Source organism: Oncorhynchus tshawytscha, unplaced genomic scaffold, assembly GCF_018296145.1.
Source record: "Oncorhynchus tshawytscha isolate Ot180627B unplaced genomic scaffold, Otsh_v2.0 Un_contig_1223_pilon_pilon, whole genome shotgun sequence".
NCBI lineage: Eukaryota > Metazoa > Chordata > Actinopteri > Salmoniformes > Salmonidae > Oncorhynchus > Oncorhynchus tshawytscha.
The window spans coordinates 1-135,000 of record NW_024609622.1 but is presented as its reverse complement, the minus strand read 5'-3'; the positions used below and the strand labels follow the sequence as shown (position 1 = coordinate 135,000).

At 42.2% G+C, this 135,000-nt stretch overlaps 5 protein-coding genes across 9 annotated transcripts in view; 4 read left to right on the top strand and 1 right to left on the bottom strand.

Annotated features, from left to right (window-relative positions):
* The window catches only part of LOC112238429 (epidermal growth factor receptor kinase substrate 8-like protein 1), a 29,336-nt gene extending 17,998 nt beyond the window's left edge, over positions 1-11,338 (top strand). For 2 of the 3 annotated variants that reach the window (XM_042316399.1, XM_042316398.1), the window contains exons 13-14: positions 4,592-4,757; positions 4,898-5,214. In XM_042316399.1, coding sequence (XP_042172333.1) covers positions 4,592-4,757; positions 4,898-5,213 — 482 coding nt within the window. In that variant the 3' untranslated portion in view covers position 5,214. Of the gene's footprint in view, positions 1-4,591; positions 4,758-4,897; positions 5,215-5,475; positions 5,609-7,972 lie in introns of those variants that run through there. The other variant, XM_042316400.1, reaches the window with a different exon arrangement.
* A 9,776-nt stretch (positions 11,339-21,114) lies between these two features.
* Positions 21,115-36,150, top strand: LOC121838743 (NLR family CARD domain-containing protein 3-like; the record flags this gene model as incomplete). The annotated part of the gene is made up of 9 exons (XM_042316403.1): positions 21,115-21,136; positions 23,946-24,044; positions 28,063-28,179; positions 28,379-28,463; positions 28,593-28,815; positions 29,203-31,003; positions 31,295-31,468; positions 31,910-32,083; positions 35,982-36,150. Coding segments are annotated over exons 2-9 (2,826 nt in total), but the record flags the coding sequence as incomplete, so codon positions are not given.
* A 5,340-nt stretch (positions 36,151-41,490) lies between these two features.
* Positions 41,491-43,261, top strand: LOC121845308 (stonustoxin subunit beta-like). The gene is made up of 2 exons (XM_042316402.1): positions 41,491-41,494; positions 41,866-43,261. Exons 1-2 carry the CDS (start codon positions 41,491-41,493, stop codon positions 42,411-42,413), a joined length of 552 nt encoding a protein of 183 aa, XP_042172336.1. The 3' UTR covers positions 42,414-43,261.
* A 21,105-nt stretch (positions 43,262-64,366) lies between these two features.
* LOC112240594 (NLR family CARD domain-containing protein 3) lies at positions 64,367-106,466 on the bottom strand. Its single transcript, XM_042316407.1, has 11 exons — positions 106,367-106,466; positions 104,577-104,782; positions 103,568-103,687; positions 103,253-103,366; positions 85,257-85,492; positions 83,288-85,088; positions 82,770-82,943; positions 76,761-76,934; positions 73,619-73,792; positions 73,444-73,490; positions 64,367-65,105 (listed from the first exon to the last, which is right to left on the bottom strand). The coding sequence occupies exons 2-11, from the start codon at positions 104,642-104,644 to the stop codon at positions 64,549-64,551; spliced, it is 3,465 nt and encodes a 1,154-aa protein (XP_042172341.1). The 5' UTR covers positions 104,645-104,782; positions 106,367-106,466; the 3' UTR covers positions 64,367-64,548.
* A 9,889-nt stretch (positions 106,467-116,355) lies between these two features.
* On the top strand, positions 116,356-131,612 carry LOC112240597 (NLR family CARD domain-containing protein 3-like). 3 transcript variants are annotated; one of them, XM_042316405.1, is made up of 6 exons: positions 116,929-116,945; positions 117,708-117,813; positions 121,634-121,712; positions 129,910-130,026; positions 130,205-130,323; positions 130,723-131,612. In XM_042316405.1, exons 3-6 carry the CDS (start codon positions 121,675-121,677, stop codon positions 131,439-131,441), a joined length of 993 nt encoding a protein of 330 aa, XP_042172339.1. In that variant the 5' UTR covers positions 116,929-116,945; positions 117,708-117,813; positions 121,634-121,674; the 3' UTR covers positions 131,442-131,612. The 3 variants fall into 3 exon arrangements, with proteins under 3 accessions (XP_042172340.1, XP_042172339.1, XP_042172338.1); XM_042316406.1 differs by lacking the exon at positions 121,634-121,712 and having other exon boundaries at positions 116,356-117,813; positions 130,723-131,610; XM_042316404.1 differs by lacking the exons at positions 116,929-116,945; positions 117,708-117,813; positions 121,634-121,712 and adding an exon at positions 124,035-124,173.
* The last annotated feature ends 3,388 nt before the right edge of the window (positions 131,613-135,000 follow it).

Sequence of the window (135,000 nt, the reverse complement as noted above, 5' to 3'; positions counted from 1 at the left end):
TGTTAACTCTTCATTTACATGACACTACAACATTCTATGACAGCCATGTTAACTCTTCATTTACATGACACTACAACATTATATGACAGCCATGTTAACTCTTCATTTACATGACACTACAACATTCTATGACAGCCATGTTAACTCTTCATTTACATGACACTACAACATTCTATGACAGCCATGTTAACTCTTCATTTACATGACACTACAACATTATATGACAGCCATGTTAACTCTTCATTTACATGACACTACAACATTCTATGACAGCTGTGTTAGCTCTTCATAGCTCACGAATCCAACTCAACCTGCTATACATGACTAATAAGCTGCTGCAGTAGTGAGGAGGCTGTACAGTATAACACTAACTCTGCATAGAATGTAACTGCTGTAACAAAGACATGACTGTCTTACAGACATAAAGTAACTACTATAATAAAGATATGTCTGTCTCATAGACATAAAGTAACCACTATAATAAAGATACAGTGGGGCAAAAAAGTATTTAGTCAGCCACCAATTGTGCAAGTTCTCCCACTTAAAAAGATGAGAGAGGCCTGTAATTTTCATCATAGGTACACTTCAACTATGACAGACAAAAGACCTGTAACTTCTTTTTTAAGAGGCTCCTCTGTCCTCCACTCGTTACCTGTATTAATGGCACCTGTTTGAACTTGTTATCAGTATAAAAGACACCTGTCCACAACCTCAAACAGTCACACTCCAAACTCCACTATGGCCAAGACCAAAGAGCTGTCAAAGGACACCAGAAACAAAATTGTAGACCTGAACCAGGCTGGGAAGACTGAATCTGCAATAGGTACGCAGCTTGGTTTGAAGAAATCAACTGTGGGAGCAATTATTAGGAAATGGAAGACATACAAGACCACTGATAATCTCCCTCGATCTGGGGCTGCACGCAAGATCTCACCCCGTGGGGTCAAAATGATCACAAGAACGGTGAGCAAAAATCCCAGAACCACACGGGGGGACCTAGTGAATGACCTGCAGAGAGCTGGGACCAAAGTAACAAAGCCTACCATCAGTAACATACTACGCCGCCAGGGACTCAAATCCTGCAGTGCCAGACGTGTTCCCCTGTTTAAGCCAGTACATGTCCAGGCCCGTCTGAAGTTTGCTAGAGAGCATTTGGATGATCCAGAAGAAGATTGGGAGAATGTCATATGGTCAGATGAAACCAAAATATAACTTTTTGATAAAAACTCAACTCTTCATGTTTGGAGGACAAAGAATGCTGAGTTGCATCCAAAGAACACCATACCTACTGTGAAGCATGGGGGTGGAAACATCATGCTTTAGGGCTGTTTTTCTGCATAGGGACCAGGACGACTGATCCGTGTAAAGGAAAGAATGAATGGGGCCATGTATCGTGAGATTTTGAGTGAACACCTCCTTCCATCAGCAAGGGCATTGAAGATGAAACGTGGCTGGGTCTTTCAGCTTGACAATGATCCCAAACACACCGCCCGGGCAACGAAGGAGTGGCTTCGTAAGAAGCATTTCAAGGTCCTGGAGTGGCCTAGCCAGTCTCCAGATCTCAACCCCATAGAAAATCTTTGGAGGGAGTTGAAAGTCCATGTTGCCCAGCAACAGCCCCAAAACCTCAATGCTCTAGAGGAGATCTGCATGGAGGAATGGGCCAAAATACCAGCAACAGTGTGTGAAAACCTTGTGAAGACTTACAGAAAACGTTTGACCTCTGTCATTGCCAACAAAGGGTATATAACAAAGTATTGAGATAAACTTTTGTTCTTGACCAAATACTTATTTTCCACCATAATTTGCAAATAAATTCATTAAAAATCCTACAATGTGATTTTCTGGATTTTTTTTCTCATTTTGTCTGTCATAGTTGAAGTGTACCTATGATGAAAATTACAGGCCTCTCTCATCTTTTTAAGTGGGAGAACTTGCACAATTGGTGGCTGACTTGTAATACTTGTTTGCCCCACTGTATGTCTGTCTTATAGACATAATGTAAACACTATAACTAATATATGACTGTCTTATAGACATAATGTAACTGCTGTTACAAAGATATGACTGTCTTATAGACATAAAGTAACTGAAATACTCATGACACATAAAAAGGTATCTAGTTAGCCTGGCTAGCTGTAGTCTATACTAACTGGCTACTTAGCTAGCAATGATGATGACCTCATATACACTATAACGGCACCACATGACTTTATCCCCTGACAGACAGCATGTCATAGACACCATGTACTGGTAATCCTCACTTGTTTTCTGCAGCACAAATACAGCTAAACATGGTGCAACTTGGAACTTGTCTTGATACTTCTGAGGAGAACTCACAAACTATCTGTTCTCTGTCTTCACCTCACTATTTATGTGCAGGTTGAATAACGATTAGTTATTTTTGAACGACCACTTTTACTGACTCGAGAGTCACGATTTTTCTTTTTTGTGACTCTTTTATTTTAGTCGTCTGTTTGACCTGCTAGTACTGGCCTCAATGAGTCCTACAGCAGGATTAATACACGCCCCTCCAGCTCAGCGGCTCCAGAGATGTACACCGACCACCAACTGTCTGTCATCATGTCCTCAGGGAAATAAATCGTGAGCATAGAGAAGAAAAAGACATGTTTAGAACTAATCATTGATCGCATGGTGCAAAAATGAAGGCAAATGATTGATTATTGAATGGTATGGTGGACCTACCTTAGTAGAACCAAAACATACACAGCCTCTGCTCAACAAACCCAACTGGAGAATGAATCGTTTAGGGGCTGCATTTCACGAACCACATTGTGCTGATCACCCTCATGGCAGTCAAGTCGTTCTCAATCTAGTCCAAGAGTCGTTCACAATCTAGTCCAAGAGTCGTTCACAATCTAGTCCAAGAGTCGTTCACAATCTAGTCCAAGAGTCGTTCACAATCTAGTCCAAGAGTCGTTCACAATCTAGTCCAAGAGTCGTTCACAATCTAGTCCAAGAGTCGTTCACAATCTAGTCCAAGAGTCGTTCACAATCTAGTCCAAGAGTCGTTCACAATCTAGTCCAAGAGTCATTCACAATCTAGTCCAAGAGTCATTCACAATCTAGTCCAAGAGTCGTTCACAATCTAGTCCAAGAGTCATTCACAATCTAGTCCAAGAGTCGTTCACAATCTAGTCCAAGAGTCGTTCACAATCTAGTCCAAGAGTCATTCACAATCTAGTCCAAGAGTCATTCACAATCTAGTCCAAGAGTCATTCACAATCTTGTCCAAGAGTCGTTCACAATCTTGTCCAAGAGTCGTTCACAATCTAGTCCAAGAGTTGTTCACAATCTAGTCCAAGAGTTGTTCACAATCTAGTCCAAGAGTCGTTCACAATCTAGTCCAAGGGTCGTTCACAATCTAGTCCAAGAGTCGTTCACAATCTAGTCCAAGAGTCATTCACAATCTAGTCCAAGAGTCATTCACAATCTAGTCCAAGAGTCATTCACAATCTAGTCCAAGAGTCGTTCACAATCTAGTCCAAGAGTCGTTCACAATCTAGTCCAAGAGTCGTTCACAATCTAGTCCAAGAGTCGTTCACAATCTAGTCCAAGAGTCGTTCACAATCTAGTCCAAGAGTAGACCTCGTTTCAAATATATCAAGAATGTTTTTATTTGTATGTTTAGCAATCAATAAACATAGATGTTTTAAACCTTTGACATGTCTCAGTCACACAGCTCCAATAAGCCCCTTATGGTGAACAACATGTGAATGAGAGGCTTATAGAATCATTACTTTTTTGAGTTTTCAGTTCATTGTTCGCCAGTAGAGGGTCCTGCATGCTCTGGGCATTACTGACTCAAATGAACCTAATGAGTCAAAACATTTGTTCTTTTGACTGAACGAGTCTGAAAGATACGAGTCAGTAAAAAGAGCCAAACTTTCCATCACTGCAACTCACTGCCTGGAGGCGGGACTTACAACCAACAGGTGGGAGAGAATGCCTCTGATTGGGTAGAAAGTTAGGGGTGATTGACTGATGAGCTGTCAGGCATTCTAAATAAAGGGACAAACTAGGGGTGTATAGAGAAATACTAAATCTGAATGGGTGGCTGTTTTAACAATCCTATTCCCTACATAGTGTACTACTCTTTTTTTTACAATTCAATACCAGAATAATGCACTATATAGGGAATAGGGTGCAATTTGGGACTCAGAACAGCACTACCCTTATCAGGCACTCTGTGTTTTCTGTTCATAGCACTGCAGACCGGCTGGCTACTTCTAAAGGTTTAGTGGTTGTGTTATACCTGCATGTTCTGTATCATGTTGCTAAGCCTCCTGATAATATCCACCCATTCTAGATCCCTCTGTAAAATGGGTTAAATGACTACAATATAGTCAATGTAATGTCTAGCCCTAAAGCTGTGTAGTCCAAGTCAATGTAGTCAATGTAATATCTAACCCTAAAGCTGTGTAGTCCAAATCAATGTAGTCTGTGTGTGTGTGTGTGTGTGTGATAGAATACATGTTTATAAGTGAGAACATGCTTGTAAACAGTGTGTGTACACAGTATGTGCACATTCTTCACTGACATTAAATGTGTGTGTGACCCCTGTACACAGGCTTTATGGTGAACGATGAGCTCCTCCAGCGGCTGGCCAACGGCAGGGCGGGCTCCATCCGTCCCCTAGTGATCCCCCGCACCACAGACACCTCGGCCCCCCTGGACTACCACTCCCCTCCTGCGGAGGTAGAGGGCTGGCTGAGAGGGAAGGGCTTCACTGAGCCGTGAGTGGATGTAGTAGAGCTAGTTCAGTCTACTACAGTATACTTGATATACACTATACTTCTGTCACACGTCTATCCTTTCTAGCATGGCCATAATTAAGACCACCTTACCTTACTCTGCCCTATCTCTCTCCATTCAGGACAGTAACACTTCTGACCACATTACTCTGCCTTATCTCTCTCTCTATTCCATACAGTAACACTTCTGACCACCTTACTGTCCCTTATCTCTCTCCATTCAGGACAGTAACACTTCTGACCACCTTACTGTCCCTTATCTCTCTCTCTCCATTCAGGACAGTAACACTTCTGACCACATTACTCTGCCTTATCTCTCTCTCCATTCAGGACAGTAACACTTCTAACCACCTTACTGTCCCTTATCTCTCTCCATTCAGGACAGTAACACTTCTGACCACCTTACTGTCCCTTATCTCTCTCCATTCAGGACAGTAACACTTCTGGACAGTAACACTTCTGAACACCTTACTGTCCCTTATCTCTCTCCATTCAGGACAGTAACACTTCTGACCACCTTACTGTCCCTTATCTCTCTCCATTCAGGACAGTAACACTTCTGACCACCTTACTGTCCCTTATCTCTCTCCATTCAGGACAGTAACACTTCTGACCACCTTACTGTCCCTTATCTCTCTCTCCATTCAGGACAGTAACACTTCTGACCACATTACTGTTCCTTATCTCTCTCTCCATTCAGGACAGTAACACTGCTGGGGAGACTTACTGGTGCTGAGCTATTTGCCCTGAGTAAAGAGGACCTGCGTATGTTTTCACCAGAGGAGGGTGCCAGAGTGTACAGCCAGATGATGGTGCAGAAGGCTTTACTGGAGGTACAAGCACCCCTATTAACTCGCAACCCCCTTGACTGGCAACTCCAATGACTGGCAACCCTATTGACTGGCAACCCCATTGACTGGCAACCCCATTGACTGGCAACTCCATTGACTGGTAACCCCATTGACTGACAACCCCATTGACTGGCAACCCTATTGACTGGCAGCCTCATACACTGGCAGCCTCATACACTGGCAACCCCATTGACTGGCAACTCCATTGACTGACAACCCCATTCACTGACAACCCCATTGACTGGCAACCCCAATGACTGACAACCCCATTGACTGGCAACCCCATTGACTGACAACCCCATTGACTGACAACCCCATTGAATGACAACCCCATTGACTGACAACCCCATTGACTGGCAACCCTATTGACTGGCAGCCTCATACACTGGCAGCCTCATACACTGGCAACCCCATTCTCATCACAACTCTTATAGTGTTGTATCAAAACACATCACTTCCTCATTAATCCTCTTATTTCTCATTTCCCTCTGTTTCCTTCTCTTCTGGTTGACACAACTCTCACATTATAGATAGATCCTTGATTCCCATGCTTTTTTCTCTCTTCTCTTCTCTCCCTCCTTCTCTCCCGCTCTCTTTCCTCTTCCCTCCCTCCTTCTCTCCCTCTCTCTCCTCTTCCCTCCCTCCTTCTCTCCCACTCTCTCTCCTCTTCTCTCCCTCCTTCTCTCCCCTCTTCCCTCCCTCCTTCTCCTCTCTCCTCTTCCCTCACTCCTCTCTCCTTTTCCTCTCTCTCTTCTTCCCTCCCTCCTTCTCCTCTCTCTCCTCTTCCCTCCCTGCTTCTCCTCTCTCTCTTCTCTTCCCTCCCTCCTTCTCCTCTCACTCCTCTTCCCTCCCTCCTTCTCCTCTCACTCCTCTTCCATCCCTCCTTCTCCCCTCTCTCTCTCTTCCCTCCCTCCTTCTCCCCTCTCTCTCCTTCCCCTCTCCCTCCTCCCTGCTTCTCCTCTCTCCTCTCTCTCTCTCCCTCCCTCCTCTCTCCCTCTCTCCCTCCTCTTCTCTCCTTCTCTCCCCTCTTCCCTCCCTCCTTCTCCTCTCTCCTCTTCCCTCTCTCCTCTCTCCTTTTCCTCTCTCTCTTCTTCCCTCCCTCCTTCTCCTCTCTCTCCTCTTCCCTCCCTGCTTCTCCTCTCTCTCCTCTTCCCTCCCTCCTTCTCCTCTCACTCCTCTTCCCTCCCTCCTTCTCCTCTCACTCCTCTTCCCTCCCTCCTTCTCCCCTCTCTCCTCCCTCCTTCTCCTCTCTCTCCTCCTCTTCCCTCCCTCCTTCTCTCTCCTCTTTCCTATTCAGTGTGACTGGGAGTCTCTGGGAGTTTCTGGGTGTAGATGAATTAATACTTCTAATGACGGACTGGTGTCAGATGTGTAACACATGAATCTCATACAATATATTGTTGGATGGACAAGGTTGTTTAAAATGTCGAGTTATGTTAAACGGACTATACTTTCTGTTTTTTTTAATGAAGGGAGTGAAGTGAGTCATTTTCCATTTTGGAATCTAACCAATATATTGTAGAACCTTAATCCAACACCTAGAGACTTCCTCAAGAGGTTCAGACCTATTGGTGTAATGGTTAGGGTGTTAGCTTGACAGTCACTGGACCAGGGTTAGAGTCCCGGTTTGGGCTACCCCTGAATTTGCTACACTGTGGCCAGGACTACATGTCAGAAGGGGGATGACTCAAGGAAAGCACCTCCATCGGAGAGGTGTGTACACATGAGGGACTTGGTAAAGCGTGGGGATACACTCTCCAGAAGGAAGGGGGTAATGACCTTTACGCCAAGAGGTCTGAACCTCTTGACGAGGTTGCTAGGTGTTGGCTGGACTTGGGTTGGAGTCCCAGTCTGGGCTTCCCCCTGAGTTCACTACAATATCACAGCACATACTGTCTCACTGGAAGTGAGAGTAGTTCACTCACATTTTATAATCTGACCAACCAGTAGTGACTTGACCTTTCATTACTGTGCTTTGCTACAGACTAGCTTCTTAATGTTAGCAAAGTAACTACTAGCTCCTTAACGTCAGCAAAGTAACTCTACTAGCTCCTTAACGTTAGCAAAGTAACTCTACTAGCTCCTTAACGTCAGCAAAGTAACTCTACTAGCTTCTTAACGTCAGCAAAGTAACTCTACTAGCTCCTTAACGTTAGCAAAGTAACTCTACTAGCTTCTTAACGTCAGCAAAGTAACTACTAGCTCCCTAATGTTAGCAAAGTAACTACTAGCTCCCTAATGTTAGCAAAGTAACTACTAGCTCCCTAATGTTAGCAAAGTAACTACTAGCGCCTTAACAGACTATTTCTTCCTTTCTTTCTCGGTCTCTCTCTCCATTTCTATTAGGATGTCCGCAAATCTACAGAGCTGGAGACAATGATGGCGAAACAGAAACAAAAAGCAGACTTCCAACTGGAGAGCAGGAGGCTGTGACCAAGAACAAGCTATACACATGTATATCACTGAAACACAGATATCACTGGTTGATGGATGCCAACACAATAACATTACTGTCACTGTTTAAGAGGACACACAAACTCACTAACATTGTCTGTATGGAGACTCTGATACAAAGATTTCACTTTTAAAGGGTAGTTCACCCAAACTATAAAATTACTTGCTTTCTTAAGGCATCCGCATGCTTCCCAGCCAAAACAGTTCGGAACAGTTTGTGCTTATATTATGATGACATTTTGTGACGTTGTTTGTTTTGGACATTGGTGAAGGTTGTTTAGGCTGTTCAGGCACAACATTTTTCTGGATGCAAGCAGAAGTTTTGAGCCGAAGTCTACGCCCCTTCGTCCGTGATTGGTCAACAGTAGGGATTTTTCAATGAAGTCTTTGTTGTCATTCAACGAGAGATGACTCATTTTCATGCAAGAGTTTGAGAAATACTGCACCAAACATCTTTAGATGGACAATTGCATGACTAAGATCTGAAAAAATGTCAAAATTAATGACAGATTTCTTGAGTTACAGTATCTTAGAACAAATCTGACTATTTTGAGGAGGTGTATACTGGTTACGGCATCTCAAAATGGACAAACAGTACTGTTGCCGATTTTTTTGTTCAGTTCGGCTAGCCGAGTTCAGCTAGGCGCCAGCCAAACTGAAGCCTGCTGGCGCCTTTACCCTGTAAGCAGTCTATCACATTTTAGGAGAAGACCCAGAAGCATACAGTGTCGAAGTAACACAAGTTTATTACTAGAACAGGGGGCAGGCAAAACGACAGATCAAGGGCAGGCAGGGGTCAGTAATCCAGATTAGAGTCCCTAAGGTAAAGAACAGCAGGCAGTCTCGGGTTCAGGTAAGGCAGAGGTCAATAATCCAATGTGGTGTGACAAGGTACAGAAAGGCAGGGTCAGGGCAGGCAGAAAGGTAAAAAAAACGGGAAAACTAGAAAACCGAAACTAGAACAAGACAGGAGCAAGGGGAAAAGCTGTAAGTTTGATGAATAAAGCGAGCTGGCAACAGACAAACAGAACACAGGTATAAATACACTGAGGATAATGGGGAAGATGGGTGACACCTGAGGGGGTGGAGACAAGCACAAAGACAGGTGGAACAGATCAGGGTGTGACACGTATAGGTTATATGTTAATGTTGCACATTTACCTTGCTGCTGTTTGACCTGGTTACGGTTAGACAGGATGACTTCAAGGTTATATGTTAATGTTGTACATTTCCCCTGCTGCTGTTCAACCTTTAAAAAAATAAAAATATTTTACCTTTATTTAACCAGGCAAGTCAGTTAAGAACACATTCTTATTTTCAATGACGGCCTGGGAACAGTGGGTTAACTGCCTGTTCAGGGGCAGAACAGATTTGTACCTTGTCAACTCGGGGGTTTGAACTCGTTTGAACTAGTCCAACACTCTAACCACTAGGCTACCCTGCCGCCCCACCTGGTTATGGTTAGACAGGATGACTTCTAGGTTATATGTTAATGTTACACATTTCCCCAAATTAGGGGAGGGAATAAGTAGGAAATCTGGGAATCATCCAAAGGAAAAGCACTTCATGATGACAGAAGTGAGTATTATGGGGCGAGAGTCATTTTGTTAAGTTACCTTTGCTTTCTTGGGTACAAGAACAATGGTGGACATCTTGAAGCAAGTGGGGCCATGATTGGGAGTCCCATAGAGTGGTGCACAATTGCCCAGCGTCGTCCGGGTTTGGCTGGTGTACGCCGTCATTGTACATAAGAATTTGTTCTTAACTGACTTGCCTAGTTAAATAATAGTTAAATTATATTAAATACCTTATTCATGTTGGCCATGGAGAAGGAGAGCCCACAGTCCTTGGTAGCGGGCCGCGTCGACAGCACTGTATTATCCTCAAAGCAGGCGAAGAAGGTGTTTAGCTTGTACGGAAGCAAAACGTCTGTGTCCGCAACGTGGCTAGTTTTTACTTCGTAATCCTGTCACATACGTATCGTGTCTGAACCGTTGAATTGCGACACCACTTTATTTCTAAACTGACGTTTTGCCTGTTTGATTGCCTTACGGAGGGAATAACTACAGTTTTTGTATTCGGCCATATTCCTAGTCAACTTGCCATGGTTAAATGCAATGGTTTTCAATTTCAGTTTTGTGTGAACGCTGCCCTCTATCCACGGTTTCTGGTTTGGGTAGGTGTTAATAGTCCCAGTGGGTACAACATCTCCTATACACTTCCTGATGAACTCAGTCACTGTATCCATGTATTCGTCAATGTTATTCTTTGAGGCTACCTGGAACACATCAGGTATTCTAGGTGGGGTGAACAAAATGACTTGCGTTTCTGTATGTTATCACAATCACACAATGAGTAGTTCATCATGAAACAAACACCCCCACCTTTCTTCTTCCAGGAGAGTTCTTTACTCCTGTCTGAGAACCCAGCTGGCTGTGTAGGCAAAGACAGTATATCCCGAGAGAGCCATGTTTCTGTGAAACATAGGATGTTACGATCCCTGATGTTTCTCTGGAAGGAGATTCTTGCCCTGAGCTTGTCTACTTTGTTATCCAGAGACTGATCTTTAGATAGTAATATACTCGAAAGCGGTGGATGGTGTGCGCGCCTACTGAGTCGGACTAAAAGTCCACTCCGAATACCTCTTCTCCATCGCTGTGTTTTGGATCAGCCTCTGGAATCAGTTCAATTGCCCTGGGGGGGTACAGTACAAAAACATGATCCAATTCGTATAGTTTAGGTGTAGTTTCGATGGGCCGGCTGAGCAGGTTGACTGGAATCCGTTTGTTTCCCGCTCATCAACTTGGATAGAGTCAAGGATATGTTTTGCATTATTCTAGTGTTTTCGTTTCCCTGAGATACATGTGATTAGTAACAGAGTTATAGTAAATTAACAGCTTCTTTTTACAGTGTAAAACATAAAAGAGAATGGTATCACAGTCAAATTATTAACATGAGCGTCAACGCCCCACTAAATATTTAGAATGAAATCATTGGTTTTGAAAATGTATCTCACCCTTTCCGCAGAGAAATGTCTTATAAAAAATAATGTATTTTTTTATAGTCTTTCCTACAATGGTATGTTATAAACATTGTAGGCCTCCAACTGCAGGCCTCCAAGGTTTTTACATAAAACACTCGTGATGCATGTTTAAATATTAGTCAATTAATTCTAACATGTCTTAAATTAATTCTAACATGTCTTAAAAAAGGTTGTACTAAAAATTTTGGAATTCAATAAAAGCAATTGAAAAACTGTATCTCACCCTTTAATGATGGGAAATGTATTTTACATCGTCACCCCACTCTGTCGCGAACAAAAAAGACACGGAAAATCAGGGTGCGTGCGTGAGTGTGCGTGTGACGGGGCAGCAGGAGTGTGTGTGCGTTTCAAAAACAAAAAGGGCTGTGTGTGTGTGTGTGTGTTCAACAGGGCCCAAACATGTAGCCCCATCCTATAGGGAGGGGGATCGTTTGAAACCAAGGTGTGCACTATCATGCATACGGCATGTCAAGATATCTGCCGTCCGCCCGGGGTTAAACATTGATATCTGTAATCAGCGCCCGGTGCCCCCCACCCCGGTTGTAGACAGAATGTCTCGACATCCCCTCCTGTTGTTTGAATTCACCGCCTTTGTTCTCTAAACCAAATATACAGGGTGTTGCAAACATGATATCTCCCCAAAAAATGCCACCACGGCCCTGTAAATTCATTCCGTACTTTCGCTAGTTAGGGACAGAAGCGAGTCTAGTGGAGCATATACTTTAACACTATGTTACCACAGCTTTAGCGCAAACCCACAGCCCCGAATATTTAGCTGCCAGGACAGATTAAAAAAATATATTCATGCATTAGACTGTGCATTATATGCTGTCGTAATAGGGTTGAGGATCAGATCAAGCTGTCACGATCGTCGTAAGAAGCGGCCCAAAGCGCGAAAACACGAAGTAAATTGAACAAGACAACAAATGAACAACGACCGTGACGCTATATTTTTTTTTGAAAAAATAATTTATTACCATCTATACCATTCATACTTTACAAAATCATAATTCTCATTCATTCTTAATTAATTCTATTTACAAAAACATCAAACAAAAACAAACCTCAGGGGAGCATCGTCCCTCCCCGTCATACCTAACCAATACCTAACCCTTTCCCTATCTCCCCATCCCTAATCCCCCCTTCCACCTCTCCCGTGCCGCATGCTGCCCCCACTTCCTCTCCTCCCTCTTCATCCTCCCCCTCAAATCACCTTCCACCCTCCTCACTATCCCTTCCACCCCCCAATCTCTCCCTGTCTTGACTAAATTCTGCCTGGCTTCCCACAGTCCCCTTTTAAAGAGACTCATGAGAAGCCAGAGCAGAAACCTGTCCCTATCCGTTCCCCTCACTCTCCCTACACCTCTCTCTAGCCTTGCCCATGTCAACACGAAGTCACTCCTAACCACACCTAGCAACACCCGTGCCCTAGCCCATACTAGTCCGGCAAAGGCACAGTCCCAGAAGGCATGGTGCACAGTCTCCTCCCTGCCACAAGCAGATCTTGGACAGGTGGGGGATCGCGACAAACTATGCCGGTACATGATGGAACGTACCGGCAAGCACTTGTGGAGGCTCAACCAATTCAGGTCCTTGAGCCTGTTGTCCAGGCCCCGCGCCTGCACTCCCTCCCAGACCACTGACGAGATGCCCGCTACAGGCGCAGGACTCCCTGCCTGCCTGACCTCCTCGTACAGGTGCCTGTGGTCTAAACCTACTCGGGCAACTTCAACCTCGGGGTGCGCACGCAGCCACTTGGCCGCATGGCCAAAGTGCCACGGCAGCTGTTCCGCCCGAGGACCCGCGTTAGACCACACCATTACGCTTCTCGCCTGATACGAGAAGAACACCTGCAGGAAGTAACCGGACGGGTGTATAACCGGATGAGCAAGAAACAAAAATCGCATCCAGCTTGAGGGGGAGATGTGGTACCCCCCTACCTCCCTCCCTGATGGGACAGAGCATGCGCGCCCTGGCGACCCACTCGTACCTGCCACCCCACATGAACTGAAACACAAGCCTCACTAGAGACCTTCTCAGACAAGTTGGCAATGGGTAGATGTATGCCAAATACAAAAGAGATGGCAATACATCCAACTTTAGTACCAGGACCTTGCCCATAAAAGACAAATACCTAGCCTTCCACATTGCTAGCTTCTTCTGTACCACTGCGATACCCATGTTCCAGTTCAGCGTCGCTGAGCCAGAGGTCTCAAAATGTACCCCGAGAATCCTCAGGGCCCCCTCACAGAGAGATAACCCCCCGGGCACATCCGTCCTACCGTGCCATCTTCCGAAATACTTAACGGAAGACTTTGCATGATTCAGAACCGCCCCCGACGCTTGGGTGAAATCCCCAATGATGGCAAGAGACCTTGTCAGGCACGAGTCCTTGCACAACAGCGAGGAAGTGTCGTCGGCGTACTGCGTCATCTTAACACGCAGCCCACTGCTCCCAGGGATCAACAAGCCCTCCACCCCTGTGTCTGCCCTAATGGCAGCCCCCAGAAGCTCCATGTACAGAACGAAGAGGAGAGCCGAGAGTGGGCATCCCTGCCTGACCCCAGACGAGAGGTAAAAACGTCACCTAAGTGACTATTTACACTAACTCGACACCCCGCTCCGACATATAATGTACGAATCCATCCTATAAACTTCTCCCCAAATCCTAATCTACCTAACACCCTGAATAGAAAAGATCTATTCACGCGATCAAAAGCTTTCGCCTGATCTAGCGCTGCTACCATTAAAGGCAGCCCTCTATCTTCAACCCAAGCGATGGAATCCCTGATCAACTGTAGGTTCCATCTTATAGAGCGGCCCTCTACCCCGCACGTCTGATCCTCGTGGACGACGTAGGGAAGGGCTGTGCGCAACCGGTCTGCTAAAACCTTTGCAAAAATCTTGTAATCTACGCACAGCATGGTCAATGGCCGCCAGTTGCCAAGGTCAGTTGCTTCCCCCTTCTTATAAAGAAGTGACAGCACACCAACAGCCATTGATCCCCCCGGGACCCCCGTCTCAAGGATGGCCTTCAAGACTTCGAGAACCACTGGTCCAAGTATACCCCAAAACTTGAGGTAAAACTCAGCCGGCAGCCCATCCATCCCAGGCACCTTCCCTTTTCCCATCCTCCTAAGAGCGCTCTCAACCTCTTCTAGTGAGATCTGGGCCTCCATCACGTCTCTAATGTCCTCTGGCAACCGCCGGGACAAGTGTTCTAAAACACGTTTCCCTGCTCTACATCTATTTCCCTTTCCTTAAATAAACCTTGGAAATGATCAGTTGTCACCCTGACCATTTCCTCTGGTTTACTTACTATACTACCATTTTCTTCCCTAACTCCATGCATTACCTTCCTACTCTGCCTGGCCCTAACCGACTTAAAGAACATAGCGGAACAAGTCTCATTATGTTCTAGAAAGCCACTATGCGCACGCTTCAGGAAAGCTCGAGCCTTCTGCTCCTGCAGCTCCCTGAGCTGCGCCTTTAGGGCTGCGAATCTCTCCCAGTCAATCGACCCGCCGAGGTTGCCTGCCTCGTACTCGAGTTCAATGAACCTTTGGATACAATCCACCTCCCTCCTTTCCTCCCTTTTTTTCCTTCTACAATATCCTATTATAAAAGCCCTAATCCTCACCTTAACTAAATCCCACCACTCTAACACCCCCTCGCACATGGACCGGAGGCCGTCAAGCCTCCGAAAGAAACAAAAAAATGCATCAACGAAAGCCTGCTCCTCCAGTATATCCCGATCTAACTTCCAGTACCCCCTACCGAAGAGGCAGACTGGCGACCCTACCTGCAGGAACACCCCGTCGTGATCCGTGAAGAAAACAGGCACCAGCCGCCCAGACAACTGACCCAAAGACCTGGATACAAAAATGTAGTCGAGCCTCCGCGCAACCCCCCTGGAGTTGCGCCATGTAGGACCGACCATTGCCGGAGTAGTGTGCAGGCCACCATCAACCAGACCATGGCAAGCCATTAGCCCAGTGATGGCGCCTGCACTGCTATCACCACCTACCCCTAAATCTATATTAAAATCCCCTCCTATCACCAAGTGCCTGTTTGTAACACACAGGGGCGCCAGACAGTCCACCATCTCCCTCCTGTCTGCCGCCACCTGTGGCCCATACACCCCAATTAACCTATATCTAGCTTCTCTATACTTTACATCTATCCCCAATACTCTACCCTGCATTATAACAAAAGTGCTCTCTACCTTAACCTCTCTATTCCCACACAGAATCCCTACTCCTGTTGAGTGCACCCCTCCTATGCCCCAAAAAGATTCCCCCTTATCCCACTCCCTCCTAAATCTACACACATCCCCACCATCCCTCAGGTGAACCTCCTGTAAAAAACAGAAATCAAACCCCACACCCTCTAAATAACAAAAAAACGCCCTCCTTTTAACATTATCCCTTAACCCCCTAACATTTAGACTAAAAAAAGAAACAGAACTATTCATTTAATTATTTACAACAAATAAACCCCAAAAACCAAAGAAAAACCAGGAGACTCACCCGATGCTCCCCTGGTCCATCTCCACCGGCGGGGACGTCCTCTCCACTCCTGACGCCCCCCCGTCCTCCTCCATCTCTCCAACCCAGGATGCAGGCAGTGTGTTAGGCAGGGTGCCCTGCACCCTGGGTTTCTCACCACCACCCACCCTCCCCCCCTCCCTGTTTGCCTCTGGGCCGTATGTAGGGGACCCCAACTCCTCACACAGGAGTTGGGATCCCTCTAGCACACCGCCCACAGACCCCTCACTGGAGTCATCCCCTACTAGGATGTAAGGGGCTGAGGCAAACAGGGAGACAGAGGCCAGCATAGAATGCCCACTCAGATCACCCCCTGACCAAACAAAACCTATAAACATACATAGCAAACTATGGTCAGGGTGTGACACAAACCTATTGGGAATTCTTGATCAATCAAAATGTACCTGTTTTCCGTATAGAATGACATGTATACAGATTATATTACAACTTGTTGTGTTTTGTCTTAGTGGTTGTTTCTTTACTAAATAGGTAAAAACTCAACAGTGTGTTAGTCTGAGAAACATTATTGAGCTGGTTGGCTTATTGTTGTTGAAAGCTTGAAATGTACACACATTGAGAAGTGATATTGCAGCAACAGTTTTTAAAGTGGGTAATTGTATCAAATATATATGCCTGAGAGAGAGAGAGAGAATATATTCCACACTTAAATAATAGGTCATCATTCACACACACACCGCCCTGTCTTCATAGTTTTGTCATAGCTTCTAATTATCGTTTCTAATCACAGATTGAATATAGATGGCCTTGGTTTCTAATCATACTTTCTAATCAATAAGCGGGTCATGTTGACCCTAAGAGGGCAGAAGCTATTGTTTACAAACAGTGTGAATAAAAAAAACTTGTTTCATTGTATAAATAGTCTTCATTTTTAAAAACATACATGTAAATACCTAGAATTAAAAAGACTGTGAAAAAACCTTGCTTGTTCTATTTCAGATCCGGATGTTGACGCCATAGAATTGTCGGGGTCAAGAAGGTTGGCCGCATCACAGAATAACGGGTCGTCGACCTCTGATGTCATTAAAAACAGGGATATCCTCCGCATTGGGTGTTTCATTGGGAATGTTCGGTGACCCGGAATCCCCCAGCTCTAGATGTATGTGGCCTTCTATGCCGTTTTTCGCCGGGGAGGAGTCTGATAGAAAATAATACATACAAAATAGGTTATTAAATATAAAAATATGTTAGATACATACCATGTCAAATACATTTAATGTATAATACTATATATTAACAATACATAGTTAAAATACCTCGGCTTTTTTGGCGCTGGCTGTTCTGACGAATCGTAGAAACCGCGGGGGCGTGACTTTTTACATCTAGTGTTTCCCTTTTCTGCAGAGCCGGTCTCGTGGGAGTCTGAAAAAACATTATTTGTTCTTGTTGTAACATATTCTATCAAAAGAGGTATAACTAATAAAAGACGTATAACTAATAACAAATGTATAATGGTCTCATACCGTCTCCATAGAGCGCCAGTTCTTGAATCGGTACATTTTCAGCCCTGTAGCCCTTCTTGGGCCGGGGTGATTCAGAGCAATGCACTTGGGCCACAGGTGTGCGTTGGTTGTTGGGACATGGAATGTGTAGCGAGTGGGTTGAGGTTCCCGGGGGAGTTGTCGGGACGTTTAAATTCTCTGTTCGCGGTGTGCTGGAAAAACCTTTCATACATAAAAGGCAGAATACTATCTGTTTCATTGGTTCCTCCGATGTTGTTCAGAGTCCCTAATGCATCCAAGTCACCCGTTGTGTCAGTTGTCCATCATACCTAAAAAAATAAAATAAAAAATCGTTGTCCCCTCGTTTAAAGCACAAATAACTCGTGTTTAATATTACAATAAAATCCAGACAATTTAGAGTCCAAATCTTAAAGCTGCGTAAATGATGGGGACCCTACAAACGTTAGAGAATATTAACAGTTATACGAAATATATACACTTCAACTTATATGTGCATTTGGACTGAAATACACAAATAACTCGTGTTTAATATTACAATAATATCACGATAATGTTCAAACAAAACTTTCAAAATATTTTTTCACTTACTCACCTCCAGAAATATCCATTAGGTGGGCTTCCTAATGTTATCTGTCCTGGGACTGCTGCCTGGTGTCTTACGAAGTCGTTCAGAGTGCACACTTTTCGTTTTTAAATATATAAATATTCTTGGGTATGTGATTATTTGGATTTACGCCGAAAATTGTGTGATCGTGAAGGGCTACGTAAAGGACAGGGCGCAGTTTGCTTCTGAGAATCCCCGTCTAACAGTCGCTTCCCAATCACTTATGTCCAGTAGCCTTCAGAAATATCCATTAGGAGGGATTCACAGAATATATTTTTTTAATCTCTCCTGGCAGCTAAATATTCGGGGCTGTGGGTTTGCGCTAAAGCTGTGGTAACATAGTGTTAAAGTATATGCTCCACTAGACTATGAATTTACAGGGCCGTGGTGGCATTTTTTGGGGAGATATCATGTTTGCAACACCCTGTATATTTGGTTTAGAGAACAAAGGCGGTGAATTCAAACAACAGGAGGGGATGTTGAGACATTCTGTCTACAACCGCGGTGGGGGGCACCGGGCGCTGATTACAGATATCAATGTTTAACCCCGGGCGGACGGCAGATATCTTGACATGCCGTATGCATGATAGTGCACACCTTGGTTTCAAACGATCCCCCTCCCTATAGGATGGGGCTACATGTTTGGGCCCTGTTGAACACACACACACACAGCCCTTTTTGTTTTTGAAACGCACACACACTCCTGCTGCCCCGTCACACGCACACTCACGCACGCACCCTGATTTTCCGTGTCTTTTTTGTTCGCGACAGAGTGGGGTGACGATGTAAAATACATTTTCCCATCATTAAAGGGTGAGATACAGTTTTTCAATTGCTTTTATTGAATTCCAAAATTTTTAGTACAACCTTTTTTAAGACATGTTAGAATTAATTTAAGACATGTTAGAATTAATTGACTAATATTTAAACATGCATCACGAGTGTTTTATGTAAAAACCTTGGAGGCCTGCAGTTGGAGGCCTACAATGTTTATAACATACCATTGTAGGAAAGACTATAAAATAATACATTATTTTTATAAGACATTTCTCTGCGACAGACCCTGGCGTGAGAGAAAAGACAGCTTCCCCTTTCATTAAAGGGTGAGATACATTTTCAAAACCAATGATTTCATTCTAAATATTTAGTACATACATTTTAACACACGTTATAATTCAACATTTTTACTATTTCTTACAGATAAAGGGTCCGGTTAGCCCTGACCATTATCCGTTTCCAATTCACCATCGCAAAGTCGCTTGCCCGCTCCATCGAAGCTCCGGACGTTTTCACTCCAGGGAAGATCCTCCTTCGGCCTTGTGAGTCCTGGGTATGCCCACAGCATTAATTAATAAGCTTGGTAGAAACTGTTTTAGCCATAAGTAAAGGCCTTTCATAAAGAGGCTGTCTTGATTGACTGTGACACATATTTAACACGTATTGCTTGTTACCTAAGGCTCTCTATGTCTGTACATATTGTGAAATGTGGTTTCCTGAAAGACCTTATTACACCCCGGTAAACCTGGCTGGAATCTGAAATGACCTTTAGGGGGGTTCTATCTTTTGGAGCTTTGACCTTTAGGGGGGTTCTAATCTCCCGGTGCATACATCCATAGGCTGGAGCCATCTGAAATGACCTTTAGGATCTTTTCTTTGGGGGTTCTAATCTCCCCGGTGCATACATCCATAGGCTGGAGCCATCTGAAATGACCTTTAGGATCTTTTCTTTGGGGGTTCTAATCTCCCCGGTGCATACATCCATAGGCTGGAGCCATCTGAAATGACCTTTAGGATCTTTTCTTTGGGGGTTCTAATCTCCCCGGTGCATACATCCATAGGCTGGAGCCATCTGAAATGACCTTTAGGATCTTTTCTTTGGGGGTTCTAATCTCCCCGGTGCATACATCCATAGGCTGGAGCCATCTGGAAGCTGTGCATGTACATATAAAGAGAACTAAATAGGAAACTCAACAGTGTGTTAGGCTGAGAAACATTATTTAGATGGCTGTTTAATTATTGTTGAAAGCTTGAAATGGACACAATGCCAAGGGACCTTGTATCTAACACCACACACCACACACACACACACACACACACACACACACACACACACACACACACACACACACACACACACACACACACACACACACACACACACACACACACACACACACACACACACACACACACACACACACACATTCCTGCTTCATAGATAGCAACCATAAGGACAATAAAACTGGGGGTGTGGGGCCATACTCTTTCAAAAGTTCAAACACAGAACCCCCCCAGTTCAACCAGGTCCCTAGACATCAATCAGCATGACAACTTCAAAGGATGCAATATAGATATAAAATAACACACCCTCTAACACATGACCACAGGAACAGGATGTCCTGGCCGGAGGCCCATATTTGGACATGTACACGTCATCATGGACACAGGGTCATAAATCAAAAATTTGACCCGTGCCGTCTACTTTATTCTCTCTGTGGGTAAAAACAGAAAAGCATTTAACTGTATAATATAACTGTAGCTATGTGGTCTTTACTTGAGTGTGTTTCAGCAGGATGAGGTCAGAGAGATGCTTCCAAGTCAGTATTTTTCTGAACTCATAAAATCCTTCACACAATCTGATGGGATGGATGTTCAACCCCATTAAAATGACCATAAGGTTTATATAGTACCTTTACGTTAAGATCTCATAGATCTGTTCATGGCAAAGCAGGTCAATTAATTCAATTAATTTATTCTTAAAGAATATAACTTATAAATCATGAGCCTCATCTTGAGGAGTCACCTGTCACAGTATAAAAAAATAGTATGGGTGCTGAGGATCAGTTTAGCCTTTTAGATCAAAATGAATCAGATTACATGGACAGGGGAACCTGATCCTAGATCAAAATGAATCAGATTACATGGAGAGGAGGACCTGATCCTAGATCATAATGAATCATATTACAATCATATTACATGGAGTGGAGGACCTGATCCTAGATCATAATGAATCAGATTACATGGAGAGGAGGACCTGATCCTAGATCATAATGAATCAGATTACATGGAGAGAAGGACCTGATCCTAGATCATAATGAGTCAGATTACATGGAGAGGAGGACCTGATACTGTAGTCCATTTCTAGTACACTGCCTTTATGGAGAAGTGGATTCACCATGACCAAGACACGGAACACATACTGTTGTAAAGTCTAGATACCGCAGGTGTTTACTGCCATCTAGTGGAAGATACTAATAAAATACTTTATTATCAGGGTGGGAGTCCACCGAGCTGAAACAGAAAGTACATTTGTTCCTTTGTACAGAATCCATTTTGAGATGACAGAGCAGAAAACACTATCTGGAGAGAAGTAATAATAAAGTAAGTATTTCTGAACAATAATATATTATAAAGGACAGAGTAAGAGAATTAATACTTGGAATGATATATTACTAGTTAGTAGAACTGCTACTTGAGCTGAGAAGCTGACAGACAGCAGTTTTCTAAGTGGAAACTAATCAGTAGACCTACATGTCATCAGTCAAACGTCTGGTAAAGATGGTGGAAGAGCATTTACATTATAGGGCTTTATGTTTATCTCAGGGTTTCTCAGTCCTTTTGTTCTTGCCCAGCACTTACACACCTGACTCAACTAATCATCAAATATTTTAAGACAGTTTAATATTTGAGGCATACAAATTAACATTCTCAAATTAAAACCGTTTGGGTTTGTAGGGCAGGCCCGTTTACAATTTTTAAAGGACTACAGTAATTCACATTAGAGGAAAAAAACCTACAACTAAACCTGGTTTCCAGTAAAGTATATGTTTAGCTAAATTAATGTAACAGAGATGTCTTGAAGGAGGACTACAAACCTGAAACAAAACAAGATTCGGTACAATGTCATGAGTTACTGCTGTGGCATGCAACTGACTGTTAGCGCCAACCTCTGGTTACTGTTGTTATATAAAGGTGTTGTGCCATGAAACATTCCCTGAAGTCTTGTGATGTTGCGCCTCTGGGTTTAGAACTCTGTGCCCTGCACCAGTGGGACAGTTCGTTTGGCATGACCCGGTGCTTTGAGTGAGTGGACATTTCACTTAAGGACCAATAATGGTCTACAATGTGCAAACTCTGCTCATCTGGGTAACCGGGCCATGGAAAACGAACTTGCGCAGTGACAATCAGAAATATTACCTACGCAGTTACAAAATGTCTGAAACTGTGGCGCATATGTCTTGGCACCATTAGAAGAGGGATATATTTGTTGATTTGAAGGGCTGATTGTGGTGTGTAGACTACTAAATATTATAAAATTAGGTCGTCGTCAGACATTCAATAGTAAAAGTAGGTTTGAGCTACATTATGATCACTTATCATGCCGACCGACCTGATGGTCTGCATTGGACATATTGTGAAAAATATCTGGCCTAGGCTATAGATTAGGCTATATACACTACATGACCAAAATAATGCTTGTTTTAACATCTAATTCCAAAATCATGAGCATTAATAGGGAGTTGGTTCCCCTTTGCTGCATTAACAGCCTCCACTCTTCTGGGAAGGCTTTCCACTAGATGTTGAAGTGTTGCTGAGGGGACTTGCTTCCATTCAGCCACAAGAGTGTTAGTGAGGTCGGACACTAATGTTGGGCGATTAGGCCTGGCTTGCAGTCGGCGTTTCAATTAATCCCACTAGGGTTGAGGTCAGAGCTCTGTGCAGGCCAGTCAAGCTCTTCCACACTGATCTCGACAAACCATTTCTGTCAGGACCTCGTTTTGTGCACGGGCCATTGTCATGCTGAAACAGAAAAGGGTCTTCCCCAACTGTTGCCACAAAGTTGGAAGTACAGAATCATTGTATGCTGTTGCGTTACTATGTCCCTTCACTGGAACTAAGGGGCCTAGCCCGAAACATGGAAAACAGCCCCAGACCATTATTCCTCCTCCACCAAGCTTTACAGTTGGCACAAATCATTGGGTCAGGTAGCATTCTCCTGTCATCCGCGAAACCCAGATTAGTCCTTTGGAATGCCAGATGGTGAAACGTGATTCATCACTCCAGAGAACACGTTTCCAATCCTCCAGAGTCCAATGGCAACAAGCTTTACACCATTCCAGCCAATGCTTGGCATTGCACATGGTGATCTTAGTCTTGTGTGCGGCTTCTCAGCCATGGAAATCCATTTCATGGAGCTCCCGACAAACAGCTCTTGTCCTGACATTGCTTTGGGAGGCAGTTTGGAACTTGGTAGTGCGTGTTGCAACGGTCCCGTTTGCGGTCCCGTTCTGTGAGCTTGTGTGGCCCACCAGTTCGCGACTGAGCCGTTGTTGCTCCTAGACGTAACCACTACACAATAACTGCGCTTAGAGTTGATCGGGGCAGCTCTAGCAGGGCAGAGATTTGTCACATTGACTTTTTGGAAAGGTGGAGTTCTCTGACGGTGCCACGTTGAAAGTTACTGAGCTCTTCAGTACGGGCCAGCTATGGAGATTGCATGGCTGTGTGCTTAATTTCATACACCTGTCAGCAACGGCTGTGGCTAGAATAGCTTAATCCACTCATTTGAAGTGGTGTCCACATACTTTTGTATATACAGTATAGTGTACATTCTCTGTCCTGCTACTTACTGGTAGGCCAGTATATTATGTGAACTGATCTGAACAGGTTTAGGCTGGTCATCTAGGATATGTAGGCTATAGCCGAGGTAAAGACATTCATCTGAATATCACTAACAAACCACTGTCGCACATTTGAACCTAGCCTGCTTTACTCAATGTAAAATCTCTTACTTGTTGCAAAAAACGAATCAATGATTTCCCCCTCAGATCAATCATGCCCATTTTAGCCCTTCTTTCTACATTCTCAGATACGTTTAGAAAATAACCAATTAAAAGACAATAAATTGATAAAATTGTCTAAAAATAAGTGTGAGACATGGCCTTGTGTTTCCACACTGTCTATAACTACCTTAACAAACAGTGAGTTATTATTATTATTGACAGTTACCATGGAGAAGTGACATCACAACTACATGTTCATGTAATTGCATTAAGTCCCCTAACTGTTTGGATGTGTCTATTAGTTAATGTTTTATTTATAAGAGACAATGAATAAATGAGAACGATTGACATTAAATAATTAGTTGTCATTGTGTTAACCACAACCAACATGCTGGATCTCTGTTTAGGGGTCAGTGCTCTAAAATGAGTCTCTCTGGGGAGAGAGAGGAGGGGAGCCCTGCCTCTAAAATGAGTCTCTCTGGGGAACATGACACCAAAGCTAAGAGGTGAGATGACCATTTTCTTTAAGAATTTATTATGTTTATTTCCAAAAACCTATATCCACAATTCTTTCACATTAGTTTTTTCATCAGACATTATTGCTCGTGGGTACATTCAATATTACTGTTCTCAAAATGTTTTATTAATAGTTTTTAGATGTGTATGAAGGTCGTTTTTTGTTGTTGTAAAAAGCTATATATTGTTTAACTGGAATGAAATGTTGGTATCCTGATTATTTGACTGTGATATGTGGTTGTGTCACCTAGATATCTTAAGATGAATGCACTTACAGATAGATGTTAATTTGACCCAGTTTCTCACAGCAGGGAAATAATCCTGCAGCAACAGGACATGTGAATTATTATGTGTTTTATAATGCATTACAAAAATGTGTTAGGGCAAATTAAGATGGAATTTTTTAAATTGGAAATGACAAACGATAGAAGCCTTTTTTAAAGCTTGAATACACTACAGTACGGTAACTTGTATTGTAAGTCACTCTGACCCAGTTTCCAGATAGCGATGGATTTTAGGCTGTTTTAAGATGTGTCTTTCTATGGGATCAATATCATGCTAAATGTATTGTGAACTTACAGCATTTTGTATTTGTGTATCATTATCTGTACAAATAAGTACCAATCCACAAATGTAAGTCACCAATCCACAAATGTAAATCACCAATCCACAAATGTAAGTCACCAATCCACAAATGTAAGTCACCAATCCACAAATGTAAATCACCAATCCACAAATGTAAATCCACAAATGCAGTTCACTGTCCACAAACAAACACCTTTTGATTTGTATTTGTAAATCGATGTATTGCATTAGATTTATTTTTATAACTGCAGATATGCAGGTCATTTCCAAAGGCCTTAAGTAAACTGACTGCCTTAAAAACTTGCACATAGGAGAGTTATGCGCAAATATGACAGAAATGGTAAACCTGAAACTCCATGTTTGGAAGAGCTTAGGTCACCTGACTTTTGGCAGGGATTTGATAACAAGAAATATCTAAAGGTTATCATGAATAGAAATAGAAAGTGATTTGTGTTAATAGAATAAAGGTTTGTACCCCTCGTTTGGCAATTTTGATGCCTGCCTTTCAAGGTAGCAAAAACTATGGTAACCATAATATGTTAACCAGGTGTGTAACCATAGTATGTCTAACGTAAATAATCAAAACCATAGCCCATAACCATAACCAAGTTGACTGAGAACACATTCTCATTTGCAGCAACGACCTGGGGAATAGTTACAGGGGAGAGGAGGGGGATTAATGAGCCAATTGTAAACTGGAGATTATTAGGTGACGGTTCAAAGGTCAGATTGGGAATTTAGCCAGAACACCAGGGTTAACACCCCTACTCTTACAATAAGTGCCATGGGATCTATAATGAGCTCAGAGAGTCAGGACACCCGTTTAACGTCCCATCTGAAAGACAGCACCTTACACAGGGCAATGTACCCAATCACTGCCCTGGGGGATTGGGATATTTTTTAGACCAGAGGAAAGAGTGCCTCCTACTGGCCCTCCAACACCACTTCCAGCCACATCTGGTCTCCCATCAAGGGACTGACCAGGACCAACCCTGCTTAACTTCAGAAGCAAGCCAATAGTGCTATGCAGGGTGGTATGCTGCTGGCCTAAATGAATAAAAAACAAAACAAAGAGAACAACCGAAACAGTTCTGTCTGGTGCAGACACAAAAACAGAAAGCAACTACCCACAAACCCAGGTGGGAACAGGCTACCTAAGTATGGTTCTCAATTAGAGACAACGATAAACAGCCGCCTCTGATTGGGAACCATACCAGGCTGAACACATAGAAATAGGACACACAGAACAAAACATAGAAAGAAAAACATAGAATGCCCACCCCAACTCACGCCCTGACCAAACAAAAATAGAGAAATCAAAAAGGAACTAAGGTCAGAACGTGACACATTCAAATGCAATATATCGATTTACAAATACAAATTTAAAGGTGATTGTTATTGGATAGTGAACTGCACTTGTGGATAGTAATTTACATTTGAGGAAATGGATTTACATTTGTGGATTGGTGATTTACATTTGTGGATTGGTGATTTACATTTGTGGATTGGTGATTTACATCTGAGGAAAGGGATTTACATTCGTGGATTGGTGATTTACATGTGTGGATTGGTGATTTACATGTGTGGATTGGTACTTATTTGTACAGATCATGATACACAAATACAAAATGCATGCTGTGAGTTCACAATACATTTAGCATGATATTGATCCCATATCTTTCCCACAACGGCTGAAGATGTAACATATGTTTCCCATGCATCACGCAGAGAGAACGGTCACTAAGAGCGTTGTTGGAGCATGTTGTTATTTAGAGGATTGATAGTAAGGGAGCGCTGCTCTTGAATCAGTTTTCTCCAATACTGATGATGGATCAGCTCCTGGAGAGATATTATCACCTACACCTGAAAATATTGAGGTGGCTTATTCTAATGCTTACCCAATAAAAATGTACTGAGTCACAGATTTGACACATCATTGAAATATACTGAGGCAAATTACAGACTGTAGTCTACAAGAAGCAACATTTAGCTCAATTGATTGACCATGAAATGTATTTCAATATGATTGAAATAGGTCTATAGCCTACTGTTAATATTTTAATGCAGTCATCTGGGCTTTCATTTGAAGCATAATTTTATACATCGCTTGTTTCTTTACATTTCAAAGACACTTGCAACTTTGTATTTGTAGTCAACTATGTACTGAAATTATCAGCAGTCACAGAGAGACGGAGTAACCATGTGATTCTATTTTATTTTATTATTTTTTAAATATTTAAAAAACATTTTTCTCCCCAATTTCATGGTATCCAATTGTTTAGTAACTACTATCTTGTCTCATCGCTACAACTCCGGTACGGGCTCGGGAGAGACAAAGGTTGAAAGTCATGCGACCTCCAATACACAACCCAACCAAGCCTCACTGCTTCTTAACACAGCACGCATCCAACCCGGAAGCCAGCCGCACCAATGTGTCGGAGGAAACACTGTGCACCTGGCAACCTTGGTTAGCGCGCACTGCACCCGGCCCACCACAGGAGTCGCTGGTGCGTAATGAGACAAGGATATCCCTTTCCCGGCCAACCCCTCCCTAACCCGGACGACGCTAGGCCAATTGTGCATCACCCCACGGACCTCCCGGTCGCGGCCGGTTACGACAGAGCCTGGGCGCGAACCCAGAGTCTCTGGTGGCACAGCTGGCACTGCAGTACAGCGCCCTTAACCACTGGTGATTCTATTTTTAACAGAGCTCTTCTGTGTATAAAATGATGCGGGAGGGCGAAAAAGCATCTACCAATGACCTTAGCTGTTCTATGCTTGGTCGGAGGCAGGTGTTAGATTTTGAGCGTTTTTGATGGTTTTGGGAAACCACTCAGAGATTTCACAATGCTCCTATGAAGGTTTTAATGATGAATTTAGCCTTAAAATGCCGTTGTGAAACCGGGCCCTGGATGAAAACATCTGCTAAATTCAAAAGTAAATATTTTACATACAGATTACTGTATATTAGTATTTGTTAAGTTTTGCATATAAATATAAATATTGATGTCACAGATCTATCATTTGTACAGCTCTTTATAAAAAAAGTAGTTATTTGTTACATTTGACTGTGTAAAACCAAGCAGTACTACTTACTTCTCTGAGATTGAGGAAGATGTATAGCATTTAACAATATATATATATATATATATATATATATATATATATATATATATATATATATATATATATATATTTGTCTCAAATGAAACCATGAATTGATAGATTTTAAACAAATACATGTCTGTCATTGAACAACCCCATGCCATGATTAGATAGTGACAAAACACGCCAATCTCTTTCAGAATTTCTTTGAACAATAAAAGCTAATTTACCAACATTTGGAATTAAACTCTTCTTATGTTTTCCCATCTGAGCTCAGAGTAGATGAGAGATGTAATGTTTGTCTCTGTTGTGTTGAAGTCCAATCAAGCTGGAGAGACCAGCCTCCCCCGTACCCAGCTGTGTGTCCATGAAGAGTGATGAGTCCATGGATCCTCCTATAATGTTTAGAGATGGAGACATTTCTACCGAACAAAGGTAAGAATAACTCATGGGTCATGGTCAGTGAGTTAAACAACACTGTCATTTCTCTCCCATTTCGCATTTACTTTTGCTGTTTTCATAATCCATATGCTAATCCTTTTTTCCCCCATTTCCATAGTCCTAAAACAATTAACAGTGTGTGTGTGAGAGACCTCCCTGGATGAGGAGATGTAATCTCATGTTTTGTCCACAGAACCCAAAAGGAGAGATCAGAGTCAGAGATTCTCAGTGGTCAGTCTTCCCAGAGTCATCAAACAGACCTGGCCTCTATATTCAGTGTATGTGGTCCTGTTATGTACATTTGTTTTTGTTTACCTCCAGTAAAGTTGATCTGTCAATCATTCATTAATGTGTTGATGAGAAAGTATTTATTCTCTTGTTTAACTAATTTACTTCATTTATTTCAGTTGCTTGAAGAGAATATTATCACATTTATGAAGAACGAGCTGAAGAGGTACAAGAGGATTCTTAGTCCAGAACTCCCACAAGGCTTTGAGAGTCAGAAGCAGGAAGTGGTGGATGCTGAAGATGAGAAGCAGGAGAGAAGTGCCAGAGAGGGGGCTCTGAAGATCACACTGCACGTCCTGAGGAAAATGAACCAGAAGGAGCTTGCTGACACACTGGAGAAAAGTAAGATCTGTCTGCCTCATGTTGAATGTTGTTTTATAACAAACATATAAAACCTGTAGATAAAGTACAGCTAAAGTAGCTGTGTAACTCAATGATATTGTAGCAGCCTTAATACAACCCCTAGTGACCTCATCAAGTAGCAGCAAGGATGTGTTGTGTTGATTCATTTAGACAGAGAGAAGAGGAGAGACAGATAGAGACCGAGAGAGAGATAACATGAACAATACCATCACTAATACCAATAATGATATAAATCAGTCACACCACTGTGTAATGCATTATGAAAACATTTACACATTTATATAATGTACAACTTTAGAACACAGTCCGACAATACTGTAGGCAATAAAACAGACATATTATTAATATCCTTTGTGTTATTTCTAGATTCAGATGAGCTTGCTGAGGTTTGCCAACGTGAACTCAAATCTAATCTAAAGAAGAAGTTTCAATGTGTATTTGAGGGGATCGCTAAACAAGGAAACCCAACACTTCTCAATAAGATCTACACAGAGCTCTACATCACAGAGGGTGGAACAGGAGAGGTCAATAATGAACATGAGCTGAGACAGATTGAGACAACAACCAGGAAACAAGCAAGACCAGAGACTGCAATCAAATGTAACGACATATTCCAACCCTTAACTGGACAAGACAAACAAATCAGAACTGTGCTGACAAAGGGAGTCGCTGGCATTGGAAAAACAGTCTCTGTGCAGAAGTTCATTCTGGACTGGGCTGAAGGAAAAGCAAATCAGGATGTTCAATTTGTATTTTCATTCCCTTTTCGGGAGCTGAATTTGATGAAAGGGGAAAAACACACTTTGATTGAACTTCTCAATCACTTCTCAATGGAAACCAAGGAATCAAGAATCTCCAACTACAACAAGTACAAAGTTCTGTTCATCTTTGATGGTCTGGATGAGTGCCGACTGCCCCTAGACTTCCAGAAAAACAAGATCTGTTGTGACGTCACAGAGTCAACCTCAGTGGATGTTCTGCTGACAAATCTCATCAAGGGAAATCTGCTTCCCTCTGCTCTCCTCTGGATAACTACCCGACCTGCAGCAGCCAATAAGATCCCTTCAGGGTGTGTTGACCAGGTGACAGAGGTACGAGGGTTCAATGACCCACAGAAGGAGGAATACTTCAGAAAGAGATTCAGTGATGATGAGGACCTGGCCAGCAGAATCATCTCACACATAAAGACATCAAGGAGCCTCCACATCATGTGCCACATTCCAGTCTTCTGTTGGATTTCTGCAATAGTCCTTGAAGACATGCGAAAACATAAGAGAGAAGAGATGCCCAAGACTCTGACTGAGATGTACACACACCTTGTGGTGTTTCATACCAAATGGAAGAATGAAAAGTATCTTGGGAAAGAAGAGACAGGTCCACACTGGAATCAAGAGAGCATTCTGTCACTGGGAAAACTGGCTTTTCAACAGCTTGTGAATGGCAATCTGATTTTCTATGAAGAAGACCTGAAAGAGGCTGGCATTGATGTCAATGAAGCCTCAGTGTACTCAGGACTGTGCACACAGCTCTTTAAAGAGGAATGTGGGCTGTACCAGGACAAGGTGTACTGCTTCGTGCATCTGAGCATTCAGGAGTTTCTGGCTGCTGTATATGTGTTCCTCTCATTCATCAACAACAATGAGAATCTAATGGCCAAACCGCAATCAATGTTCAGCTACTTTTTTGCTCTGTTCAGATACGAGCCTGAAGTTACTTTCTACAAGAGAGCTGTGGATAAAGCCTTACAAAGTGAGACGGGAAACCTGGACCTTTTCCTCCGCTTCCTTCTGGGCCTCTCACTGGAGTCCAATCAGAAGCACTTAGGAGGTCTACTGACAAAGACAAGAAGCAGCTCACAGAGCCATGAAGAAACAGTCAAGTACATCAAGGAGAAGATCAGGGAGAATCCCTCTCCAGAGAGGTGCATCAATTTGTTCCACTGTCTGAATGAACTGAATGACCATTCTCTAGTGGAGGAAATCCAAAGCTACCTGAGATCAGGAAGTCTCTCAGAAGCCAGACTCTCACCTGCACAGTGGTCAGCTCTGGTCTTTGTGTTGCTGACTTCAGAAAAAGAGCTGGATGTGTTTGACCTGAAGAAATACTCCAGATCAGAGGAAGGTCTGCTGAGGCTGCTGCCAGTGATCAAAGCCTCCAGAGTTGCTCTGTGAGTACAAACATGACATTTAAGTACTAATCATCAGGAAGAAAGACATTTTCAATTTAGACAAAAATATGTATTATAATATTTATATAATATATAATATTATATTGATAAACATATTAAATCAATGCATTGATGTTCACATTAGTATAACAAAATGACCATATAATTATAGGAGATGGAAGATGAATCTATATGTTGTTTGAGAGAATAAACCAAATGCATCTGACATTTTCCTACACTACTGGTGTTAAATTAACTGTGTTTGTGAAATCGTGATGATCTCTTTGTCAGGCTGTCAGGCTGTCTAGTCACAAAGGAAGGCTGTGCTTCTCTGGTCTCAGTTCTGAAGTCAAACCCCTCACACCTGAGAGAGCTGGATCTGAGTAACAATGACCTGAAGGATTCAGGAGTGAAGCTGCTCTCTGCTGGACTGGGGAATCCCCACTGTAAACTGGAGACTCTGAGGTCAGTATTCCTGTAGTTGATCAACAAGTGTTAACAGTTTAAAAAATTTTTTTTTTTAATGTAACCTTTATTTACCCTGGCAAGTCAGTTAAGAACAAATTATTATTTACAATGACGGCCTAGACAGTGAAGCTTACAGTTTTGAATTTGGCGCTGTGCTGCAGAATTTTGGGATTTGAGGTGGAATGTTCCATATTAGGCAACAGTACAGAATGTCACCTTTTATTTGAGGGTAATGGTGAGACGTTAGCATGTTTTGTTGTAGCCTCTGTAACTTTCTCACTCATTATTGTTCATGATTCATACATGATCTTTCTCAATCATGGCACCATCAGGATTACTTTAGTAGTGTTTAGAAACATGTTATCTACTCACTTTGAAACAAAATGACTCAACACAAAGAATAGCAGAGTGATTTGAAATATATTTTACTCTTTGCAGGCTGTCAGGCTGTCTAGTCACAGAGGAAGGTTGTGCTTCTCTGGTCTCAGCTCTGAAGTCAAACCCCTCACACCTGAGAGAGCTGGATCTGAGTAACAATGACCTGAAGGATTCAGGAGTGAAACTTCTCTCTGCTGGACTGGGGAATCCCTACTGTAAACTGGAGACTCTGAGGTCAGTATTCCTGTAGTTGGTCAACAAGTGATAAGTGATGTGTTTAGACAGTGAAGTTAACAGTTTTAAATTTGGCTCTATGCTCCAGCATTTTGGATTTGAGATAGAATGTTTCATATTACAGTTTTTTTCGATTGCTAAACGACAGTGGACACAACTGGAGTCACATGTGCAAAACTCTAACTACAGTCTGCACAGCAGCAGTTCATGTGGACCAAACTCTAGTTCGTTTTTCATTGCTTGAACACAGTTTTCAAAACTCTACATACTTATCCCATGACTTTAACCACAACCTGCACAACACTGTGGATTTACAGCACTTTGTTCAAATGCTAACACACTGCTGTCAAAACTGTGAACCACACATTCAAAACGGAATAGATTTCAGCCTTGTGCCTTTCAAACACTGCTGATTGCAATTTCAGCTGAAAGGCTAAGCAGGTGTCTTGTTTTAGACTTGTTAGTGAACACACACACATATTACAGTATATATAGGTAGAGCTCAGAAAGACTCATTTTGGAAATGGAACAAGGAAGATGGGTTCGTGGAGGGAGAAGGGTGGCAGGGAGAGGGCGGATGCGTGGAGGAAGACAAAGAAGACAAAGAGCTGTTATTTCAGATGAAATAAGGGCTACACTTATAGACCATGTCGTGAACCATGGTCTCTCATTGAGAGAGGCAGGGTTGAGGGTGCAACCCAATCTGCAAAGATCCACAGTGGCATCTGTAATGCGAATTTTCCATCATGCAAACAGGTGAGTTACATCCTTACAGTAAATGAAAACATTACAGGAATCTATTTTGTATTGCAATTATAGAATATTTACACAGATATATATTACAGTAAGTTTGACTGTAAAATATATTTTTACAACAGGACCCAAAGGCTGCCCCCAACAGGGGGAAGAGGAAAAATATTTTCAGATGCGCAGGAAAATGCTATTGTTGACATGGTTGTTGTCAACAATGCAATAAAACTGCGGGAGATTCAAGATAGAGTGCTGGCTGATAATGATATATTTTAAAATGTTAATTCTGTCAGCACAACAACTATTGCTCAAGTCCTAAAGAAACACCAAGTTACAATGAAACAGTTATACACTGTACCGTTCGAGAGAAACAGTGAACGGGTAAAAGTGCAAAGATACCAATATGTCCAGGTAAGACGTCTGAGGTTACGTACACAGCTATACAAAATATTTACAGTAAAAAAAAACACTAGCATTTCTACAGTAAAACTGTGCACTTACTGTTTTTCAAAGAGTAATGGAGGTGGAAGCACTGGAAAGACCACATTCATTTGTATTTATCGATGAAGCTGGATTTAACCTTGCCAAAACACGGCGCAGAGGAAGGAATGTTATAGGTCAAAGGGCCACTGTGGAGGTTCCAGGCCAAAGGGGGGGGAAATATCACCATGTGTGCTGCAATGGCCAATGATGGTTTGCTTCTCAACACACCACTCATTGGCCCATACAACACAGAAAGGCTTATAGCTTTCCTAGAACAGCTCTATGCTCAGCTAGTGCCAGCAGAACAGGGGGAGCCAGTAAGAAACCCCCAAGTTTTTGTCATAGTTTGCGATAACGTTGCTTTTCACCACTCTGCAGCTGTCACAGATTGGTTTGCAGCACATCACAGATTTATGGTTTTGTACCTGCCTGCATATTCACCCTTCCTCAACCCAATAGAGGAGTTTTTCTCTGCCTGGAGGTGGAAAGTGTTTGGTCACCACCCACATGACCAAATGTCTCTTTTGGAAGCCATGCGTGCCGGATGTGAGGACACGAGTCCAGAGGACTGCCAGGGATGGATAAGGCACTCCAGAAGGTTCTTCCCCAGGTGCATGGCAAGAGAAAACATTAGATGTGATGTTGAAGAAAACCTGTGGCCTGATGCTAGAGAGAGGCAGGATTAGCCCCTCAATTATTTGTTTGAATTACAGTATGTACTTTTTGTTTCTACCTTTTTTTTCTCATTACTGTAATTCCGTAAATTACTACAGACTATTGAAGCAAACTGCTAATTTTCATTTACCTTAAAGAATTGTTATGTTCTAAAAATTTTAATAAATCATGTGAAAGAATGTCACTCTTTTCTTTGAAGAAAATATTACTTTGTATGAAGTCACTGAAATTGTTCAAACTGTAAAGATGAAAAGTTTGTATTTTCTGTATTGGTGTTTGATGCTAGTGTTTTTACTCTCAGTGTGTTCTGAGTGACAGTGTGTGTTATCTCAGTGAGGGTTGTGCATAGTGTTTGGCTGCACTGAGCGTGTTTTGAGCCATGTGTTAAGAGTTGTGTTGCTTGGAATGAGTTTTGCAGGTGATGAGAACTGTTTAGCTCAGGTGACTGTTGGTAGTGCAGACTGTAGTTAGAGTTTTGCACATGTGACTCCAGTTGTGCCCACTGTCGTTTAGCAATCGAAAAAAACTGTAAGCGACAGAACAGAGTATCTAACCTTTTATTGGAAGGTATTCATAAATATCTGTTTTACTGTTTAGAAATGAAAGCCCTTTAAGTATCTAGTTCTCCCATTTGATTCTATTTGAAGAAGTCATAATTATTAGTATATATACATATGCTGTACACCATATGTGTTTGAATAATCACAAATTAAGTGTGTGTGTGTGTGTGTGTGTGTGTGTGTGTGTGTGTGTGTGTGTGTGTGTGTGTGTGTGTCTGTGTGTGTGTGTGTGTGTGTGTTATGACGAATGAAGTGTGTGTGTCTGTGGTTATGTATGTTCACGTGTATCACGTGAACATACACACACTGTGTCATACACACACTGTGTCATACACACACTGGACACACACTCTGGACACACACTCATACACACACTGGACACACACTCATACACACACTGGACACACACTCATACACACACTGGACACACACTCATACACACACTGGACACACACTCATACACACACTGGACACACACTCATACACACACTGTATCACACACTGGACACACACTCAACACACACTGGACACACACTGGACACACACTCATACACACACTGGACACACACTCACACACACACTGGACACACACACACACACACACACACAGTCACACACACACTGGACAAACGCTGGACACACACTCACACACACTGGACAAACACACACACTGGACACACACACACACACACTGGACACACACACACATACACACACACAAGTCACACACACACAAATGGACAACACTCATACACACACTGGACAAACGCTGGGACACACACCCAAAACACAGTCAAACACACACTGGAAGATTGATGTCACACACACACTGGACAAACGCTGGACACACACCCAAAACACAGTCAAAGAAGCGTGTGAACGAATATGGGACCAGATACTAAACATTTAATGACTTTATACACACACACAAGTACACTTTGAGTGAATTGGTCAGAATATTTATGACTTCTTCAAATGGGGGGACGAGATACATGAAGTGCTTTTATTTTTCTCAACGGTGAAACAGATATGTAGGAAAATAACCTCAAATAAACAGTGACATTATGTACTGTCACCTCAGATTAAACAATTGATCTGAAATCCAAAATGCTGGATTATAGAGCCAAATTAAAATGTTGGCCTCACTGTAAAACTAGATATGATGTGGACTGTACACTCAATACAATCCTAATCTAATACACCACTGTGTGTCTTTTGACTGATACTGTTTTTTAAACTGGTCTGGTCAGTCTACTCAAATAGTTTGTACTTCATATTTTTCTCTCTACAAGCAATACTTTGATCATTTGTAATTTATAGTAATGATACATTCCTTTATGAATAAATATGGCCGGTTTCAGGACACTGATATACGCGTATCTAAAGAAAATAATAGCGTTGTGGTTTTAAAATTATTTTACTCTTTACAGGCTGTCAGGCTGTCTAGTCACAGAGGAAAGTTGTGCTTCTCTGGTCTCAGCTCTGAAGTCAAACCGGTCACACCTGAGAGAGCTGGATCTGAGTAACAATGACCTGAAGGATTCAGGAGTGAAGCTTCTCTCTGCTGGACTGGGGAATCCCTACTGTAAACTGGAGACACTGAGGTCAGTATTCCTGTAGTTGGTCAACAAGTGATAACTGTTCACCAGATCCACATGTGTTTACCAGGCACACATACTGTAGTCCATACCATGTGTGTTTGGACAGTGAAGTTACACATACACACACTGGACACACACACACACACACACTGGACACACACATATACATATACACACACTGGACACACACACACTGGACACACACACACACATATACACACACTGGACACACACACACACACACACTGGACACACACACACACACACATATACACACACTGGACACACACACACAGCATATACGTATATACACACACACACTGGACACACACACACAGCATATACGTATATACACACACACTCACTGGACACACACACTGGACACACACACACACACACACACACACACACACACATACACACACTGGACACACACACACACAGCATATACGTATATACACACACACAAGTCACACACACACACACTGGACACACACACACTGGACACACACACACTGGACACACACTCACACACACACTGGACACACACACACATATACACACACACTGGACAAATGCTGGACACACACCCAAAACACAGTCAAAGAAGCTTGATGTAGTCGTCGCGTTGAACGAATATGGGACCAGATACTAAACATTTAATGACTTTATTACACTTTGAGTGAATTGGTCAGAATATTTATGACTTCTTCAAATGGGGGGACGAGATACATGAAGTGCTTTTATTTTTCTCAACGGTGAAACAGATATGTAGGAAAATAACCTCAAATAAACAGTGACATTATATACTGTCACCTCAGATTAAACAATTGATCTGAAATCCAAAATGCTGGATTATAGAGCCAAATTAAAATGTTGGCCTCACTGTAAAACTAGATATGGTGTGGACTCAATACAATCTAAATCTGATACCTCACTGTCTGTATTTTGACTGATACTGCTTTTTAAACTGGTCTGGTCAGTCTACTCAAATATTTTGTACTTTATATGTTTCCCTCTACAAGCAATACTTTGATCATTTGTAATTTATAATAATGATACATTCATTTATGAATAGATATGGCAGGTTTCAGGACACTGATATATCTAAAGAAAAGAATGGTGTTGTGGTTTTTAAATCATTTTACTCTTTGCAGGCTGTCAGGCTGTCTAGTCACAGAGGAAGGCTGTGCTCCTCTGGTGTCAGCTCTGAGGTCAAACCCCTCACATCTGAGAGAGCTGGATTTGAGTAACAATGACCTGAAGGATTCAGGAGTGAAGCTTCTCTCTGCTGGACTGGGGAATCCCTACTGTAAACTGGAGACCCTGAGGTCAGTATTCCTGTAGTTGGTCAACAAGTGATAACTGTTCACCAGATCCACATGTGTTTACCAGGCACACATACTGTAGTCCATACCATGTGTGTTTGGACAGTGAAGTTAACAGTTTTAAATTTGGCTCTATGCTCCAGCATTTTGGATTTGAGATAGAATGTTTCATATTAAGCGACAGAACAGAGTATCTAACCTTTTATTGGAAGGTATTCATAAATATCTGTTTTACTGTTTAGAAATGAAAGCCCTTTAAGTATCTAGTTCTCCCATTTGATTCTATTTGAAGAAGTCATAATTATTAGTATATATACATATGCTGTACACCATATGTGTTTGAATAATCACAAATGAAGTGTGTGTGTGTGTGTGTTTATGACGAATGCAGTGTGTGTGTGTCTGTGGTTATGTATGTTCACGTGTATCACTTAATGAACACACACACACACACACACACACACACACACACTGTAAACAAACACACACACATACACTGGACACACACATGCACACACACTGAACACAAACACATTCACACACACTGGACACACACATTCACACATATACGCACACACTGGACACACACACGCGCACAAACACACACACATGCACACACACACTGGACACACTGGACACACACACACACACACCCAAAACACAATCCAAACAAGCTTGATGTAGTCTTCGCTTTCAACGAATATTGGACCAGATAGTAAACAGTTAATTACTTTATTACACTTTGAGTGAATTTGTCAGAATACTTATGACTTCTTCAAATGGGGGGACGAGATACATGAAGTGCTTTTATTTTTCTCAACGGTGAAACAGATATGTAGGAAAATAACCTCAAATAAACAGTGACATTATATACTGTCACGTCAGATTAAACAATTGATCTGAAATCCAAAATGCTGGATTATAGAGCCAAATTAAAAATGCTGGATTATAAAGCCAAATTAAAAATGCTGGATTATAAAGCCAAATTAAAAATGCTGCTTCACTGTCAAAATATATTTTATATTTTATTTGATTTATTTCACCTTTATTTATTAACCAGAGAGGCCAGTTGAGAACAAGTTCTCATTTACAACTGCGACCTGCCCAAGATAAAGCAAAGCAGTCTGACACAAACAACAACACAGAGTTACACATGCAATAAACAAACATACAGTCAATAATACAGTAGAAAAAGTCTATATACAGTGTGTGCAAATGAGGTAAGATAAGGGAGGTAAGGCAATAAATAGGCCATGGTGGCGTAGTCATTACAATATAGCTATTAAACACTGGAGTGATAGATGTGCAGAAGATGAATGTGCAAGTAGAGATACTGGGGTGCAAAGGAGCTAAATAAATAAATAAATACAGTATGGGGATGAGGTAGGTAGATAGATGGGCTGTTTACAGATGGGCTATGTACAGGGGCTCTGTGAGCTGCTCTGACAGCTGGTGCTTAAAGCTAGTGAGGGAGATATGAGTCTCCAGCTTCAGAGATTTTTGCAGTTTGTTCCAGTCATTGGCAGCAGAGAACTGGAAGGAAAGGCTGCCAAAGGAAGAATTGGCTTTGGGGGTGACCATTGAAATATGGTGTGGGCTGTATACTCAATACAATCTAAATCTGATACTTCACTGTCTGTCTTTTGACTGATACCGCTTTTTAAACTGGTCTGGCCAGTCTACTCAAATATTTTGTTATTTCTATTTTTCTCTCTTCAAGCAATACTTTGATAATTTTTCATTTATAATAATGATACATTCATTTATGAATAGATATGGCAGGTTTCAGGACACTAATATACGTGTATCTAAAGAAAAGAATAGCATTTTGTTTTAAAAAATTATTTTACTCTTTGCAGGCTGTCAGGATGTCTAGTCACAGAAGAAGGCTGTGCTTCTCTGGTCTCAGCTCTGACGTCAAACCCCTCACACCTGAGAGAGCTGGACCTGAGCTACAATCACCCAGGAGACTCAGGAGTCAGACTGCTCTCTGCTGGACTGGAGGATTCACACTGCAGACTGGAGAAACTCAAGTATGGAGAGGGTTTATGTCAATGTTCATATCAGACATGTTTGAGTTATTAGGCCTGTTAAGACAAAAGTTCTTACCACCTATTGGGAAAGGGGAGGGGAAAGGGGAAGGGGAAGGGGAAAGGGGAAAGGGGAAAGGGGAGGGGAAAGGGGAAGGGGAAGGGGAAGGGGAAAGGGGAAGGGGAAAGGGGAAGGGAAAGGGGAAGGGGAAAGGGGGGAAAGGGGAAGGGGGAAAGGGGAAAGGGGAAAGGGGAAGGGGAAAGGGGGAGGGGAAAGGGGAAGGGGAAAGGGGGAGGGGAAAGGGGAAAGGGGGAAAGGGGAAAGGGGAAAGGGGGAAAGGGGAAAGGGGAAAGGGGGGAAAGGGAAAGGGGGGGGGGAAAGGGGAAAGGGGGAGGGGAAAGGGGAGGGGAAAGGGGAAAGGGGAAGGGGGAAAGGGGAAGGGGAAAGGGGGGAGGGGAAAGGGGAAAGGGGAAGGGGAAAGGGGAGGGGAAAGGGGGGAAAGGGGGGGGAAAGGGGAAAGGGGAAAGGGGAAAGGGGAAGGGGAAAGGGGAAAGGGGAAAGGGAAAAGGGGAAAGGGGAAAGGGGAAAGGGGGAAAGGGGAAGGGGGAAAGGGGAAAAAGGGGAAAGGGGAAAGGGGGGAAAGGGGAAGGGGAAAGGGGGGAAGGGGAAAGGGGAAAGGGGAAAGGGGAAAGGGGAAAGGAAAGGGGAAAGGGGAAAGGGGAAAGGGGAAAGGGGAAAGGGGGAAGGGGAAAGGGGGAAAGGGGAAAGGGGAAGGGGGAAAGGGGAAAGGGGGAGGGGAAAGGGGGAGGGAAAGGGGGAAAGGGGAAGGGAAAGGGGAGGGGAAAGGGGAAAGGGGAAAGGGGAAAGGGGAAGGGGGAAAGGGGAAAGGGGAAAGGGGGGAAAGGGGGAAGGGGAAAGGGGAAAGGGGAAGGGGGAAAGGGGGAGGGGAAAGGGGGGAAAGGGAAGGGGAAAGGGGAAAGGGGAAAGGGGAAAGGGGAAAGGGGAAAGGGGAAGGGAAAGGGGAAGGGGAAAGGGGGAAAGGGGAAAGGGGAAAGGGGAAAGGGGAAGGGGAAAGGGGAAAGGGGAAAGGGGGAAAGGGGAAGGGGAAAGGGGGGGGAAAGGGGGGGAAGGGGAAAGGGGGAGGGGAAAGGGGGAGGGGAAAGGGGAAAGGGGGAAAGGGGAAAGGGGAAAGGGGGAGGGGAAAGGGGAAAGGGGGAAAGGGGAAGGGAAAGGGGAAAGGGGAAGGGGAAAGGGGAAAGGGGAAAGGGGAAAGGGGAGGGGAAAGGGGAAGGGGGAAGGGAAAGGGGGGGGGGGAAAGGGGAAAGGGGAAGGGGAAAGGGGAAGGGGAAAGGGGAAAGGGAAAGGGGAAAGGGGAAAGGGGGAAAGGGGGAAAGGGGGGAAGGGGAAAGGGGAAGGGGAAAGGGGAAAGGGGAAAGGGGAAAGGGGAAAGGGGAAAGGGGAAAGGGGAAAGGGAAAGGGGGAAAGGGGAAAGGGGAGGGGAAAGGGGAAGGGGAAAGGGGAAAGGGGAAAAGGGGAAAGGGGAAAGGGGGAGGGGAAAGGGGAAAGGGGGAAAGGGGAAAGGGGGATACCGAGTCAGTTGTTCAACTGAATGCATCCAACCCCTCAGATAGGTTGGACTAAGTTATATGTGTGTGCGTGAGTGTGAGTTCATGTATATCACTCAATGACTGTCTGTTCTTCTGTTTACCGCTACAGTGTGGAACATGGTGGAGAGAACAGAATGAAACCTGGGCTTAGAAAATGTGAGTGTTGACTGCTGTGAAGAATATGACTAAGAATAAGTCTTAATTCAAGTTAAGACAAAGTCAAAGACCACCATCATTACTTACTTGGTCATATTAAATATAAGTTTAGTTCTACAGAAGCATAAATCAGGGACACCAAAGTTTAGAAAGTGTTGCTTTGACAATGTGTGTGTCGTGTTCGTGTTACATTAGAAATGTTTGTGTGTGTTCATGATGCGTACAGGTGTTTGTGTGTAATTAATGGAATAAGTGTGTTTTATATTACCATACAGGATAACATATGATCATTCAACAAGTCTCAAGTTACATTTTAATCAATTATATGAAGAGTGACTTGGTCCTCCTTTCTTTTTGATGACCAATTCACCCCTTTTACCAAAGATCACCTTCAGTCTACCAACATCTACTATTGTGTACCTTAGCAGCGCTTCCCTCCCTCCTCTCTCTACAAGTCTCAAGTTACCTTAACTTCTCCTTTTGATACCTAGAATGATCTACATGAAATTAATTAGTGAAAAGTGAGTTAACATTCTAATATGAATGATGATGATTTCTAATATTGTGTCTGGTTTCATCCATCAGATGCCTGTGATCTCACACTGGACCCAAACACAGTAAACAGACACCTCTCTCTGTCTGAGGAGAACAGAAAGGTGACATGTACGAGAGAAGAGCAGCCGTATCCTGATCACCCAGAGAGATTTGAGGATGATGAACAGGTGTTGTGTAGAGAGAGTCTGACTGGGCGCTGTTACTGGGAGGTAGAGAGGAGTGGGAGATGGGCTGATATAGGAGTGACATATAAAGGAATCAGCAGGAGAGGAAGGGTTAATGACTGTGGGATTGGACAGAATGACAAGTCCTGGAGTCTGTTCTGCTCTGACAATAGTTACACAGCCAGGCACAATAATAATCTCACTACCAAATACGTCCCCTCCTGCAGATCCCACAGAGTAGGAGTGTATCTGGACTGGCCAGCCGGCACTCTGTCCTTCTACAGAGTCTCCTCTGACACACTGACCCACCGTTACACATTCCACACCACATTCACTGAGCCCCTCTATCCAGGGTTTAGTGTTTGTGATGACTCCTCAGTGTCCCTGTGTCAGGTCGTCCCTGTGTCAAACACAACATGATGTTTCACTCTAATCATGTGGTTTATGTTTGATCAGAATATGACGTTTAAATACGTTCCATACGCACAGAAAGCTTATAAGTTTTACACATAACACAATGCAAGAGGTGTTTCAAGTTTTGAGGGAGCATGCAATTGGCATGCTGACTGCAGGAATGTCCAACAGAGCTGTTGCTAGATAATTTAATATTCCCAATCATGTGAGATCCATAGATTAGAGCCTAATGAATTTATTTCAATTGACTGGGTTCCTCATATGAACTGTAACTCAGTAAAATCTTAGAAATGGTTGCGTTTATATTTGAGTTCAGTATAACAAAAAAGAGCAGTTCTAAATGTTTTATGTTTGATGTTAATAGAATATAAAAAATGATTTTGTGTGGAGGTGCTGACTAACGGCGAATAAACTATAGACTTTAAAAATAAAGAGAGTCGCACACTCCATATATAAACTCCCAGTCATTTATTGGGTAAATCACCAACGTTTCGGCAAGGTACAGTGTTAGATGACTGGGAGTTTATATATGGAGTGTGCGACTCTCTTTATTTTTAAAGTCTATAGTTTATTCGCCGTTAGTCAGCACGTTATTTTTTTATAGCTTATAATTTATTCGCTGTGTGTGACTCTCTTTACTGATATGATGTTAGTAGCACTAAGTCATCCTTTCTCTAAATGTTAGTAGCACTAAGTCATCCTTTCACTAAATGATAGTAACAATAAGTCATTCCATCCTTTCACTAAATGATAGTAACAATAAGTCATTCCATCCTTTCACTAAATGATAGTAACAATAAGTCATTCCATCCTTTCACTAAATGATAGTAACAATAAGTCATTCCATCCTTTCACTAAATGATAGTAACAATAAGTCATTCCATCCTTTCACTAAATGATAGTAACAATAAGTCATTCCATCCTTTCACTAAATGATAGTAACAATAAGTCATTCCATCCTTTCACTAAATGATAGTAACAATAATAGTAACAATAAGTCATTCCATCCTTTCACTATTAACAATAAGTCATTCCATCCTTTCACTTTCACTAAATGATAGTAACAATAAGTCATTCCATCCTTTCACTAAATGATAGTAACAATAAGTCATTCATTCCACCCTTTCACTAATGATAGTAACAATAAGTCATTCCATCCTTTCACTAAATGATAGTAACAATAAGTCATTCCATCCTTTCACTAAATGATAGTAACAATAAGTCATTCCATCCTTTCACTAAATGATAGTAACAATAAGTCATTCCATCCTTTCACTAAATGATAGTAACAATAAGTCATTCCATCCTTTCACTAAATGATAGTAACAATAAGTCATTCCATCCTTTCACTAAATGATAGTAACAATAAGTCATTCCACCCTTTCACTAAAGCTCTAAAGTAACTTTATATTGACAGATGCCTCATGTCAGTGTTCTGGATTTTGATGAAAGGAAATCCCATATAACCTACTGGCCAGGACTTTTCTATGGCATCTTCTGTTTGGGTGTCTCAGGTCAGGTCTGCACCATGATCAGAATGTGTCTCTGTGTCTATTTCCAGCCCTGCCATTTCTATCATGTCCTGATCTAGTGTTTCACCCCTGACCTCCTCACACGTCTCAGTGTTCTTGTCTGCTTAGGGTTGTATATTGGGGTTGTGCAGAAGAGCATCATGGGGGTTTGTATGTGTTGAGATGATCACGTTCAAGATAAATGGTTGAACTGATTCCTGTCTCCTGTCTCATCATTATTGAATTGTCATACAGACGTGGTTATGAAACCCACCAGACATAACAAAGGATTGGTGATGAGTAAGTCTGAATATACAGGAACTATTCTGTCTGGAAGAAGTCGCTTTTTACAACAGTTTAAAACTGTTATTTTCTGTGGTACGGTATAGGCTAATGTTAGCACAGTGTATTGCTAGCAGAGGCAAGTGCATAGTCGAGATAGCTAAGAAAGAGAGAGTTAACATCGTCAGGGACGGCAGAAAAGGACCTGAGACGGACGTCGGAGCGGGAAAACAACGTGATTAAAAAGGGAGGAATGAGTAAAGGAAAGGACTTTAACTTTTCAAGACAAACTTTGGAAGTAAAAACTGCTAAATGAGCAAACTTAGGAGGAAACATCAATAAGTGAAGTGAATGAAGATCATGTGAATGAGGAAAATGTTGCTGTGCTTGAGGACAATATTGAAGTGAGTGACAATCAGGAGCCTATTGAGAAACGAAAAATGATTGCAATTGTTGGAAACATTGGACAGTTTGATAAAAGTATTAAGCAATGGAGCTCATATATAGAACGGTTTGAATATTTTGCAAAGGACATTGATCAAATCAAATCAAATCAATCAAAATCAAATTTTATTTGTCACATACACATGGTTAGCAGATGTTAATGCGAGTGTAGCGAAATGCTTGTGCTTCTAGTTCCGACAGTGCAGTAATAACCAACAAGTAATCTAACTAACAATTCCAAAACTACTGTCTTATACACAGTGTAAGGGGATAAAGAATATGTACATAAGGATATATGAATGAGTGATGGTACAGAGCAGCATAGGCAAGATACAGTAGCTGATATCAAGTACAGTATATACATATGAGATGAGTATGTAAACAAAGTGGCATAGTTAAAGTGGCTAGTGATACATGTATTACATAAGGATGCAGTCGATGATATAGAGTACAGTATATACGTATGCATATGAGATGAATAATGTAGGGTAAGTAACATTATATAAGGTAACATTGTTAAAAGTGGCTAGTGATATATTTACATCATTTCCCATCAATTCCCATTATTAAAGTGGCTGGAGTTGAGTCAGTGTCAGTGTCAGTGTGTTGGCAGCAGCCACTCAATGTTAGTGGTGGCTGTTTAACAGTCTGATGGCCTTGAGATAGAAGCTGTTTTTCAGTCTCTCGGTCCCAGCTTTGATGCACCTGTACTGACCTCGCCTTCTGGATGATAGCGGGGTGAACAGGCAGTGGCTCGGGTGGTTGATGTCCTTGATGATCTTTATGGCCTTCCTGTAACATCGGGTGGTGTAGGTGTCCTGGAGGGCAGGTAGTTTGCCCCTGGTGATGCGTTGTGCAGACCTCACTACCCTCTGGAGAGCCTTACGGTTGAGGGCGGAGCAGTTGCCATACCAGGCGGTGATACAGCCCGCCAGGATGCTCTCGATTGTGCATCTGTAGAAGTTTGTGAGTGCTTTTGGTGACAAGCCGAATTTCTTCAGCCTCCTGAGGTTGAAGAGGCGCTGCTGCGCCTTCTTCACGATGCTGTCTGTGTGAGTGGACCAATTCAGTTTGTCTGTGATGTGTATGCCGAGGAACTTAAAACTTGCTACCCTCTCCACTACTGTTCCATCGATGTGGATAGGGGGGTGTTCCCTCTGCTGTTTCCTGAAGTCCACAATCATCTCCTTAGTTTTGTTGACGTTGAGTGTGAGGTTATTTTCCTGACACCACACTCCGAGGGCCCTCACCTCCTCCCTGTAGGCCGTCTCGTCGTTGTTGGTAATCAAGCCTACCACTGTTGTATCGTTCGCAAACTTGATGATTGAGTTGGAGGCGTGCGTGGCCACGCAGTCGTGGGTGAACAGGGAGTACAGGAGAGGGCTCAGAACGCACCCTTGTGGGGCCCCAGTGTTGAGGATCAGCGGGGAGATGCTGTTGCCTACCCTCACCACCTGGGGGCGGCCCGTCAGGAAGTCCAGTACCCAGTTGCACAGGGCGGGGTCGAGACCCGGGGTCTCGAGCTTGATGACGAGCTTGGAGGGTACTATGGTGTTGAATGCCGAGCTGTAGTCGATGAACAGCATTCTCACATAGGTATTCCTCTTGTCCAGATGGGTTAGGGCAGTGTGCAGTGTGGTTGAGATTGCATCGTCTGTGGACCTATTTGGGCGGTAAGCAAATTGGAGTGGGTCTAGGGTGTCAGGTAGGGTGGAGGTGATATGGTCCTTGACTAGTCTCTCAAAGCACTTCATGATGACGGAAGTGAGTGCTACGGGGCGGTAGTCGTTTAGCTCAGTTACCTTAGCTTTCTTGGGAACAGGAACAATGGTGGCCCTCTTGAAGCATGTGGGAACAGCAGACTGGTATAAAGATTGATTGAATATGTCCGTAAACACATCGGCCAGCTGGTCTGCGCATGCTCTGAGGGCGCGGCTGGGGATGCCGTCTGGGCCTGCAGCCTTGCGAGGGTTAACACGTTTAAATGTCTTACTCACCTCGGCTGCAGTGAAGGAGAGACCGCATGTTTTCATTGCAGGCCGTGTCAGTGGCACTGTATTGTCCTCAAAGCGGGCAAAAAAGTTATTTAGTCTGCCTGGGAGCAAGACATCCTGGTCCGTGACTGGGCTGGATTTCTTCCTGTAGTCCGTGGTTGACTGTAGACCCTGCCACATACCTCTTGTGTCTGAGCCGTTGAATTGAGATTCTACTTTGTCTCTGTACTGACGCTTAGCTTGTTTGATAGCCTTGCGGCGGGAAATAGCTGCACTGTTTGTATTTGGTCATGTTACCAGACACCTTGCCCTGATTAAAAGCAGTGGTTCGCGCTTTCAGTTTCACGCGAATGCTGCCATCAATCCACGGTTTCTGGTTAGGGAATGTTTTAATCGTTGCTATGGGAACGACATCTTCAACGCACGTTCTAATGAACTCGCACACCGAATCAGCGTATTCGTCAATATTGTTATCTGATGCAATACGAAACATATCCCAGTCCACGTGATGGAAGCAGTCTCGGAGTGTGGAGTCAGCTTGGTCGGACCAGCGTTGGACAGACCTCAGCGTGGGAGCCTCTTGTTTTAGTTTCTGTCTGTAGGCAGGGATCAACAAAATGGAGTCGTGGTCAGCTTTTCCGAAAGGGGGGCGGGGCAGGGCCTTATATGCGTCGCGGAAGTTAGAGTAACAATGATCCAAGGTCTTTCCACCCCTGGTTGTGCAATCGATATGCTGATCAAATTTAGGGAGTCTTGTTTTCAGATTAGCCTTGTTAAAATCCCCAGCTACAATGAATGCAGCCTCCAGATAAATGGTTTCCAGTTTGCAGAGAGTTAAATAAAGTTCGTTCAGAGCCATCGATGTGTCTGCTTGGGGGGGGATATATACGGCTGTGATTATAATCGAAGAGAATTCTCTTGGTAGATAATGCGGTCTACATTTGATTGTGAGGAATTCTAAATCAGGTGAACAGAAGGATTTGAGTTCCTGTATGTTTCTTTCATCACACCATGTCACGTTAGCCATAAGGCATACGCCCCCCCCCTCTTCTTACCAGAAAGATGTTTGTTTCTGTCGGCACGATGCGTGGAGAAACCCGCTGGCTGCACCGCCTCGGATAGCGTCTCTCCAGTGAGCCATGTTTCCGTGAAGCAAAGAACGTTACAGTCTCTGATGTCCCTCTGGAATGCTACCCTTGCTCGGATTTCATCAACCTTGTTGTCAAGAGACTGGACATTGGCAAGAAGAATGCTAGGGAGTGGTGCACGGTGTGCCCGTCTCCGGAGTCTGACCAGAAGACCGCCTCGTTTCCCTCTTTTTCGGAGTCGTTTTTTTGGGTCGATGCATGGAATCCACTCCGTTGTCCTGTTTGTAAGGCAGAACACAGGATCCGCGTCGCGAAAAACATATTCTTGGTCGTACTGATGGTGAGTTGACGCTGATCTTATATTCAGTAGTTCTTCTCGACTGTATGTAATGAAACCTAAGATGACCTGGGGTACTAATGTAAGAAATAACACGTAAAAAAACAAAAAACTGCATAGTTTCCTAGGAACGCGAAGCGAGGCGGCCATCTCTGTCGGCGCCGGAAGTCGCTTTTTACAACAGTTTAAAACGGTTATTTTCTGTGGTACAGTATAGGCTAATGTTAGCACAGTGTATTGCTAGCAGAGGCAAGTGCATAGTCGAGCTAGCTAAGAAAGAGAGAGTTAACATCGTCAGGGACGGCAGAAAAGGACCTGAGACGGAGGTCGGAGCGGGAAAACAACGTGATTAAAAAGGGAGGAATGAGTAAAGGAAAGGACATTTATTCAACTTTTCAAGACAAACTTTGGAAGCATCCATTGATGCGGATAACATTGTGCCTCCATTTTTTTGTGACATGTAATTTACTAGGCAGCCTGCTACAGTCAGACAGAACAGGTAATAAGACGTATGGGGATATTGTGGAGATACTTAAAGGACATTTTTCACGTGAACCACTAGTTAATGCTGAAAGGTTCAGGTTCCACAGGAGACATCAGGAAGAGGGAGAATCGGTGACAACGTTTGCTGCTGCATTACAGAAACTATCAGAACACTGAGTTGAATGGTGTTCTAAATGACACCACTAGTATGTGGGCTACGGAGTGAAGCTACACAAAAGAGATTGTTGACTGAAAGTCATCTGACTTTGTCAAAGTCCATTGAAATCACTTTGTCCATGGAACTAGCTGCTATAGAGGCTCACTAGTTAAGTTAATCAGGAACTTAGTGGGTTCATCCTAATCACCAGTTGATACATTTTAATCTCATACACAAGGTATAACTTCCACCTAGAAAACATAATTTAATGAACATCATAACCTCTCCTCTGTGTGATCTATGTAATCAAGGTGCCATGGGCTCCTTTAATCATGTTTGAGTTTGAGTTTATTTATTCTTGCTTAGATAAAACTTAAGAAATGCAGAATTTCCCAAATGAATAATTACAAAAAAAACTTATTCAAAATACTGAACATATAAGTGACATGAATAAAATACAGAACACATAAGTGACATGAATAAAATACAGAACAGTTGATCCATTACAGGACATTTGTCATGATGGAAATTAAAATATTAAAATGTGATTGTAAAAAATAGAATTTTTGGTAGAGTTATCATACAGTCTGACAGCAGAGTGGCGTTTCTCAGGTGGTTTGTACTGCAGTTATACAGGACAGTTATACAGGACAGTTATACAGGACAGTTATACAGGACAGTTGTACAGGACAGTTATACAGGACAGTTATACAGGACAGTTATACAGGACAGTTATACAGGACAGTTATACAGGACAGTTGTACAGGACAGTTGTACAGGACAGTTGTACAGGACAGTTATACAGGACAGTTATATATACAGGACAGTTATACAGGACAGTTATACAGGACAGTATACAGGACAGTTATACAGGACAGTTATACAGGACAGTTATACAGGACAGTTGTACAGGACAGTTATACAGGACAGTTATACAGGACAGTTATACTGGACAGTCATACAGGACAGTCAGGACAGTTATACAGGACAGTTATACAGGACAGTTATACAGGACAGTTGTACAGGACAGTTATACAGGACAGTTATACAGGACAGTTATACAGGACAGTTATACAGGACAGTTATACAGGACAGTTATATACAGGACAGTTATACAGGACAGTTATACAGGACAGTTATACAGGACAGTTATACAGGACAGTTATACAGGACAGTTATACAGGACAGTTATACATACAGGACAGTTATACAGGACAGTTATACAGGACAGTTATACAGGACAGTTATACAGGACAGTTATACAGGACAGTCATACAGGACAGTTATACAGGACAGTTATACAGGACAGTTATACAGGACAGTTATATACAGGACAGTTGTACAGGACAGTCATACAGGACAGTTATATACAGGACAGTTATACAGGACAGTTATACAGGACAGATATACAGGACAGTCATACAGGACAGTTATACAGGACAGTCATACAGGACAGTTATACAGGACAGTTATACAGGACAGTCATATACAGGACAGTCATACAGGACAGTTATACAGGACAGTCATACAGGACAGTTATACAGGACAGTTATACAGGACAGTTATACAGGACAGTTATACAGGACAGTCATACAGGACAGTCATACAGGACAGTCATACAGGACAGTTATACAGGACAGTTATACAGGACAGTTATACAGGACAGTTATACAGGACAGTTATACAGGACAGTTATACAGGACAGTTATACAGGACAGTTATACAGGACAGTTATACAGGACAGTTATACAGGACAGTTATACAGGACAGTTATACAGGACAGTTATACAGGACAGTTATACAGGACAGTTATACAGGACAGTTATACAGGACAGTTATACAGGACAGTTATACAGGACAGTTATACAGGACAGTTATACAGGACAGTCATACAGGACCGTTTGTGGCTGTTTCTCAAGAGTCTGGTGGTGCAGTTCCCTCTTTTTGGAGGTTAGCAGGTTATTCAGTGGATGGTCAAGAGTGTGCATGTCCTTCACCAGATGCACTGCAGCCTGATCTCACCTGCTCTGCAGTGAGGGGAGCTGTGGTCGGACTGCTCCACCTCTGGAGATGATCCTCAAGGCCCTCCTCTGCACCCTGTCTAGTTGGGCCTGCTGCTTTTTACTGCATCCAACTAACAGAACTCCACCGTGTTACTGCATCCAACTAACAGCACTCCACCGTATTCCAGACAAGGCCTGACCAGTGTAGTATAGACTGACCAGATATTACATTTTGAGGCCTTCCTCACTGACTGCCCCACATGTGTGTTACCACTGAGGTTCGAGTCTAGATGAAAACCAAGATACTTGGTTGTTACCACTCGTACTTCCTGTCCTCTATCAGTGGTACAGATTGCGGATGGTCTCTAGAAAAACATATCCCAATTTCCACAGACCTTTTCCCATTCAGGATCATGTTGTTGGATGTGGCCCACTCTTCCAGCTGCTTTACCTCCAAGCCCATGGAAGTATCCTCTTGGATGCTGGGTAATGGTATGGCTCGGGACAGCCCTATTTCAGATTGATCCGACATATGCAGCGTTTACCGTGAATGCAGTCTCCGCGAAAGCAGGAACATTTCCTTAAATTTTAATCACACTGTAAAGCTGTACTTCAGTGACACGGATTGAATAGAGCCCTTTAAACCTGTTTCATCGGCAGCAGATATGAGAGTCAGAGTTCAGATGGTAACACAGAACTCCCTTCTATCTCGGGTCACTCAGGAACACAGCAGTCAGCTTCAAGTGAGTCAACACGTCACGGCACCATGCCTCTGACCTAAAACCTAAAATCTGTATGACCTTGTAGGCCTATGTATGCTGTATATGAATATGTGTAGCCTGGCCTATAGGATGAGTATATTCAACCCTAGTCCATGTAGTGATTCAGGTGTTCAGATTGTAAAAACGGAGCATTTTAAGCTCTCGCCCTGCGCCTGTTGGCTTGACATGTGGACATAACCCCTCTGATCAATCAGATATGGGCTTATTCTTATCATTAAAAGTAGTAAAATCAAGCTGTTTCCAAAGTTTACTGATGAGTAAATTCAACCCTAGTGAAAAGCCTATATGCCTACCAGGAAACGCTGTAGCTGCTTCAGGTTAGAGGGTGCAGGCCACTCTGTGACTGTCATGACCTTGGTGGGGTCCATACGTAACTGTCCCTGTGCAATAATATAACCCAGGAAAGACACTGAGGCAGCATGGAACCCACATTTTTCAGCTTTAACAAAGAGCTTATTCTCCAACAGCCGTTGAAGAACTTGGTGAACGTGTTGCTGGGTCCTTGGAAAATATCAGAATGTCATCTAAATAGATAAAAACGAAGCGTCCAATCACATCCCTCAGCACGTCATTGACTAGTTTCTGGAAAACAGCAGGGGCGTTAGTAAGACCAAAAGGCATGACCAAATACTCAAAGTGACCAGCTGGTGTGTTGAATGCAGTCTTCCACCCATCCCCCTCTCTTATGCGAACAAGGTGGTAGGCATTCCGGAGGTCGAGTTTGGTAAACACTGTGACACCATGGAGGGGGGCAAAAGCAGACCTGATGAGTGGCAAAGGGTACTTGTTCTTTACTGTAATATCATTCAGCCCACAGAAGTCTACTCACGGCCTCAGTGACCTATCCTTCTTCATAAAGAAAAACCCAGCACCCACCGGGGAGGAAGATGGCGTGATAAGTCCATCAGCCAGAGAATCCTGGATGTACTTCTCCATAGCCTCTTACTCGGGGCAAGAGGTTACACAACCGGCTATTGGGGAGAGGAGCTCCAGGCTGGAGGTCAATGGCGCAGTCGGTTTGGGGGAAGATGGGCAGGCGATTTGCCTCAACAGTATATCCCCTACTACTGCCTAGCCCCCTCTTTTGCTGGACGCAGGGAACAAGTGGAGACAAAAATGACCAACCCGGCCACAGTATAGGCAGCTCATAGCGCTGATTTGTTTTTGCCTCTCTTCTGGAGAGAGACAGGCCCGGCCGAGCTGCATGGGTTCAGAATCTGGAAGGGGGATGGGATGCAGTTGGAGAAGGAGGACAAGGCACTGAAGCAGATGTCATGGGACATGCAACCCTCCCTACCCTCTCCCTCTGACGCTCACAGAGACGGTTGTCGATGCGGATAGCGAGAGAGATGAGTTCATCAAGTCCATCAGGCTCATCCCTGGACACCAACTCGTCCTTGAGGGTCTCAGTGAGCGCGTTCCGGAATGTTCTCTGAAGGGCCTCCTCATTCCAGCCACTCTCAGCAGCGATGGTGGGAAACTCACATGCCCTCTCAGCAACACTATGGGGCCCTTGATGGAGGGACAGAAGTCATTTAGCGGCATCCTTACCGCAGAATGGGTGGTCGAAGACTTTCTTCATCTCCTCCGTGAATCTGGAGTAGGAGAAGCAGATTGGGGACCGTCTCTCTCACACCGCCGTGGCCCAGGTGAGCGCTGCTCCACAAGGAAGCCAATCTGAAAGGAAATCTTGGCCCGTTCGCTAACATAAGAGTAGGGCAGTTCCTCAGATACTAGTGAACATTGTACCAAAAGCCTCTGCAAGCTCCGAGGTTGCCATCATAACGCTCGGGAGTCGGAACAAACGGCTCCCAGAGCGGAAGAGAAGGACTTGGAACTGGTTGTGAGCTCTGGGCGAAGGGTCGGCCCAGTAGGTCAGACAGGCTCTGAAAACTCCTTGATGTGCTCCAGAAGGGTCTTCAGGGCTTGGTCATGTTGCTTGAGCAGAGCACCTTGGCCGACAAGGGTTTGGTGGAGAGTAGCAGAGTCTGCTGGGTTCATCTCTTTGGCCAGATTGTACTGTTACGCGGAGTGGAACAGGGGAACCCAAGAGTAGACTCAGACGCGGAGACTGGGATGAAGTAACCAAGGTATTTATTGAAACACAGGGGGACAATGGAGTGCAGGTCAGGGAAGCTTGGAGGGTTGCTGGAAACCAGGTACGGAGGCTAAGGCTGAAGCGAAAGGGGTTGAGACAAGGTAAGCAGGTCCGGAGGGGAATCCAATGGAGTGGTTGATTGGGGAATCCAGGACAGAGTAGCAGGATGACGAGACGTGGGACTGGAGACAGGGACCAGAGTCAGAGCAGGCAGAATTGTAGCGGAGAGGAAAACAGCGTCAGGCAAGGAAATCAGGCACACCAGGATAACAGGATCTGAATAGTAACAAACGGCTAGAAACGTAGACTGACTGAGCAGAGATCTGGCAGCGTGGAAGTGGCAGGGCTGAGTATTTGTAGAGGTCTATTATGGAACAGGTTGCAACTGGTGGGGATCTGCTCTGACTCCAGCACACCTGTCTCCGCCCACACACACACACACACACACACACACACACACACACACACACACACACACACACACACACACACACACACACACACACACACACACACAGAGAGAGAGAGAGGGAGACGGAGAGAGTACTGGGGAGTGGCGGCAGGTCAAGGAGACACAGGATGAGCATTAGAAGGCGTTGCAGGAGCAGATGTGACAACTAGTTATAATATCCATTATTCTGTCATTATAATATCCACTATTCTGTCATTATAATAGCCACTATTCTGTCATTATAACATTAACGATTCTGTCATAATATCCATTATTCAGGCATTATAATATGAACTATTCTGTCATAATATCCACTTTTCTGTCATTATAATATCCATTATTCTGTCACGATAATATCCACTATTCTGTCATTATAATATCCATTATTCTGTCATTATAATATCCATTATTCTGTCACTATAATATCCACTATTCTGTCATTATAATATTAACTATTCTGTCATAATATCCATTATTCAGGTATTATAATATGAACTATTCTGTCATAATATCCACTATTCTGTCATTATAATATCCCTTATTATGTCATTATAATATGCATTATTCTGTCATAATATCCGCTAGCCTGTCATCATATTATCTCCTATTCTGCCATTATAATATCCACTATTCTGCCAACATAATATCCACTATTTTGTCATTATAAATCAACTATTCTGCCAACATAATATTGACTATTCTGTCATTATACTATCACTAGTCTGTCATTAAAATATCTACAATTCTGCCAACATACAGATTAGAGGTCGACCTACTATGATTTTTCAACGCCGATATCGATACCGATTATTGGAGGACCAAAAAAGGCAGATACCGATTAATCGGCCGATTTTTATATATATATTTGTAATAATGACAATTATAACAATAATGAATGAACACTTGAAATTCCGATTAATCGGTCGACCTCTAATACAGATCATTGAGGAAATATTCATACCCCTTCACTTTTTCAACATTTTGTTACATTACAGCCTTATTCTAAAATGCATTAAATACATTTTTCCCTCAGCAATCTACACACAATACCCCATAATGACAAAGTGAATAGAGGTTTTGAGAATTTTTTAAACATTTACTCAAAATTTTAAACGGAAATTCCTTATTTACATAAGTAATCAAACCCTTTTCTATGAGATTTTTTTTTTTTTAGCTCAGGTGTATCCTGTTTCCATTGATCATCCTTGATATGTTTCTACAACTTTATTGGAGTCCACCTATGGTAAATTCAATTGATTGGACATGATTTGGAAAGGCACACACCTGTCTATATAAGGTCTCACAGTTGACAGTGCATGTCAGAGCAAAAAACAAAACATGAGGTCAAAGGAATTGTACGTAGAGCTCAGCAACGGGATTGTGTCAAGCCACAGATCTGGGGAAGTCTACCAAAACATTTCTGCAGCATTGTAGGTCACCAAGAACACAGTGGCTTCCTTCATTCTTAAATGGGAGAAGTTTGGAACCACCAAGTTTCTTCCTAGAGCTGGCCGCCCGGGTCAAACTGAGCAATCGGCGGAGAAGGGCCTTGGTCAGGGAAGTGACCAAGAACCCGATGGTCACTCTGACAGAGTTCCACTGTGGAGATGGGAGAACCTTGAGAGCATTTCTGGAGAGACATGAAAATAGCTGTGCATCATCGCTCCCCATCCAAGCTGACAGAGCTTGAGAAGATCTGCAGAGATGAACGGGAGAAACTCCCCAAATACAGGTGTGCCAAGCTTGTAGCGTCATACCCAAGAAGACTCGGTGCTTTAATCGCTGCCAAAGGTCCTTCCACAAACTACTGAGTTTGTAAAGGATCTGAATAAATCAAATCAAATCAAATTGATTTATATAGCCCTTCGTACATCAGCTGATATCTCAAAGTGCTGTACAGAAACCCAGCCTAAAACCCCAAACAGCAAGCAATGCAGGTGTAGAAGCACGGTGGCTAGGAAAAACTCCCTAGAAGGCCAAAACCTAGGAAGAAACATAGAGAGGAACCAGGCTATGTGGGGTGGCCAGTCCTCTTCTGGCTGTGCCGGGTGGAGATTATAACAGAGCATGGCCAAGATGTTCAAATGTTCATAAATGACCAGCATGGTCCAATAATAATAAGGCAGAACAGTTGAAACTGGAGCAGCAGCACGGCCGGTGGACTGGGGACAGCAAGGAGTCATCATGTTAGGTAGTCCTGAGGCAAGGTCCTAGGGCTCAGGTCCTCCGAGAGAGAGAAAGAAAGAGAGAAAGAGAGAATTAGAGAGAGCACACTTAAATTCACACAGGACACCGAATAGGACAGGAGAAGTACTCCAGATATAACAAACTGACCCTAGCCCCCCGACACATAAACTACTGCAGCATAAATACTGGAGGCTGAGACAGGAGGGGTCAGGAGACACTGTGGCCCCATCCGAGGACACCCCCAGACAGGGCCAAACAGGAAGGATATAACCCCACCCACTTTGCCAAAGCACAGCCCCCACACCACTAGAGGGATATCTTCAACCACCAACTTACCATCCTGAGACAAGGCTGAGTATAGCCCACAAAGATCTCCGCCACGGCACAACCCAAGGCGGGGGCACCAACCCAGACAGGATGATCACATCAGTGACTCAACCCACTCAGGTGACGCACCCCTCCCAGGGACGGTATGAGAGAGCCCCAGTAAGCCAGTGACTCAGCCCCTGTAATAGGGTTAGAGGCAGAGAATCCCAGTGGAAAGAGGGGAACCGGCCAAGCAGAGACCGCAAGAGCGGTTCGTTGCTCCAGAGCCTTTCCGTTTACCTTCCCACTCCTGGGCCAGACTACACTCAATCATATGATATACTTACAATACCAGTCAAAAGTTTGGACATACCTACTCATTCAAGGGTTTTTCTTTATTTTTACTATTTTCTACTTTGTAGAATAATAGTGAAGACATAAAACTATGCAATAACACATATGGAACCATGTAGTAACCAAAAAAGTGTTAAACATTTCTACAATGATTCTAATGGAATAGACAGGTTTGCTTTCTCCAAAGTATTGTCTTTTCATTGACCTGTTAGTTGTGGAGTTTGTAAATATCAATTTAGATTATTTTGTAAATATTGTCATTTGAACATCTAGATCACCATCTTTAAATAAAATTGTCACACCCGGATCTGTTTCACCTGTCTTTGTGCTTTTCTCCACCCCCCTCCAGGTGTCGCCCATCTTCCTCATTATCCCCAATGTATTTATACCTGTGTTCTTTGTTTGTCTGTTGCCAGTCCGTCTTGTCTTACCAGCATGTTTTCCCATCTCCCTGCTTTCTCAAATTCTGTTTCCTAAACTTTATTTGTCTCATGCGCCGAATACAATAAGAGTAGACCTTACCGTGAAATGCTTACTTACAAGCCGTTAAACAACAGTGCAGTTCAAGAAAGAGTTAAGACATTTTTTTACCAAATAAATTAAAGTAAAAAATAACTATAAAATAACAATAATGAGCAGGCTGCCTAGTAAATTAAATGTCACAAAAAATGTAGGCACAACAAATAGTTTCCTGTAATGTGATCTTCAATCACTTCACTCATTGAAGTTTCCTCCTAAATTTGCTCATTTAGCAGTTTTTAATTCTAAAGTTCTTCACAGTTGAATAAATGTCCTTTCCTTTAATCAATGTATATTCCTCCCTTTTCAATCACATTGTTTTCCTGCTCCAACGTCCGTCTCAGGTCCTTTTCTGCCGTCCCTGACGATGTTAACTCTCTCTTTCTTAGCTAGCTCGACTATGCACTTGCCTCTGCTAGCAATATACTGCGCTAACATTAGCCTATTCTGCACCACAGAAAATAACAGTTTTAAACATTTGTAACAACCGACTTCTTCCAGACGGTATAGTTCCTGTAGATTCAGACTTACTCATAACCAATCTTTTGTTATGTCTGGTGGGTTTCATAACCACGTCTGTATAACAATTCAATAATGATGAGACAGGAGACAGGAATCAGTTCAACCATTTATCTGGAACATGATCATCTCAACACATACAAACTCCCATGATGCTCTGTGGCAACCCCAATATACAACAAATACATAAGTAAATGAGTAAATGGACAATAAACAATACTCATGGATGAATTTAAATGTTAAGATATAAAAAGTAGGGCCATGGGATAGGGTCAGAAAGGTTACTATGTTTGAGAACTGGTTACAGAGGTGACATAGCAAGCTTAAGGTCCATTATAACACAGTGAAGTAGAGGTGGAAGCTAAAAGCAGTGAGACGGTGTGAGGAGTTCAGCCGTGAAACACTAGATCAGGACAGGTAGAAATGTCAGATCTGTAATTAGACACAGAGATACATTCTGATCATGGGTCAGACCTGGTGGAGGTGTCGACTTTACAGTGAAATGCTTACTTACGAGTCCCTAACCAACAATGCAACAATACGGATAAGAATAAGAAAAAAAAGTAACAAGTAATTAAAGAGCAGCAGTAAAATAACAATAGCGAGACTATACACAGGGGGGTACCTGGTACTTCATTTTGTTATCTTTCGGCCCAAGCCTCGAACTCAGGCCCTGTGCGTAGCTAACTGACCCTCTCTGCCCATTCATCGCCATTTACCCGTTGTTGTTTTAGCTCTCCCAATCAACACCTGTGATTGCTTTATGCCTCTCTCTAATGTCAATATGCCTTGTCTACTGTTGTTTAGGGTAGCTCTCATGATTTAATTTTACTACGTAGTCCCTAGTCTATCTCAACATGCCTTAGGTTGCTCCTTTGCCCCACCCCCCACACAATCGGAGACCGTACCTAGCTTATCTGGCAACCTCTCTCATCGTCACTCAATGCCTAGGTTTACCTCCACTGTACTCACACCCTACCATATCCTTGTCTGTACATTATGCCCTCAATCTGCTCCTTTTATTCTCTGTTCCCAACACACTAGATGACCAGTTCTTTTAGCTTTTAGACGTACCCTCATCCTACTGCTTCTGACTTCTTGACGTCTCTAGAGACTATATCTCCCTCATCATTACTCAATGCCTAGGTCTACCTCCAATGTACTCACATCCTACCTTACCTTTGTCTGTACACTATGCCTTGAATCTATGCTATCATGCCCAGAAACCTGCTCCTTTTACTCTCTGTTCCAAACGTGCTAGATGGCCAGTTCGTATAGCCTTTAGCCGTACCCTTATCCTACTTCTCCTCTGTTCCTCTGGTGATGTAGAGGTTAATCCAGGTCCTGCAGTGCCTAGCTCCACACCACTCCCCAGGTGCTCTCATTTGTTGACTTCTGTAACCGTAAAAGCCTTGGGTTCATGCATGTTAACATCAGAAGCCTCCTCCCTAAGTTTGTTTTATTCACTGCTTTAGCACATTCCACCAACCCTGATGTCCTAGCCGTGTCTGAATCCTGGCTTAGGAAGGCCACCAAAAACGACCACCACTCATCACTGTCCAACGCTCCCTAAAACACTTCTGCGAGCAGGTCTTTCTAATCAACCTGGCCCGGGTATCCTGGAAGGATATTGACCTCATTCAATCAGTAGAGGATGTCTGGTTGTTCTTTAAAAGTGCTGAAATAAGCATGGCCCTTTCAAAAAATGTAGAACTAAGAACAGATATAGCCCTTGGTTCACTCCAGACTTGACTGCCCTTGACCAGCACAAAACCAACCTGTGGCGTACTGCACTAGCATCGAATAGTCCTTGCGATATGCAACTTTTCTGTGAAGTCAGGAACCAATATACACAGTCAGTTAGGAAAGCAAAGGCTAGCTTTTTCAAACAGAAATTTGCATCCTGCAGCACTAATTCCAAGAAGTTTTGGGACACTGTAAAGTCCGTGGAGAATAAGAGCTCCCCCTCCCAGCTGCCCACTGCACTGAGGATAGGAAACACGGTAACCACTGAAAAATCCACGATAATTGAGAATTTCAACAAGCATTTCTCTATGGCTGGCCATTATTTCCACCTGGCTACCGAAAACCCGGCTAACAGCTCTGTCCCCCCCCCGCAGCAACTGGCCCAAGCCCCCACCCCCACCGCTTCTCCTTCACCCAAATCCAGACAGCTGATATTCTGAAAGAGCTGCAAAATCTGGATCCCTACAAATCAGCTGGGCTAGACAATCTAGACTCTCTCTTCCTAAAATTATCCGCCGCCATTGTAGCAACCCCTATTACTAGTCTGTTCAACCTCTCTTTTTCGTATCGTATGAGATTCCTAAAGATTGGAAAGCGGCAGCGGGCATCCCACTCTTCAAATGGGGAGACACTCTAGACCCAAACTGTTATAGATCTATATCCATCCTACCCTGCCTTTCTAAAGTCTTCGAAAGCCAAGTGAACAAACAGATCACCGAACATTTCAAATCCCACTGAACCTTCGCCGCTAAGCAATCCGGTTTCCGAGCTGGTCACAGATGCACCTCAGTCATGCTCAAGGTCCTAAACGATATCATAACTGCCATCAATAAAAGACAGTACTGTGCAGTCATCTTCATCGACCTGACCAAGGCTTTCAACTCTGTCAATCACCACATTCATAATTTGCAAATAAATTAATTAAAAATCCTACAATGTGATTTTCTGGATTTTTTTCTTCTCATTTTGTCTGTCATAGTTGAAGTGTACCTATGATGAAAATTACAGGCCTCTCTCATCTTTTTAAGTGGGAGAACTTGCACAATTGGTGGCTGACTAAATACTTTTTTGCCCCACTGTATATATCAATGATGTTGCTCTTGTTGTGGGTGATTCTTTGATCTACCTCTATGCAGCCGACACCATTCTGTATACATCTGGCCCTACTTTGGACACGGTGTTAACAAACCTCAAAACGAGCTTCAATGCCATACAACACTCCTTCGGTGGCCTCCAACTGCTCTTAAATGCTGGTAAAACTAAATGCATGCTCTTCAGCCGATCACTGCCCGCACCTGCCCGCATGTCCAGCATCCCTACTCTGGACGGTTCTGACTTAGAATATGTGGACAACTATAAATACCTAGGTGTCTGGCTAGACTGCAAACTCTCCTTCCAGACTCATATTAAGCATCTCCAATCCAAAATTAATTCTAGAATCGGCTTACTATTTCGCAAAAAAGCCTCCTTCACTCATGCTGCCAAACATACCCTCGTAAAACTGACTATCCTATCGTTCCTTGACTTAGGCAATATAATTTACAAAATAGCCTCCAACACTCTACTCAGCAAATTAGATGCTGTCTATCACAGTGGCATCAATTTTGTCACCAAAGCCCCATATACTACCCACCACTGCGACCTGTATGCTCTCGTTGGCTGGCCCTCGCTACATACTCGTTGCCAAACTCAATGGCTCCAGGTCATCTATAAGGCTGTGCTGGGTAAAGCTCCACCTTATCTCAGCTCACTGGTCACCATAGCAACACCCGCACGTAGAATGCGCTCCAGCAGGTATATTTCAATGGTCATCCCCAAAGCCAACACCTCTTTTGGCTGCCTTTCCTTCCAGTTCTCTGCTGCCAATGACTGGAATGAATTGCAAAAATCACTGAAGTTGGAGACATATCTCCCTCACTAACTTTAAGCATCAGCTGTCAGAGCAGCTTACCGATCGCTGCAGCTGTACACAATCTATCTGTAAATAGGGGGCTAGGGTCAGTCTGTTATATCTGGAGTATTTCTCCTGTCTTATCCGGTGTCCTGTGTGAATTGAAGTATGCTCTCTCTAATTCTTTCTTTCTATCTTTCTTTCTTTAACTCTCTCGGGGCACCTGAGCCCTAGGACCATGCCTCAGGACTACCTGGCATGATGATCCCCAGTCCACCTGGCCGTGCTGCTGCTCCAGTTCCAACTGTTCTGCCTGCAGCTATGAAACCCTGACCTGTTCACCAGACGTGCTACCTGTCCCAGACCTGCTGTTTTCAACTCTCTAGAGACAGCAGGAGCGGTAGAGATACTCTCAATGATCGGCTATGAAAAGCCAACTGACATTTACTCCTGAGGTGCTGACCTGTTGCACCCTCGACAACTACTGTGATTATTATTATTTGACCATGCTGGTCATTTATGAACATTTGAACATCTTGGCCATGTTCTGTTATAATTTCCACCCGGCACAGCCAGAAGAGGACTGGCCACCCCTCATAACCTGGTTCCTCTCTATGTTTCTTCCTAGGTTTTGGCCTTTCTAGGGAGTTTTTCCTAGCCACCGTGCTTCTACACCTGCATTGCTTGCTGGCTTTAGGCTGGGTTTCTGTACAGCACTTTGAGATATCAGCTGATGTAAGAAGGGCTATATAAATAAAATTGATTGATTTGAAATAGCCCATCCATCTAACAACCTACCACATCGCCATATTTGTTTTTGTTTTTCTGCACACCAGTATTTCTAATTGCACATCCTCATCTGCAAACTCCAGTGTTAATTGCTAAATTGTAATTTCTTTGCCACTATGGCCTATTTATTGCCTTACCTCCTTACTTCATTTGCACACACTGTATACAGATTTTTCTATTGTGTTACTGACAGTATCAAATCAAATCAAATTTTATTTGTCACATACACATTCGCGCCATAAACTGCAACCTCCTGTTTCCTCCTCTTTCACTCTGAACGCGTCCAGTATGCTTGTTTATTCCATATGTAACTCTGGGTTGTTGTTTTTGTCGCACTGCTTTGCTTTATCTTGGCCAGGTCACAGTTGTAAATGAGAACTCAACTGGCCTACCTGGTTAAAAAAATGAATAAAAATGTGCTAGTTGAGGTAATATGTCAAACATAAAACATTTAGAACTGCTCTTTTTTATTATACTGAACTAAAATATAAACGCAACAGGCAACAATTTCTCAAATTTTACGGAGTTACAGTTCATATAAGAAAATGAATTAATTAGACCTTAATCTATGGATTTCACATGACTGGGAATACAGATATGCATCTGTTGGTCAGATATTTTATTAAGAAAGTACGAGCGTGGATCAGAAAACCAGTCAGTATCTTGAGTGACCACCATTTATTTGCTTCATGCAGCGTGACACATCTTCACATAGAGTTGATCAGGCTGTTGATTGTGGCCTGTGGAATGTTGTCCTACTCCTCTTCAATGGCTGTGTGAAGTTGCTGGGTATTGGCGGGAATTGGAACACACTGTCGTACACGTCCATCCAGAGCATCACAAACATGCTCAATGGGTGACATGTCCGGTGAGTACTCAGGCCATGGAAGAACAGTTTTTTTCCATCTTCCAGGAATTGTGTACAGATCCTTGCGACATCTGGCCATTCATTATCATTCTGAAACATGAGGTGATAGCGGTGGATGAATGGCACGACAATTGGATCTCACCACGGTATCTCTGTGCTTTCAAATTGCCATCGATAAAATGCACTTGTGTTCATTGTCCGTAGCTTATGCTGGACACCCCCATAACCTCACACCACCATGGGGCACTCTGTTCACAACATTGTCATCAGTAAATCACTCGCCTTCATGACACCATACATGTGGTCTGCGGTTTTTAGGCCGCAGACCACACGGAAGTACTGCCAAATTCTCTAAAACAACGTTCAAGGCGGCTTAGAGAAATTAACATTAAATTCTCTAGCAACAGCTCTGTTGGACATTCCTGCAGTCAGAATGCCAATTGGACGCTCCCTTAAAACTTGAGACATCTCTGGCATTGTGGTTTGTGACAAAACTGCACAAAACTGCCTTTTATTGTCCCCAGCACAAGGTGTACCGTTGAAATAATCAGCTTCTTGAAATGTCACAGCTGTCGGGTGGATGGATTATCTTGGCAAAGGAGAAATGCTCACTAACAGGAATGTAAAACCTATAAGCTTTGTGTGCATATGGAACATTCTTGGGATCTTTTATTTCAGCTCATGAAACATGGGACCAACACTTTACATGTTGCCTTTATATTTTTGTTCAGTGTATTTACAGGAATAAACTGGCCCAAACTGGTGTGTGTGGGTCCAGTGTGTTTACGTGTCTAGTGTGTCCAGTGTGTGTCCACTGTGTGTGTGTGTGTGTCCAGTGTGTCTGTGTGTGTGTGTCCAGTGTGTGTGTGTGTCCAGTGTGTGTGTGTGTGTGTGTGTGTGTGTGTGTGACCAGTGTGTGTCCAGTATGTGTGTCTAGTGTGTGTGTGTGTGTGTGGGTGTGTCCTGTGTGTGTATATGTTCAGTGTATGTGTCCAGTGAGTGTGTGTGTCCAATGTGTGTGTGTGTGTGTGTGTGTCCAGTGTGTGTGTGTGTGTGTGTCCAATGTGTGTGTCCGATGTGTGTGTGTGTGTCCAGGGTGTATGTTTGTGTGTCCAGTGTGTGTGTGTGTTTGTGTCTCCAGGTGTGTGTGTGTGTCCAGGGTGTGTGTGTCCAGTGTGTGTGTGTGTGTGTGTGTGTGTGTGTGTCCAGTGTGTGTGTGTGTTGCATCTGAACCTTTCTCTCAGGGTTCAGGGTTACGGAAAGAGAGAGACAGAGAGTTGCCAAACTGGTGTGTGTGTGATCAAACATAAAACACATGATTACAGTGAAACATCATGTTGTGTTTGACACAGGGACCACCTGACACAGGGACACTGAGGAGTCATCACCCCAAACATTAAACCCTGGATAGAGGGGCTCAGTGAATTTGGTGTGGAATGTGTACAGGTGGGTCAGTGTGTCAGAGGAGACTCTGCAGAAGGACAGAGTGCCGGCTGGCCAGTCCAGATACACTCCTACTCTGTGGGAGCCGGAGGAGGGGACGTCTATGGTAGTGTTGTTATTATTGTGCCAGGCTACGTAACTGTTGTCATGGCAGTCCAGACTCCAGGACTTGTCATTGAATCCAATAATACAGTCATAACCACTTCCTCTCCTGCTGATTCCTTTATATGTCACTCCTATATTAGTCCCTCTCCCACTCCACTCTACCTCCCAGTAACAGCGCCCAGTCAGACCATCTCTACACAGCACCTGTCCACGGTACTCAAATCTCTCTGGGTGATCAGGATACGGCTGCTCCTCTCTCCTACGTGTCACCTTTCTGTTCTCCTCAGACAGAGAGAGGAGTCTGTTTACTGTGTTTGGGTCCAGTGTGAGATCACAGGCATCTGATGGATGAAATCAGACACAGTATTAGAAATCGTCGTCATTCACATTAGAATGTTAACTCACTTTTCACTAATTAATTTAATGTAGATGTTTCTAGGTATCAAGTTAAGATAATTTGAGACTTGTTGAATGATTATATGTTATAGTGTATGGTAATATAAAACACACTTAATCACATACCATTCACACATGTATGAACACACACACATTTATTTTTTTTAACATACATTTTTATTAAAGAGCACATAAAGAACATGTACCATACATACACAATGTATCTTTGCTGTCTTTACTAAGGAGCGGAGTTACATTCACATATTAAGGGTACATTTTGGCAGTATAGAGCAAATATTTCAAGAGTCTGAATAAGTACACAATTTGGACTAATCCACACAAAAAACAACAGAAACAAACAAAAAGCCCATAAATGACATAGTAAGACCCGTACGATATGTCAGGAACTCTGACCAGACACCTTCATACCTGTGCTGTCTATGTTGCAAGATTGATGTAATTCTCTCCATGTCAGCAATTTCCCCACATAGACCAAACCACATCTCTTTTGAGGGTGCATGTTAATTCTTCCAGCATTTTGTTACACATTTCCTTGCTGCTGCGAAAATATAATCTATCAATTTAAGTGGAGAGGATTGGATTGTATCCACAGGAACAATACCTGGAAGGAGATGACATGGGTCTGGTTGAATAATAATACGTGTGATGTCCTGAATAACATGGAGAATTTCAGGCCAAAACGACTAGATTTTTAAACATTGCCAAAATATCTGTGATAAAGTACCTATTTGTCCACACTGCCTCCAACACGTGGCGGATATTCCTTTTTTCAGTTTATTAAGTCTATCAGGGCTCATAGAAAAGCGATGTAGTACTTTGAATTGATACTCCCTTGTTTGGTTACATGTAGTGGCTTTATATAGTGATTTCCATATGTTCCCCCAGCTCTCCTCTGATATCTGAACCTGTAATTCAACCTGCCACGAGTTCCTAAGATTATCTAAAGATAATATTTGCATGGTAAGGATATTGTGATAATAAATTGAAATGGTTCCAATGTTTTCCCCTTGATAAAGTGATTCAATCATCTCATCAATAGGCGTAATCGTCTCAGTCATTTTTTGTAACAGTGAACTGCCTTACTTGAAGGTACCTATAAAAATTGGTTTGGGATATAATGAATTCCTCCTGGATTTCTTTAAATTATTAAACAATTGAGCCTTTGAATAGTTGAGAGACTCCTCTTCCCAAACCCTAAATCCTTGGGACATAGTAGCAGGAAGAAATGCTGGGTTGTAAAATATAGGCGGGTGTCTAGAAATGTCATTACTCAGTTTATATTGGCGTTGAACCTCCCTCCATGTCTTCAATGGAAGAGAAATAATTGGGTTTTGCTTAATCCTGTCAATAGAAATAGGGTCTGCTATAAAGAAAATACCATGGAAAGGCATATCACAATATTGACTCTCAATTTCAAACCATTGACAAATCCTTCGGTTGTTGAATTCATGATGCTATGTGATTAAGTTGCGCTGCCCAGTAATATGACTTCAGGTTAGAAGGGCCAAGCCCACACGATTCTTTGAACATCTGTAGTTTTTTATAACTAATACGAGCCGTTTTATTTTGCCATAAAAATGTGCCTATTGCTGAATTTAGGCGAGTAAAGGTTTTAGCAGGGACTTTAACAGGAAGCATTGAAAACAGATAGAGCAGTCTTGGTAAGACATACATTTTCACTGAAGCAACCCGACCTGCTAGAGATATAGAGAGCGGCATCCAACGGTCTAGATCTTCAGTGATTTTACTAATCACAGGGGGGAGTTCAAAGCATATAGTTTCCCATAGTCTGATGTAATATTAACACCCAAGTAACGCATGCCTGTATCAGTCCACTTAAATGCGTAGTTGTCTTTGATACTTGAGGGTGCATCACCAAATGTCATCATAACAATAGTTTTACCAACGTTCATTTTATAGCCTGATGTAGCACCATATTCACCTATTAATTTGAATACATTTGAAATCATCGTCTCAGCCTCTATTATGTACAGGATGACATCGTCTGCACATAAAGATATTTTGTGTTCATTTGGCTCCACCTGAAGACCATGAATGTTTATGGCACTTCGAATAGCTTCCGCCAGAGGTTCTTTACCAACTGGCAACAATCTCCTTGCCTCGTTGTAGCAAGAAGGAATGTGACATATTCCAATTAATTCTAACAGATGATTTGGGACTTGAATATATCAGCTCTATCCATTTCAAAAAGCGCTTCCCAAAACCAAACTTCTTTAATGTTGCTAAAAGAAAGACCCAGTCGACGCAGTCAAATGCCTTTTCAGTATAGAGAGATGGTATAACAGTTTGTTTGAGTTGGGTCTAAGAGTAATTGATAATATTCAGAATACATCTTATATTCGATGTTGAGTGACGTCCTATAATGAACCCGGTTCAAATATTTTTGTTAAAATCTTAGTAAGGATTTTAGAGTCACAATTTAGTATACTTACTGATTTATGGGAACCACAGTCTAGTGGGTCTTTACCTTGCTTCTTTAACATGGTGATGATTGCTTCACACCAAGTATCTGGATATTTATTGCACTTTATAACCTCATGAAGAACCCCTCTGATCAGCGGTATTAGTTCTTTCCTGAATGTTTAATAGAACTCACAGGGGAACCCATCAGGACCCGGACACTTCCCATTTTGCATGCTTCTGATGGCTGCTTCTATCTCTGAGTCAGTAATGGGGGCGTCTATCATTTCATTATCTTCACACGATAGCTCTGGCAGCTTCAAATGTGTGAGAAAGTCCTCCGGAGAGGAAACATCTTTAGGTTTCTTATATAGGGTCTCGTAGTACTCAGCAAACGTCTTATTTATTTCTTTGGGACAAGAAGTAACTTTTCCCTGCACAGTTCGGATATTGGGAATACATCATTCAGATGCATCCTTTTTAAGTTGCAGTGCAATAAGTTTCCCTGGTTTGTCTCCCTGAGTATAGTATTTATTTTGGGCAAATTGCATAGAACCCTCCGCTTTATAAGTAAGAAGCATATTAAGCTCCCCTTTCGATGCAGTCAACTGAATTAGAGTCCTGATCCCCTTGTTTCTTATGGCTTTCTTCTAATTGGGAGGTTTCTCTCTCAATCTTCTCTTGGTTTTGTATACATACTTTTTTTGCAGGCTATGATTTGACCCCTAAGATAAGCTTTAGCACTCTCCCATAAAAGGGTTGGCTGATACCTTCTGTTGAGTTAAATTCCAAAAACATTGTAAGTTCAGCTTGAATAACACTTTGAAAATAAGTTTCTCCAAGAAGAGAAGCATTTAGCCTCCACCTGTATGGATCAGGTTGTTGATCTTTTAAATTTATTTTCAGTGATACCGGACTATGATCTGAGATGGTGATGTTATTAATAATACCGTGTTCTACCTGATGAGCTTAAGGTCTGAGTGATAAGAAAAAAGTCTATCCTAGAGTAAGTGCCATGGGGATTTGAAAATAAAGTATCATCTTTTGTTGTTAGGTTTAACTTTAACTTTCTCCTAATATCAATAAGCCCTTGTTCATCACAGTGAAATTGAACTACTCTCGACATTTTTAATGTGGGACCACTTGGTCATGACTTGTCCAAATGTGGAGATAATGTGCAATTAAAGTCACCTCCAACTACATAATGTATATTTGAATGCTTAGCAATCTCTAAGAAACATATATGAATAAATTGTGGGGAATCATCATTTGGTGCATACAAATTAGCAAAAGTAAAATTACGTCAAATAATAGGCCATGAACAATAACAAACTGACCCTCTGAATCAGTTACCTGATTTCTCAATGTAAAAGACAGCCTCTTATTAACCAGTATACAAACACCATTTACTTTGAGGAGGAGTGAGAGGAGAAAAGGTCTGACCTAGCCATTCCTTTTTAAGCTTTTTGTGCCCCTCGTCTGATAAGTGGGTCTCCTGGAGGAGGGCAATGTCACGATCCATTGGTGTTAGCAGTGTCAATATTTTTTCCCCGTTTAATCACATGGTTTAAGCCCTTCGCGTTATAAATCAAAATGTTAAGTAACTTTGTCAGCGTAAAGTGTCAATATAAAACACTACAGACCTTGATTTGAATTGGCCTTTTACCTGAACCCATAACTGCAGACAGAAATGCTCCTTTGTTTTTTGTTTCAGTACAAAACACACAGTACAAAACACACAGTACAAAACACACAGTACAAAACACACAGAGAAACAAGAACATCAACACAAAAACAAGTGTCTCCACTAGAACAAAGGGAGCACGAACAGTGAAATTAAAAGAAGAACACTTAAGAATGCCACATTCCTGGGTGGTAGATCTTGGTGGTGTGGTGTTCTTTAAACAAGGCGGGGTTCTTCACAAGACCCAGTAGCGGGGCAATTGTGGAAACTAAGTGATATTTCAGCCTATATTATAGTATATCTGACCTAATATTTATCGCTAGGGTATTTTACTTCAGCGACCTATCAATTTAAAGAGTAGCCTGGATGCAAAAATAAATAAATAAAAATAAACAAAAAAGTTGAGGAGCCCATAAACAGACCTGCATGGATGAGACATTCCCTGCACTCCGTTATAAACTATGAAATATAGCTACATAGCCTATTAAATGTTTTCCCAACTCAAATAATATTAGGCTTTAAGAAAACAGAATGCAAAAATCAAATAAATAATATAAGCATATGCGGGCAGGCTAACTGTCTCTCCCTCCAAACAGGTTGTCCTAAACAGTAAGGGTTAAATGCTGGAAATTCAACGTAATCCAAAAGCCTTGTATAATCAATAAAGAGTCAGCACATTTTATGCTAATATAACCTACACTTGGGTAGCCTATATGTAACTGCCATAAAAAACAACATAAAGCATTGATAATCTTTACTCTATACCCTACTAAAAGAGAAAGTGGGAATGAGGAAAACAGGCTATTCTGTTTTTCACCAGATTAAATAATTACCTTATCATCCCAATAAACTAGGTAGGTCAAAGATTGATGAATTAGTCCAGCAATAAGATCCCAATTATGAGCATAAATCGCGGTAGTTTCCAGTCCTTAAGATTCAGTAGTCAATGTGGACTGGACAGTGTTCCGCTGTATATTTAGGCTACTTCTTAGGCCTTGTGTCCTTCTGTCGCTCACACCTTCTGGGCCAAACAATTTGCCACATAGTCGGCACATTTTTCTGGACCCTGTCCTCATATCTTGAAGGTGGTGTAATCCCAATGGAGCGCAGGAAGGACTCGACATCAGGTACAGAATCCAAGATGTGGGTCTTGCTCTCATGGGTGACGAACAGCTTCGCATCAGAGTATGTGATGTTTTTGGCTGCCAGTTCTCTCTTGATACCGTCGTAATCTTTTCTCTTCCGCAACAGCTCTGCAGAACAGTCATTGAAGATAGATATGTGTTTGTCTTTGTAGAACAGTTCTCTCTTGATACCGTCGTAATCTTTTCTCTTCCGCAACAGCTCTGCAGAACAGTCATTGAAGATAGATATGCGTTTGTCTTTGTAGAACAGTTCTCTCTTGGTTCTCGACAGCTGCATTATATCCTGTTTCGTTTTGAAGTTGAGAAGGCGCACGATGATAGCGCTGGGCCTCTGTGTGTCCTTCGCTCCGGGCCTGCTCTGGGCTGCAGGTGCGGTTCTATGGGCCCTCTCTATGACCAAAGGTGTAGCAGTAGCGATTTCCAAGATCTCCCTCAGCATTTTGTCCACAAATGTAGACATTTTTTGCCCCCTTTCTGCATTGATTTCGACCCCAAAGATGTGAATATTATTACGACGCGAAAACCTTTCCAACAAGTCTCCCTTCGTTTGCAACTCCTCTACCTGGCCCATCAGGTAGCTAATAGCCTGGTCTTGTTCTATTAACTTTTCGACATGTTCCTCATTCTTCTTTTCAATGTGGGTCATTAGTTTATCATTTTTCTCTAGAGTAGCCTTCATGAGATTTGCATTTTGCCGAGTGAGTTGGCTGTTTCTCGTCTAAATAACTTCAGCTATGCCATGAGAGATGAACCTCCGCCATAAATGTTTCGGCCTCTACCACCTCGTGGAGTTGGGCTCGGTGAGCAATTTAAACACGGTGAACATAGCGGATTATCTTCTCTTTGATGCCGTCTTTCACTTGAATATTTATCCGTACTCATTGCCAGTCCGATTTAGAAGGTCAAATATGTATTTTTAACTCGCGAAGTTTAATGTAGGCAAAAATTGTCACAGAGCTTGATCAGCACACAGCCTTTCCCCAGAAATCCATTCAGGAAGTCTGAACACACACATTTCTAATTTTACACGAACATGCCACACACATACAGACACAAACATTGTCAAAGTAGACTGACCAGACCATTTTATAAAGCAGAATCGGTCAAAGACAGACAGTGAGGTATCAGATTTAAATTGCATTGAGTATACAGTCCACATCATATCTAATTTGATATTGAAGCTAACATTTCAAATGTTTCATATGAGGTGATCTTTATAATGTAATCTTTTATTTGAGGGTATTTTCAAACATACATTTGAAGTCAGAAGTTTACATACACCTTAGCCAAATACATTCAAACTCAAACTTCTATAGGAATGAGGTCAGGGCTTTGTGATGGCCACTCCAATGCCTTGACTCTGTTGTCCTTAAGCCATTTGCCACAACTTTGGAAGTATGCTTGGAGTCATTGTCCATTTGGAAGACCCATTTGCGACCAAGCTTTAACTTCCTGACTTATGTCTTGAGATATTGATTCAATAGATTCACATCATTTTCCTTCCTCATGAAGCCATCTATTTTGTGAAGTGCACCAGTCCCTCCTGCAGCAAAGCACCCCCACAACAATACGCTGCCACCCCCGTGCTTCAAGGTTGGGATGGTGTTCTTCGGCTTGCAAGCCTCCCCCTTTTTCCTCCAAACATAACGACAGTCATTATGGCCAAACAGTTCTATTTTAATTTCATCAGACCAGATGACATTTCTCCAAAAAGTATGATCTTTGTCCCCATGTGCAGTTGCAAACCGTAGTGTGGCTTTTTTATGGGGTTCTGGAGCAGTGGCTTCTTCCTGAGCTGCCTTTCAGGTTATATCGATATAGGAATCGTTTTACTGTGGATATAGATACTTTTGTACCTGTTTCCTCCATCATCTTCACAAGGTCCTTTGCTGTTGTTCTGGGATTGATCTGCACTTTTCACACCAAAATACGTTCATCTCTAGGAGACAGAATGCGTCTCTTTCCTGAGCCGTATGACGGCTGCGTGGTCCCATGGTGTTTATACTTGCGTACTATTGTTTGTACAGATGAAAGTGGTACCTTCAGGTATTTGTAAATTGTTCCCAAGGATGAACCAGACTTGTGGAGGTCTACAATTATTTTTCTGAGGTCTTGGCTAATTTATTTAGATTTTCTCATGATGCCAAGCAAAGAGGCACTGAGTTTGAAGATAGGCCTTGAAATACATCCACAGGTACACCTCCAAGTGACTCAAATTATGTCAATTAGCCTATCAGAAGCTTCTAAAGCCATGACATAATTTTATGGAATATTCCAAGCTGTTTAAAGGCACAGTCAACTTAGTGTATGTGAACTTCTGACCCACTGGAATTGTGATACAGTGAATTATAAGTGAAATAATCTGTCTGTAAACAACTCTTGGAAAAGTTACTTGTATCATGCATGAAGTAGATGTACTAACCGACTTGCCAAAACTATAGTTTGTTAATTAACAAGAAATTTGTGGAGCGGTTGAAAAACTTGTTTTAATGACTCCAGCCTAAGTGTATGTAAACTTCCGACTTCAACTGTATCTTTTTCACGTTTCAGAATGAAAGCACTTTATGTATCTAGTCCCCCCATTTGAAGATGTCATACGTATTCTGACCAATTCACCTATAGTGTATTAAAGTAGTCAAAAGTTTAGTACTTGGTCTCAAACTCATTGGTAGCTTTTGCAGTTTGTTTTGGTTGTGTTTTGGGTTATGTTTTGCCCAATAGTAACTGAACAGTGGATGACAACTGGATTAATCTTCTAAGTGAGTAGGTAACATGTTTCAAAACAATACTAATCCTGATGATGGCATGATTAAGAAAGATCATGAATGAATCATGAAAAATTATGATTGAGAAAGTTACAGAGGCTTCCATGTTGTCCCTGATTTCTGCCTCCGTAGAACTACAGGTTATATTTAATATGACCAAGTAAGTAATGATGGTGGTCTTTGACTATGACTTAACATGAATTAAGACTTATTCTTAGTCATATTCTTCACAGCAATCAACACTTACATTTTCTAAGCCCAGGTTTCATTGTGTACTCTCCACCATGTTCCACACTGTAGCAGTAAACAGAAGAACAGTCATTGAGTGATACACATGAACTCACACACAGAGGTAAGAATGTTTGTCTTAACTAGCCTGATAACTCACACGTGTCTGATATTAACATTAACCCTCTACATACTTGAGCTTCTCCAGTCTGCAGTGTGGATCATCCAGTCCAGCAGAGAGCAGTCTGACTCCTGAGTCTCCTGGGTGATTGTAGCTCAGGTCCAGCTCTCTCAGGTGTGAGGGGTTTGACTTCAGAGCTGAGACCAGAGAAGCACAACCTTCCTCTGTGACTAGACAGCCTGACAGCCTGCAAAGATTAAAATAATTTGAATGTCACACTGCTATTCTTTGGTGGTGAAAATAGTGGCAGTATATTTTTTTAACATATTCAGATGTCCTGAAACGTGTCGTATCTTTTTCTAAATTAATGTATCATTAGAAATGACAAGTGATCAAAGTATTGCTTGTAGATAGAAACATATATAGCAGAAATATTGGAGTAGACTGACCAGACCATTATACAAAGGAGAATCAGTCAAAAGACAGACAGTGAGGTATCAGATTTGGATTGTATTGGGTATACAGTCCACAGCATATCTATTTTGACATTGAAGCTAACATTGTAACTGTTTCATATGAGGTGACAGTATATAATCCTCATATTTTATTTGAGGGTACTTTCATACATATCTGTTTCACGTTTCAAAATGAAAGCACTTTATGTATCTAGCTCACCCATTTGAAGAAGTCTTTGAAGTATTCTGACCAATTCACTTATAGTGTATTAACAGTAGTCAAAAGTTTAGTATTTGGTCCCAAACTCATTGGTTGCATTTGCAGTTTGTTTTGTTCTTGTTTTGGGTTATGTTTTTCCCAATAGAAACTGAATAGTGATGACAGGATTAATCTTCTGTCTAAGTGAGTAGATAACATGTTTCTAAACATTACTTAATTAATCCTAATGATGCCATGATTAAGAAAAATTATGAATGAATCATGAATAATAATGAGTGAGAAAGTTACATAGGTTACAACAAGACAGCTAACCTCTCAACATGACCAATAACAGAGGGGGTATGATCTAATTGCCTCTGTAACTTTCTCATTCATCATCATTCACAATTCATTCATGATTATTCCTAATCATGGTAGTAGAAGTGTTCAAAAACATCTTCTATTCTTACTTACAATACAAGTGACTGCAAAATGACGCAGGACATTACTCACCATTCAGTTACTATAAGGAAAAACATCCAAAACACAACCAAAACAAACTGCAAATACATTCAAAAAGTTTGTAGAGTCACAAGCTTAATGTAATCACAGCGGGTAAGGAATATGGGACCAAATACTAAACTTATGACTACTTTAATACAATATACAGTGGGGCAAAAAAGTATTTAGTCAGCCACCAATTGTGCAAGTTCTCCCACTTAAAAAGATGAGAGGCCTGTAATTTTCATCATAGGTACACTTCAACTATAACAGACAAAATGAGAAAAGAAAATCCAGAAAATCACATTGTAGGATTTTTAATGAATTAATTTGAAAATTATGGTGGAAAATAAGTATTTGGTCAATAACAAAAGTTTATCTCAATACTTTGTTATATACCCTTTGTTGGCAATGACAGAGGTCAAACGTTTTCTGTAAGTCTTCACAAGGTTTTCACACACTGTTGCTGGTATTTTGACCCATTCCTCCATGCAGATCTCCTCAAGAGCAGTGATGTTTTGGGGCTGTTGCTGGGCAACACGGACTTTCAACTCCCTCCAAAGATTTTCTATGGGGTTGAGATCTGGAGACTGGCTAGGCCACTCCAGGACCTTGAAATGCTTCTTACGAAGCCACTCCTTCGTTGCCCGGGCGGTGTGTTTGGGATCATTGTCATGCTGAAAGACCCAGCCACGTTTCATCTTCAATGCCTTTGCTGATGGAAGGAGGTTTTCACTCAAAATCTCACGATACATGGCCCCATTCATTCTTTCCTTTACACGGATCAGTCGTCCTGGTCCCTTTGCAGAAAAACAGCCCCAAAGCATGATGTTTCCACCCCCATGCTTCACAGTAGGTATGGTGTTCTTTGGCTGCAACTCAGCATTCTTTGTCCTCCAAACACGACGAGTTGAGTTTTTACCAAAAAGTTCTATTTTGGTTTCATCTGACCATATGACATTCTCCCAATCTTCTTCTGGATCATCCAAATGCTCTCTAGCAAACTTCAGATGGGCCTGGACAAATACTGGCTTAAGCAGGGGGACACGTCTGGCACTGCAGGATTTGAGTCCCTGGCGGTGTAGTGTGTTACTGATGGTAGGCTTTGTTACTTTGGTCCCAGCTCTCTGCAGGTCATTTACTAGGTCCCCCCGTGTGGTTCTGGGATTTTTGCTCACCGTTCTTCTGATCATTTTGACCCAACGGAATGAGATCTTGCGTGGAGCCCCAGATCGAGGGAGATTATCAGTGGTCTTGTATGTCTTCCATTTCCTAATAATTGCTCCCACAGTTGATTTCTTCAAACCAAGCTGCTTACCTATTGCAGATTCAGTCTTCCCAGCCTGGTCCAGGTCTACAATTTTGTTTCTGGTGTCCTTTGACAGCTCTTTGGTCTTGGCCATAGTGGAGTTTGGAGTGTGACTGTTTGAGGTTGTGGACATGTGTCTTTTATACTGGTAACACGTTTAAACAGGTGCCATTAATACAGGTAATGAGTGGAGGACAGAGGAGCCTCTTAAAAAAGAAGTTACAGGTCTGTGAGAGCCAGAAATCTTGCTTGTTTGTAGGTCACCAAATACTTATTTTCCACCATAATTTGCAAATAAATTCATTAAAAATCCTACAATGTGATTTTCTGGATTTTTCTCTCTCATTTTGTCTGTCATAGTTGAAGTGTACCTATGATGAAAATTACAGGCCTCTCTCATCTTTTTAAGTGGTATAACTTGCACAATTGGTGGCTGACTAAATACTTTTTTGCCCCACTGTAAGTGCATTAATTACAACTTCTTCAAATAAGAGCACTAGATATATGAAGTGCTTTCATTTCTAAACAGTAAAACAGATATGTATAAATACCTTCAAATAAAAGGGGACAGTCTGTACTGTCACCTAATATGAAACATTCTATCTCAAATCCAAAATGGTGGAGCATAACGCCAAATTTAAAACTAAGCTTCACTGTCCAAACACATATGGTGTGGACTATGTGTGCCTGGTAAACACATGTGGATCTGGTGAACAGTTATCATTTGTTGACCAACTACAGGAATACTGACCTCAGAGTCTCCAGTTTACAGTGGGCATTCCTCAGTCCAGCAGAGAGCAGCTTCACTCCTGAATCCTTCAGGTCATTGTTACACAGATCCAGCTCACTCAGGTGTGAGGGGTTTGACCTCAGAGCTGAGACCAGAGAAGCACAGCCTTCCTCTGTGACTTGACAGCATGACATTCTGCAAAGGGTCAAATTATTTTAAAACCACACAGCTATTCTTTGGTGGTGAAAATAGTGGCAGTATATTTTTTCAACATATTCAGATATATCTTTGTCCTGAAACCTGCCATATATATTCATAAAATAATGTATCACTATTAGTAATGACCAATTATCAAAGTATTGCTTGTAGATAGATAAATATATTGTAGAAATATTTGAGTAGACTGTGTCATGACTCTCTCACCTTGGCGAGGTCAAAGGTACCAGATCAGCTTGGAAAAGTGGCTGACAGATAGCCAGACCCCCCACTCTCTCTCCCCCACAGGGGGAGTGCTCTGCAGTGCTCTCTAGTATGGGAAGACTGAAATATCTCTGTTCCAGAGACTTTTGCCGCCAAAACCTTTTTTCTCCAAGAGAATGAACAATATTCATAAAATAGGAATGTTAAGAATGGTCCGGGGGGATTCATAAAATAGGAATGTTAAGAATGGTCCGGGGGGTCTAAAGAATAATCCTGTCACATTGTTTATTATTTTGTGATGCCATTAACTTTTTATGGCAGTATTGAGTAGCTTGGATGAAAATGTGCCCATTGTAAACGGCCAGCTCCTCAGTATCAGTTGCTAATATATGCATATTATTATTAGTATTGGATAGAAAACACTCTAAAGTTTCCAAAACTGTCAAAATATTGTCTGTGAGTATAACAGAACTGATATTGCAGGCGAAAACCTGAGGAAAATCAAAACAGGAAGTGACTTCTATTTTGAAAACTCCATGTTCCATAGCCTCCCTTTGCTGGATTTTTTCTATTGCTTCCTCAAGGTGTCAACAGTCTTCAGACATAGTTTCAGGCTTTTATTTTGAAAAAATTAGCCAGAACGATAACATCGCGTCAAGTGGTCACATGAGTTTTGCTCGTGCAACAGAATTTGGACAGCCATTGTTTTCCCCTCTCCTACTGTGAAAGACATTTGCGGTTGATATATTATCGATTATATATTTTAAAAACAACCTGAGGATTGATTATAAAAAACCTTTGACATGTTTCTGTGGACATTATGGAAGCTATTTGGAATTTTCGTCTGTGTTGTTGTGACCGCTCTTTCCTGTGGATTTCTGAACATAACGCGACAAACAAACTGAGGTATTTTGGATATAAAAATCATCTTTATGGAACAAACGGAACATTTGTTGTGTAACAGGGAGTCTCGTGAGTGAAAACATCTGAAGATCATCAAAGGTTAACAATGAATTTGATTGCTTTTCTTATTTTCGTGACCAAGTTTCCTGATGCTAAGTGTACTTAATGTTTTGTAGTGTGATCGATAAACTTACACAAACGCTTGGATTGCTTTCGCTGAAAAGCATAATTTCAAAATCTGACACGACAGGTGGATTAACAAAAGGCTAAACTGTGTTTTCCTATATTGCACTTGTGATTTCATGAATATAAATATTTGTAGTAATATTTATTGAATGTAGCGCTATGCTATTCAGCGGTTGTTGATGACACTTATCCCGATATCGGGATTGCAGCCATAACAAGTTAAGGACAGTATAACAAAGTAACTGTATCTTTGAAAGTGTGTCAAGTTTACATCTAAATGTTGTATAGAATATATGATTAAGTATGATAATTACTCAATCTCTACACAAGAAGAAGAAACTCACTAGACTGTACCAGTCTGCAGCTGTATATGTAAAGTAGTCTAGAACTTGCCTAAAGACACAAGGTGGGAAAGAGGAATCCCCTCTTTGACCACCGTTGGTACATCTGAAGTATCTATCTAACAACCACTCCACTACCAAAGAAGAAGGACATTGTGACCTCTGGTGGACAACCAGAGCCTTACATCAAGCCACTACCCATAGACAGAACAGTTTCAACAGAGAGAAGACAGAAAAAGACATCTACGCGTAAATATATATTGCATTCCTTATCTGAATGAGCGGTGGTTAGGGTACTAAATATTCTGGATACTGTGAGCGTAGTTAACAAATGTATGTACGATAACTTGACTCTCCTTGTCTCTCACTCTTTATCTTTCCCCACACCCTTTTCATATGTCTAACAAGCCCTCATATCTTGTCAGTCCACTAAGGACTTTTATCTCATGTAAGTGTGTATGTGTATTCTGTGCTATTATTTAGTTAGTTAGTAAATGATTAAATCAATTTGTGTAGTACTGAATGATCAGAAAAGGCTGGGGTTCTTGCAGATTCAAAATGTCTGCGATGTTCAGAATGAGACTGATGAGGTAATGATTAATATGTGACTGTTATTGATGTAAGATATATCTATATATCTTTAGAATTTAAGTCGGGAGATAGTAACTCGCTAAACAACTTTTCCCGTGGTGTGCCAAATTCCTAATGACTTAATTGTTACATGATTAATTTAATAGAGTAACATTTAAACATAGTTAGTTGATAAGATAAATAACAGTCATCACATTAATGATACTCATGTCACGACATCTGACCAGACCATTTTCAAAAGCAGTATTAGTCAAAAGACGGACAGTGAGGTATCAGATTTAGATTGTATTCAGTATACAGTCCACACCATATCTAGTTTGACAGTGAAACTAACATTTAACATTTGGCTCTATACTCCAGCGTTTTGGATTTGAGATCAAATATTTCGTATGAGGTGACAGTATATGTCACCTTCAATTTGAGAGGACTTTTATATATATCTCTTTCACGTTTCCAAATTAAAGCACTTTATCTATCTAGTTCCCCCATTTGAAGAATTCATAAGTATACAGACCAATTAAACTTAATTTAACTAAGCAAGTCAGTTAAGAACAAATTCCTATTTTCAATGACAGCCTAGGAACATTGGGTTAACTGCCTAGTTCAGGGGCAGAACAACAGTTTTACCATGTCAGCTCGGGGATTTGATCTTCCAACCTTTCGGTTACTTGTCCAACACTCGAACCACGAGGCTACCTGCCGCCCCAACTCACTTATAGTGTATTAACATCTTTCGGAACAGTGGGACGCTAGGTAGTCCCACCTCAACAACATCGGGTGAAATTGCAGAGCGCCAAATTCAAAAATTTACTATAAATATTTAACTTTCATAAAATCACAAGTGCAATAAGTCAAAATAAAGCTTAACTTGTTGTTAATCCAGCCGCTGTATCAGATTTCAAAAAGGCTTTACGGCGAAAGCAAAACTTTCGATTATCTGAGGACAGCGATCGGTAGACAAAACATTACATACAGTTACCAGCCAAGTAGACTAGTCATGAAAGTCAGAAATAGCAATAAAATGAAACACTTACCTTTGATGATCTTCATATGGATGCACTCACAAGACTCCCAGTTACACAATAAATGTTTGTTTTGTTCGATAAAGTCCCTCTATATAAATATCGATAAAGTCCCTTTATATCCAAAAACGTCCATTTTGTTGGAGCGTTTTGTTCAGTAATCCAATGGCTCAAATGCGGTCACAAGAGGCAGACGGAAATTCCAAATAGTATCCGTAAAGTTCGTAGAAACATGTCAAATGATGTTTAGAATCAATCCTCAGGTTGTTTCTTGCCTAAATATTCGATAATATTTCAACCGGATAATAGAGTCGTCAATATAAAAGATAAACAAAAAAAGGCGCACTCTTGGGATTTCAAAATAATAGCACTTCCTGGATGGATTTTCCTCAGCTTTTCGCCTGCCATTTCAGTTCTGTTATACTCACAGACAATATTTTAACAGTTTTGGAGATTTTAGAGTGGTTTCTATCCGAATCTACCAATTATATGCATATCCTAGCTTCTGGGCCTGAGTAGCAGGCAGTTTACTTTTGGACACGCTTTTCATCCAAAATTCCGAATGGTGCCCCCTATCCCAAAAAAGTTAAAGTAGTCATAAGTGTAGTATTTGGTTCCATATTACTTGCACATAATGACTACATCAAGCTTGAATTGGTTGTGTTTTGTTCAATAATAATTGAAAAGTGGATGATGACTAGAGTAATTTTCAATCTATGTAGATAACATGTTACTAAAGTAATCCTGGTTTTGCCATGATTAAGAAAAATCAGAAATTAATCATGTTTAATAGTGAGAGAGTTACAGAGGCTACACCAAAACAAGCTAACCTCAAATAAAAGGTGACATTCTCGCTTAATAAAAAACATTCCGTCTCAAATCCCAAATGCTGGAGCATAGTGCCAAATTTAAAACTATAAGCTTCACTGTCCAAACACATATGGTGTGGACTGTGTGCCTGGTAAACACATGTGGATTTGGTGAAAATGTACAGTGGGGCAAAAAAGGGGGGCAAAAAAGTATTTAGTCAGCCACCAATTGTGCAAGTTCTCCCACTTAAAAAGATGAGAGAGGCCTGTAATTTTCATCTTCGTTACACTTCAACTATGACAGACAAAATGAGAAAAAAAATCCAGAAAATCACATTGTAGGGATTTTTATTTTTATTTATTTGCAAAATATGGTGGAAAATAAGTATTTGGTCAATAACAAAAGTTTATCTCAATACTTTGTTATATACCCTTTGTTGGCAATGACAGAGGTCAAACGTTTTCTGTAAGTCTTCACAAGGTTTTCACACACTGTTGCTGGTATTTTGGCCCATTCCTCCATGCAGATCTCCTCTAGAGCAGTGACGTTTTGGGGCTGTTGCTGGTCAACACGGACTTTCAACTCCATCCAAAGACTTTCTATGGGGTTGAGATCTGGAGACTGGCTAGGCCACTCCAGGACCTTGAAATGCTTCTTACGAAGCCACTCCTTCGTTGCCCGGGCGGTGTGTTTGGGATCATTGTCATGCTGAAAGACCCAGCCACGTTTCATCTTCAATGCTCTTGCTGTTTTCACTCAAAATTTCACGATACATGGCTCCATTCATTCTTTCCTTTACACAGATCAGGCGTTCTGGTCCCTTTGCAGAAAAACAGCCCCAAAGCATGATGGTTCCACCCCCATGCTTCACAGTAGGTATGGTGTTCTTTGGATGCAACTCGGCATTCTTTGTCTTCCAAACACGACGAGTTGAGTTTTTACCAAAAAATTATATTTTGGTTTCATCTGGGCCTGGACATGTACTGGCTTAAGCAGGGAGACACGTCTGGCACCGCAGGATTTGAGTCCCTGGCGGCGTAGTGTGTTACTGATGGTAGGCTTTGTTACTTTGGTCCCAGCTCTCTGCGGATCATTCACTAGGTCCCCCTGTGTGGTTCTGGGATTTTTGCTCACCATTCTTGTGATCATTTTGACCCCACGGGGTGAGATCTTGCGTGGTGCCCCAGATCGAGGAAGATTATCAGTGGTCTTGTATGTCTTCCATTTCCTAATAATTGCTCCCACAGTCGATTTCTTCAAACCAAGCTGCTTACCTATTGCAGATTCAGTCTTCCCAGCCTGGTGCAGGTCTACAATTTTGTTTCTGGTGTCCTTTGACAGCTCTTTGGTCTTGGCCATAGTGGAGTTTGGAGTGCGACTGTTTGAGGTTGTGGACAGGTGTTTTTTTATACTGATAACAAGTTCAAACAGGTGCCATTAATACAGGTAATGAGTGGAGGACAGAGGAGCCTATTAAAGAAGTTACAGGTCTGTGAGAGCCAGAAATCTTGCTTGTTTGTAGGTGACCAAATACTTATTTTCCACCATAATTTGCAAATAAATTCATAAAAAATTCTACAATGTGATTTCCTGGATTTTTTTCTTCTCATTTTGTCTGTCATAGTTGAAGTGTACCTATGATGAAAATTACAGGTCTCTCTCATCTTTTTAAGTGGGAGAACTTGAACAATTGGTGGCTGACTAAATACTTTTTTGCCCCACTGTATCACTTGTTGACCAACTACAGGAATACTGACCTCAGAGTCTCCAGTTTACAGTGGGCATTCCCCAGTCCAGCAGAGAGCAGCTTCACTCCTGAATCCTTCAGGTCATTGTTACTCAGCTCCAGCTCTCTCAGGTGTGAGAGGTTTGAGCTGAGAACTGAGGCCAACACTTCACAAGATGTGTCTGTGAGTTTACAGCCAGCGAGCCTGCCAACACAGAAGAAATAGCATGACGGACTGGTTGTATTAAAATGTTACGCTTAGCTTTCCCTGCTCACACTGTTACCCATGCACAAATAATGTGTACGTCGTGCATACATGGCTCAATCCTCTAACTTTTAATGATCAGTTTGAGTTATAGTTTGTTAAGAATTTTCAGCTGATAGAAAGTTTAGTCAGCCGATGAAAATACAGTTGTTCCTACATACAGTACAGTAAAGTGACTAACCCCGAGGGTTAGTCACATGAGCACTTACAGATCCACTCAGACAATGAAAACACTGCTATAACTACAATGTATTTTGGTGTGCAAAATTGACATGAATACTTACAGAGCTTTCCTGCAGCCTCTCACAGCTGGGACCAGTCTCCTACGACCCTCCTCTGATGTCTTGTAATCCTTCAGGTCAAACACATCCAGAACCTCCTCTGATATCTGCAGCATGTAGGCCAGTGCTGAGCAGTGGGCAAGGGAGAGGTTTTTGGATCTCTTCTCTGACCTCAAGTACACTTGAATTTCCTCCTGTAATGAATGGTCTTTCATCTCTATCAGACAGTGGAAGAGATTGATGCACCTCTCAGGGGAGACGTTCTTCCTCTGCATCACCTTAAGGGATCGGATCGTTTTCTTGACGCTCTCTGGACTGCTTTCTGTCTGTGTCACCAGACCTCGTAGGAGTTTCTGATTGGACTCCAGTGACATGCCATGAAGGAAGCGGACAAAAAGGTCCAGGTGTCCATTCTTACTCTCCAAGGCTTTATCCACAGTACTTTTCAGCATCTCATGCAAGGTTAGCTCTTCAGATGCAGCTCCAGACGTTCTCTTGAGGAAGGGCTTCAGTTCATCCATGTTCTTGGTTGTGTAACAATGGTACATGTAGATAGCTGAGAGAAACTCCTGAATGCTCAGATGAACAAAGCAGTACACCACTCTCTGAAATAACACAGACTCTTCTTTAAAGATTTGTGTGCACACTCCTGAGTACACTGAGGCTTCTTTGACATCAATGCCACACTCTTTCAGGTCTTCTTCATAGAACATGAGATTACCCTTCTCCAGATTTTCAAACGCTAGCTTCCCCAGCTTCAGAATAATCTCCTTATCTGACTCCATGAGCTCCTCTTGATCCATGTCCTCTCTTCCATGATACTTCTGGTTCTTCAGTCTGGTCTGAATGACCAGGAAGTGTATGGACATCTCAGTCAGAGTCGTGGGCATCTCTCTCCTTTTGTCTGTACTCAACATGTGTTCAAGGACTATTGCAGAAATCCAACAGAACACTGGCATGTGGCACATGATGTGGAGGCTCCTTGATGTCTTTATGTGTGAGATGATTCTGCTGGCGAGGTTCTCATCACTGAATCTCTTCCTGAAGTACTCCTCCTTCTGTGGGTCATTGAACCCTCGTACCTCTGTCAGCTGGTCAACACACTCAGGGGGGATCTGATTGGTTGCTGCAGGTCGGGAAGTTATCCAAAGGAGAGCAAAGGGAAGTAGATTCCCCTTGATGAGGTTTGTCAGCAGAACATCAACAGATGATGTCTGTGTGACATCGGGCACCATTTCGTTGTTCTGGAAATCCAATGGAAGTCTGCTTTCATCCAAACCATCAAAGATTAACATAACTTTATAGGCATGGAGTTTCTTTGCATTGGCTATGTCTAGTTCTGTGTGGAAGTCATTTAAAAGTCTGAGAAGACTGTACTGGATATCTTTAATCAAGTTCAGCTCCCGGAAAGGAAGCAGAAATATGATCTCCACATCTTGGTTTGCCTTCCCTTCAGCCCAGTCTAGGATGAACTTCTGCACAGAGACTGTTTTTCCGATGCCAGCGATACCCTTCGTCAGCACAGTTCTGATGCTTCTCTCCTGGCCAGGTAAGGGTTTAAAGATGTCATTGCAGTGGATTGCTGTGTCATGTGAGGTTGGTGTCCTGGATGCTGTCTCTAGCTGCCACACCTCATGTTCATTGTTAACCCCTTCACTCTCTCCTTCTGTGATGTAGAGCTCTGTGTAAATCCTGTTGAGGGGAGTTTGGTTCCCTGCTTTGTCGATGGTTTCTGTCACACATTCATACCTCCTTTTCAGACTGTCTTTATGGTTTACTATAGCTCTCTGTAGGCTGTCATCCACTACAAGGGAAGAGTAAAAAGGATGTGTATCAGACACATTCATTGACAGGATGAAAAATGGGCCTTCACAACTACAGTAACTTATAATATCTCATATTATTGCAGTTAACTACATTTAATCATATTGAGGTATTGACTTAGCACACATGTGCAAGTGGTCTGTCTTACGGTTTTCAGAGCTTCTTGCATCATTGGGTTCACTCAGTTTCTGTAGTAGAGGATGTGTTCTGGATCTCTTTCTACACTGAGGACAGTCATAGTCTGCTGAAGGAGCAGGTTTCTCCCAGTATCTGATGATGCACTGTCTGCAGAATGTGTGTCCACAGGAGATAGAGACTGGATCCCTCAGCACCTGCTGACACACTGCACACCTGGACTGATCTTCGAACAGAGTAGACCATCCACTACAGAGATAAAGGAGAGAGAGAGACTTGTAGATGTTAATACTAATCCTCTAACAGAGTAGACCATACACTACAGAGATAAAGGAGAGAGAGAGAGAGAGAGAGAGAGAGAGAGAGAGAGAGAGAGAGAGAGAGAGAGAGAGAGAGAGAGAGAGAGAGAGAGAGAGAGAGAGAGAGAGAGAGAGAGAGAGAGACTTGTACATATTAATTAAAAAACTTCTTAGGGATCAAATCCTGTTAACGGGATCGATGTGTCAACATCCGGTGGAATGGCAGAGCGCCAAATTCAAATGTAATTATTTTAAATATTTAACTTCATCTGGCCACCGTCTTCATCTGGCCATCGGTAAGTTAAATAGTTGCCAAAATATTTTCGCAAATATGCAGCTACTTTTATAAACTATCAGGACGTTAGTTATTGATTAAATATTAATGTAACTATCTTGCCTAGTATTGCTGGCCAATTGTTGGATTCATAACTGGAGTATTCATCACATTAATTGAAATATATTTATTTTACTGTAAATAATGTATGTAGATCAATCCATTAAATCACAATTACTGTAATTAAATGTTAGACCCAATAATGGAAAATGGTTGAATCAAATTTCATGTAATATTTGTGTTATGTACTTATTATTTATAATCTAGTGGTTTACTTTTTGGTTCTCGTTTCTATTCTGCCATTTGAATATTTGAAAAAAACTGAGTTAATTTAGTCAATTGTTTTGTTGGTATTTTTACAGAGAGAAGTGTTAATCTTGATCCTACTTGAGACGCAGACGTCCCACCTAGAGCTCTGGAAATGCAAATGCGCTACGCTAAACGCTAATAGTATTAGTTAAAACGCAAACGTTCATTAAAATACACATGCTTGGTATTGAAATAAAGCTACAGTCGTTGTGAATCTAGCCACCGAGTCAGATTTTTAAAATGCTTTTCGGCGAAAGCATGAGAAGCTATTATCTGATAGCATGCAACACCCCAAAAGACCCGTAGGGGATGTAAACAAAAGAATTAGCATAGTCGGCGCTACACAAACCGCACAATAAAATATAAAACATTAATTACCTTTGACCATCTTCTTTCTTGGCACACCTTGATGTCCCATAATCAATACTGGGTCTTTTTTTGGATTAAATCGGTCCATATATAGCCTAGATATCGATCTATGAAGACTGTGTGATAAACGGAAAAAAATAGCGTTTCATAACGTAACGTCATTTTTTAAAAGTTAAAAAGTCGACGATAAACTTTCACAAAACACTTCGAAATACCTTTCTAATGCAACTTTAGGTATTACTACACGTTAATAAGCTATAAAAATCATCAGGAGGCGATGTAAATTCGATAGTTGGTCGTGTGGAAAAAATGTCCGGAAAAACACAGAGACAATGCCTCAGGTTGGTGGTCGGAGGGAATCGGTTCCCTTTGGTCGGATCTACCAAGAATCAAATCAGAATCAAATGAGAAGACTCTATACATCCTGTGGAAGCTGTAGGTACTGCAAGCTCGGCCTCATTTAATACGGTTCACCTTTAACAATGGGTTGAAGTGGCGCATGGATATTTTTTTCCATCTCCAGTGATCAGATTTTCCTGCGCTTTTCGATGAAACAGACGTTCTGTTATAGTCACAGCCGTGATTTAAACAGTTTTGGAAACGTCTGAGTGTTTTCTATCCACACATACTAATCATATGCATATACTATATTCCTGGCCTGAGTAGCAGGACGCCAAAATGTTGCGCGATTTTTAACAGAATTTCCGAAAAAGTAGGGGGGAGGCTTAACAGGTTATTAAAGATCCCAGGATTGACCGTGCAGTTGCTGTCTGCAAGAGAGTAGTCAGCGCCTTTTCTATGGCCTGGAAAAAGAAAAAAACTATGAAAACTGCACAAGCTGAACTTGACTTGCCTGACCACTTACTTGTCACTGAAACTCCAACCAGGTGGGGCTCACACCAGAAGATGATCTAGAGTGCTTGAACAGGAGAAGGCCATAACTCAGGTCCTGGCTGCAGACAAGAACACCAGGCACTGTGTGCCTACATGGCAGGACATACAAGTCCTTGAGTCAATCAACAAAGCCCTGGCTCCCCTGCAGGAGTTCACTGACGCCTTGTCCGGAGAAGATTATGTAAGTGTCTCCTATCTGAAGCCTGTACTCCAGCTGTTCAACATCACTGTATTGACTCTGGAAGAAGATGACCCACCCCTAACAAAGGACATCAAGAGGACCCTCCTTGATTATCTGAACGAAAAATACTCAGATACTACCACAGATGACCTGTTGGATATAGCGTCCTTCCTAGACCCACGCTTTAAGATCATATACATCAAGAGCAACAGGGTGGACTACATAAAGACAAGAGCAGCAGCAGAGCTTCATAGACTGCTGACAGAGCAGGTGCCATCCATCAGAGTTACAGATGAATCACAGTCAGGAGCAGGAGGAGCAGAAGCACCACGCCCAGTGGAACCAAAGAAGATTAAGAAGACGCTTGGAAGCTTTTTCAAAAAGGACAAACAAGCACCAGCAGTTTCTTGTCTGACAGAGGGGCGATTGAAGCTGAGCTGAATAGCTACCTGCAGACTGTGGATGCTGACAGTGAGGCAGATCCCCTGGAGTGGTGGAGAGTCCATGAAGAGAACTTCCCAAGTGAACAAACTGGCCAAGAAATACATGTGCATTCCTGCCACTAGTTCACCTTCTGAAAGGGCCTTCAGCACTGGTGGCAATGTGGTGACATGCCACAGATTTCCTTGACCATTACCTGCAAAACCAATATGATTGTCGGTTCTATACCTGTTAAATGAAAGTGGGACATTTTTGTAATTCTTAAGCCTAAGCCCCTATTTGAAGCTGTGATTTTGCCCAGATTGACTTGAATATTTACATTATTTTGTTGCAATTCTTGAAGTTATTCTGTTTGGTACCATTCAGCAGCCTTTGCAATTTGCACATCATGTGAAATAGTTGAATTTATTTGTATGTTATTTATTTTCAATGTGGTGCCGTAACATGCCACAGCGCAGTGCGGAAGCCATAGACAGTGGATAGGCTTGTTTTCCTTGACCAGCACTGTCACACTGTGAATATGTTCATTTTCTTTTTGCTGAGTTATTTATTAGTATTCCTATGTTTAATAAAGTTTAACCAATAGCACTACTTTTATTCACTGCTGTCAGTGTTGTTTAATGCTGCTGCAACAAAAATCAGAACGGATTAAGCTAAAATGATATGTAAGCCACATCGCCCAGTGCTAGTTCCAGGGGGTCCCTGCTCCTTTGGTAAATACGCAAATGTATTTTTGTTCAGTCTGCATATATACAGAAAATATATGTTAATAATGGTTGACAGTTACTCCAAATGGATTGTGATATGTGTATTGCTGTTGTTTTTGTTCTTATCTTTGTTTCTATACAAATCTCACCAGATTGGGTCTGCTGTATTGTTGGGATTTCTCCCTAAGGGTTAGCACTCTAACTCCCAGACCCACTAACTCTGTGGTGAGGTCACCAGTATTATAAGGGAGTATAAACCAACTTGGAAAATGGTTTCAACTGTGTGTTGTTATGCTCATTGACATTTGTCTTAGAGATTATGATATTAATAAAATTGGGAATGTAATAATTTGTCATACGGTGAATGGATGGTCTAGATTTCCAGATTCAGAAGTGTCTTAAACTGTTGTTTTGCTCTGTCCTCTCTCAAGTTCAAGTTTAATTCAAAGGGGACCACAGATGGTGTCTTGATGCATGGAAGGGATCATTTGACCATGAACAGTGTGTGAACCTAAAAACCCTCCCTAACCGGCTGAAGAATGGGCGACAAAGGCGTTCAATACGAACGTGCTTTTTAACCCTCCTACCTGTGACCTGAGTCTGAGCCATCAACCAGGGTATGAGAAGGCAGACGTGCACCACGAGTCCTGAGACCGCGCATGTGAAGTGAGCATGGAGAGAGAGAGAGATCATGTTCAAACTCCTCTCATGCTGCTGGTATACTGGTGGGAAAATGGACCAGATAGAATGGACTGTAAAGAATGGTGATGGAGGCTCAGGTGAGAGACTCATGTACTTGGGAAAAACTGATTAATTTATTTCGATATTGATATCATGACATTATCAAGGGCCATCAACTGTGACAGGCATGAGTTACATGTGCAGTTGGGAAGATGAACTGTAACGCTATCTGAATAAGAACCAATGAAGTGACATGCTAGAAGGATACGTGCCGGGAGAAGGGGGGTGGTCAACCGTGCCCATAAATGTTTAGTTGGGGTATTAGGTTGATTGCGGAGGTCTGCACACTGCAATGTTCATAGTAATTTAGACTAAGAATGCACTGAGATACCAATCTATCATTACCATGCCACTCGCGACAGGAAAACAGGGACAAATGGGGATTGTAATAAGAAGAGTAATATCTGGTCCCGTTTATAAATGTACATTCTAACCGTGATGATGTGGGCCAGGTTGAGGGGCTTGAAATCTAGTGATAGACTCAATGTAAAGCGCTAAGGACTATCATTCTAAATTTGGGTTGGATAATTTATAAAATGTTTTAATTATGATTTGGAAAGGTGTCACGACTTCCACCGAAGTCGGCTCCTCTCCTTGTTCGGGCGGCGTTCGGCGATCGACGTCACCGGGTTTCTAGCCATCGCCGCTCCATTTTTCACATTTCCATTTGTTTTGCCTTGTTCCATACACACATGGTATTCATTCCCTAATCACACTACATGTATTTAGTCCTCTGTTCCCCTCCATGTCTTTGTGTGATATTGTTTTATGTTATGTGGGTATTGTCACGCGCCAGACTTTTGTTCATGTTTTGGGCACGTTTATGTTCTTACGTGCTTTCGTTTTGGACCGGAATAAAAGTGCGCCTGTTAACTACACTCTGCTCTCCTGCACCTGACTTTGCCTCCCATATACACCCGTAACAGAATATCACACCCAACCATGGAGTCAGCAGGAGCAGGTACCCCGGTTAGAGGAGTTGAGGAGCGCGTCCAGGAACATTCTGCTATGTTACATCATCTTGGTGCCATGATGGATCACGTTGTCCAGACTATGGACCGCTGGGAGAGATAGGAAGTCTTACTTCTACCTGTCCCGCCCGGAGCCAGTCCCAGTGGGATGTGTCTCTCCCATCCCAGGGAGTATGAAGGGACGGCAGCACAGTGCCAGGGATTCCTGTTACAACTGGACCTCTACCTGGCCACTGTGCAAAGGCGTTCAATAACGCCAGAGAGGGAGAGAGTGTCTGCCCTCATCTCATGCCTATCGGGGAGAGCTCTGGAGTGGGCAAACACTGTGTGGGGTGAAGGAGACACGGCGTTGGACCACTTCGAGGAGTTCACCCGTCGCTTCTGGGCCGTCTTCGACCATCCGCCCGAAGGTTGAGCGGCGGGGGAACGGCTCATCCATTTGAGGCAGGGGACGAGGAGCGCCGAGGAATTCACCCTGGAATTCCGGACCTTGGCCGCCGGAGCAGGCTGGAACGACAGGGCCCTCATCGACCACAGGACGTCCGACATGAGCTGGCCTGCAGGGATGCCACCATCTCCTTTGACCAACTGGTGGATTTGTCCATCCGTTTCGATAACCTGCTGGTCACCCATTGCATGTCCAGAGGGGGCTCTGTCAGTGCCATCTTCCAGCACCCCCAGTCTGGTGCCCATGGATTTGGGAGGGGCTGAGCATAGGGAGGTGCAGGAGGGGCCATCACGTGCACCATCTGTGGCAGCAGAGGGAGAACTGCCGGTCGGTGCCGTGTCGGATCCTCTGGGAGTCAAGGCAAGAGGCAGGGCCCTCTGGCGTCACCGGAGGTGAGTCTGCACCACACTCATCCAGAGTCCTCTGTTGACCACCTGTTTGTTTCCCTGAGTTTTCCGCTCATTCCCAGCATAAGGAGCTCATCAATTCAGGCGCAGCTGGGAATTTTATCAACAGAGCGTTACCCCTTAGTTTGGGGATCCCCATTATTCCTGTACTTAGACCTTTCCCAGCTCACAATCTGGATAGTCGACCATTAGGGTCCGGGCTAATCAGGGAAGCCACCAGCTCCCTGGCCATGGAGAAGCAGGGGGGTCACGGGGAGAAAATGAGTCTCTTCCTCATTGACTGTCCTGCATTTCCCATGGTACTAGGCCTTCCCTGGTTGGCTCATCATAACCACACTATTTCCTTGCAACAGAGGGCTCTCTGTTGGTGCTAACACGGTGGAAAGTCCAGACTAGGTCTCCACCGTGAGCATCCCCCAGAATATGCCGATTTGTCTCTCTCCTTCTGTAAAAAGAAGGCGACTCAATTACCACCTCATCGACGGGGGGATTGTGCGATAAATCTCCTGGCAGACGCTGCACTTCCCAGGAGTCACGTGCAGCGTGTATCCCCTGTCGCAAGCGGAGACGGTGGCTATGGAGACATATGTCTCTGAATCCCTGCGTCAGGGGTACATTCGGTCCTCCACTTCACCCGCCTCCTTGAGTTTATTTTTTGTGAAGAAGAAGGATGGAGGTCTGCACATTTGCACTGACTATAGAGGTCTCAATCAAATCATGGTGAGGTACAGTTACCCGCTACCTCTAATCGCCACGGCGATTGAGTCAATGCATGGGGCGCGCTTCTTCACGAAACTGGTGGATCTCAGGAGTGCGTGTAACCTTGTGCGTATCCGGGATGGAGACGAGTGGAAGACAGCGTTTAGTACCACCTCAGGGCATTATGAGTACCTCATCATGCCGTACGGGTTGATGAATGCTCCATCAGTCTTCCAATCCTTTGTAGACTAGATTTTCAGAGACCTGCACGGGCAGGGTGTAGTGGTGTATATCGATGACATTCTGATATACTCCGCTACACACGCCGAGCATGTGTCCTTGGTGCGCAGGGTACTTGGATGACTGTTGGAGCATGATCTGTACGTCAAGGCCGAGAAATGCCTGTTCTTTCAGCAGGTCGTCCTCTTCCTAGGGTATCGCATTTCCACATCATGGTTGGAGATGGAGAGTGACCGCATTGCAGCCGTGCGTAATTGGCCGACTCCCACCACGGTAAAGGAGGTGCAGCGATTTTTAGGGTTTGCCGATTTATCCGGGGTTTTGGCCAGGTGGCTGCTCCCATTACCTCACTGCTGAAGGGGGTCCCGTACGGTTGCAGTGGTCGGCTGAGGCGGACAGGGCTTTTGGGCAGCTAAGAGCTCTGTTTACTTCGGCTTCCGTGCTGGCCCACCCGGATCCCTCTTTGGCGTTCATAGTGGAGGTGGACGTGTCCGAGGCTGGGATAGGAGTCGTCCTCTCACAGCGCTCGGGTACGCCACCGAAACTCCGTCCCTGTGCTTTCTTCTTGAAGAAGCTCAGCCCAGCGGAGCGTAACTATGATGTGGGGGCCCGGGACAGGTTAAATCGCATCAATACATGTAGATTGCTGGATGATACGGTACAATTAAAATGAAGGAGATGAACATGGAGAACCCCATGGGGACAGAACAGAACGGATTGACGTTTTTTTCCCCAGTCTTAGTCGCATCAAGGGTGGTGTGAAATGATTAAACATGTATTTTCTCTCTTCCCTGTTCAAGTCAATATGTTTTTAGGTGTCGTGGAACATAAGAGTGATTATTGTTCCAGATGAGGGATTTGTGGAAATTGACTAATTGTTTTAGTATGGTTATAACTATAGTAGTGACTAATGTGTTATGGGTTAAATGGAATTATTTATGTGCAAATGTATTTGTAGCAGGAGGCGCGGTACACATGAGGCCTGTGTTTGAGACAGACTGTTAAGTGGGATGGAATGTGATCGGGGTGATAGTGGTGTCACGCCCTGACCTTAGAGAGCCTTTTTATTTCTCTCTTGGGTTAGGTCAGGGTGTGATTTGGGTGGGCATTCTAGTTTTCTATTTCTTTGTTGGCCGGGTATGGTTCCCAATCAGAGGCAGCTGTCTAGCGTTGTCTCTGATTGGGAATCATACTTAGGCAGCCGTTTTCCCACGTGTGGTTGTGGGTAATTATTTATTTTCTGAGTGTTTGTGTGCGCCACGGTTGCATTAAGTTCTAATTCTGTTAACCTGTTTTTTGTGAAGGTTTCACTTCGATTAAAGATGTGGAATTACATGCACGCTGCACCTTGGCTCATTTATGATAGGGAGTTTGAAGACATCGAACGTGACATATCATCATATCATCCCCAGAGACTATGTATATTGTTACAGAAAATACCTCATAGGAAAGGGACAACAGCTAACTGTACACCGTATAGAGACTAATATGAAGTTAAATTGAATGTTACCCATACCTAGAAAATGCTGAGAGTAGCAGAGATAGTGATGTCATTTCAGACACTATTGTCAAGTTTCAAGAAACCTGTGACTAAGAGTTTGTTAGGTTGGATATTCTTCCAACGTCACTAATCTCTTCCCCTTTTCTCTTCCCCCTTGCGGTCAGATGCCGAGCAGTTGCCATACCAGGAGGTGATGCAACCGGTCAGGATGCTCTCGATGGTGCAGCTGTAGAACCTTTTGAGGATCTGGGGACCCATGCCAAATCTTTTCAGTCTCCTGAGGGAGAAAAGGTTTTGTCGTGCCCTCTTCACAATTGTCTTGGTATGTTTGGACTATGATAGTTCGTTGGTGATATGGATACCAAGGAATTTGAAACTCTCGACCCGCTCCACTACAGCCCCGTCAATGTTAATGGGGGCCTGTTCAGCCCGCCTTTCCCTGTAGTCCACGATCAGCTCCTTAGTCTTGCTCACATTGAGGGAGAGGTTGTTGTCCTGGCACCACACTTCGAGTTCTCTGACCTCCTCCCTATAGGCCGTCTCATTGTTGTCGGTGATCAGGCCTACCACTGTTGTGTCGTCAGCAAACTTAATGATGGTGTTGGAGTCATGTTTGGCCACACAGTCGTGGGTGAACAGGGAATACAGGAGGGGACTAAGTACATAGCTCTGAGGGGCCCCAGTGTTAAGGATCAGCATGGCAGATGTGTTGTTGCCTACTCTTACCACCTGGTGGCAGCCTGTCAGGAAGTCCTGGATCCAGTTGCAGAGGCAGGTGTTTAGTCCCAGGGTCCTCAGCTTAGTGATGAGCTTCGTGGGCACCATGGTGTTGAACGCTGAGCTGTAGTCAATGAACAGCATTCTCACATAGGTGTTCCTTTTGTCCAGGTGAGAAAGAGCAGTGTGGAGTGCAATTGAGATCGGGTCATCTGTGGATCTGTTTGGGCGGTATGCGAATTGGAGTGGGTCTAGGGTGTCTGAGAGGATGCTGTTGATGTGAGCCATGACCAGCCTTTCAAAGCACTTCATGGATACAGATGTGAGTGCCACGGGCGGTAATCATTTAGGCAGGTTACTTTCACTTCCTTGCGCACAGGGACTATGGTGTTCTGCTTGAAACATGTAGGTATTACAGACTCGGTCAGGGAGAGGTTGAAAATGTCAGTGAAGACACTTGACAGTTGGTCCTCGCATGCTTTGAGTACACGTCCTGGTAATCCGTCTGGCCCAGCGGCTTTGTGCATGTTGACCTGTTTAAAGGTTTTGATCACATCGGCTACCAAGACTGTTATCCCACAGTCATCTGTTGCTCTCGTGCATGCTTCAGTGTTGCTTGCCTCGAAGCGAGCATAAAAGGCATTTAGCGTATCTCGTAGGCTCACGTCACTGGGCAGCTCGTGTCTGGGTTTCCCTTTGTAGTTCGTAATAGTTTTCAAGCCCTGCCTCATCCGACGAGCATCAGAGCCGGTGTTGTAAGATTCTATCTTAATCCTGTATTGACGCTTTGCTTGTTTGATGGTTCGTCTGAGGTTATAGGGGGATTTCTTATAAGTGCCTGGATTACTCTCTCGCTCCTTGAAAGCGGCAGCTCTAGCCTTTAGTTCGATGAGGATGTTGCCTGTAATCCATGGCTACTGGTTGGAATATGTACGTACAGTAAGTAACTGTTGGGACGATGTCATCGACGACGCCATTTACACACACTGTATAGAGACTTTCTTGTTTTTCTATTGTGTTATTGACTGTACGCTTCTTTATTCCATGTGTAACTCTTTGTCGTTGTTTGTGACGCACTGCCTTGCTTTATCTTGTCCAGGTCGCAGTTGTAAATGAGAACTTGTTCTCAACTAGCCTGCCTGGTTAAATAAAGGTGAAATAAAAGAAAAAAGAAATACACTTATTGATGAAGCCGATGACTGAGTTGGTGTACTCCTCAATGTCATTGGATGAATCCCGGAACATATTCCAGTCTGTGCTAGCAAAACAGTCCTGTAGTGTAGCATCCACGTCATCTGACCACTTCCGTATTAGTTCTTGCTTGTAAGCAGGAATCAGGAGGATATAATCAGGAGGAAATAATTATGGTCAGATTTGACAAATGGAGGGCGGGGGAGAGCTTTTGTACGCATCTCTGTGTGTGGAGTAGAGGTGGTCTAGGATTTTTTCCCCCCTGTTTTTTTAATCCTGGTTGCACATCTGAAATTTGGTAAAACTGATATAAGTTTGCCTGCATTAAAGTCCCCGGCCACTAGGACGCCGCTTCTGGGTGAGCATTTTCTTCTTTGCTTCTTTGTTCTTTGCTGATTTAGCAGATGTTATTGCGGGTGTAGAAATGCTCAGGTGTAGGTAATGCTCAGGTAAAAAACAGATCTTATTTACATAAGTATTCAGACCCTTTGCTATGAGACTCGAAATTGTACATACTGTATATATATTTTTAATTTTTTTATTTTACCTTTTTTTACTAGGCAAGTCAGTTAAGAACAAATTCTTATTTTCAATGACGGCCTAGGAACAGTGGGTTAACTGCCTGTTCAGGGGCAGAACGACAGATTTGTACCTTGTCAGCTCGGGGATTCGAACTTGCAACCTTTCGGTTACTAGTCCAACGCTCTAAACACTAGGCTACCCTGCCGCCCCAGTGATGGAATGTATAGACATTATGGACATTATGTGGATAGAATATCTAGTATATCTGTAGAATACCTAGGATAGAATAGTATTCGTACAGCAATACTTAATGATGGCCTTGACTAGAATACAGTATATACATATGAAATGAGTACAACAGTATGTAAACATTATTAAAGTGACCAGTGATTCCATTATTAAAGTGACCAGTGTTCCATTATTAAAGTGACCAGTGTTCCATTATTAAAGTGACCAGTGTTCCATTATTAAAGTGACCAGTGATTCCATTATTAAAGTGACCAGTGTTCCATTATTAAAGTGACCAGTGTTCCATTATTAAAGTGACCAGTGATTCCATTATTAAAGTGACCAGTGTTCCATTATTAAAGTGACCAGTGTTCCATTATTAAAGTGACCAGTGTTCCATTATTAAAGTGACCAGTGTTCCATTATTAAAGTGACCAGTGTTCCATTATTAAAGTGACCAGTGTTCCATTATTAAAGTGACCAGTGTTCCATTATTAAAGTGACCAGTGTTCCATTATTAAAGTGACCAGTGTTCCATTATTAAAGTGACCAGTGTTCCATTATTAAAGTGACCAATGTTCCATTATTAAAGTGACCAGTGTTCCATTATTAAAGTGACCAGTGTTCCATTATTAAAGTGACCAGGGTTCCATTATTAAAGTGACCAGGGTTCCATGCCTATGTACATCGGGCAGCAGCCTCATTTGTGTTTATGGTATTTTTCATGTTTGTGTGTTTCCTATGCTCCTGCCTTAATTGTAGTATCTATCTCTCCAACTTATGTTGTGTGATTGCTGTATTCACCTTTATTATGTAATTGTTGTAATTACTTTTATTGTGTAATTTCTGTAATACATTTTATTGTGTAATTGCCTGGTCTGGTCATGCAGGGCTCCCTTTAAAAAGGCCCTGGTCTCAAATAAAGGTTAAATAATAAAATAAAGAAATAACATATATCAAATTTTATTTGTCACATACACATGGTTAGCAGATGTTAATGCGAGTGTAGCGAAATGCTTGTGCTTCTAGTTCCGACAATGCAGTAATAACCAACAAGTAATCTAACTAACAATTCCAAAACTACTGTCTTATACACAGTGTAAGGGGATAAAGAATATGTACATAAGGATATATGAATGAGTGATGGTACAGAGCAGCATAGGCAAGATACAGTAGATGGTATCGAGTACAGTATATACATATGAGATGAGTATGTAAACAAAGTGGCATAGTTAAAGTGGCTAGTGATACATGTATTACATAAGGATACAGTCGATGATATAGAGTACAGTATATACGTATGCATATGAGATGAATAATGTAGGGTAAGTAACATTATATAAGGTAGCATTGTTTAAAGTCGCTAGTGATATATTTACATCATTTCCCATCAATTCCCATTATTAAAGTGGCTGGAGTTGAGTCAGTGTCAGTGTGTTGGCAGCAGCCACTCAATGTTAGTGGTGGCTGTTTAACAGTCTGATGGCCTTGAGATAGAAGCTGTTTTTCAGTCTCTCGGTCCCAGCTTTGATGCACCTGTACTGATCTCGCCTTCTGGATGATAGCGGGGTGAACAGGCAGTGGCTCGGGTGGTTGATGTCCTTGATGATCTTTATGGCCTTCCTGTAACATCGGGTGGTGTAGGTGTCCTGGAGGGCAGGTAGTTTGCCCCCGGTGATGCGTTGTGCAGACCTCACTACCCTCTGGAGAGCCTTACGGTTGAGGGCGGAGCAGTTGCCGTACCAGGCGGTGATACAGCCCGCCAGGATGCTCTCGATTGTGCATCTGTAGAAGTTTGTGAGTGCTTTTGGTGACAAGCCGAATTTCTTCAGCCTCCTGAGGTTGAAGAGGCGCTGCTGCGCCTTCTTCACGATGCTGTCTGTGTGAGTGGACCAATTCAGTTTGTCTGTGATGTGTATGCCGAGGAACTTAAAACTTGCTACCCTCTCCACTACTGTTCCATCGATGTGGATAGGGGGGTGTTCCCTCTGCTGTTTCCTGAAGTCCACAATCATCTCCTTAGTTTTGTTGACGTTGAGTGTGAGGTTATTTTCCTGACACCACACTCCGAGGGCCCTCACCTCCTCCCTGTAGGCCGTCTCGTCGTTATTGGTAATCAAGCCTACCACTGTTGTGTCGTCCTCAAACTTGATGATTGTGAGTTGGAGGCGTGCGTGGCCACGCAGTCGTGGGTGAACAGGGAGTACAGGAGAGGGCTAGGACTTCCGGCGCCGACAGAGATGGCCGCCTCGCTTCACGTTCCTAGGAAACTATGCAGTTTTTGTTTTTTTACGTGTTATTTCTTACATTAGTACCCCAGGTCATCTTAGGTTTCATTACATACAGTCGAGAAGAACTACTGAATATAAGATCAGCGTCAACTCACCATCAGTACGACCAAGAATATGTTTTTCGCGACGCGGATCCTGTGTTCTGCCTTACAAACAGGACAACGGAGTGGATTCCATGCAGCGACCCAAAAAAACGACTCCAAAAAAGAGGGAAACGAGGCGGTCTTCTGGTCAGACTCCGGAGAGTCTGATAATGTTTTGATGTAGTTTAAAGGCGACTGGATCGTTTCCACAAGAGTTATTGTATCATTAAAACAATATGTATCTATAACAACAGATATCTTGGTTGGCTATAATCGCTACAGCAGAAATAATCAGATATGAACACAAATCAACTTATTGAGATTGAACTCAATTTGTATTTGTATTTAATATGGATACTGTCACGACTTCCGCCGAATTTGGCTCTCCTGCCTGTTCGGGCGGTGCTCGGCGGGGTCGTCGTCACCGTCCTACTAGCCACCACCGATCCCTTTTTCGTTTGTCTGTTGGTTTTGTCTTATTAGTTTCACCTGTGTGTATTTTAGTTTAATTAACGTCCTTATATGTATTAGGTTGTCCCGCCCTTGTTTTGTGCGGGATTGTTTGTATTTCATGTATTTTGGTGGAGTACGTGTGTGTTATTTCTCCGGTCTATTTTTGATCCTGTGTTGGATTATTCACCCTGTATGTTGGGTTGACCGTGTTGTTTTGATTGCCGGAGAATTAAACTGTCGAATCACTTAACCTGCTCTCTGCGCCTGATTCCACCCACCTTGAGAATACGTGACAGATACCCATTAGTTCCTGTCAAGGCAGCAGCTACTCTTCCTGGGGTACAGCAACATTAAGGCAGTTACAGTACAGTCGGAAAGTATTCAGACCCCTTGACTTTCTCCACCTTTTTTTACTTTACAGCCTTATTTCAAAATTGATTAAATAGTTTCCCCCCTTCAATCTACACACAATATCCCATAATGACAAAGCAAAAACAGTTTTTCAGAAATGTTTGCATATTTATTCAAAATTATGACAGCCTTGAGTCTTCTTGAGTATGACACTACAAGTTTTGCACACCTGTATTTGGGGAGTTTCTCCCATTCTTCTCTGCAGATCCTCTCAAGCTCTAACAGGTATTTTCAGGTCTCTGCAGAGATGTTCGATCGAGTTCAAGTCCAGGCTCTAGCTGGGCCACTCAAGGGCATTCAGAGACTTGTCCCGAAGCCACTACTTTTACTTCCTTTTACTGAGGAGTGACTTCCATCGGGCCACTCCAGTGGCGACCAGTCATTCAGGGCAGAGACATTTTTAGGCTTGTCCATTTTGCATCCAACTCAGAATTATAAATCCAGCCTCTCTCTAGAGCTACGTTATCATGATTTGACCTTGTTTTTTTCAGTTGTCTTGAAAGCACCATAAAAAGCACCAGAGAATGCCAGACTTTGATGACAAAATTTGCCCACGAAGGACTGCCACACCACCTTCCTGTTCATGTGAGCACAGCACAATAAGGTGAGTCCAAAAATGTATTGTATGCTGCTGCATAAATTATGTAATATACCAGGGAGATATGTATACTGTAGCTAAGAAAGTAATGCTAAGTGTACGTTGTGTAGTAAGATGTTAATAGCCCATGTGCCTCACCCTAATAATTTGGTCTATTTACCCCTCTTAATTGTGTCTACTGTTCTGCCTTGGTGGTGCACATGTAGCCTATAACATGTTTTAGAGAAATATAATCATTTAATATTGTAAGAGCTTTCATTGACTGCTTATATGCCCCCTTTATTTATCCTACGGTTCTGACTTGGTGTACAGGAAGAACACTGTAAGAATGGCCCATGTTCTGAATTCTGTCGCTGTACATTTCAAAAGTGCTGAACAAATAGTTATATTGACTACGTCCATCCTAGCTGCTTGATTTGATTTACATTAATGTCTTAATCGAAATTACGGATTGCCTCTTATCCACTTGTCGTCCTCCTTATGCCATAGTTTGTACATCTCAATTGTCAGTAGGAACCACATTTGTTTAAGCAAGTCAGCCATATCAGTTATGTTTTTTTAAAGGCAGTAAATGAGGCTGAATTAACTGTTATGCTGCCAGACAAGGCTCCGCTGATAGCCAGGTGTAGCAGTGGTAAAGTATTGGGACAGCTTTATGTAGGCCCTAACAGTTTGTGGGCACTGTTTGTCACCGTTATAGTGCCATTAATGTATTGTTTAGTGTTGTGTGGTGTGGTGGCATGCATCCCAAATGTTTTGTTTGTTTGCCCCAGCAAGATTTACATGCTAAAAAAATTGCCACTGGGCCACTCTACCATAAAGGCCTGATTGGTGGAGTGCTGCAGAGATGGTTGTCCTTCTGGAACGAACTCCGGAGCTCGGTCAGAATGACAATCGGGTTCTTGGTCACCTCCCTGACCAAGACCCTTCTCCCCCGATTGCTCAGTTTGGCCGGGCGGCCAGCTCTAGAAAGAGTCTTGGTGATTCCAAACTTCTTCCAATTAAGAATGATGGAGGCCACTGTGCTTTCTTGGGGACCTTCAATGCTGCAGAAATAATTTGGTACCCTTCCCCAGATCTGTGCCTCGACACAATCCTGTCTTGGAGCTCTACGTACAGTTCCTTCAACCTCATGGCTTGGTTTTTGCTCTGACCTGCACTGTCAACTGTGTGACCTTATATAGACAGGTGTGTGCCTATCCAAATCATGTCCAATCAATTTACCACAGGTGGACTCCAATCAAGTTGTAGAAACATTTAAAGGATGATCAATGGAAACAGGATGCACCTGAGCTGAATTTTGAGTCTCATAGCAAAGGGTCTGAATGCTTATGTAAATAAGGTATTTCTGTTTTTTAGGTAAAAAAATGTCTAAAAGCTTGTTTTTGCTTTGTCATCATTGGGTATTGTGCATAGATTGATGAGTGAAAAATGTAGTTAATCCATTTTAGAATAAGACTGTAACGTAACAAAATGTGTAAATAGAGGAAAGGGGTCTGAGTACTTTCCGAACGCACTTTATTTACAATTTTAAAATATTACATGACATTACATTTCATAACACCTTTCACAACTCATTGTGTTCCCTCAGGCCACTACTTTACTACCACATATCTACAATACAAAATACAGTGGGGCAAAAAAGTATTTAGTCAGCCACCAATTGTGCAAGTTCTCCCACTTAAAAAGATGAGAGAGGCCTGTAATTTTCATCATAGGTACACTTCAACTATGACAGACAAAAAGAGGAAAAAAAATCTGGAAAATCACTTGCAAATTATGGTGGAAAATAAGTATTTGGTCAATAACAAAAGTTTATCTCAATACTTTTTATATACCCTTTGTTGGCAATGACAGAGGACAAATGTTTTCTGTAAGTCTTCACAAGGTTTTCAGACACTGTTGCTGGTATTTTGGCCCATTCCTCCATGCAGATCTCCTCTAGAGCAGTGATGTTTTGGGGCTGTTGCTGGGCAACACGGACTTTCAACTCCCTCCAAAGATTTTATATGGGGTAGAGATCTGGAGACTGGCTAGGCCACTCCAGGACCTTGAAATGCTTCTTACGAAGCCACTCCTTCGTTGCCCGGGCGGTGTGTTTGGGATCATTGTCATGCTGAAAGACCCAGCCACGTTTCATCTTCAATGCCCTTGCTGATGGAAGGAGGTTTTCGCTCAAAATCTCACGATACATGGCCCCATTCATTATTTCCTTTACACGGATCAGTCGTCCTGGTCCCTTTGCAGAAAACAGCTCCAAAGCATGATGTTTCCACCCCCATTCTTCACAGTAGGTATGGTGTTCTTTGGCTGTAACTCAGCATTCCTTGTCCTCTAAACACGACGAGTTGAGTTTTTCTCATCTTTTTTTAAGTGGGAGAAATTGCCATTAAAGAACACCCTCTGTGTTCTGTTAGACAGCTAACTCTTTATCCACATTATAGTAGGGGGTGTAAAACCATAACACAAGTTTTAACCGCAGCCTACTATGATCGATAATGTAAAAAGCTGCACTGAAGTCTAACAAGACAGCCCCCACAATCTTTTTATTATTAATTTCTCTCAGCCAATCATCAGTCATTTCTGTAAGTGCTGTGCTTGTTGAATGTCCTTCCCTATGATGAAAGTGTGTTGTCAATTTGTTTACTGTAAAATAGCATTGTATCTGGTCAAACACAACTTTTTCCAAAAGTTTACTAAGGGTTGGTAACAGGCTTATGGGTCGGCTATTTGAGCTAGCCGGCTATTTGAGCTAAGAGGGCTTTACTATTCTTGGGTAGCGGAATTACTTTTGCTTCCCTCCAGGCCTGAGGGCACGATCTTTCTAGTAGGCTTAGATTGAAGATATGACAAATGGGAGTGGAAATATCAGCCGCTATTATCCTCAGTAATTTCCCATACAAGTTGTCAATTGATATTGCATGGGCCAGAAGGTTGCAGAAGGTGTATCCTATGTTGAGGACTAGTGACTTACCTAGGATCATAGTGTGTTGACCCACTTTTAAAATGGTCAGGATGGTCCATAGAGAAGTCACTCTTCATAGACAAATGACTGGGTACTGGAGAGACTGATCTCTGGATGGAGCTTCTGGGGGGGAAATATATGAACCATATAAATATATAAAATATATAAACCACCATGAAACAACATTTAAAAATATATTACATAAACAAAAAAAGTATTCGCAGCTTTATAGTGAATACTCAGATACATCAAATACATTTGGTTTCAGATCTAGAACATTCTTCTCTTCTATAGGAATATCATCAATTCTGACTAGTAACTTACCTAGGGTCAAGGGTCCCTGATCCACCACTAAAATTGCCAGGATGATCCATAGAGAAGTCACTCTTCATGGACAGACAACTTGGTACTGGAGACACTGATCTCTGAGTTTGGTTGGAGCTTCTAGAAAACATAAATCGGCATGAAACTACATTTTAAAATATAGCAAAACTATATTTCAATAGATAAAACACATTACATAAAGCATTAAAATATATTCGCAGGTACTGTATATACTCAGTTATAGAAAACAAAAAAAATCTTCTTTCAAATATTTAAGGTTCTCCTCTTCACTAGTAATATCATAATTCTGACCTTGGATCAAAGGTCCCTGATCCACCACTGAAATGAACAGGACGATCCATAGAGAAGTTACTCTTCTGTCACACCCTGAACTGTTTCACCTGTATTTGTGCTTGTCTCCAACCCCCTCCAGGTGTCGCCCATCTTCCTCATTCTCCCCAATGTATTTATACCTGTGTTCTCTGTTTGTCTGTTGCCAGTTCGTCTTGTCTTGTCAGGTATTACCAGCGTGATTCCCTGCTTTCTCAAGTTCTGTTTCCCCGGTTCTGACCTCCCCTGACCCCGAGCCTGCCTGCCGTTCTGTACTTGCCTGACTCTGCCCTGGATTATGGACCTTTGCCTACCTTTGACCTGTCTTTTTCCTACCCCCTGTTTGGGTCAATAAACATGTGTTACCCTAGCTGTCTGCATCTGGGTCTTATCCTGAGTTCTGATATCTTCATAGACAGACAGCTGGGTACTGGTCTTTTTGGAGCCTCTGAAATAGTTAATAAATGTCCACAGAGCAATTACAATCCCTAAACAATATAACTATATAAAGTTGTCTTAATCTTCAAAATCATAGTACGAAAATGTATGCACTCACTACTGTAGCTTGCTCCGAATAAGAGCATCTGCTAAATTACTGAAATATAAATGTAAATACTTGTTTCAGATTTGGAAGATTCTTCTCTTCACAGTAGTATCATAAAGCTGACTCGTGACTTACCTGGGGTCAAAGGTCCCTGATCCACCACTCAAATTGACAGGGTGATCCATTGAGAAGTCACTCTTCATAGACAGACAGCTGGGTACTGGAGACTGCTCTCTGGGCCTCGTGGCGTATCCACACACACTTTATCCAGACAGAATTCAGTGTCGCTACAGAAAGATATATTTCCTCCTCCACACCAAGCAGACTGATTGTTGAGACATCTAGTATAGAGTACAGATCAGCAGAACTAAAACCCACAACATTGTCACATCAAATTCATCATTGTATTTAATAAAAAATTGAAGATAAAAAAGATAGTGTGTCACTTTCTGGATAAACTCTAAAAGTCAACCGAGAGACACAATGTATCTGATACATAGGCTACAACAAATAATGAAACATAATATCACAACCACTCAAATAACATCATAATGTAAACTCACCTCATTCCGTACAAATGTACGGAACCGCAACATTCAAACGAGGCAACATTCAAACGAACCTGATTCAAATTCGACACAAACCTTCAAATAGGTATGTAATGACACATTACATAAACTCTTTATAGTGTTTTATTTACATTTTAGAGGCGATAAGGTGATAAGTTGGACAGATCAAGTGAAAAAAAGCAATTTTCCCACACAACATCTCTCCGTCTCACTATCACGCATTAGTTTTGCTTCCCCACTCGCCATTTTTTTTAAAGACCCGACGGGGCTCATTGCCTGCTTGAATTATGCAGAAACGGGCAGTGTTTAGGTCATGTAATTGATTCTGTTGGAAAGGGGATAAATTGTGCTTTACAATGGTATTGACATTACAGTTGATCTGGAAGTATTACGTTTTGGGGGCGCTAAAATAAGGGCAATTGTACGGACCAAGGCAATATACGAGTTTACGTGAGTTTACGTTACATTGACAGAAAAAAACATATTCCAACTTCTTGTCATTTTACTTGTAGCATCTTCACATAAGCATACTGTTTTACTTCCTCATCTCAGTCCCATGTAACTTACTGAGCTAAAGTAGCAGCACTTGGACACTAGTTTTGTTAATTCCAAATTTTTCCTCAGCTTTATTCTAGATTATGAACCTGAAATACTCACTTTACTTTGAAGCTCCGTTTCAGTCTAGAGATTAAAGTATGTGCTACTCTGTCATCTCAAAATGGCCCAATACAGATACTGTACTTTGTTCAGTTTCAACTGCCTTCACAGCGTCACCCCTTTATATATCGACAGTAACCAGAGGGTGGCGCTAACAGTCAGTTGCATGCGACAACAGTAACTCATGACATTTTGTTCCGAATTTTGCTTCAGTTTTTTAAAATTATAATACTAAAAGACATTGCTCTTACATTATTTTAGCTAAACCTAGAATTTACTAGTAACCAGGTTTAGTTGTGTTTTTTTCCTTAAATATAAATACAAATTACTGTAGGTCCGTAATAATTGTAACCGGGTCTACTTGTAAACAGGCTTACAAACCCAAAAGCTTTTCATTTGAGGATGTACATTTGTATGCCTCAAATATTAAACTGTCTTAAAATATTTGATGATTAGTTGAATCAGGTGTGTACTGTAAGAGCTGGGCAAGAACAAAACCCTAACATTTAAAAGCTCCTCGTCATCGTTACCAGACGTTTTACTGATAACATGTAGGCCTACTGATTCGTTTCCACTTAGAATACTGCTGTCTGTCAGCAATAAGCTCAAGTAACAGTTCTAGTAACTAGTAATATGTCATTCAAGGTATTAGTTATATTACTCTGTCCTTTAAAATAGATTTAGTTCAGTAATACTTACTTTATTTCTTACTCTATATAGTGTTTTCTGCTCTGTCGTCTCAAAATGGATCTTGAACATAATAACGCATTTACTTTCGGTTTCATCTCAGCCGTCATCCACTAGATGGCAGTAAGCACCTGCTGTAACTAAACTTTAGAACAGTATGTCTTCGGTTTCTTGGTTCTGGTGACTCCTGGTCCCTTATTCATAAAGGCAGTTTGTCTCAGAGGAGGAGTACTGAACAAGGATCAGGTCCTCCTCTTCATGTAATCTGACTCATTATGATCTAACATACTATTCATACTCTTTTTTTCTATACTGTCACAGGTGACTCCTCAAGATGAAGCTCATAGTTATATACTTCTATGAGATCTTAACGTAAAGGTACTATATAAACCTTATGGTAATTTTAATGGGGTTGAACATCCATCCCATCAGATTGTGTAAAGGATTTTATGAGTTCAGAAAAATACTGACTTTGAAGCATCTCTCTGACCTCACCCTGCTGAAACACACTCAAGTAAAGACCACATAACTCTTTGGTCCTATCACAGTTTACTTACTAATGGTACTGCATACTCCAGATGACTCGTTTTTAAAATCATATGAGTAAAAAATATTTCATTTTATTTGGAATGCTAAGCCAGACCAAATTAAATGTTCATATTTATATAAGGAATATGAGTTTGGGTGGCTAAAATGATTAAATATTAAAGCTTTTAACCTCTCACTAAAAGCTTCACTCATACAAAGTTATACTTAAACCCAAAATGGTTCTCCAGTAGATTATTAAGAAAGGCTCATCCTTTGTTAAAAAATTGCCTTTTTACCTTTATGCAGATTACTACTTCTCATTTCCGACTAATTGAAAATGACATTTTGTTTAAAGTATCGCCCTTTCTTAAACAAGCCATACAAAGCTGGTTACAATTTCAGTTTTATCCTCCAGAAAAGGTAGAATAAATATTACAACAAATGTTTTGGTTAAACTCAAATATAATGATTAATAAAAAAACATTCTTTATGGAAAAAATCTTTAAAAATGATATTATATTTGTTAATGATATTATATTTATTAATGATATTATAAATAGAAACGGAGGTGTTATGTCACATGTAGTTATGGAAAATATCTGGGAGTATCTGCTCAATCCAAATTTACAACCAACTGATTGAACCATTACCACAAAAATGGAGGAGGCAAGTGGAAAAGGGAGAAGGTAGGGAACTTGTTTGTCTGCTTTATGCAGTTGAAGTCGGGATGTTAACATACATTTAGGTTGGAGTTTTTCTCCACAAATTTCTTGTTACAAACTATAGTTTTGGCAGGTCGGTTAGGACATCTACTGTGTGCATGACACAAGTAATTTTTCCAACAATTGTTTACAGACAGATTATTTCACTTATCATTTATAATTGTACTTATAAGTAATAGTATTTCACTTATAATTGTATCACAATTCCAGTGGGTCAGAGGTTTACATACACTAAGTTGACTGCCTTCAAACAGCTTGGAAAATTCCAGAAAATGATGTCATGGCTTTAGAAACTTCTGATAGGCTAATTGACATCATTTGAGTCAATTGGACAGTGCCTCTTTGCTGAGGGTTTATGTTTCCTCCTAGTCGGTGTGCGCCCAGTGTAAGGCTCCTAGGCACCTGCCCAGAGGGAAGCTACATCCCTTACCTGTTCCACAACGACCTTGGTCGCACCTGTCAGTGGATTTTCCTACCGATCTGCCCCCCTCACAGGGTAACACCGCGATCCTGGTTGTTGTGGATCGGTTCTCTAAGTCCTGTCGTCTCCTCCCTCTGCCCGGTCTCCCCATGGCCCTACAAACTTCGGAGGCCTTGTTTACACACATCTTCTTCACGACTTCCGCTGAAGTCGGTCCCTCTCCTTGTTCGGGCGGCGTTCGGCGGTCGACGTTACCAGTCTTCTAGCAATCGTCGATCCACCTTTCATTTTCCATTTGTTTTGTCTTGTCTTCCCACACACCTGGTTTCAATTCCATCATTACATGTTATATATTTAACCCTCTGTTCCCCTCATGTCCTTGTCCGTAATTGTTTATTGTAGTGCTTGTGTACGTTATGCTGGTGTGTTTTGTTTACCCATTGATTTATTGTTCTGTTTACGGTGGTTTTGTTTATTAAACTGCACCGTTGTAAATCAGTTTTTGCTCTGCCGCCAGTACGCACACCCTACAAAAGCCAGTCAATAAATAATATAATAATACTCTTAGGAAAGGTTTTCATACTATACGATACTATACGATTAGAAAGGTAAAAATAATATGTAATACATCACAGCACAAATGAAAAATATATGGCACATGGAAACCAAACTAGGAATGGTCTATGAAAGCCGACTCTTGATTTGATTTTCGATTGGAGATGTTTGATATGAGTCTGGAAGGAGAGTTTGCAGTCTAGCCAGACACCTAGGTACTTATAGATGTCCACATATTCAAGGTCGGAACCATCCAGGGTGGTGATGCTAGTCGGGCATGCGGGTGCAGGCAGCGATCGGTTGAAAAGCATGCATTTGGTTTTACTAGCGTTTAAGAGCAGTTGGAGGCCACGGAATGAGTGTTGTATGGCATTGAAGCTTGTTTGGAGGTTAGATAGCACAGTGTCCAATGACGGGCCGAAAGTATATAGAATGGTGTCGTCTGCGTAGAGGTGGATCAGGGAATCGCCCGCAGCAAGAGCAACATCATTGATATATACAGAGAAAAGAGTCGGCCCGAGAATTGAACCCTGTGGCACCCCCATAGAGACTGCCAGAGGGCCGGACAGCATGCCCTCCGATTTAACACACTGAACTCTGTCGGCAAAGTAATTGGTGAACCAGGCAAGGCAGTCATCCGAAAAACCGAGGCTACTGAGTCTGCCGATAAGAATATGGTGATTGACAGAGTCGAAAGCCTTGGCAAGGTCGATGAAGACGGCTGCACAGTACTGTCTTTTATCGATGGCGGTTATGATATCATTTAGTACCTTGAGCGTGGCTGAGGTGCACCCGTGACCGGCTCGGAAACCAGATTGCACAATGGAGAAGGTACGGTGGGATTCGAGATGGTCAGTGACCTGTTTGTTGACTTGGCTTTCGAAGACCTTAGATAGGCAGGGCAGGATGGATATAGGTCTGTAACAGTTTGGGTCCAGGGTGTCTCCCCCTTTGAAGAGGGGGATGACTGCGGCAGCTTTCAATCCTTGGGGATCTCAGACGATATGAAAGAGAGGTTGAACAGGCTGGTAATAGGGGTTGCGACAATGGCGGCGGATAGTTTCAGAAATAGGGGGTCCAGATTGTCAAGCCCAGCTGATTTGTACGGGTCCAGGTTTTGCAGCTCTTTCAGAACATCTGCTATCTGGATTTGGGTAAAGGAGAACCTGGAGAGGCTTGGGCGAGGAGCTGCCGGGGGCGGAGCTGTTGGCCGAGGTTGGAGTAGCCAGGCAGAAGGCATGGCCAGCCGTTGAGAAATGCTTATTGAAGTTTTCGATAATCATGGATTTATCGGTGGTGACCGTGTTACCTAGCCTCAGTGCAGTGGGCAGCTGGGAGGAGGTGCTCTTGTTCTCCATGGACTTCACAGTGTCCCAGAACTTTTTGGAGTTGGAGCTACAGGATGCAAACTTCTGCCTGAAGAAGCTGGCCTTAGCTTTCCTGACTGACTGCGTGTATTGGTTCCGGACTTCCCTGAACAGTTGCATATCACGGGGACTATTCGATGCTATTGCAGTCCGCCACAGGATGTTTTTGTGCTGGTCGAAGGCAGTCAGGTCTGGAGTGAACCAAGGGCTGTATTTGTTCTTAGTTCTGCATTTTTTGAACGGAGCATGCTTATCTAAAATGGTGAGGAAGTTACTTTTAAAGAATGACCAGGCATCCTCAACTGACGGGATGAGGTCAATGTCCTTCCAGGATACCCGGGCCAGGTCGATTAGAAAGGCCTGCTCACAGAAGTGTTTTAGGGAGCGTTTGACAGTGATGAGGGGTGGTCGTTTGACTGCGGCTCCGTAGCGGATACAGGCAATGAGGCAGTGATCTCTGAGATCCTGGTTGAAGACAGCGGAGGTGTATTTGGAGGGCCAGTTGGTCAGGATGACGTCTATGAGGGTGCCCTTGTTTACAGAGTTAGGGTTGTACCTGGTGGGTTCCTTGATGATGTGTGAGATTGAGGGCATCTAGCTTAGATTGTAGGACTGGCGGGGTGTTAAGCATATCCCAGTTTAGGTCACCTAACAGAACAAACTCTGAGGCTAGATGGGGGGCGATCAATTCACAAATGGTGTCCAGGGCACAGCTGGGAGCTGAGGGGGGTCGGTAGCAGGCGGCAACAGTGAGAGACTTATTTCTGGAGAGAGCCATTTTCAAAATTAGTAGTTCGAACTGTTTGGGTATGGACCTGGAAAGTATGACATTACTTTGCAGGCTCTCTCTGCAGTAGACTGCAACTCCTCCCCCTTTGGCAGTTCTATCTTGACGGAAGATGTTATAGTTGGGTATGGAAATCTCTGAATTTTTGGTGGCCTTCCTGAGACAGGATTCAGACACAGCAAGGACATCAGGGTTAGCAGAGTGTGCTAGAGCAGTGAGTAAAACAAACTTAGGGAGGAGGCTTCTGATGTTGACATGCATGAAACCAAGGCTTTTCCGATCACAGAAGTCAACAAATGAGGGTGCCTGGGGACATGCAGGGCCTGGGTTTACCTCCACATCACCCGCGGAACAGAGAAGGAGTAGTATGAGGGTGCGGCTAAAGGCTATCAAAACTGGTCGCCTAGAGCGTTGGGGACAGAGAATAAGAGGAGCAGGTTTCTGGGCATGGTAGAATATATTCAGGGCATAATGCGCAGACAGGGGTATGGTGGGGTGCGGGTACAGCGGAGGTAAGCCCAGGCACTGGGTGATGATGAGAGAGGTTGTATCTCTGGACATGCTGGTTGTAATGGGTGAGGTCACCGCATGTGTGGGAGGTGGGACAAAGGAGTTATCAGGGGTATGAAGAGTAGAACTAGGGGCTCCATTGTGAACTAAAACAATGATAACTAACCTGAACAACAGTATACAAGGCATATTGACATTTGAGAGAGACATACAGCGAGGCATACAGTAATCACAGGTGTTGAATTGGGAAAGCTAGCTAAAACAGTAGGTGAGACAACAGCTAATCAGCTAGCACAACAACAGCAGGTAGAATGGCGTTGACTAGGCAACGGGGCCGACAGATAAAACATAAACAAGCAGAATGGAGTACCGTGATTAATGGACAGTCCAGCGTGCATCAGCTATGTAGCCAAGTGATCAGTGTCCAGGGGGCAGCGGTGGATGGGGCAGGGAAGCTGGACTGGCGAGTGTTATCCAGGTTGAAAAAAAACTAACAATGACTAAATAGCTTGTAGCTAGTAGTATCACTACTTACACACCATCATCTGCTCATCTATCACCCCGGTGTTAATCTGCTAAATTGTAATTACTTCACTACTATGGCCTATTTATTGCCTTTCCTCCTCATGCCATTTGCACACACTGTATATACACTTTTTTCCCCTATTGTGTTATTGACTGTACGCTTGTTTATTCCATGTGTAACTCTGTTGTTGTTTCTGTCACACTGCTTTGCTTTATCTTGTCCAGGTCGCAGTTGTAAATGAGAACTTGTTCTCAACTAGCCAACCTGGTTAAATAAAGGTGAAAAAAACGTTGCATAATCAGGGAATCTGCACAAATCCGAGTCCCACTAAATAAGTCCGTACCACACCAATTGAGTTGATTATTTATCAACAAGCTAAAATTATAATATAAGATACACAAACACACCGTCTAGGCTATTGATTAGAACTTAGTACAATGAAACAGGTCCCTAGCGGGCCAACACAATATGACATGTGTTACACAAAATGGGGATTTCAAAAGAGGGAGAAAAAGAGAGAGTGCCTGAGAGAAAAGCACTCTTGTGTACATTTGTCAACTATGCTTATTTTAACCCTAACCTTGCCCCGAACTGCCGCTATTATGGGTCAGAATATAATGATGTAATTACGTGTTGAAGTTCTCCGATGGGGTGTCACTTCGTGGCCTGGGCTCCGACTTCTCTGATGACAGCACGTTTTCGGTTACCGGGTGTAACTCTCTGTTTGTCCTTACGATGTCAGTGTCCTTTCTCTTAGTGGTCTGTTTCCTCGTTCTTGCTCTGAAAAGGGTTCTTCGGAGGATGGCTAATCAGCTGTGTAGATGGTTCCAGCATGGGAATGAAAGCAGTGTAGACACATGATTCCTTGGAGAGTGGTAACCTGGTGGTCCTGCTTGAATTCAACCTTTTAGACACATCTACTCATTCGTAGCAGATATTGTAAAAAGGTTCCTTTGTCTTCTTCAACTTCGTGTTGAATTTTGGGTTTACAACTTATTCAGATATGTTCATTCTTAACTCACATGTTTTATACCATCGGGTCAGAAATGGGTGTTTCTGCCTTTAGGGCAAGTTCTCTGGGCATAACTAGTTACGAGGCAAGGTCTGGATTTTACTCAGATCCAATTTAGACAACTAACTTCACATTTCATCTTTACAAAAACATTCTCTTTGATCTGGACATTTCCTACACAATGTATATATAGTTTGCAAACATCAAGTACATAGTGTGAAAACTCTTCAAGTTACAATGTTTTCGTTATAACGTCATCATTTAACTTTTAATAAAATAAAAAACGACATTCATTTTCATATTCCATCTATCGTCACTACTACCATTTTGGCTGAAGAAACGTATTGTCCCAAAGTCCATTTATTGCATGTGTGGTAAACCGTGGGGTGTTGGGTGGAGCGTGCAAAGATTGACACACAGACAGGGAGGCTTTAGTCCACAAAAACAACACTTGTCTTTTTCTAAGACTGAGGTCCCGGACTGTGGACCGTCGCAGGGGATTCCGGACTGGGGACTGTCGCCGGAGGCTCCGGACTGGGGACTGTCGCCTGGAGCTCTGGACTGGGAAGGCGCACTGGAGGCCTAGTGCGTGGAGTTGGCACAAGACGTTCTGGGCTGTGAAGGCGTACTGGAGACCTGGTGCGTATAGCCGGCATCAATGGTACCGGTTCGATGACACACTTCGCACTGTGAGTGCGAGGAGCTGGCATAGGACATCCTGGGCTGTGGAGGCGCACTAGAGTCCTTGTGCGTGGAGCTGGCACAAATGCTACCGGACCAATGACACGCTCCTCAAGGCGAGTTTGGAGAGCTGGCACAGGACAAACTGGGCTGTGGAGGCGTACTGGAAACCTGGTGCGTGGAGCCGGCACAGATTTCATCAGACTGATAGCACGCTCCTCAGGACGAGTACGGAGAGCTGACTCAGGTGGCATTAAACCGATAACACGCTCCTTAGGGCAAATGTCGTGTATCTTCCACCAACTCCACAACTCTGTTCTTTCTCCTCCAATATCTCCATCCATTCACTGATGGTCTCTGACTCTCTCCATTCACTCTCCTCCAGTTTCTTCCTCTTCTCCCAGACTTGCTCTGGTTCACTCCTCGGCTCCGCCGACAGCTCCATGTGCCCCCCCCAAAAAATGTATTGGGGTTTCTGTGGCCTTGGTCCCCGGCGTCGTCGCTGTCCTTCCATGCTCCTTGGCAACTACCGCCAAGGAAGGGTCTCGTGTCCTCTCATGTCTTCCCAAGTCCAAAACTTCCTTACCTCCTTTTCACGCTGCTTGGTCCTTTGTTGTTGGGATATTCTGTCACGTATGTGAGGAGAGACGGACCAAGGCACAGCCAATGTTGAGTTCCTTATCATTTATTAATAGTGAAACTTAGCAAAAACAAAACAATAAAGTCATTGAAAGCCAACGAAACGTGACTACGTGGTGCACATGCACAAAACACAAAATAATATCCCACAACCCAGGTGGGATCAATGAAGAACTTAAGCATGATCCCCAATTAGAGACAACGATAATCAGCTGCCTCTAATTGGGAACCATACCAAGCTCACCAACATAGAACTAGGAAAACTAGAACACAATATAGACATAGAAATACTAGATCACCCCCTAGTCACGCCCTGACCTACTACACCATAGAGAAAAAAATGGTTCTCTATGGTGCGGGCGTGACACAACCCTGGAGCAAATTAGGGTTAAATTCCTTGCTTAACAGCACATCGACAGATTTTCACCTTGATGACTCAAGTATTCGAACCAGAAAATGTTTGTTTACTGGCCCAACGCTCTAACTGCTAGGCAATCTGACCATACTATATCAGTTCCAGCCCTAAAAGAACACAATCTTAAAGTGTTTATATGTAGTCCATGTAGAGGTATTAGAATTATGATATTCTTCCGTACAATTGCAAACTGCTGCTACACATTTGGTCAAAGATGAGTTAAGATTGAAATCAGGCTTTGTTGTAGTATCTGTTATATCTTGTGACAAAGGTTCCTTGTTCAATTACCTTCCGTTTCAGAGAAAATATAGTGTCACATTTTCTGCAACTTCAAAATCCAAGTAACAACCAAGGAAACACCAGAAAGGGAAATTACTGCCATCTGCCTTTGTTCCCTCATGTTTTGCTGTAGTTACTGAGGTTTTCCTTGGTATTCTATCAGACTCTGAGTTCAGGCCATCCGACCATGACACCCACCCTCACACACCCCATGAGACAGCCAGTGATCCAGTTATCACCTTAAAAAACAAATGGCACAATCCGGCTGAAAAATTATAGTTGAACTTGCATTGAAAATGCAAATACCCAGATAATGGTAAGAAATATATTTAAAAGTAATTGTAATGGAAATTCTCCGCTAAGGACGCACACTCAACGTAAATGAATCTGTCTTTATTATTACGGCCGGAGAGGTTCACAAACCCAATACAAGGTCGATGAAAAACTCTGACAAGGGTTCCCTTTCAGTCCTTATATACTGCTACACACCACAATTCATATCTGCATGATTTACATGATTCATTATTAGAGAGACACACGAGACAAGAGACATAAATAGACGACACAGAGAAAGTGACAGAGAGAGGTGGAGGAGGGGAAAGCACACAGTAGACTGTATTACTTAAAGCTGCTATATGGATTCCAATTACTTCACTGCGTGTGTGTGTGTGAGATAGAGATAAAGAGAGAGAGGGTGTTAAGGTTCTGTAGGATTCTTTAATCAGTTTGGCTCATTGGACAGGTCAGAGTCTATGTTTGAAGTTGTTGAGTGGTTTTTGGCAATACACTGTAGATGTATTCATGGATTTAGCTGTTGAAATTTCTTCCCGGACCCCCCTACTGGCTATGGGCTAAGCTACCAATTTATTCAAATCCTAGGGGAGAGAGGAGCTGCTACCTGTGGGGAGAGAGGAGCTGCTACCCCTGGGGAGAGAGGAGCTGCTACCCTTGGGGAGAGAGGAGCTGCAACCAGGAGAGACTGCGACCCTGCTAGTGAAGAGCTTAACGATTGGTGATTGTTGGGGCACGTTTGGCAGGATCTTCAGTGACAAAGACTGCTCAACTTGCTGATTTCTCACAATATGCCATGGTCGTCTCAGTCACCAGGTCTCAACCCAATTCAACACTTACGGGAGGTTCTGGAGAGGCGCCATCATCAAAAAATAAATAAATGGAATTTCTCGTGGAAGAATGTCACATACCTCCAATAGAGTTCCAGACACTTGTAGAATGTATGCCAAGGCATATCGTAAGAGCTATAAAGAGAGAGGGAGTGTTAGAGAGAACAGGCAGAACCTGATATGTAAATGAGTAGAGCAAATGAAAGTAACTTTCTACTACCGAATGATCATTCCAGACTCTGCTTCTGTTGAGAGAGAAATTTAAGGTATGACGACAATTGTTATGTGTATTAATATAGTTGATGATATTATGTTTATTCATATAGTTGATGATATTGTTATGTGTATTCATATAGTTGATGATATTGTTGTGGGTATTAATATAGTTGATGATATTGTTATGTTTATTTATATAGTTGATGATATTGTTATGTTTATTTACATAGTTGATGATATTGTTATGTTTATTTATATAGTTGACTATCAAGAACTTACACTTCCTCAAAACAGATTGTTTGCATTCATTAGTGACCACTGTGGCAAAACGTTTGGCAATGGAAACCTTTCAGGTCACATTGTAGAGCATTTAGAGTAAACTGTTTATGCAACGTTGCAAAACTGTTGGCTGCGGTGTAAACTATTGAATACGGCCCAGGTAGTAGCCTACAACCCGGCTGTTGATGCCTGCCTGATGGTGAAACATGAACGTAACCTGAGAGGTATACTATGATGCAATCTAGACATACTGGTTTTCTAAAGCTAGCCAGCTTCAGTTAGCTTCACATTCCAGCTTAGGCCTCATCCATCAGAATATACAGAGCGCCAGTCAACAGGAAGGTGTTCTCTCAGCAGAACGGAACATATCTCAATGACTTGACATGTTCTGGTTGTGAATTCAGGCTACAAGGTGACAATCCTGCCAGTGATTATTGTAAAAATGTGTAGAGAAATTAAACGTATGTTGTTATTTTACTATAGTGAATGGAAGTTAAACACTCAGACCTAACAGTCTATTTCTTCTGGGACAGGTAAGTGCCAGTTTAATCATACAAAATGGATGTGGGAAATTCAAATTCAATATTCATATATCAATGTTTTACATTTCACATTTTGTATGATAAATGTAATTGTATCATAGTTCCACTATAGCACGTGTCAAACTCATTCCAGGGAGTGTCTGCGAGTTTTCGCTCCACCCCTCGATTGATGAATTAATGTCACTAATTAGTAAGGACCTCCCCTCACCTGGTTGTCTAGGTCTCAAAAACCTGCAGACACTCAGCCCTCTGTGAGTTTGACACCCCTACACTATATTTTGATATTATCCTTGCTGTATGAGCCATGTCACAATTCCAACCTAGTAACCCTATTTGCGGCAATGGCGCAATGCGATGCATAGTCCTTTAGTCTCCATGAGCCAAATGGCCGGTTGGTGAAGGCCACAGCACGGGGAAGGTTTACAGGTCCATAGGTTTACAGCAGCTGAGAGTTGCTGCATTGTTAAAAACTCAATCATTTGATCATCCTGTTGCACGATACCTAACACTTGTAGTGTATTTGAGATTTTAAAAGGCTTCTGAAGTTTGTAATTTCTACATTTCCACTTTAAAAATGTTAATTAATTCTAATCCAAATAATTTTCCTGCGGTGGAAACTGGCTCAAATTAAGATCCGACATCTGTAGAAATATATCTGTCTTTGAAGTACATGGCTATATCAGGAGGACAGGATTCTCTTTTGACCATTCTTGTTTGACCATTTTACATCTTTTTTTATCTACTGTTGTTTAGGCTTGTTGATTGAGTTCCCTATGAGAAGCTACTTCATCTGCAAGTAAACAGCTGGCCGCACCTGTAACTGTTAGAAGTTATGTGAACTCCTCATATGACATTCAAAGTAAGTGTGTGGCCTACGCAGTTACAAAATGGCTGTTTGAACTGTGGTGCACATTTCTGGGCAACATTAGAAGTCAGATGAATGTGTTGATTTAAAGGAAAGATGGGCAGACTGGTAGGTCTGGGCGACATACAAACTATTATCAAGTGATAAAGTTAGGTCTCCGTCAGACATTCAATAGACAGAGTGGGCTTGTGATATGATCCTACATCATGCTGACCAACCCAGGCTCAGTTTCCCGATAGCGATGGAACTTTGGCTTTAAAGATGCATCTTTCCTACAACGGCTAAAGATGTAACATGCGTTTCCCAAAACACAATGCAAAGTGGGTCGTTGAGGTGTGTCAATACTGATAGGATGGAAAGAAAGGCAACACTGCTCTAGGATCAACTTTCCATTCAAGGAGAAATGCTCATTAACAGGGATGTACAAATTTGTACACAACATGTGGGAGAAATAAGCTTTTTGTGCATATGGATAATTTATGGAAACTTTTATTTCAGCTGACTTCTATTTTTTTTAAATCTGCATTGTTGGTTAAGTGCTTGTAAGTATGTGTTTCATGATAAGGTCTACCTACACCTGTTGTATTCGGTGTATGTGAACAAAAATGTTTTATTTGAAACATGGGAACACCATTTAAAAAATATTTTTATTTTTTATCAGTGTCGATATGTCACCTTCATAGTAGGTGGACAGATAGCTCAGGGCGCAGAGCCACATGGCAGAGGAAGCTCTCCTGAAATCATAGCACACTTGTATTCAATCTTGAGACGGCATACAGTGCCTTGCGAAAGTATTCGGCCCCCTTGAACTTTGCGACCTTTTGCCACATTTCAGGCTTCAAACATAAAGATATAAAACTGTATTTTTTTGTGAAGAATCAACAACAAGTGGGACACAATCATGAAGTGGAACGACATTTATTGGATATTACAAACTTTTTTAACAAATCAACAACTGAATAATTGGCGTGCAAAATTATTCAGCCCCTTTAAGTTAATACTTTGTAGCGCCACCTTTTGCTGCGATTACAGCTGTAAGTCGCTTGGGGTATGTCTCTATCAGTTTTGCACATCGAGAGACTGAAATTTTTGCCCATTCCTCCTTGCAAAACAGCTCGAGCTCAGTGAGGTTGGATGGAGAGCATTTGTGAACAGCAGTTTTCAGTTCTTTCCACAGATTCTCGATTGGATTCAGGTCTGGACTTTGACTTGGCCATTCTAACACCTGGATATCTTTATTTTTGAACCATTCCATTGTAGATTTTGCTTTATGTTTTGGATCATTGTCTTGTTGGAAGACAAATCTCCGTCCCAGTCTCAGGTCTTTTGCAGACTCCATCAGGTTTTCTTCCAGAATGGTCCTGTATTTGGCTCCATCCAACTTCCCATCAATTTTAACCATCTTCCCTGTCCCTGCTGAAGAAAAGCAGGCCCAAACCATGATGCTGCCACCACCATGTTTGACAGTGGGAATGGTGTGTTCAGGGTGATGAGCTGTGTTGCTTTTACGCCAAACATAACGTTTTGTATTGTTGCCAAAAAGTTCAATTTTGGTTTCATCTGACCAGAGCACCTTCTTCCACATGTTTGGTGTGTCTCCCAGGTGGCTTGTGGCAAACTTTAAACAACACTTTTTATGGATATCTTTAAGAAATGGCTTTCTTCTTGCCACTCTTCCATAAAGGCCAGATTTGTGCAATATACGACTGATTGTTGTCCTATGGACAGAGTCTCCCACCTCAGCTGTAGATCTCTGCAGTTCATCCAGAGTGATCATGGGCCTCTTGGCTGACACGCCCTGGTCTTAGTATTTTGTGTTTTCTATATTTATTTGGTCAGGCCAGGGTGTGACATGGGTTTATTTTGTGTTGTGTTTATGTATGGGGGGTTTTCGTAGGTTTTGGGATTGTGGCTTAGTGGGGTGTTCTAGCAAAGTCTATGGTTGCCTGAGGCGGTTCTAAATCAGAGGCAGGTGATTCTCGTTGTCTCTGATTGGGAACCATATTAAGGCCGCCATATTCTTTGAGTGTTTCGTGGGTGATTGTTCCTGTCTCAGTGTTTTGTATTCACCAGATTGGCGCTATAGGTTTTCACGTTCCGTTTGTTGTTTTGTATTATCGTGTGTCATCTTCATTAAAGATGTATCGTATTAACCACGCTGCATTTTGGTCCGACTCTCCTTCGACGGAAGAAAACCGTAACAAAACAATTCTACATTAACATTGAACATGCTGATATTTATTCCTGACCAGAAGTTGTCCCTAATGTACACTGTGTTAAACGCTCAGAGTAATGAACCATTTCTCAACACTATTTGGTGAAAGCCCCAAAGGGTTCTGAAAGCCTCGGCTTCCCATCACTAGTGGACAACCCATGAATGTCTTTGAGAAACCTTCCTAAAACCACCTGTTTCGTCTCGGTTGTTGTTACTGACCAGTGGTGGTCGGTGCCATTTAAGATAAGGGAGGATGATTTGATTTTTTATGAATATGGCCTTATTTATATTACAGCATATCAGGTGACTGCAATTCACATTCCATTCACCCAGCTCAATGTAACATTGATAGGTTTAGGCTAATACATTATACTAGAGTTGTCCCTGTACCCATCATGAGGTTGCTACAGCCTAGCAGGTCGAGAGAGTTTTGAGTAATCAAGGTGATAGACAGACACATGGACAGACAGTGACACATTCAATACCACGTTGCATACTCTTGCCTGCATCTAGCTGATCTAGGGTGTAATCACTAGTCCAACAGTTACAAATGAAAGTTTCTATTGGACAAATTCAATCTCTGTTTTGTTCCATTTGCTTCCGTTTAAGAAACGTTTTTCAACAGAATCTGCTAAAACCCCTGGATCACACGCAAACACAGTTCACTTTCATAGCAGCCACATACAAACAGCTCGTTGTATATATAATTCATTCTTGCATCTATTTATGCGCTCTCTTCCTCTCACCTTTTCCCTTTGCTTGTGGACTTCTGTGCACAACAGCGAACAAACCCTTTCAAGCCAAACCTTCACATCATGACCACTAACCACGACACACAGCCTACATCAATTGTCAAGTCATAGTCAACATAGCTACTAGAACTAACGTGTTAGTAAGCCCACTACAATCATGCAGTACAGTGATAAGTCAGCAGCAAGCAGTTTAGCAGTTACACTGGCGAGCCCCGGTGACAACAAATGAATAAAGCCAAAAGCTTACCTTGACTTGGAAGACTTCCAGTGTTGGATAGCCATAGTCAGCTTGTTAAAATAGCACCCTTCTTTGTTTGAGCTGGGTGTTTGAGTAGGCTAAATTAGCTAGCTGCATTTGATGCTAGCTAAGTAAGTGAAGGTGAAAAAAATATATACTGTGAAATATAGATAATTCTCTCTCACTCTCTCTTGCTTCGTCATTTTGGAAGAAATTAATTTGTTCAATACTGTTCAACTATTGTCTTTCTCTTTCTTTGAGTGAACTATTTACCACAATTTATGCTGAAAATGATAACTTTAATCTTTCACTATTTTTTTTAAATGAAATTCACTGAGGAGGGTAGACCTCCCCTTCCTCCTTTGAGGAGCCTCCACTATTAGTGACTCTTTGTTAGTTACCTCTTCTGTTTGAGCACCAATTTTTGTTATTTCTTGTTAGGGAACATAGCATTACCATGGAGAAGAGATATCAATCACAACTACATGTTCATGTGATTTCATTAAATCACCTGACTGTTTGGATATAATGAATAAAAGAGAACAATAGAAATTCAATAATTAGTTGTCACCGTGTTAACCACAACCAACATGCTTGATCTCTGTTTAGGGGTCAGTGATCTAAAATGAGTCTGGGGCCCTGCTCCTAAAATGAGTCTCCCTGGGGAACATGACACCAAAGCTAAGAGGTGAGATGAACATTTTTAAAAATAATTTTGGTTGGTGACTGTAACTGGTTTGGTTGGTGACTGCGTTGGTGACTGTAACTGTGCTGCTGGCAACAATTTAATTATGATTTTTTTACCAACGTTTACCGAGTGTTACGACATTGGGCAGTTATTGTGTTGAGCGTTAGGAAATTGGTCAGTTATTGTGGTTAGTGTTAGGAAATTGGTCAGTTATTGTGTTGAGTGTTAGGAAATTGGTCAGTTATTGTGTTGAGTGTTAGGAAATTGGTCAGTTATTGTGTTGAGCGTTAGGAAATTGGTCAGTTTGTGTTGAGCGTTAGAAATTGGTCAGTTATTGTGTTGAGCGTTAGGAAATTGGTCAGTTATTGTGTTGAGCGTTAGGAAATTGGTCAGTTATTGTGGTTAGCGTTAGGAAATTGGTCAGTTATTGTGTTGAGCGTTAGGAAATTGGTCAGTTATTGTGTTGAGTGTTAGGAAATTGGTCAGTTATTGTGTTGAGCGTTAGGAAATTGGTCAGTTATTGTGTTGAGCGTTAGGAAATTGGTCAGTTATTGTGTTGAGCGTTAGGAAATTGGTCAGTTATTGTGTTGAGCGTTAGGAAATTGGTCAGTTATTGTGGTTAGCATTAGGAAATTGGTCAGTTATTGTGTTGAGCGTTAGGAAATTGGTCAGTTATTGTGTTGAGCGTTAGTTGAAATTGGGCAGTTATTGTGTTGAGCGTTAGGAAATTGGTCAGTTATTGTGGTTAGTGTTAGGAAATTGGTCAGTTATTGTGTTGAGTGTTAGGAAATTGGTCAGTTATTGTGTTGAGTGTTAGGAAATTGGTCAGTTATTGTGTTGAGCGTTAGGAAATTGGTCAGTTATTGTGTTGAGCGTTAGGAAATTGGTCAGTTATTGTGGTTAGCATTAGGAAATTGGTCAGTTATTGTGTTGAGCGTTAGAAAATTGGTCAGTTATTCTGCCCTCTGGCTCACTGAGACGAGAGCGCTCTAATAGGTTAAAACCATCTGCTATAATTTTCTCTCTAAACAGTTATTCAAGAAGATCAAAATTCGTAGGCTATTTGTGATTGAGAGCAATCAAATAATTGGCATGCAAATGCAGTTTCCCTGGTAAAACATGAATAATGACAGTGATGATGGCCTTGTAATTAGCTATGTCTAACTTGGTGTCTAAGGGTATTAGAAATATAAAAACAAATTAAGAAATGTTGTTGTGGGCATAGGCAGACGTTGCAATTGGAGGATGCATTTTATGCAGTGAAACACTACAGGAGGGGAGCGCTGCAGGAACAGGGTTGGATGGGCTGGCTATTCAATATGTCAATTACGTCATAATGATGGGCTGGCTATTCAATAGGCTATATCTATCTGTACAAACTTGAGGAAAGTATGACGTAATTGACTTATTTTTATTGAGTTCCCTCACCTAAAAAAAATACACCTCTGCTTATTTTGGGCTCCCGTGTGGCGCAGCGGTCTATTGCACTGCATCTCTGTGCTAGAGGCGTCACTACAGACCCTGGTTCGATCCGGCCGTGATTGGGAGTCCCATAGGGCGGCGCACAATTTGCCCAGCGTCATCCAGGTTAGGGGAGGGTTTGGCCGGGGTAGGCCATCATTGAAAGTAAGAATGTGTTCTTAACTGACTTGCCTAGTTAACTAAAGGTTAAATAAATTTATAAAATTATTATGCCGAACGACCTGATGGCCTCCATTGGAAATGTTCTGAAAAATATCAGGCCTAGGCTACATGCTCTGTCCTGCTACTGTTATGCGTATAACATTATAGGAAATGACCTGAACAGGTTGGTCATCTATGATATGTAGCTATAACCGAGGTATAGACCTCGATCTGCATATAACGAACAATCTGCTATTATACATTATAAGGTAGCCTAGTTTACATAATATAACATCTCTTACTTGTTGCAAAAAGCCTTTCTGAATGGATCAATCATGCCCATTTTAGCCCTTCTGTCCACATTCTCAGATACGTTTAGAAATGAACCGATTGAAAGACAATAAATAGCCTACTTTTAATGAATACAAATAAGTGTGAGACATGGCCTTGTGTTTCCCCACTGTCTATAACTACCTTAACAAACAGTGACTATTATTATTATTATTGACTGTTACCATGGAGAAGAGATGTCACAACTACATGTTAATGTGATTGAATTAAATCACCTGACTGTTTCAATATGTCTGTTAGTAAATGTTTTATTTCTCAAAGAGATAATGAATACATGAGATTAATTGACATTCAAGAATTGTTGTCAGTGTTAACCACAACCAACATGCTGGATCTCTGTTTAGGGCTCAGTGCTCTAAAATGAGTCTCTCTGGGGAGAGAGAGGAGGGGGTCCCTGCCTCTAAAATGAGTCTCTCTGGGGAGAGAGAGGAGGGGTCCCTGCCTCTAAAATGAATCTCTCTGGGGAACATGACACCAAAGCTAAGAGGTGAGATGACAATTTTGCTTAAGATTTATTATGTTTTTTTCCAAAACACTCTATCCACATTTTTTTTGAACATAGCTTTTTTAAATTTAGAAATGATATTACTGTAAGGCGTGTGTACTGGCGGCAGAGAAGTCAGACGCAGGAGAGCAAAAACTGTGTTTCCAAACGGCGCAGTTTAATAACAACAACAAAAAACAGAACAATCAAATAATGGGTCCATAACCCAACACACACCAGGACAGACGAGCACAAGCACTTACAGTAAACAATCACCCACAAGGACATGAGGGGGAACAGAGGGTTAAATACACAACATGTAATTGTTGGGATTGGAACCAGGTGTGATGGAAGACAAGACAAAACCAATGGAAAATGAAAAGAGGATCAGCGATGGCTAGAAGGTCGGGGACTTTGACCGCCGAACGCAGCCCGAACAAGGAGAGGGACCAACTTCGGCGGAAGTCGTGACAATTACTGTTCTCTGATTTTGTCACGTTAGTTGAATGGAGGAGACCAAGGCGCAGCGTGATATGAATACATGTTATATTTTAATAAAGACGGACATTAAACCAACTACAAAAACAACCAAACGAACGTGAAGCTTTACTATAAATGTGCAGACACAGGCAACTAGACATAGACAATAACCCACGAAATACCCAAAGAAGATGGCAACGATAAACAGCTGCCTCTAATTGAGAACCAATCTAGGCAACCATAGACATACATAAACACCTAGATAGTAAACACCCCCATAAACATACAAAGTCCCTAGACAGTACAAAACACATACATCACCCATGTCACACCCTGACCTAACCAAAAATAATAAAGAAAACAAAGAATACTAAGGTCAGGGAGTGACAGATTTTTATTTATTTTTCAGCAATCATTCAATCCAATTTAATTATAAAGCTCTTCTTACATCAGCTGATGTCACACAGTGCTGTATAGAAACCCAGACAAAAAACCCAAACAGCAAGCAATGCAGGTGTAGATGCATGGTGACTAGGAAAAACTCCCTGGAAAGGCCAGCACCTAGGAAGAAACCTAGAGAGGAACCAGGCTATGAGGGGTGGCCAGTCCTCTTCTGGCTGTGCCGGGTGGAGATTATAACAGAACATGGCCAATATGTTCAAATGTTCATAGATGACCAGCATGGTCAAATAATAATAATCACAGTGGTTGTCGAGGGTGCAACAGGTCAGCACCTCAGGAGTAGACGTCAGTTGGATTTTCATAGCCAATCATTCAGACTATCTCTACCAAACCTGCCGTCTCTAGAGAGTTTAAAACGGCAGGTCTGGGACAGGTAGCATGTCCGGTGAACAGATCAGGGTTCCATAGAACATTTGAAACCAGCTGGACTGGGGACAGCAAGGAGTCATCAGGACAGGTAGTCCTGAGGCATGTTCCTAGGGCTCAGGTCCTCCAAGAGAAAGAGAGAGAGAGAGAGAGAGAGAGAAGAGAGAAAAAGTGAGAGAGAATTAGAAAGAGCATACTAAAATTCACACAGGACACCGGATAAGACAGGAGAAATAATTCAAATATAACAGACTGACCCTAGCACCCCGACACAAAAACTATTGCAGCATAAATACTGGAGGCTGAGACAGGAGGGGTCAGGAGACACTGTGGCCCCGTCTGACAATACCCCGGACAGGGCCAAACAGGTAGTATATTTTTATTTATTTTTTATATCACCTTTATTTAACCAGGTAGGCATGTTGAGAACAAGTTCTCATTTACAATTGCGACCTGGCCAAGATAAAGCAAAGCAGTTTGACACATACAACAACACAGAGTTACACATGGAGTAAATCAAACATACAGTCAATAATACAGTAGAAACAAGTCTATATACAATGTGAGCAAATGAGGTGAGATAAGGGAGGTAAAGGCAAAAAAGGCCATGGTGGCGAAGTAAATACAATAGAGCAAGTAAAACACTGGAATGGTAGATTTGCAGTGGAAGAATGTGCAAAGTAGAAATTAAAATAAATGGGGTGCAAAGGAGCTAAATAAATAAATACAGTAAGGAAAGAGGTAGTTGTTTGGGCTAAATTATAGGTGGGCTATGTACAGGTGCAGTAATCTGTGAGCTGCTCTGACAGCTGGTGCTTAAAGCTAGTGAGGGAGATAAGTGTTTCCAGTTTCAGAGATTTTTGTAGTTCGTTCCAGTCATTGGCAGCAGAGAACTGGAAGGAGTGGCGGCCAAAGAAAGAATTGGTTTTGGGGGTGACCAGAGAGATATACCTGCTGGAGCGTGTGCTACAGGTGGGAGATGCTATGGTGACCAGCGAGCTGAGATAAGGGGGGACTTTACCTAGCAGGGTCTTGTAGATGACATGGAGCCAGTGGGTTTGGCAGCGGATATGTAGTGAGGGCCAGCCAATGAGAGCGTACAGGTCGCAGTGGTGGGTAGTATATGGGGCTTTGGTGACAAAACGGATGGCTATTTTGTAAATGACATCGCCGAAGTCGAGGATCGGTAGGATGGTCAGTTTTACGAGGGTGTGTTTGGCAGCATGATTGAAGGATACTTTGTTGCAAAATAGGAAGCCAATTCTAGATTTAACTTTGGATTGGAGATGTTTGATGTGAGTCTGGAAGGAGAGTTTACAGTCTAACCAGACACCTAGGTATTTGTAGTTGTCCACATATTCTAAGTCAGAACCGTCCAGAGTAGTGATGCTGGACGGGCGGGCAGGTGCAGGCAGAGATCGGTTGAAGAGCATGCATTTAGATAAACTTGTATTTAAGAGTAGTTGGAGGCCACGGAAGGAGAGTTGTATGGCATTGGTTGTCTCACCTAGATAGCTTAAGATAAATGCACTTACAGATGCCATATCTTAATTTCACATAATTTCTCACATCAGGAAAATAATCCTACAGCATCAGGAAATTATAATTCATAAACAAATGTAGGGGTTGGTACATTTTTCAATAGTGCAAATCAAGTTTGACATTTGGTAAATGGAAATGACAAACTATAGAAGCCTATTTAAAGCCTGATAGCGATTGAAATTAGGCTTACGGGTGTTTTTAAAATGCATCTTTTATACAACCGCCCAATATGTAATATACGTTCCCCACGCATCACGCAGAGAGAATTGTTGTGTCGTGTGTCGTTGGAGCATGTCGTTATTTAGAGGATGTATAGAAAGGGAGTGCTGCTCCTGGATCAGATTTCTCGATTCAAATCTTTCCTTAACATTATACTTATTTCACAATACTGATGACGGCTCTGCTCCTAGAGAGATAATACTACAATCGGCTGGAAATATTGAGGTGGCTTATTCTAATGCTTACCCAATAAAAATGCAATAAATCACAGATTTGACACAACATTGCACACGTTAGGCTACACGTCATGAAATATATTGAGACAAATTACTGACCGTAGTCTACAAGTAGCAAAATAAAACTTAATTGATTGAAAATGAAATGTATTTCAATATGATTGAAATAGGCCTTTAGCCAACTGGTTAAATTTTAATGCAGTCATCGTGGTTTTCATTTGAAGCATAATTTTATATTTCGCTTGTTTGTATCAATTACGAAGACATTGGCAACTTTGTTCCGAAGCTATCAGCGGTCATAGAGAGACGAAGGTTCTAACGATAAACTTAGCCTTATAAAGCTTTTCGGGAACCGGAACCAGGATAAGAATATTTGCTAAATGACTAAATTGTCAAATGTAAATGTTTTAAAACAGATCTCATATTACTGTCCAGAATTATTATTTAAAATTTAAAAAAATAAATGAATAATAATATATATATATACAGTGGGGCAAAAAAGTATTTAGTCAGCCACCAATTGTGCAAGTTCTCCCACTTAAAAAGATGAGAGAGGTCTGTAATTTTCATCATAGGTACACTTCAAAAATGAGAAAAAAAAATCCAGAAAATCACATTGTTGAATTTTTAATTAATTTATTTGCAAATTATGGTGGAAAATAAGTATTTGGTCAATAACAAAAGTTTATCTCAATACTTTGTTATATACCCTTTGTTGGCAATGACAGAGGTCAAACGTTTTCTGTAAGTCTTCACAAGGTTTTCACGCACTGTTGCTGGTAGTTTGACCCATTCCTCCATGCAGATCTCCTCTAGAGCAGTGATGTTTTGGGGCTGTTGCTGGGCAACATGGACTTTCAACTCCCTCCAACGATTTTCTATGGGGTTGAGATCTGGAGACTGGCTAGGCCACTCCAGGACCTTGAAATGCTTCTTACTAAGCCACTCCTTCGTTGCCCGGGCGGTGTGTTTGGGATCATTGTCATGCTGAAAGACCCAGCCACGTTTCAACTTCAATGCCCTTGCTGATGGAAGGAGGTTTTCACTCAAAATCTCACAATACATGGCCCCATTCATTCTTTCCTTTACACGGATCAGTCGTCCTGGTCCCTTTGCAGAAAAACAGCCCCAAAGCATGATGTTTCCACCCCCATGCTTCACAGTAGGTATGGTGTTCTTTGGATGCAACTCAGCATTCTTTATTCCTTCAAACACGACGAGTTGAGTTTTTACAAAAAAGTTCTATTTTGGTTTCATCTGACCATATGACATTCTCCCAATCTTCTTCTGGATCATCCACATGCTCTCTAGCAAACTTCAGATGGGCCTGGACATGTACTGGCTTAAGCAGGGGGACACGTCTGGCACTGCAGGATTTGAGTCCCTTGCGGCGTAGTGTGTTACTGATGGTAGGCTTTGTTACTTTGGTCCCAGCTCTCTGCAGGTCATTCACTAGGTCCCCCCCGTGTGGTTCTGGAATTTTTGCTCACCATTCTTGTGATCATTTTGACCCCACGGGGTGAGATCTTGCGTGAAGCCCCAGATCGAGGGAGATTATCAGTGGTCTTGTATGTCTTCCATTTCCTAATAATTGCTCCCACAGTTGATTTCTTCAAATCAAGCTGCTTACCTATCGCAGATTCAGTCTTCCCAGCCTGGTGCAGGTCTACAATTTTGTTTCTGGTGTCCTTTGACAGCTCTTTGGTCTTGGCCATAGTGGAGTTTGGAGTGTGACTGTTTGAGATTGTGGACAGGTGTCTTTTATACTGATAACAAGTTCAAACAGGTGCCATTAATACAGGTAACGAGTGGAGGTCAGAGGAGCCTCTTATTAAAGAAGAAGTTACAGGTCTGTGAGAGCCGGAAATCTTGCTTGTTTGTAGGTGACCAAATACTTATTTTCCACCATAATTTGCAAATAAATTCATAAAAAATCCTACAATGTGATTTTCTGGATTTTGTTTCTCAATTTGTCTGTCATAGTTGAAGTGTACCTATGATGAAAATTACAGGCCTCTCTCATCTTTTTAAGTGGGAGAACTTGCACAATTGGTGGCTGACTAAATACTTTTTTGCCCCACTGTATATATATATATATATATATATATTATTGTCACAAAGAAGTACTGTAGTACTTCTGGGTTTAACACAGTCAAGTGTAACGAATGACTATTTATTACATATTTCTATGAGAGTGAGGCAGATGTATAATATATCAAATATATTTTATTTTCATTGAACAACACAATGCCATGATGACATAGTGAAAAAAACACACCAATTGCTTTCATAATTTCTTTAAACAATAAGATCAAATGTACTAGCATTTCCCAAAAATGGATATATATCATTTTGGAAGGAAATGTTTCTCATGTTTCCCCATCTGAGCTTAGAGTAGATGAGATTCCTAATGTTTGTCTCTGTTGTGTTGAAGTCCAATCAAGCAGGAGAGACCAGCCTCACCTGTACCCAGCTGTGTGTCCATGAAGAGTGACTGTTCTATGCTTGAACCTATAAAGTTTAGAGAGGGAGACTTTTCTACTGAACAAAGGTAAGAAAAACTCATGGGTCAGTGAGTTAAACAACACTGTCTCTAGTCATTTCTGCTCTCCCATTTTCCCATTTATTTTTGTGGTGTTCATAATCCATAGGCTAATCCTTTTTTCAATTTTCATAGCCTTAAAACAATATTTAACAAACACAACATTCCCTGTATGTGTGATTCTTAGTCCAGAACTCCCAGAAGACTTTGAGAGTCAGAGGGAGGATGAGGAAGTGGTGAATGCTGAAGATGAGAAGCAGGAGAGCAGTGCCATAGAGAGGGACATTTCTGACACACTGGAGAAAAGTAAAAGCTGTCTGACTCATGTTGATTGCTGTTTTATAACAAACATTTAAAAGCTGTAGCTAAAGTACAGATAAAGTAGCTGTGTAACTCAATGATATTGTAGAAGCCTTAACACAACACCTAGTGACATTATCAAATAACAGGAGGGATGTGTTGTGTTGATTAATTTAGTCAGAAAGAGGAGAGATGAGAGATAGACAGAGACACAACATTAATGATAATATCAGTACAAATAATACAAATATACTCTGTCACTCCAGTGATGATTATGAAAACACAAACATTTATACAGTCAGTTAAGAGAAGAAAATATGATAATGTACAACTTTATAACACATTCCTACAATACTGTAGGCAATAAAACAGACGTATTATTAATAACCTCTGGGTTATTTCTAGATGCAGATGCTCTTGCTGTGATTTGCCAACGTGAACTCAAACTTAATCTAAAGAAGAAGTTTCAATGTATATTTGAGGGGATCGCTCAACAAGGAAACCCAACACTTCTCAATAAGATCTACACAGAGCTCTACATCACAGAGGGTGGAACAGGAGAGGTCAATAATGAACATGAGCTGAGACAGATTGAGACAACAACCAGGAAACAAGCAAGACCAGAGACTGCAATCAAATGTAACGACATCTTCAAACCATTAACTGGACAAGACAAACTTATCAGAACTGTGCTGACAAAGGGAGTCGCTGGCATTGGAAAAACAGTCTCTGTGCAGAAGTTCATTCTGGACTGGGCTGAAGGAAAAGCAAATCAGGATGTCCAATTTGTATTTTCATTCCCTTTTCGGGGGCTGAATTTGATGAAAGAGGAAAAACACAATTTGATTGAACTTCTCAATCACTTCTCAATGGAAACCAAAGAATCAAGAATCTCCAACTATGACAGGTACAAAGTTCTGTTCATCTTTGATGGTCTGGATGAGTGCCGACTGCCCCTAGACTTCCAGAAAAACAAGATTTGTTGTGACGTCACAGAGTCAACCTCAGTGGATGTTCTGCTGACAAATCTCATCAAGGGAAATCTGCTTCCCGCTGCTCTCCTCTGGATAACTCCCGACCTGCAGCAGCCAATCAGATCCCCCCTGAGTGTGTTGACCAGGTGACAGAGGTACGAGGGTTCAATGACCCACAGAAGGAGGAGTACTTCCGGAAGAGATTCAGTGATGATGAGGACCTGGCCAGCAGTATCATCTCACACATAAAGACATCAAGGAGCCTCCACATCATGTGCCACATTCCAGACTTCTGTTGGATTTCTGCAATAGTCCTTGAACACAAGTCCTTGAACACATGCTGAAGCATAAGAGAGAAGAGATGCCCAAGACTCTGACTGAGATGTACACACACCTTGTGGTGTTTTATACCAAACAGAAGAATGAAAAGTATCTTGGGAAAGAAGAGACAGGTCCACACTGGAATAAAGAGAGCATTCTGTCACTGGGAAAACTAGCTTTTCAACAGCTTGTGAAGGGCAATCTGATTTTCTATGAAGAAGACCTGAAGGAGGCTGGCATTGATGTCAATGAAGCCTCAGTGTATTCAGGATTGTGCACACAGATCTTTAAAGAGGAATGTGGGCTGTACCAGAACAAGGTGTACTGCTTTGTGCATCTGAGCATTCAAGAGTTTCTGGCTGCTCTATATGTGTTCCTCTCATTCATCAACAACAATGAGAATCTAATGGCCAAACCGCAATCAACATCCAGCAACTTTCTTGCTCTGTTCAGAGACAGGCGTGAAGTTACTTTCTACAAGAGTGTTGTGGATAAAGCCTTACAAAGTGAGACGGGAAACCTGGACCTTTTCCTCCGCTTCCTTCTGGGTTCCTTCCAATCAGAAGCACTTAGGAGGTCTACTGACAAAGACAAGAAGCAGCTCACAGAGCCATGAAGAAACAGTCAAGTACATCAAGGAGAGTAGTAGAGAGAATCCCTCTCCAGAGAGGTGCATCAATCTGTTCCACTGTCTGAATGAACTGAATGACCATTCTCTAGTGGAGGAGATCCAAAGATACCTGAGCTCAGGAAATCACTCTAGAGGCAAACAGTCACCTGCACAGCTGGATGTGTTTGACCTGAAGAAATACTCCAGATCAGAGGAAGGTCTTCTGAGGCTGCTGCCAGTGATCAAAGCCTCCAGAGTTGCTCTGTGAGTACAAACATGACATTTAAGAAATATTCAGTTTCGACAAAAATATGTATCTAATATGTATATAATACAGTATATTATATTTTATTGAAAAAGCTATTGAATCAATGCATTGATGTTCACATTAGTATAACATTAGGACCATCCATTTCTAAGAGACGGAACATTAATCTATGTGTTGTTTGGTAGATTAAACCAAATGCATCTGTAATTATCCTTCTACACTACTGGTGTTAAATTAACAGTGTGTTTGTGACAATCTCTCTGTCAGGCTGTCAGGCTGTGGAGTCACAGAGGAAGGCTGTGCTTCTCTGGTCTCAGCTCTGAAATCAAACCCCTCACACCTGAGAGAGCTGGATCTGAGTAACAATGACCTGAAAGATTCAGGAGTGAAGCTGCTCTCTGCTGGACTGGAGAATCCCGACTGTAAACTGGAGTCTCTGAGGTCAGTATTCCTGTATTTGGTCAACAAGTGATAACTATTCACCAGATCCACATGTGTTTACCAGGCACACATAGTCCACACCATATGTGTTTGGACAGTGAAGCTTACAGTTTTAAATGGGTAATTATTCTAATCAAAGGAGAGACTTTTATATTTCTACAAAACCATCCAACTTTATTAATTCCTGCAGTAATGGAGGGTTAACGGTCACCCAATGGTGTAGAGTTAAAGCCCAAATGAACAAGGTTAGGTTACTACTCTTCCTGAGTGATGAAGAACAGATATAGAAATGATACAAAGGTACATTGTGCTCTCATACAACAGACATCAAGATTTACATGGTGCTATAATATCTGTCTCTAGATAATTTACTACTTGTTTCTACAGAACAACTATTGTAACCTAGGACACTAGGTCATTCCCTCATATGATTACGTCCAGTGTTCATCTTCCATTTGGGATAAATAAACTGGTGATTGGGTCTCGCTGCCACCGACAGACAGGCACACAGACACTAATAATGGAATGGTATGTTGTCTTATCACCAAGCCATCGTCAATCAATTGTCAATGTTAAATCTCAGAGGCTCATCTCAGTTCACACAGACACACGAGAGTTCTAAAAACTCTATTGTGTTGCCTCTCAGGAAAACAGACAGTGTAAATGTATTACGTTTTCATATGTGGTCCCATATTCTTTGCCTGCAGTGATTTCATCAAGCTTTTGACTCTACAAACTTGTTGAATGCATTTGCTGTTTTTTTGGGTTGTGTTTTCGATTATGTTTTTCCCAATAGAAATTGAATGGTGAATATTTCCTGTGTCATTGTGTCGTCACTTTTATTGTAAGAATAGAAGATGTTTCTGAACACTTCTACATTCATGTGGATGGTACCATGACTATGCATAATCATGAATGAATGAATGAATGAGAAAGTTACAGAGGAACAAAGATCATACCCCCTCTGTTATTGGTAATGGTGAGAGGTTAGCTGTTTTGTTGTAGTCTTTGTAACTTTGTCACTCATCATTTTTATTAATCATGGCATCACCAGGATTAATTCATTAGTGTTCAGAAACATGTTATCTACTCACTTAGACAGAAGATTAATCCAGTCATCATCCACCATTCAGATACTATTGGGCAAAACATAACCCAAAACACAACCACAACAAACTGCAAATGCAATCAACAAGTTTCGAACCAAATACTAAACATTGACTACTTTAACCTTCATAAGGCTCCTTTTTTCTCCACTTCCTGTCTGAATGATGTGCCCAAAGTAAACTGCCTGTTACTCAGATCTTGAAGTAAGGATGTGCATATAATTGTTACCATTGGAAAGAAAACACTTTGAAGTTTGTAGAAATGTTAAAATAATGTAGGAGAGTATAACACAATAGATATGGTAGGAGAAAATCCAAAGGAAAACCAACCAGAATTTGTTATTTTTGAGAGACCATGCTCTTCCAATGGCCAGTATAAGGGCATACTCAATTCTACCTCCCAGGATGCAATTCCTATGGCCTCCACTGGGTGTCAGTAGTCTGTTAAATGTTTCAGGCTTGTAACTTAAATAATGAAGAAGAAATAACAGTTTTAGTAAAGAGACACAGTCTTGAAAATCAGTGTTTACGCATGTCAAGAAGACAAGACGCACCTGCTAAAATTGGTTTCCTATTCAACATACTTCTTTGCGGTAGAAATATTATAGTTTCATTACATTTTAGAGTATCTGAGGATCAAATAGAAATGTATTTTGACTTGTTGAAACAAAGTTTAGGGGTAGGTTTTCGGATTCCTATCTTGGCATGTTGAACGAGTGGATTTACTCAAATCAATGGTGCCAACTAAACAGACTTTTTGGGATATAAAGAAGGATTTGATCTCACAAAACAACAGTACATGTTATAGCTGGGACCCTTTGGATGACAAATCAGAGGAAGATTTTCAAAACGTAAGTGAATATTTTATCGCTATTTGTGAATATATGAAACCTGTGCCGGTGGAAAAATATTTTGTTGTGGGGCTCCATCCTCAAACAATCACATGGCATGCTTTCACTGTTT

Bases quoted from the DNA above. Each gene is read 5' to 3' on its own strand.
- LOC112240597 (XM_042316405.1), top strand. From the start codon at position 121,675: ATGAGTCTCCCTGGGGAACATGACACCAAAGCTAAGAG. The intron at 121,713-129,909 runs GTGAGATGAACA...GTTGTGTTGAAG, and splicing joins CATGACACCAAAGCTAAGAG to TCCAATCAAGCAGGAGAGAC. The intron at 130,324-130,722 runs GTAAAAGCTGTC...GGTTATTTCTAG, and splicing joins TTCTGACACACTGGAGAAAA to ATGCAGATGCTCTTGCTGTG.
- LOC112240594 (XM_042316407.1), bottom strand. From the start codon at position 104,644: ATGAAGAGTGACTTCTCAATGGATCACCCTGTCAATTTGAGTGGTGGA. The intron at 103,688-104,576 runs GTAAGTCACGAG...TATGTTTTCTAG, and splicing joins TCAGGGACCTTTGACCCCAG to AAGCTCCAACCAAACTCAGA. The intron at 85,089-85,256 runs GTAAGACAGACC...CTTCCCTTGTAG, and splicing joins TGCAAGAAGCTCTGAAAACC to TGGATGACAGCCTACAGAGA.